At 47.0% G+C, this 102,633-nt stretch overlaps 4 protein-coding genes and 1 pseudogene across 15 annotated transcripts; 2 read left to right on the forward strand and 3 right to left on the reverse strand.

The window, feature by feature from the left end:
- Positions 1-24,332: 24,332 nt before the first annotated feature.
- Positions 24,333-28,781, reverse strand: LOC123190706 (G-type lectin S-receptor-like serine/threonine-protein kinase SD2-5). Of its 2 annotated transcripts, XM_044603404.1 has the most exons (3): positions 28,457-28,781; positions 25,954-26,017; positions 24,333-25,844 (listed from the first exon to the last, which is right to left on the reverse strand). In XM_044603404.1, exons 2-3 carry the CDS (start codon positions 25,985-25,987, stop codon positions 24,511-24,513), a joined length of 1,368 nt encoding a protein of 455 aa, XP_044459339.1. In that variant the 5' UTR covers positions 25,988-26,017; positions 28,457-28,781; the 3' UTR covers positions 24,333-24,510. The 2 variants fall into 2 exon arrangements, with proteins under 2 accessions (XP_044459339.1, XP_044459338.1); XM_044603403.1 differs by lacking the exon at positions 28,457-28,781 and having other exon boundaries at positions 25,954-26,669.
- Positions 28,782-35,491: 6,710 nt separating this feature from the next.
- Positions 35,492-38,511, reverse strand: LOC123190707 (G-type lectin S-receptor-like serine/threonine-protein kinase SD2-5). 2 transcript variants are annotated; one of them, XM_044603405.1, is made up of 3 exons: positions 37,940-38,511; positions 37,084-37,149; positions 35,492-36,948 (listed from the first exon to the last, which is right to left on the reverse strand). In XM_044603405.1, the coding sequence occupies exons 2-3, from the start codon at positions 37,106-37,108 to the stop codon at positions 35,615-35,617; spliced, it is 1,359 nt and encodes a 452-aa protein (XP_044459340.1). In that variant the 5' UTR covers positions 37,109-37,149; positions 37,940-38,511; the 3' UTR covers positions 35,492-35,614. The 2 variants fall into 2 exon arrangements, with proteins under 2 accessions (XP_044459340.1, XP_044459341.1); XM_044603406.1 differs by lacking the exon at positions 37,940-38,511 and having other exon boundaries at positions 37,084-37,876.
- A 24,045-nt stretch (positions 38,512-62,556) lies between these two features.
- LOC123191947 (protein FAR1-RELATED SEQUENCE 5-like) lies at positions 62,557-71,293 on the forward strand (annotated as a pseudogene).
- A 9,326-nt stretch (positions 71,294-80,619) lies between these two features.
- LOC123190708 (disease resistance protein RPM1) lies at positions 80,620-87,002 on the forward strand. 10 transcript variants are annotated; one of them, XM_044603409.1, is made up of 6 exons: positions 80,621-80,932; positions 81,262-81,356; positions 81,878-82,042; positions 82,156-82,440; positions 83,487-86,365; positions 86,461-87,002. In XM_044603409.1, exon 5 carries the CDS (start codon positions 83,567-83,569, stop codon positions 86,318-86,320), a length of 2,754 nt encoding a protein of 917 aa, XP_044459344.1. In that variant the 5' UTR covers positions 80,621-80,932; positions 81,262-81,356; positions 81,878-82,042; positions 82,156-82,440; positions 83,487-83,566; the 3' UTR covers positions 86,321-86,365; positions 86,461-87,002. The 10 variants fall into 10 exon arrangements, with proteins under 10 accessions (XP_044459350.1, XP_044459349.1, XP_044459351.1 ...); XM_044603410.1 differs by having other exon boundaries at positions 81,975-82,042; XM_044603408.1 differs by having other exon boundaries at positions 81,270-81,356.
- Positions 87,003-87,748: 746 nt separating this feature from the next.
- LOC123190709 (cyclin-B1-1) lies at positions 87,749-89,555 on the reverse strand. Its single transcript, XM_044603417.1, has 6 exons — positions 89,405-89,555; positions 88,924-89,049; positions 88,569-88,826; positions 88,319-88,492; positions 88,038-88,216; positions 87,749-87,952 (listed from the first exon to the last, which is right to left on the reverse strand). Exons 1-6 carry the CDS (start codon positions 89,423-89,425, stop codon positions 87,817-87,819), a joined length of 894 nt encoding a protein of 297 aa, XP_044459352.1. The 5' UTR covers positions 89,426-89,555; the 3' UTR covers positions 87,749-87,816.
- Positions 89,556-102,633: the final 13,078 nt, after the last annotated feature.

Genomic DNA, 102,633 nt, shown 5'->3' on the forward strand with positions numbered 1-102,633 from the left:
GCATCTAAGCCCCCTGAGTGGGAGGATAGCTCCCTACTCGGTAGGATTTTTTCAAACTTAGGCGAGTGGTGGACTATCGTTAAGCCTCTTAGTGAGAGAACTTAGGCGAGTGCTCGACTGCAGCTAAGCCCCCGAGTGGGAGGATTGCTCTCCACTCGGTAGGATTTTTTCAAACTTAGGCGAGTGCTGGACTGCCGTTAAGCCTCTTAGTGAGAGAACTTAGGCGAGTGCTCGACTGCATCTAAGCCCCCCGAGTGGGAGGATTGCTCCCTACTCGGTAGGATTTTTTCAAACTTAGGCAAGTGCTGGACTGCCGTTAAGCCTCTTAGTGAGAGAACTTAGGCGAGTACTCGACTGCAGCTAAACCCCTGACTGGGAGGATTGCTCCCCACTCGATAGGATTTTTTCAAACTTAGGCGAGTGCTGGACTGCCGTTAAGCCTCTTAGTGAGGGAACTTAGGCGAGTACTCGACTGCAGCTAAGCCCCGGAGTGGGAGGATTGTTCCCACTCGGTAGGGTTTTTTCAAACTTAGGCGAGTGCTGGACTGCCGTTAAGCCTCTTAGTGAGAGAACTTAGGCGAGTACTCGACTGCAGCTAAGCCCCCGAGTGGGAGGATTGCTCTCCACTCGGTAGGATTTTTTTGAACTTAGGCGGAACGGATTCACAACTAAGCCCACCCACTAGGGGATTTCAGAAGTAAATAAGAACAACACAATCGAATGAGAGAGCCGTAAGCTCTTGTCTTTGATAAACGAATTACAAAAGGTGTTTGTCGGTGTCAAAACTGACGGATCTCGGGTAGGGGGTCCCGAACTGTGCGTCTAGGCCGGATGGTAACAGGGGGCAAGGGACACAAAGTTTTACCCAGGTTCGGGCCCTCTTGATGGAGGTAAAACCCTACGTCCTGCTGGATTAATATTGATGATATGGGTGTTACAAGAGTAGATCTACCACGAGATCAGAGAGGCTAAACCCTAGAAGCTAGCCTACGGTATGATTGTATGTTGTGATTGTTGTCCTACGGACTAAAACCCTCCGGTTTATATAGACACCGGAGAGGGTTAGGGTTACACAAGGTCGGTTACAAAGGAGGAGATATCCATATACGTATTGCCTAGCTTGCCTTCCACGCCAAGTAGAGTCCCATCCGGACACGAGACAAAGTCTTCAATCTTGTATCTTCATAGTCTAACAGTCCGGCCAATGGAGATAGTCCGGCTGTCCGGAGACCCCCTAATCCAGGACTCCCACAGTAGCCCCTGAACCAGGCTTCAATGACGATGAGTCCGGCGCGCAGTTGTCTTCGGCATTGCAAGGCGGGTTCCTTCTCCGAATACATTACAGAAGAAGTTGGATACGAGGATAGTGTCCGACCCTGCAAAATAAGTCCCACATTTCACCGTAGAGAGAATAATGTTTTTTCGCAGATCTAATTTGCTGGCTTGTTTTGACAGCATGACGTCATGTCATGGCCCGGTGACTATTCAAACCGTTTCTTTTAACGAGCCCCGCACATAATGTGAGGCAGTTTTTCGACACGTCTTGTCAAAGAAGAGATCGTGTCCCCTTATTACGGGGTTCTCATCAATATGGGCGTGGGTAAACCAACCGCGCCATCAACTGCGGCGCTTGGGGAATAAGCGAGTTTTACTAGGCAAGTGGGGACGTTTAATTTTGTCCGCCCATATAAAGGGATAAGGATTCACCTTTCTATCCACGCCTTCTTCCTCCTCTGCTCATTTGCTCGAGCACACTCGAGCTCTAGCGCCCAAGTCCTCACTTCCATCTCAACCTTCTCCAACCATGTCCGGAGCGGGAGGCAAGTGGATGGTGTCCTCCGTCATGGAGGGAGACGTCAAGAAACTGAGGAGAGCCGGATACCTGTTGATACGTCTCCAATGTATCTATAATTTTTGATTGCTCCATGCTATATTATCTACTGTTTTGGAATATATTGGGCTTTATTTTCCACTTTTATATTATTTTTGGGACTAACCTATTAACCGGAGGCCCAGCCCAGAATTGTTGTTTTTGCCTATTTCAGTGTTTCGAAGAAACAAAATATCAAACGGAGTCCAAATAGAAAAACCCCTTTTGGAACGTGATTTTCTTCTCGGATAAGACCCAGGAGACTTGGACCCTACTCCAAGAAGTACCGGAGGCGGTCACGAGGGTAGGGGGCGTGCCCCCTGCCTCGTGGGCCCCTTGGTGCTCCACCGACGTACTCCTTCCTCCTATATATACCCACGTACCCACAAACAACCAGAAGAGGAGCCAAAAACCTAATTCCACCGCCGCAACTTTCTGTATCCACGAGATCCCATCTTGGGGCCTGTTCCGGAGATCCGCCAGAGAAGGACGTCATCACGGAGGGCTTCTACATCATCATAGCCCCTCCGATGAAGTGTGAGTAGTTTACCTCAAACCTTCAGGTCCATAGTTAGTAGCTAGATGGCTTCTTCTCTCTTTTTGGATCTCAATACAATGTTGTCCCCCTCTCTTGTGGAGATCTATTCGATGTAATCTTCTTCTTTTGCAGTGTGTTTGTTGAGACCGATGAATTGTGGGTTTATGATCAAGTCTATCTATGAACAATATTTGAATCTTCTATGAATTCTTTTATGTATGATTGGTTATCTTTGCAAGTCTCTTCGAATTATCCGTTTGGTTTGGCCAACTAGATTGGTAGTTCTTGCCATGGGAGAAGTGCTTAGCTTTGGGTTCGATCTTGTGGTGTTCTTTCCCAGTGACAGAAGGGGCAGCAAGACACGTATTGTATCGTTGCCATCGAGGATAACAAGATGGGGTTTATTTCATATTGCATGAATTTATCTCTCTACATCATGTCATCTTGCTTAAAGCGTTACTCTGTTTTTAACTTAATACTCTAGATGCATGCTGGATAGCGGTCGATGAGTGGAGTAATAGTAGTAGATGCAGAATCGTTTCGATCTACTTGTCACGGATGTGATGCCTATATACATGATCATGCCTAGATATTATCATAACTATGCTCAATTCTGTCAATTGCTCAACAGTAATTTGTTCACCCACCGTAGAAAACTTATGCTCTCGAGAGAAGCCACTAGTGAAACCTATGGCCCCCGCGTCTATTCTCATCATATCAATCTCCATCACTTTAATCTTGTTTTGTTTTTACTTTGCCTTTTACTTTTCACTTTGCATCTTTATATCAAAAATACCAAAAATATTATCTATCGGATCTCACTTCCGTAAGTGACCGTGAAGGGATTGACAACCCCTAATCGCGTTGGTTGCGTTGAGCTCTCTGTGTTGTGTAGGTACGAGGGACTTGCGCATGGCCTCCTACTGGATTGATACCTTGATTATCAAAAACTGAGGGAAATACTTATGCTACTCTGCTGCATCATCCCTTCCTCTTCGGGGAAAACCAATGCAAGCTCAAGACGTAGCAAGAAGGATTTCTGGCGCCGTTGCCGGGGAGTCTACGCAAAAAGTCAACATACCAAGTACCCATCACAATCCCTATCTCCCGCATTACATTATTTGTCATTTGCCTCTCGTTTTCCTCTCCCCCACTTCACCCTTGCCGTTTTATTCGCCCTCTCTCTCTATCCTCCCTCTCTATTTGCCTCTTCTGGCCCGTTTGCTTTTTGTTTGCTCGTATGGTTGGAATAGTCATTTATTTATTACTAAACAGAGAACCTAAGATTTATGGATCCTCATACGCTTGCTAATCTTTTTAAGAGATCCAGTTATGTTGAACCAATTGCTAGTGAGTTTTGTGCACTAGATTATCTTTATGAAGTTTTGCTTGAAATTTGTGAATCTAAAAATTGCGATGAAGTATGTTATGAAGTGATTCACGATAGATCTTTGAATAAAAAGCATGATTGCAATGATGTTATTATAAATTATATTAATGACAATTGTGCTATTAATATGCAAAACCCTAAGCTTGGGGATGCTAGTTTTGTTATGTCCTCTACTTGTTGCAATGATCATGATTGGGGTGATTCTTCTTTTGATCTTGAAAATTTATTTAAACCCCATGATAAATATGAGATTGATTATAATGTTTAAAATAATATTGAAAGTGGGTTTGGAAGAATCTCAACTTTAGATCCCACATATTTAGAGAATGTTCAATCTTATGAAGTTTTTGATAAAAGTGCGTTTGGGAAGGTCATGACTTTAGTTAATGTTAATCCCACTATTTCAGAAAAGTGCCAACTTTGCATGCATGTGGATCATGTTGAGAATATTTTATGTGATAGCTATATTGTTGAATTTTCTTATGATCCTACATGTAATTACTATGAGAGAGGAAAATATGGTTGTAGAAATTTTCATGTTACTAAATTACCTCTCGTTATGTTGAGATTGCCATTGTTTCTTTCCTCTTCCTTGCATATGCTAGTTTTTGCTTGCCTTGATAATTTGTTTGCCTATAATATGCCTATGCATAGGAATTAACTTAGACTTATATGTGTTTGTCACATGCTTTATGATGCTCCTTTTGTGCTTCAATTCTTGTCTTTCATGTGAGCATCATTAAAATTATCAATGCCTAGCTATAAGGCTTTAAAGAAAAGCGCTTGTTGGGAGACATCCCAATATTTTTCCTTGCTGTTATTTAATAAATAAATTATTTAGCCTCTGTTTTTGTTGTGTTTTTTGTGTTTAATTAGTGTTTGTGCCAACTAGAACCGTCGGGAAGACTTGGGGAAAGTCTTGTTGAACTTGCTGTAAAAAAACAGAAACTTTAGCACTCACGGGAACTGCTGTCATTTTTATTTGGAAAGTGCTATTTAATTAATTATTTTGAAGATGATTAATAGATAAATTCCTCACGTCCAGCAATTTATTTTAGAATTTTTGGGGTTCCATAAGTTTGCGTTAGTTATAGATTACTACAGACTGTTCTGTTTTTGACAGATTCTGTTTTTCGTGTGGTGTTTGCTTATTTTGATGAATCTATGGTTAGTAAAATAGTTTATAATCCATAGATAAATTGGAATACAGTAGGTTTAACTCCAATATAAATAAAGAATGAGTTCATTACAGTACCTTGAAGTGATCTTTTGTTTTCTTTCTCTAACGGAGCTCACGAGATTTCTATTGAGTTTTGTGTTGTAAAGTTTTCAAGTTTTGGGTGAATTCTTTTGATGGATTATGGAACAAGGAGTGGCAAGAGCCTAAGCTTGGGGATGCCCATGGCACCTACAAGATAATCCAAGGACACCAAAAAGTCGAAGCTTGGGGATGCCCCGGAAGGCATCCCCTCATTCGTCCACTTCCATCGGTAATTTACTTGGAGCTATATTTTTATTCACCAACATGATATGTGTTTTGCTTGGAGCATCTTGTATTATTTATGTCTTTGTTTGTTAGTGTGCCACAATCATCCTTGCTGTACACACCTTTTTAGAGAGTCATCTTGAATTGAAATTTGATAGAATACTCTATATGCTTCACTTAAATCTTTTGAGCTATGTAGTTTTGCTCTATGCACTTCACTTATATCTTTTGAGCGTTATAATTTTGCTCTATGTGCTTCACTTAGATCTTTTAGAGCACGGTGGTGGTTTGTTTTAAAGAAACTACTGATCTCTCATGCCTCACTTAAATTATTTTGAGAGTCTTAATAACATGGTAATTTGCTTAATATAAATATGCTTGGTGTTCAAGATATGTGAAATTTTCTTTTGAGTGCGTTGAATACTAAGAGAAGATTGAAGCATGATAATTGTTTTGAGATATGGAGGTGATAATGTTAGAGTTATGCTAGTTTAGTAGTTGTGAATTTAAAGAATACTTGTGTTAAAGTTTGTGATTCCCGTAGCATGCACGTATGGTGAACCGTTATGTGATGAAGTCGGAGCATAATTTATTTATTGATTGTCTTCCTTATGAGTGGCGGTCGGGGACGAGCGATGGTCTTTTCCTACCAATCTATCCCCCTAGGAGCATGCACGTAATACTTTCCTTTGATAACTTCTAGATTTTTGCAATAAGTATATGAGTTCTTTATGACTAATGTTGAGTCCATGGATTATATGCACTTTTTCCCATCCTTCCACCATTGCTAGCCTCTCTAATACCGCGCACCTTTCGCCGGTATCATACACCCACCATATACCTTCCTCAAAACAGCCACCATACCTACCTATCATGGCATTTTCATAGCCATTCCGAGATATATTGCCATGCAACTTTCCACCGTTCCGTTTATTATGACACGCTCTAAGGGACAATGTTACTATCCTTTTACCACACTTGTGCTTCAAAGTAGCACCATGGTCTTCATGATAGAGAGTCTCTCGTTATGTCACTTTCATATACTAGTGGGAATTTTTCAATGTAGAACTTGGCTTGTATATTCCAATGATGGGCTTCCTCAAATTGCCCTAGGTCTTCGTGAGCAAGCGAGTTGGATGCACACCCACTTAGTTTCTTTTGATGAGCTTTCATATACTTATAGCTCTAGTGCATTCGTTGCATGGCAATCCCTACTCACTCACATTGATATCTATTGATGGGCATCTCCATAGCCCGTTGGTACGCCTAGTTGATGTGAGACTATCTTCCCCTCTTTTTGTCTTCTCCACAACCACCCTTCTATTCCACATAGTGCTATGTCCATGGCTCACGCTCATGTATTGCGTGAAGATTGAAAAAGTTTTGAAAAAGTTAGAGTATGAAACAATTGCTTGGCTTGTCATCGGGGTTGTGCATGATTTAAATACTTTGTGTGGTGAAGATAGAGCATAGCCAGACTATATGATTTTGTAGGGATAACTTTCTTTGGCCATGTTATTTTGAGAAGACATAATTACTTTATTAGTATGCTTGATGTGTTATTATTCTTTATGTCAATATGAACTTTTGTCTTGAATCTTTCTAATCTGAATATCCATACCACAATTAAGAAATTTTGCATTGAAATTATGACAAGTAGCACTCCGCATCAAAAATTCTCTTTTTATCATTTACCTACTCGAGGACGAGCAGGAATTAAGCTTGGGGATGCCTGATACGTCTCCAACGTATCTATAATTTTTGATTGCTCCATGCTATATTATCTACTGTTTTGGACTATATTGGGCTTTATTTTCCACTTTTATATTATTTTTGGGACTAACCTATTAACCGGAGGCCCAGCCCAGAATTGTTGTTTTTTTTGCCTATTTCAGTGTTTCGAAGAAACAGAATATCAAACAGAGTCCAAACAGAAAAATCCTTTTTGGAACATGATTTTCTTCTCGGATAAGACCCAGGAGACTTCGACCCTACTCCAAGAAGTACCGGAGGCGGTCACGAGGGTAGGGGCGCCCCCCCCCCCTATAGGGCGCACCCCCTGCCTCATGGGCCCCTCGGTGCTCCACCGACGTACTCCTTCCTCCTATATATACCCACGTACCCCCAAACGATCAGAAGAGGAGCCAAAAACCTAATTCCACCGCTGCAACTTTCTGTATCCACGAGATCCCATCTTGGGGCCTGTTCCGGAGCTCCGCCGGAGAAGGCCGTCATCACGGAGGGCTTCTACATCATCATAGCCCCTCCGATGAAGTGTGAGTAGTTTACCTCAGACCTTCGGGTCCATAGTTAGTAGCTAGATTGCTTCTTCTCTCTTTTGGGATCTTAATACAATGTTCTCCCCCTCTCTTGTGGAGATCTATTCGATGTAATCTTCTTCTTTTGCGGTGTGTTTGTTGAGACCGATGAATTGTGGGTTTATGATCAAGTCTATCTATGAACAATATTTGAATCTTCTCTGAATTCTTTTATGTATGATTGGTTATCTTTGCAAGTCTCTTCAAATTATCCGTTTGGTTTGGCCAACTAGATTGGTAGTTCTTGCCATGGGAGAAGTGCTTAGCTTTGGGTTCGATCTTGCGGTGTTCTTTCCCAGTGACAGAAGGGGCAGCAAGACATGTATTGTATCGTTGCCATCAAGGATAACAAGATGGGGTTTATTTCATATTGCATGAATTTATCTCTCTACATCATGTCATCTTGCTTAAAGCGTTACTCTGCTTTTAACTTAATACTCTAGATGCATGCTGGATAGCGGTCGATGAGTGGAGTAATAGTAGTAGATGCAGAATCGTTTCGATCTACTTGTCACGGACGTGATGCCTATATACATGATCATGCCTAGATATTCTCATAACTATGCTCAATTCTGTCAATTGCTCAGTAGTAATTTGTTCACCCACCATAGAAAACTTATGCTCTCGAGAGAAGCCACTAGTGAAACCTATGGCCCCCGGGTCTATTCTCATCATATCAATCTCCTTCACTTTAATCTTGTTTTGTTTTTACTTTGCCTTTTACTTTTCACTTTACATCTTTATATCAAAAATACCAAAAATATTATCTATCGGATCTCACTTCCGTAAGTGACTGTGAAGGGATTGACAACCCCTAATCGCGTCGGTTGCGTTGAGCTCTTTGTGTTGTGTAGGTACGAGGGACTTGCGCGTGGCCTCCTACTGGATTGATACTTGGTTCTCAAAAACTGAGGGAAATACTTATGCTACTCTGCTGCATCATCCCTTCCTCTTCGGGGAAAACCAATGCAAGCTCAAGACGTAGCACCTACACGACGATATCGCGCACCGGCTCCCAGATGAGGGACAACTCATCCCCACCCCAGAGCCCCATGATAGGGTGGTATTCCTCACCCATTTCCTCCGCGAACTGGGATTCCCTCTCCATCCCTTCCTTCGGGGACTCATGTTTTATTAAGGCCTGGATTTCCACGATCTGGCCCCGAACTTCATCCTCAACATCTCGGTGTTCATCATCGTGTGCGAGGCCTTCCTCCGCATCAAGCCCCACTTCGGCTTATGGCTGATGACCTTCAATGTCAAGCCGAAGGTAGTGAGCGGCCGCCAGGCGGAGTGCGAGGCGCCATGGTGGTCAAGATACCCAACATCACATGGCTCGAGGGCACCTTCGTGGACACCATAAAGGGGTGGCAATCGGGGTGGTTCTATATCACCGAGCCGCGTGACCCCGCATGGGTGGCGGCCCCCGAGTTCTGATCTGGCATCCCCATGCGGCTTACCTCCTGGAAAGAGAAGGGCCTGTCCTGGGGTAATTCAAAAGAGGGTATCGGACTGCAGTCATGTATTCAGAACATGGTGGATAAGAAGCTCAAGCTTGTCAACATAGTCCAGGTTATGCTCGTTCGCCGGATACTCCTGTGCCAACAACGGGAGTTTACCTTGTGGGAGTTCAATCCGGCGCAGCACCAAACTCTGAACAGGCTCTTCGACACGACTCACGAAGATGCCTGGAGGGTGCTGTTCAAGGGCACCGCGGTCCCTCCCCCCATTACTGAGGATCGCGGATTCAGCGTGAAGCGCCACCCCAGTGCGGTAAGTTGTTTTGCCTTTCATAGGATACTTGTTTTCTATATAGATTGATTCTATGTGGGATCTAAACTCTCGTGCCATTAACAGGACTAGCAGAAGATGGCCGGACAGACCGACTGTCCGGCTCCCTTGCCCGAAGGCCCCGCAGACGCTCTTTTGACGAAGATGCTGACTCCAGCCCCTTATAAGGTGCTGGAGAAGACCAAGAAGGCTAAGGGAGCTCGAAAGAGTTCCCGACACCAGGCGTCGTCGGACTCACCGTCCGATGACTCTACGGCGCACTCTTCCCCCGAAGACGAGGAAGAGGAAGAAGAGGCTCCCCCACCGACTGGAGGAGACAAGAAAAGGAAGGACGCCCCAACTGGGGAGGCCGAAGGGTCCAAGAAGGGAAGGACGCTCCTTCCGGGCAGCTCCACCGCCGCCGATGAAAGTGAAGACGAGTGGTTGCCCAGGGGCAAGCCCCAGGGGAGATCGTAAGTGTTCGGATACCAAAGTAACCCATAGGATTCCTTTATCGCATTGCTTTCCCTAATGCCGAACTCAATTGTACAGGCCGCCCCGAGCCAATATCGAGGTATCCTTGGACGGCTCCCTGGGCTCGTCAGACATGGATAGCGATCCAGTCCCGAACGCCACCTCCCCTCATCCGGACGACGCTGCCGAGGTGCTGTCTCAAGAGGCACCGGATCAAGGGGGGACAGTCCCAGAGGCGCCTCAAGGCGACCTTCCGGACTCCGGGAGCCGAGGGGACGGGGTCCCCGAGAGCTCCGAGTTTGGTCCTCGGCCGAACACCGCGCCGGACCCTCCAACGGATCCGAACTCGAGCAGGCGGTCCCCTTCTAAGGAGGGTGAGACGCCTATGCCGGTGACCTCTGTCCACCTAGAGGCGCCGGACACTATGTCGGAAGCGCTTCGCATCGCTTCCATCGAGGAGGAGCACCGCACTATCATGAGTGCGGTGATCCAGAAGGTTCAGTCCGCCAAGAGCGGATTGACTGAAGCCTGTACTAGCCTTCTAACAGGCTTCAAGGTAAGTGTTTTAAAATGTAGTAGAAGTGTTACCGCATAGACAGTAGCCCCTGATGCTTTGTTTGGTGTTCACAAAGAAAAGTCGAACAGAGGATCAAGTAATATCGCAGGAGTCTAATATAAGTATGTCAATATGGATGTGTAGGTTTCGTTGCTGGCGTCCGCCGCACTAACTACGGAGGTCGCCATACTGAAGGAGGCCCTCGAGGGGTCCCAGAAGGAGCTCGGCCTTGCTAAGAGGCAGCTCGAGGAGAACAAGGGTAAGTGATACCCCATCTGTAGATGAGAAAAAGGACGCGATTGCTAAATGACAGGATCATTGTATGTTTGCCAGGGGCCACGACCGAGGTGGCGACCCTGAAGCAAGCGCTGTCCTAGGCGAAGAAAAGGTGGCCCAGGAGCGCACCGAGCGAGAGAGGCACGAGGCTCAGGTGGGCGAGGTGCAGCAAGAGCTCCAAACTCTCGTGATGAAACACGAGGCGTTGGAGCTTGACTTGAAGACGAGAGAGTCTGAGCTTGCCGCGGCCCGTGAGAGTGCGAAGAGTGCCAAGGCCGAGGCCCAGAAGGCCCTTCAGGAGATCGACCGATGAAGAAGATAGCGGCGGGTAAGGCTTTCTATATGTAAAGCAAGCATGCAATGGTGAATTACCGATTACTTACCCGAATCCGGAGCTCTTCAGGAGCACTCGCAGATTTGCCCCGCAGTGTGTCTGATGCCGCACTATTCTACCAGGCCGAGGACGGAAGCTCGACGGAGAAGCTGTTCTGGTCTCAGTATGCTGAGGCCGAACATCCGGTGCCAATGAGCGACCAGCTGAAGCAGATGGCCGAGCTACATAAGGCGGCCGATCAGGCCATGAAGGGCTTCATAGTCCGGTTGTGGCCTGGCGACGCCCTTCTGAACAGCTTCTTTGGCCTGGTGAGGCGGCTTGTGGATGCATGCCCACGGCTGGAGGTCGTCAAGCGATCCGTCTGCATTGAAGGTGCATGCCGAGCCTTCGCCCGCGTGAAAACGCAGTGGGTCAAGCTAGACGCCGTGAAGCTTATCAAGGAGGGGCCGTCGGAGGGCAAGGAGCACCGCCACCCCGAGATGTACTACGAGGGTGTTCTGCCGGGCGCCCGTCTTATCGCGGATGAGTGTTCAAAAAATGTAATATTTGAATGAGACTTGCTCGTTTTTTATCCTGTGTAATGAAAACTTGTTTCATATGCGCTATGCAACGCTTGTGTGAATTTAAAATATTACCTTCTGTTTGGCTGTTTATCCAATCTGAGAGATGGCTAGTCCTCGGCTTCTGCCCCCATGCCATGAGTGCCGGGGTGTTCGGGATAAACCTAAGCACTCTTGTTCCCATGTTTGGGTCCTTCGAGGGAGGTGCTCGGCACAACGAACAAGGCAACCGGACTAATAATGCTTTATCACTCTCACTTAGCCATAGAATTCTATAATTTTAAATTTCGGCGAAGCCCCTGGTATTCGGAAGGCCGAATTCGGGGCGCGATACACGCCTGTAAGCCGGACGGAGCCGGCCCCTCGCCCTAAGCGGCATAAGTCTTTAGGGACTCAAAAAACCTCGCCGAACAGCGACCAGTCTCTCGCCTTATCATGACAGTCAATTTTAGCTTTCTCTACTGAGGTGCTCGGCCCGGCAGAACCGGGGCACAATCGCAGTAGTTCTTCTAGCGCTACCTTAGCCGATAGAGCGGAACGTAAGGTACCAAAACATAGGAGCCGGGCAAACCCAACATTTGACCAAAGACATGATTCGGAGCTGATGCATATAATGCTATAAGTTCGGGGTGCCGCACTTGTGAAAGTGTTTGGACTTTTCACACCATATTGTGGGTACGTAAGCCCCTGGTGCATTGGTTGTACCAGAGTGTACGGTTGCTAGGCGTCATTAATGAACACATAGATATGTATACATATAGCAAAAATGCGATAATAATCGTAATGTCATGCATTGTATATTTAAAAAATTGCATTAAAGCAGAGTGATACAGATAGTGTAATGAGCAAAAGAGTAGGACTATGTCCCTTCCAAGGGCGAGCTGAGGAATTATGTGGAATTTGTAATCCACCTGGGAATTCCGTAGTCGTCGGCCTCCTTGGTTGCTGTATCATGTGTTAGGCAATAGAGCTGCCGGACAGTGTTTCCAGAGATTGAAGTCCTAAAAGAAAAAGAAAAATAACCAAACAGGAAGCCCCTGGTGCGGTTTAGGCCGCGTTTTGGGATGTGCCGTAGTTGTGCCTTCCCCTCCCCATCTGTGCCCATGGTATTTTTAATGCGTAATGATGTACGCGCGGCACGAACAACGTCGTTGGGCTGGGATTGGGGTGGCCGTCGTATTGCTATGCGAGCTCAGATCGTGCCAGGCGGTCTATTTACCGATTGCCCCGAGCGCGCTTGAAGGTGTCCGGGCTTTGAAACACCGAACTGGTAGATTGCCTTGAGAGGCTGCTTTGCGCTTCTGCTATGAGGGCCGCGGTGTGCTCCTCTGTTCGGAGAGAGCGCTCTGTGTTTCCATTGACTATAATAACTCCGTGAGGTCCTGGCATCTTGAGCTTGAGGTATGCATAATGTGGTACCGCACTGAATCTAGCGAATGCGGTTCATCCGAGCAGTGCGTGATAACCACTGCGGAACGGGACTATATCGAAGATTAACTCTTCGCTTCGGAAGTTATCCGGGGATCCGAAGACCACTTCGAGTGTAATTGAGCCTGTGCAGTGGGCCTCTACGCCTGGAATGACGCCTTTAAAGGTCGTCTTTGTGGGTTTGATCCTTGAGGGGTCTATACCCATTTTGCGCACTGTGTCCTGATAAAGCAGGTTCAGGCTGCTGCCGTCATCCATGAGGACTCGAGTGAGCTCAAATCCGTCGATGATTGGGTCTAGGACCAGTGCGGCGAATCCGCCGTGACGGATACTAGTGGGGTGGTCCCTGTGATCGAAGGTGATCGGACAGGAGGACCAAGGGTTGAACTTCGGGGCGACTGGCTCCAGCGCATATACGTCCCTGAGCGCACGCTTCCGCTCCCTCTTGGGGATGTGGGTTGCGTATATCATGTTCACCGTCTGCACTTGTGGGGGAAACCTCTTCTGTCCTCCGGTGTGCGGCTGCTGGGTTCTTCCTCGTCCTTGCTATGCGGCCCCTTGTCCTTGTTTTCGGCGATTAACTTGCCGGCCTGCTTGAACACCCAACAATCCCTGTTGGTGTGATTGGCTGGCTTGTCTGGGGTGCCGTGTATTTGACACGAGCGATCAAGTATACGGTCCAAGCTGGACGGACCCGGCGTACTTTGTTTGAATGGCTTTTTCCGCTGACCGGGTTTAGAGCCTTTGAATCCGGCATTGACTGCCGTATCCTCAGTACTTTCGCTGTTAATGCGGTGCTTATACTTGTTGCGACGTGACCTGCTGTTGCCGTCCTTGGTATCTGAGGTACCATGGTTCTTTGATATGTTGTTACTGCGAGCCAACCAGCTGTCTTCTCCCGCACAAAAGTGGGTCATGAGCGTCGTGAGGGCTGCCATAGATTTCAGCTTTTCCTGACCAAGGTGCCAGGCTAGCCACTCGTCTCGGATGTTGTGCTTGAAAGCCGCTAAGGCCTCCGCATCCGGATAGTCGATGGTTTGGTTTTTCTTTGTAAGGAACCGAGTCCAGAATTGCCTAGCCAACTCTTCTGGCTGCTGAATTATGTGGCTCAAGTCATCGGCGTCTGGTGGTCGCACATAAGTGCCCTGAAAGTTGTCGAGGAATGCGGCTTCCAGATCTTCCCAACAGCTAATGGAGTCCGCTGGCAAGCTATTAAGCCAATGTCGTGCTGGTCCTTTGAGTTTTAGTGGGGGGTATTTGATCGCATGTAAGTCATCACCGCGGGCCATGTGGATGTGGAGGAGGAAGTCCTCAATCCATACCGCGGGATCTGTTATGCCATCGTATGATTCAATGTGTACAGGTTTGAAACCTTCTAGGAATTGATGTTCTATTACTTCGTCTGTGAAGCATAAGGGGTGTGTGACGCCTCTGTATTGGGCTATATCACGACGCAGCTCGTATGGGTCCTGCCCGCTGTGTTCGGCCCGGCCGGATTTGCTTTTACTATATCCGGCGTGACGTTTACCGTCTCGTAGAGTGGTGCGCCCTCGTGATCTGTAGATCGATCTTGAGTGCTTTGCTTTGTCCTCCAATATGTCTCGTAGGTCTGGCGTATCTCCCCATGCCTTTTTATTTGGATGGCGTTGGGGTGGAGGCTGAGCTTTCGGCAGGAATGCCTCTCTATCGCGGCCACGAGGTGGCCGGTCAGCCGTATCATATGCTTCTTACTCCAGTCGGGGTAGTAACCTGCGCCTTGGGTAACTCTTGGAGGGACGTTCGAGTTTATATTCCTCGGCTGCGAGGACTTCAGTCCATTTGTCAGCTAGCAGATCTTGATCAGCTTGAAGCTGCTGCTACTTTTTCTTCAGGCTATTTGCCGTGGCCATAAGCCTGCACTTCAAGCGCTCTTGTTCGATGGGATCCTCTGGTACGGCAAATTCATCATCGCCGAGGCTTGCCTCGTCTTCGGAGGGGGGCATGTAATTGTCATCCTCCTCCTCTCCGCCAGACGCTCTCTCAGGAGAGCTGGCTCCTTCATCCTCCTGATCTAACTCTTGCTAGAGGGGGTTTTTGTTGTCTTCGGCGGTATCCGGAGTGTTATTATCTCCTGTGCCGTATCACCACTTTTGCTTTGGCGGGACTTAGAGCGGCGCCGCTGACGTCGGCGCTTGGGTTGCTTCTTGGAGGGGTCATCCTCCGCTATCTCGTCGCCGTTGCCTTCATTGGGTGTATCCACCATGTATATGTCATACGACGAGGTGGCTTTCCAGTGCCCTATAGGTGCTGGTTCATGTTTGTCTCCTACATCGTCGTCCATATCGTCGATGTCTTCGGAGTCGAAGTAGAGCATGTCGGTTAGATCATCGACAGTGGCTACAAAGTGGGTGGTGGGTGGGCGTCGAATTTCTTCGTCGTCCGCATCCCAGTCCTGTTGGCCATGATCCGGCCAGGGCTCTCCTGACAGAGAGAGAGACCTTAGTGAATTCAGAATGTCGCCGAAGGGCGAGTGCTGAAAGATATCCGCAGCGGTGAATTCCATGATCGGCGCCCAGTTGGATTCGATTGGCAGGGGCGCGGATGGTTCGGGGTCCGGAGGAGAGTCCGGCACCTTGGAGTCACGGGCTGCGCAGAGGATGATGCTGGTGTTCGGCTCGATCGCCGTTGAGACTGCAGCCCCTGAGGTGGTGTCTAGCCACCCGTCCTCGATTAGCGCAGCTGGCTCCGAGCTAAGGGTCGGAGCTGATGCGGGCGCGGCCTCTGGGGTACCGTCCAATGGCAGAGCTAGGTCATACCCATCGCGACAGTGCGGCGTGCCCAGCTGTGGCTCGAATCCTTCGAAGATCAAGTCCCCACGGATGTTGGCTGTGTAATTCAATCTTCCAAATCTGACCTAATGGCCAGGGGCATAGCTTTCAATCTGCTCCAGATGGCCAAGCGAATTAGCCGGCAGTGCAAAGCCGCCGAATACGAAGATCTGTCCGGGGAGAAAAGTCTCACCCTGGACCGCATCGCTATCGATGATAGTAGTAGCCATCAAGCCTAACAGCGACGACACAGAGGAACTCTCAATGAAAGCACCAATGTCGGTGTCAAAACCGGCGGATCTCGGGTAGGGGGTCCCGAACTGTGCGTCTAGGCCGGATCGTAACATGGGGCAAGGGACACGAAGTTTTACCCAGGTTCGGGCCCTCTTGATGGAGGTAAAACCATACGTCTTGCTTGATTAATATTGAAGATATGGGTGTTACAAGAGTAGATCTACCACGAGATCAGAGGGGCTAAACCCTAGAAGCTAGCCTACGGTATGATTGTATGTTGTGATTGTTGTCCTACGGACTAAAACCCTCCGGTTTATATAGACACCGGAGAGGGTTAGGGTTACACAAGGTCGGTTACAAAGGAGGAGATATCCATATACGTATTGCCTAGCTTGCCTTCCACGCCAAGTAGAGTCCCATCCGGACACGAGACGAAGTCTTCAATCTTGTATCTTCATAGTCTAACAGTCCGGCCAATGGAGATAGTCCGGCTGTCCGGAGACCCCCTAATCCAGGACTCCCATAGTGTTGCTTATTACATTTTATTCGAACGAGTGTTTAAGTATAAAAGGGGCGGAGCAGCTCCGCGTTCCAAGCCCGTGGCTCATCTTTCTGATGCTCGATACTGTAAAGATGGTATGCTCCGTTGTGGAGAACTTTGGTGATGATGAAGGGGCCTTGCCAAGTTGGAGCGAGCTTGTGTGGTTTTTGCTGATCTACTCGAAGAACCAAGTCTCCTTCTTGAAAGGCTCGACCGCTCACATTCCTGGCATGGAATCGACGCAAATCTTGCTGATAAATGGTCGAGCGGATTAAGGCCATCTCTCTTTCCTCCTCTATGAGATCGACTGAATCTTGCCGGGCCTGCTCTGCTTCCGCTTCGGAGAAGAGTTTGACTCGGGGTGCATTGTGGAGCAAGTCACTTGGCAGAACAGCTTCGGCTCCATAGACTAAGAAGAAAGGAGTTCTCCCAGTCAACCGATTAGGAGTTGTCCTTAAACCCCACAGAACTGACGGAAGTTCATCAACCCAAGCACCTGCTGCGTGTTTGAGATCACGCATCAGTCGGGGTTTCAGTCCTTTGAGAATTAGGCCATTGTCTCTTTCTGCTTGTCCGTTCGACTGCGGGTGAGCGATAGAAGCATAGTCGACTCGAGTGCCCTGAGAGACGCAGAAAGCTCTGAACTCATCGGAATCGAAGTTCGACCCAATGTCCGTGATGATGCTGTGTGGGACTCCATATCTGAATGTCAATTCCCTGATAAAACTGACAGCGGTGCTAGCATCAAGGTTCTTGATAGGTTTGGCTTCGATCCATTTGGTAAACTTGTCGACTGCAACGAGCACGTGAGTGAAGCCGCTTTTACCGGTCCTCGGCGGTCCGACCATATCTAGTCCCCAAACAGCGAAGGGCCAGACGAGGGGGATGGTCTTCAGGGCCGACGCTGGCTTGTGAGACATATCGGAGTAAAATTGACAGCCTTCACATCTGTCGACTATATCTTTCGCCATCTCATTTGCTCGTGGCCAATAGAATCCAGCTCGGTATGCTTTAGCCACGATGGCCCGAGAGGACGCATGGTGGCCACAGGTCCCCGAGTGGATATCATTGAGGATCATTCGACCTTCTTCTCGTGTTATGCACTTCTGACCGACTCCAGTCACACTTTCCCTGAACAGCTGCCCTCTTATCACAGTAAAAGCTTTGGATCGGCGGACGATCTGTCGAGCTTCTTCTTCATCCTCTGGGAGCTCTTTCCTGAGGATGTACGCAATGTAGGGCACCGTCCAGTCAGGAGTAATGGCCGGAACCTCCATGATTAGGTCGACACAGCTGGGACCTCGAGTTCAGTCAGATCTGTGGCGCTCTTGGGTTGCGGGGGCTCTTCAGTGAAAGGGTCTTCCTGAACTGTCAGTGTGTGAATATGCTCCAAGAACACATTGCTGGGAATGGCTTCTTTCTTGGAACCTATCTTTGCCAATTCATCGGCTGCTTGATTTTTCAATCGGGGGACGTGGTGGAGTTCTAACCCCTCGAACTTCTTCTCAAGCTTTCTCACCATGTTGCAATAACCAGTCATGGCTGGACTTCTGACGTCCCACTCCTTCATCACTTGTTTAACTACCAAATCTGAGTCGCCATAGACCATGAGGCGACAGACGCCGAGTGAGATGGCCATGCGCAAACCATACATGAGTGCTTCATATTCTGCTTCATTGTTGGAGGAATCAAAGTGAATCTAGAGGACATATCTGAGCTTGTCTCCTCGGGGGGATACTAGAACTACTCCAGCACCAGAACCGTTCAACATCTTGGATCTGTCAAAGAACATGGTCCAATGCTCAGAGTGAACTTGAGTCGGCAGTTGCTGTTCGATCCACTCGGCAAGGAAATCTGCTATTGCTTGGGACTTGATAGCTTTCTTTGCCTCAAACTTGATATCCAAGGGAAGGAGTTCAATCGCCCATTTTGCCACTCGACCAGTTGCATCTTTGTTGTGCAGAATCTCTGACAATGGAGCGTCGCTGACGACTGTAACAGAGTGATATGAGAAGTAGTGTGAAACCTTCTTCGTGGTCATGTAAATTCCATAGACAAGCTTATGATAGTGAGGATATATCTGCTTTGACGGGGTCAAGACTTCGGAGATATAATAAACTGGGCATTGGACTTTGTACGCTTTTCCTTCTTCTTCTTGCTCGACTGTAAGTACTGTATTGACGACTTTTCCAGTGGCTTCTATATAAAGTAGTAGAGGTTCTTTGCTGATTGGAGCAGCAAGCACCGTCTGGGTGGAAAGCAGGGCTTTTAGCTCTGCAAATGCTATATCAGCTTCTGGAGTCCACTCGAACTTATCTGATTTCTTCATCAGTCGGTAAAGAGGCAGCGCCTGTTCACCGAGGCGAGAAATGAATCGACTTAGGGCGGCCAAGCAACCTGTAAGCTTCTGGACATCATGCACACGCACAGGGCATTTCATTCAGAGTATAGCGCCTACTTTCTCTGGGTTAGCATCGATTCCTCGTTCGGAAACAAGAAAACCGAGTAACTTTCCGCCTGGAACTCCAAATGTGCACTTTGATGGATTGAGCTTGATATCATACCTTCTGAGGTTGGCAAAGGTTTTAGCGAGGTCGGTCAGCAGGTCGGAACCTTTACGTGACTTGACCACAATGTCATCCATGTATGCTTCCACATTCCGACTGATCTGAGTGAGCAGGCACTTCTGAATCATTCGCATAAATGTGGCTCCGGCATTCTTCAAGCCGAATGGCATTGTGACATAACAGAAGCACCCAAACGGGGTGATAAAAGCTGTCTTTATTTCATCGGGTCCGTACAGACAGATCTAGTGGTACCCGGAGTAGGCGTCCAAAAAGGACAAATGCTCGCACCTAGTAGTCGAGTCGACTATCTGATCGATGCGAGGGAGAGGGAAATGATCTTTTGGGCAGGCCCGATTGATATGCTTGAAATCGATGCACATGCGGAGTGAGTCATCTTTCTTCGGGACCATGACAACATTGGCTAACCACTCGGAGTGGTAAATCTCTCGGATAAACTCAGCTGCCAAAAGCCGAGCCACCTCTTCGTCGATTGCTTTTCTTTTCTGGATGACGGACCGTCAAAGATGCTCTTTGACTGGTTTCACTTTTGGGTCGACTCGCAAACGATGCTCAGCCAGTCCCCTGGGAACACCTGGCATGACAGAAGGCTTCCATGCAAAGATGTCCCAGTTCTCACGGAGGAACTGGATGAGCGCTTCTTCCTATCTGGAGTCGAGTGTGGTTGAAATGTGGGTCGGAGCCGCATTGGGGTCCGTCGGTGAATGTGAATAGACTTCGTCTCGCCAGACGACTGGAATGCTGAATCTGTGGCTGGCTTCTTGGCTCGCAGCAAGTCGCTTGGGTCTGCATTTTTCTGGTATTCTTGCAATTCTACCACAGCCATCTGGGCATCGGCGATCTTTGAGCCCTTCTGGAAACACTCTTCCGCCTTTTTCCGATTACCAGAGATAGTGATCACTCCTCTGGGACCAGGCATCTTCAGTTTGAGGTACATGTAACAAGGTCGAGCCATGAATCGTGCATAAGCTGGCCTGCCCAGAATTGCATGATACGCACTCTGAAAATCCATGACTTCAAATGTCAACTTTTCTTTGCGGTAATTTTTGGCATCACTGAAAACCACGTCGTGTGCAATCTGACCGAGGGACGCAGCCTTCTTGCCTGGGATGACCCCATGGAAACTCATATGGCTTTCACTGAGTCTGGACATCGGAATGCCCATTCCTTTCAACGTTTCTGCATACAGAATGTTCAGGCCACTGCCACCCTCCATCAGGACCTTTGTCAGTCGAGTGACTTCGACCACCGGGTCAACCACCAGCGCTTGCCTCCCAGGGGTGGCGATGTGCGCTGGATGATCAGACTGGTCGAACGTAATGGCAGTCTGCGACCATTTCAAGTAACTGGGTGTCGCCGGAGCGACCATGTTCACTTCTCTGTTGATGACTTTCAATCGACTCTTGTTTTCAACATCAGCAAAAATCATCAGAGTGGAATTCACGTGAGGATAACCATCATCATCTTCTCCTTCACTCTCAGCCTTGTCTGCCTCCTTCTCCTTTTCCTTGGGTTGTTTCTCTCGGAACTGCTGGATCAGGAGCCGACACTGTCGAGTGGTATGCTTTGGGTAAATGAAATTACCTTCTTCGTCTTTTTTGGTGTGGATATGGCACGGCAGATCCAACACGTCATTTCCATCTTGATCTTTTACTTTCTTGGGGTTCCACGGCCCTTTGGGCTTCCCCTTGAACTTTCCTTGAACCACAGCCAAGGCCTCACCCGGAGCAGCTGGTTCGGCCTTGCGTTTTTGTTTCCGACTGGAGTTTCCTCCTCCGGCTTCGTGGGCGACTGCTTTGTGCTTGCCGCTCCGCAGTCGCTCTTCCTCTTCACCATTGGCATACTTGGTGGCAATTTCCATCATCCGAGTCAGAGTCATGTTTCCTGTCCGACCGAATTTCAGATTCAACTCCCGGTACCTGACGCCTTCCTTGAAAGCACAAATTGCCTGATGATCAGACACATCTTCCACCGTGTGGTGCAGGGTGATCCACCTCTGGATATAATCTCTCAAAGTTTCATTCGGTTTCTGGACGCAACACTGTAATTCTGTCAAACCTGCTGGCCGTTTGCAAGTACCCTCAAACGTTCTGACAAACACTCGGGCGAGATCTTCCCAAGTATAGATGCTGCCAGGTGCCAACTGATTCAGCCACGCTCTAGCCGAGCCCTCCAACATCAGAGGAAGGTGTTTCATGGCCACCTCATCATTGCCGCCACCAATCTGGACAGCCACTCGGTAGTCTTCGAGCCAGGTGTCAGGCTTGGACTCTCCGGTGAACTTACTGACTCCAGTCGCCAACCTGAAGTTGGGGGGAATCACTGCAGCTCTGATAGCTCTGCTGAAGCACTCTGGGCCAGAGACATGCACCCTATTGCTGGTTTGCGGGCCTCTGTCGTGGCCATCTCGGTGAGCTCTGTTTCTGTCGAGCAAGCCCTGCACGAGAATAGATCTCGCATCAAAGCCTGGCTCCCTGGGGTCGACTGGAATACCTCTTCCGATGCTGTTAGGGCGCCTGTCTTCATGTGGCCGCGACACGTATGACCCACTCCTTGGAGGAGGCGTGGGCACTCGACGGCGACCATCGCGATCAACTCGACGATCATACTGCTCCTGGTTTCTGTACTAATCACGCCGCTCTCCACGTCCCTCACGCCTCGGGGGCGATCTCGGGCTATGGGCTGCCTGGACCGTATCTGCGACCACAGATCTGCTATGGATCCTATCCCGCGACTGAGACACGGCCGTATTTTGCTCTCCTGCTGCCCGAAGCAAGGCCCTGATCTGTGCCAGACCTCGGCCAGCTTCTGACTGGGAAGGTTGAATCGACTCTGCTATCCGGGCAGCACCTGCTAGGTTTTGGATCGGTGTTCGGTATACCTGAGCCGGAGGTGGAAAAAGTTGGCGTCGGCTGGACTCAGGAGCACGTGGACGAGCGCGATCGTCGAGTGCAAGCTGGAGGTGCTCCAGCCGAGTGCGCTCAGCCAGATTGGCCAGGCGAGCCTGCTCCAAGGCCTGGGCCTCGGGTGTATCTCCAACTATAGGAGTATGCAGGGCATCCATGTTTCGGCGACGAAGTTCTTCTCTCTGCTGCGAGGAGAGAGGTTCGGGGCGGTACTCCTCGTGAACGCGTGACGGACCGCCGTTCCCGTCACCTCCGTCTTCACGATTGAAGCCAGGAGGGCCACATGGTCCATTGACCACCAGGACTTCCGCTGCCCAGTCGTTGCTGCCGCACTCGGATGTAGTCTCTATGGAGCCAGTCGACAGATCGAACAGGCCGTAGAGAGACTCGCCGGGCTCGATCGCCGCGACTTGAGGGGTGGCGGACTGGCGGGCCACCGCATGCTTCACCCACCGTTGATGCCTCGACCGGCCGGTGCGCTTGCTCCGGCGGGTCACAGGGAGGGGGAAAGCTGTTGGAGTCGACTGGTACTGGGTCGACGGTTGCCGCGGGAGGACGCCGCGGACGCACGCGTGAAAGTGCGTCGCCCCACGGGCGGGGAGCGCGTCGACATCGAGTGGTGCCTCCTGAAGCCAAGCGGAGTCGTCGGGAAAAACACGAGCGCGCCAAGACGGATCTCGCGGCCCTCAGCCAAACCTCCGCCTGGAATCATGATGATGGGGATCGGAAAAATTGCAACTTCTCCAATATATCGCTAAGACACCTGCCCCAAGGTGGGCGCCAACTGTGGTGGATCTGAGACTGACAGTAGAATGGGGGGGGGGGGTAAGTATGAGGAGGCAAGATCCTAGCTATGAAGGAGTTGTACACGCGAGTTTTACGAGTTCAGGCCCTTCTCAGAGGAAGTAACAGCCCTACGTCTCGGTGCCCTGAGGCGGTCGACTGGATTATATGTATGTGTGAGTTTACAAAAAGATGCGAACCCTTGTCCCAGAGGAGGGGGTGGCTTATATAGAGTGCGCCAGGACCCCAGCTCCCCTCCGTTACACAGGGTTCAATGCTCATAAAGGAAAGGCGTTACTGGTAACGTCTACAGTAAAGAGTCATAAATGCTCATAATGCCATGGTTTAAATCCTGGCCGTTGCAGAGTGGAGGGTTCCTCATCTTCTGGTGGTCGAGTGTCTTCAAGATGGTCGAGTGAGTGCATCTCCACGGTCGAGTTGATGACGGTTTCTCTTCGACTGCTTCTGATTCTTTGCAGAGATGTCCTTGGGGAGGGTATGCTGGACAGGTCCGTGACCCTACCCTAGGTACATAGCTCCATCAGCGGCGGGGCGGGGTCGATCTAGTCCAGCATTGGCCTGGCGGGCCCTGATCTTGCACCCTATTCCTGTGCATGGCATCGACGGTCGGCGGCTCTGCCCGCATCACTTGAGCACCGAGCATCGGCCCCAGACATGATGGTGACGACCTTCACCTTTCACCGGGGGTGGGCATCGAGATATGGTTGATCTTGGGATCTCGTGTCTCGCAAAATAATCGGCCAGGCGGAGGCCCTAGTGGTCTTCGTGCGAAGTCACTGTTCTACGTGTGATCAGTCCTCTTTGATCTGGCCATCAACGAGTTCCAGACTTCTCCTTCAAAGAAAAACAAAGGCTGGCGTATGACGCTCTTTGACACCTTGATTGGATAGGGGCCGGTCGTGTGCACCCGCAACATCAACATAACTAGCTTCACCGGGTGATCGTGAAGCCCTGTTTTTGTTGACACCTTGGTACATGTCTGCACCAAGATTTCTAAGGTATCAACTCATGTGGAGAATGCCATAGCGTGATTGGAGGACCTGCAATAGGCAAAGTCAAGGTTTTGGATGCGATGGAGACTTTGCTTCACATGCAGTTGTTCAGACTTGGCTTGCGGAATAATGGCTTGGTCTATTTTGCAGGCAAAGGGACAAAACAAAAGGATGTTGGATTTGGGAACAAGGCTACTAAAACATGTAGCAAGTGATGTGTATAAAGCTTCCTAAGGGTGGCCTCGCTTGATGCAAGCTGTTGGAGATGGAGTGCTTCTTCTCTAGTAGTAGTAATAGTGGTCTAAGTGGTGTCGAGTGTCTTTGTTTGGTCATGTTCCTGTTTATTTTGCTAAGACTTGAGTAACTCCCCTCTCCTGCTCTTGTTTTGCACGTGTGCTGTCTCAGAGTTTGGGAGTTTGGCTGTGGTTCTGCTTGTAGCTCGTACTATTGGTTTCCCTTAATGGAAATAGAAAGGGGAAGCCTTTCTTTTCTTAAAAAAAGCATTCCCCAAAAATCATAAGTCAATAATGCTAATTTACAAAACATTTCTTACTTTTTTGTGAGAAAAAACATTTCCTACTTGTGTAAACTGGAAACAGAGCAAGACTCCGTGTGGAGCTTCACCCTATGCCGTCACTGGATCAATGGACTTGCTTCACCATTGCAACGCTCGGCTTAGGAGCAGGAGCGCTTGCTGCCGAGACCTCGCTGTCCCTCCCCTTGTCCCGGCTGCTGCTCGTGTACGTGCCGGTGCCGCTCGACAACGCCCAGCCGCTGGAGCTGCCGCCGCTCGACACGTAGTGGAACGGGTTCACCGGCGGCACGATGGCCATCTCCCCCTCCAGCATCCGCACTACGCTGCTCATCGTCGGCCGCGCCGACGGCTGGAATTGGACGCACCATAGCGCCACCTTACACATGGTCTCCGCCTTCTCCCGGTCAGCCTCCCCGATGCCGGCGGCCGCAGACACGATGCACTCCATGTCCCCTTGCTCGTACTTGTCCCACACCCACTTGGGGAACCACTCGCGGCTCTCGTCCTCCAGCCGGGCGTCGTAATTCCGGCGCTGCCCTAGGATCTCAAACAGCACCATGCCGAAGCTGTAAACGTCGCACTTCTCTGTCGTCGGCAGCGCCATCCACAGCTCCGGCGCGGCGTACCCCGGCGTCCCGCGCCCGCCGCCCGTGAGCGACGACATGTGCGTGTTCTCGCGCTCGCCCAGCCGGGCCAGCCCGAAGTCGGCCACCTTGGGGGTGAAGTCGGCGGTGAGGAGGATGTTGGGCGGCTTGATGTCGTAGTGCACGATCCTGTGCTGGCACTCCTCGTGCAGATACCGGATCCCCTTGGCCGTGCCGACGGCGATGTTGTGCAGCGTCCGCCACTCGAGCCTCTCCCTCCTCTCCTCCCCGCCGTCGCTGTCGCCGTCGACTTCCCCGTCGCGGTAGAGGTACTTCTCCAGCGATCCGTTCTCGAGGTACTCGTAGACGAGCGCCTTGGTGTCCGGGTCGAAGCAGAAGCCGTAGAGCCTGACGAGGTGCACGTGGTAGGTCCGGCCGATGGTGCCGATCTCCGCCATGAACCCCTCCCGCACCTTCTTGTTCATGGACACCTTGAGAACCTTCACCGCCACGGGCAGCCCGTTGGGAAGCTCCCCCTTGTAGACCACCCCGAAGCCGCCGGAGCCGAGCTCGGTGGAGTAGTTCCCGGTGCACGACGCCAGCTGCCCGGAGCTGAATCGCATCGGCTTCTCGTTCAAGATCTCGTGGAGAAACTTCTCCACCGGACCAATCTCGATGACCACGTCGTCCACGCCGGCGCCGTCGTCCGGGGCTGCTCGCCGGTCCCGGTTCCTCCTACTTATCTCCTCCATGATCTTGGTCACGATCTTCTTGTGCATTTTCTTCCTCACGTGGCGGCATCGCCTGATCACGGCCATCGTTATGAACACCGCCACGGTCGCACAGACGGCCGATACTGGATGAATCGAGGCAAGAACACGAGTTAGCCGAAGAAAAACTGATTAAGGACCAGACAATTAAAATCTACTCATTCTGTCAGGTGCATGTGTATGCATGTTAATTACCAGTTGCAGTGACAGCCGCCGACATGCCTGACATGCCGCCAAGCTCTCAACGCCTTCTTGCTTCCTGCATTACGAGTTCATGACATTGGTCAGACAAGGGTTGATAATCATTCTACTCTCTAGTACTCCTCCCTAATAAAATGGCTCAGCGGGAAGATAGTGATAATGCTGGCAAGGGACTGATTGATTCGACAGGTAAAGTTGACGAAACTGAAGCGTGCTTGGACTTGTAAACGGTATCTGCGTCATGGCATATGTCAGACGATCAAGAAAGAAGAAGGCAGGGCGCTGATTGATATGTTGAGTATATTGATTCTAAGGAAAGATAGGATAGCGTAGGATATTATTCTGCCTTGCCTTGTACTTCAAGTAGATCATTGTACTCTTATATATATGCCTGCGAGGCTCAAGCAATACATCAAACTATTTCACCAATTCCTTTCTCCCTTCTAGCATGGTATCAGCCTAATCTCGATCCAAAACCCTAGCCATCGATGCCGCTTCCGCACCGCGCCGCCCCCGGGGCGGTCGATCTTCATGATCGTCACCGGGGGCTGTGCGACCCGTATCTAGGGTTCGTCCGCCGATCCGGTCGATCGGCTATCCTAAAAAGTCTTTTTCTCGATCCATTAATTGAGGTTTTTCTCTCTCACCGATCAATTGATCGGTGTTCTTTTTTGGTTTTTCGATCTATGATCGGTTTGCATCGTCCGCCGTCATCTGTCGTCTACAACACGTGTCTACTCCGTCGCCATCTTCATCAGGCATCGACGCCGCTGCCACGTCCAACGCTTCAGCGGCAGCCGGGCGCACCTTCCTGCGCTGGCCCGTCGTCGCAAGCGGTGAGGCCTGTGGCCGCACTCACGTCCCGCGCGGACGTGGACGGACGCTCGCGTGACCGCGTGCTGTGCCTGCACTCTCCAATGACTCACGGTGTACATGATGGCTCACGCATTGCGTGCGTGCGTTTGTTTGCATCTATTTCGTTTCATGTGGGCTTTGCAGGATACATGAAGATCACCGTCTAAGTTTACACGTTTCTACACCGATCGAGCAACGGCTTGTCGCTACGTCGCCCCGTCAGGTCGCAGGCCATCGCCTTGTGGTTCTCCCCGTGGTTGCACTGATCCGCGTCGCCGCTGCGTCGTCCCTTCGGGCCATAGTGCCGCAGCCCGCGGTCAACCGCCGCCCCGAGGCCGTTCGCTCTAGGCCATCCCCGAGGCTGCACCGACCTTGCGCTGCCGCTACGCCACCCCATCGGGCCACAGCGAGCGTGGCGCGCGGTCCCTGCAACCGCCTTGAGGTCTTCCACCGTCGCCCCGACCTGCGCGCTGCCGTTGTGTCGCCCCTTCGGGCCGCAACGTCGCGGCGCGCGGTCCACTCCGCCCTCCCCACGCGTCGACTTCTACGTGGTATGCGTCGCGCCGCCTCCCTAGGCGCGGGAACGCCACTGTCCGCGCCGGTCCTCGTCACGCTGTCTGGTTCTTCCTCGCCTACTTCGAGCATCGTCGCCGTGCTTCTGACCTAGCCGCCGCCGCCGCCGCCTCGGGCCGCCGCCGCCGCTCTTCTTCCCAGTCCACGGCGACTACCTCGACACCGGCCACCCCGACTCGACATCGACCACGGCGTCCCTCGCACGGCTACCTCAACAACGGCTACACCACCCTACGCTCTCGGCTACATCGACATCGGCACAAAGGGCTACCGCCTTGCTTGAGCAACCTTGACGGTTTCCACTCCAGCCATAACTTCCGCGATGCATCGACCGTTACGACTGTGGGGGGTGTCCGTCAGCTTGCCTCCGGATTCTTCTCCAGTCTCACCGTCTGCGTCGCTACCGTTGTGACTGCAGGAAATGTTGAGTATATTGATTCTAAGGAAAGATAGGATAGCGTAGGATATTATTCTGTCTTGCCTTGTACTTCAAATATATCATTGTACTCCTATATATATGCCCGCGAGACTCAAGCAATACATCAAACTATTCCACCAATTCCTATCTCCCTTCTAACAGATACGCACCCAACCAACCATTGCTCTCCGCTTGCATAGTCGGTTTGACGATTCCATCGTTTGACCAGAGCGGGTTTTACTTGCCCTAGTTTAGCCTTATATTATCGTGGACAGGTGGACTGTAGCTACTCTTTTTATTCACTTATTATGCCCCAAAATAATACAGGAGACGGGGAGAGAGATCCAATAATTTCGTTTCACAAAATCTCCTGAATCGATCAAAGTTACAAGCACCGAGCACCCACCCCATCAACTGCTCAAACAGAAAGGAATCTATTCTAGACACCAAGGATGATCCGCGGATGCAAATTCAGAAAACCATAGCGGTTGCAAGAACAACTGACCGAATCAGAAGATCAAGCTTCAGCCGCTTAGCGGTTGCAGATTCAGAGAAGCGTAGATCAGTTCGATTGAGCAACAGAAACTGACCGTAGGATAGCACATAGCAGTTGCAGTGGCAAGATAATTGCATGAAGTCAGAGCAACTTACTTTGAGTCAGTGTCTTCTTTCCGCTCGATCCTCTTAGTGCACCCAGCGCTGCTGCTGCTGCTGCTTTCTTCTAAAAATGAGGGTAAAGTGCACCGCGCCCACGCGCGCGCTTAATTAGCACAGACGAATCTCACTGAGCGCAGCAAAGCATCGCTCTGATATAAGAAGACGATAGTAGAGGAGAGGCCGAGTGAGCCGGGGTCGGGGTGGGTGTGCGTATGTATGCATGTAGATGCAGGAGGAAGGAAGGAAGGAAGGAAGGAGATGAGTAGGCGCGCTCAGCCGGCAGCCGTGCTTGACTGCTCCAGCAAATAAGTAGAGTAGCTAGCTGACCAGAGGCGTTGGAGCAGGCGAGCGGAGGTGCCTCAGTTGCCTGCAGGCGCGTTTGCTGCTTTGCGGCGTCTCTCGTCTGAATCGTCATCTCATCTGCCACGTTGTGAGTTGCAGCTTCCGCCTCCGTCTCCGGTCGTGCTGCCGACTTGTGCTCTGCTATCTCGGCCTGGCCGGCCCAAGTCATGGCCCACTCCCAGTGTGGTGAATGAATCATACAGTTTGACAAAGTCCTCAGGGACACGTCTCCAACCGTGTAGTATTACTTGTCGTTATTATTACGTCGCACATGCTATTACTGGGAGAAAACTCACCAGACCTAAGTTACCCGGATACTTCTGGGACGTATCGGATACTCTGATACGTTTGGATACTTCTCAAAACGTATCAAACACGTATCCCCTATTTTCTGGTTTTCAAATAAATAAATAAGTTCGGATAATTTGGGGATACCTGTGGGATACCACATGGACACGGGAAAAGGAAAAACCTATCTATCCATACCCACGACAGCCACCTTCATTTTTTCGCCTCATTCTTCCCCCACCTTACGTGCCAAAATGTGACCGATCCTACCTTCGGCAGCTTCAAATTGAAGTTGCAGCAGCCAACAACTGAAGAGAACTAGGATCATATTTATGGTGTATTTTCCACGTTCCTATCACCTTATTAGTATTCTTAAACTGTCATATTTTCATATAATAATTATTTTCTATATAATTTTTTGTATGATTATATATATACAAATGTATCCCTATATCCATGTCTTCAAAAAATTGGCGCACCCTGTATCACGGTGTCCATATCCGTATCCGTATCCGTGCAACTTAGCACCAGATTAAGGGTCTAAATGCGGTTTTTCATTATAGACATAAATATGGCAAGTAGTCAAAATACTCAAAACTGAGCATATAACAGGCTTGAGAAAGGTACTGGATTGATCTTCAGCATAAACAGTTACTTTCTTGATCAATTGTCTTTCATTCCAAGACTCACAAAATTTATTCTTGTAATTATTTTATATCGTGGATAAAGTTTTTCCTTCTCAATTATGTACCCATTTTTTTATTAAAAGAGGGGCCAATCCTCCGAATTTCTATCATGCCCCGTTTGGATGTATGTATTGAAGCCCCCGAATCGAAATTGGTATTAGGCCTTTCCAATACAGTTGTTTGAATGATCTTTGAACTGTGACACACGGAAACTAATCTCAGTACCAACCGGTATTGAGCAACACTGGCACCTTCACGAAACAAATGGGACCCTCACGCTATGTATTCCTCTAAAATCGCCCTGTCTTCTCAACTCCACAAAACATACCGCTTCGGCCACGAAAAGGAAGAAAGTAGGCGGCAGGAGGATAAGGAGGCGATGACCACGGTGAAGGCAACTAGTTAAATTTTTGTCTGCCTATTGTGTAGATTACTGAGGTGTCCATAGACCACCTCTCACTACATCTCTTGTATCAACTAGTTAATTTTGTGTCCACGTTTGTGCAGATTACTGAGGTGTTCGTTGATCTGCAGAATTAATATTGCTGTCATGTGAACATTTTTACTGCTATATAATCATCCAATTACAATCATACTTTGTGCAGATTTTGTTCCGGGACACATTGATTAATTATAATTCATGAAACTATGCAATTTTAGAGTTTGTCGTCCAAACAAGATTTGGTATTGAAACCTCACTTTGATTTCATTACCAAATTGAACAACCAAACTGTTGGGAAACGTAACATGCAATTTTAAAAAAATTCCTACGCTCACGCAAGATCTATCTAGGAGATGCATAGTAATGAGAGGAGGAGAGTGTGTCCACGTACCCTTGTAGACCGAAAGCAGAAGTGTTTAACAACGCGGTTGATGTAGCTGAACTTCTTCTCGTTCCGACCGATCAAGCACCGAACGTACGGCACCTCCGAGTTCTGTACGCGTTCAGCTCGATGATGTCCCTCGAACTCTTGATCCAGCAAAGTGTCGAGGGAGAGTTCCGTCGGCATGACGGCGTGGTGACGGTGATGGTGAGGTGATCCGCGCAGGACTTCACCTAAGCACTACGTAAATATGACGGAGGCGTAAACTATGGAGGAGGCGCCGCACACGGCTAACAATGTTTGTTGTGTGTTCTAGCGGTGCCCCCCCCTCATATATATAGTTTGGAGGGGAGGAGAGGCAGCCAAGGGGCTATTCGGCTTCCCCCTTACCTATTCCTATTCGGAGTAAGAAGAAGAGGGGAAGGGGGAATCCTATTCCCTTTTCCTTTCCTCCTTCCCCTTTTTACTTCAATTTGGCCAGCCCATATGAGGGAGGGAGGGGGGACGTATCAGCGCAGTAGGTTGAGGGGTAACTAATTATGGTTCCGATTGAGGTGAAGATAACCCGAACAAACCCCTCAAAAGATTGTTTTCCATAGTAACAAGTGACAATAAATTTCAGCACGTAGTAATATTTTTTTCTTACCAATTTCCACTTACTAAGAGCGCTTCACTCCACGACAACGACGCCAGAAAAGCCTTGATGACCCACAAGTATAAGGGATCAATCATAGTCCTTTCGATAAATAAGGGTGTTAAACCCAACGAGGAGTAGAAGGAAATGACAAGTGGTTTTCAGCAAGGTATTCTTTGTCAACACTGAAATTATAAGTAACGAGTAGTTTGATAGCAAGATAATTTTTGACGAGCAAGTAACGGTAATAGTAACAAAAGTGCAGCAAGGTAGCCCAATCCTTTTGAGCCAAAGGACATGCCAAAACGGTCTCTTATGATAAGCAAAGCATTTTTGAGGGTACACGAGAATTTTATCTAGTCACTTTGATCATGTTGGTTTGATTTGTGTTCGCTACTTTGATAATTTGATATGTGGGTGGACCGGTGCTTAGGTGTTGTTCTTACTTGAATAAACCTCCTACTTATTATTAACCATCTCGCAAGCATCCGCAACTACGAGAAAAATATTAAGAATAAATTCTAACCATAGCATTCAACTTTTGGATCCAAATCAGCCCCTTACGGAATAGCACATAAACTAGGGTTTAACCTTCTGTCACTCTCGCAACCCATCATCTAATAACTACTCCACAATGCATTCCCTTAGGCCCAAATATGGTGAAGTGTCATCTAGTCGACCTTCACATGACACCACTAAAGGAAACACAACATACATACCATCAAAATATCGAACACATATAAAATTCACATGATTACTTGCAACATGATTTCTCCCGTGACCCCAAGAACAAAAGTAACTACTCACAAATGATAATCATGCTCAAGATCAGAGGGGTATTAAATATCATAATAGATCTGAACATATAATCTTCCACCAAATAAATCATATAGAAATCAACTACAAGATGTGATCAACACTACTAGTCACCCACAAGTACCAATCTATAGTTCTGGTACAAAGATTGAACACAAGAGATGAACTAGGGTTTGAGAGGAGATGGTGTTGTTGAAGATATTGATGGAGATTGCCCTCCCCAAGATGAGAGAGTTGCTAGTGATGATGATGACGATGATTTCCCTCCTCCGGGAGGGAAGTTCCCCCGGCGGAATCGCTCCGCCGGAGGGCAAAAGTGCTCCTGCCCAAGTTCCGCCTCGAGACGGCGGCGCTTCGTTCTGAAAGTCCTCCCCTTATTTTTTCTAGGTCAAAATGACTTATATACCAGAAGAGGGGCACCAAGGTGGGCTGGGCTGAGCAAAACCCACCAGGGCGCACCCTGGTGTCTTGTGATCACCAAGTGCCCCCCCCTCCAGTAGTTATTTACTCCAGTATTTCTTATATATTCCATAAAAAATCTCCGCAAAGTTTCAGCTCATTTGAAGTTGTGTATAATAGGTAGCCCGATGTAGCTTTTTCAGGTCCAGATTTCCAGCTGCCAGAATTCTCCTTCTTTCTGTGAACCTAGCATATTATGAGAGAAAAGGCATTAGAATTACTCCAAAAAGCATTATTATGCATAAAAACAATATAAATAACAGTAGGTAAACATGATGAAAAATGGAGGTGTCAACCAACACCATCCTTTTTTCATTCTTTGGAAACTTCTAATCCGGTTTCCAAAGTAGTTAGTAAGTGTAGTCGTAGAATCTAAGCTAAAAGCACATTTCCACCAGCAAGCTCCAAACTAAATTAGAAGTGAAGCACTGGGGAATCAAATGATTTATGGTTTCATCCTTACCACAAAAAAATACACATTTTACTTCTAAACCGTCCTCACCTAAGGAGAGTACCCTTAGTGAGAATATTTTTTTCAAAGGTTGTTGCTTGTTTGGTCATTCGATCATAGGGCCGTAGTACGCCATTCCCAACGAGGAGCGCCTTTATTTCCGTATTGAACTTCGCTGGCAGTGGCGGGGCTAGGAGAGAATCACGGGGGCAAGGAGATAATATAGATGTTTGAGGGGGGTGGAAAATGAATGCAATCTTCTTAATCTATGCCTTTCTTTTTATTTTCCTTCACTAAATATCCAAGGGCTGGGGGCGACACCTCCCTCAGCAGTGCATGTAGCTCCACCACTGTCGCTAGGAAGAAAAAGTTCGACAGTGTCCTTGTCGAACAACCTCGTTTCTCGCTTTTTTCGATTGACTCATGGGACTCTACAGAATTCCTCATTGAGGATTGTTCTAGCCATCTCCACAAGGGTCCATCCGGTTCTTCCTCAAATGGTTGCATCAATCTTTATCAAAGTTTTAGCCATAAGCCAAAGGAAAACTTTGACCTTAGCAGGTATATTGACCTTTCAAAGAAAGTTTTTAGGAAATTTGCATTATATTCAATTAGTTTTCTTTATAGAGACTTGACAAAAAATTCATCAGTTATCAGCATCCATTTGATTTTATACTTACCAAAGCCCATTTCAACCTCCTAACATCTGCTATGCTTTAAACTATTCCAAAGATCCAAAGACTCCCCATGAAGAGTTCTTTTGATTCTGAACCCACCCCAGCCTTTTTGTATGGCTTCAACAACCGTTATATCATGATCAAAACTCAACAAATGTAGTCTGGGTAAGCTAGTTTCAAGGGTTTATCATCTACCCACCATCTTCCCAAAATCTTGTATTATGACCATCCCCCAAACTTTTTTTGCAGAATTGATAAAACACATCTTTTACTTTAAGAATGCTAGCCCAAAATTGTGGATCTCCCACTTTGGGTTTTGCTCTAGAAATACACTATCAGGAACATATTTATTCAGCAGGACAGATTGCTGAAGTCCAGATACAGTTTCCAAATTTCAAAACGCTAACAAGGCTTTTTATTCATGAGTTCCAAATTAAGAATCCCTAGTCCACCTTTATGCCTAGGTTTATGATACCCTTGGAGATCCGGTTGGGATAGCAGAGCGTTCTAGTGCCTTTTCCCATGGAGTCACACTGATTTATTGAACCCACGAGAAGATGTGTACTACGACAAATGCTCTGACTAGTTATTGCTAGTAAATTAAATTCTAGTTATTCAAGTGGACCTTTAACAACCTTTTTGGGTGTAAACACTAGTATTAAAACATGGATGAGTAAGAGGTCTTACTCTCACAATCTTATATTTGTGCGTGGGATCTCATCGAGATAATCAACTTACCTTGAGAAGACAACCACTATGATGTGCTTGTGACACGATGAGGGGGGGGGGGGGGGGGGGTTCAAAGTATGTCCTGATCGGTGCGCGACTTGCATCAAGAGTCAGTTGTCCAACCGATGGCACTTACCGTCGCGCGGGATTACCTCGGTTACTAAGAATAAACATTCAGACAAAAGCATTGGGCGTTTAATGACTACACCGCATTTGTTGCCACGGAATAGCATACCAGCCCCTTCTCTCACTATTGTTCGGGATAGCATTCCACGTCCTCCTCGCCCTTATATCTTCTCCTTGATCGATCTACGACTTTCTAGGTACCCGCAGGACCTTAGAATGAGAAAAAAAAACAAGAGACAATTCCGTTGCCATCGTACACATACAAATACCGTCAAATACAGTCATTCCAACAACCCCTTACACAAATACAATGGGCAAACAGAGTGAGAAGAGAATCCATAGGCAAAGGTAAGGAATGATATGATGTGATTGAGATTGTGTATATACAACTACATGAGTCTATTCGTTGTTTGTTTGGAATGGAATTTTTCTATTAGTGGTTTATTTTTATTTTGTTATTTGCTCTGTAAGTTTTCTTTTCTATAAACATGGAGGCAGGGTTGGTTTGGAAATAAATTAACGAGTGTTATCGCGTGGTTTGGATTTTTTTTTGTTGATTGCTTGGAAGAGATATCTTTACACAGAAACCATGAGGTAGAGGTCGGTGTGGAAAAGTAATAATGAGGGTTATTGTGTACTTTGAAAAGAAAATGGCGCGTATGGCATATATCAATGGGAGTGATGGAAGAGAAATGAATAAACTACTCCCTCTGTAAACTCATATAAGAGCGTTTAGATCACTATTTTAGTGATCTAAATGCTCTTATATTAGTTTACGGAGGAAGTATCTTTTAATAGTAGAGATATGCAATTGTCATATTATGAGCTAAATCGTCGTGTGCTAGATTAAAATTGAAAGTCTACAATGCTACTCCCTTCGTTTCTAAATATTTGTTTTTCTAGAGATTTCAACAAGTGACTACATACGAAGAAAAATGAGTGAATCTACACTCTAAAATATGTCTATATACATCCTTATATTATAGTTCATTTAAAATGTTTAGAAAGATAAATATTTGGGAACGGAAGAAGTATTTACAAAACATTTCCTACATGTAAACTGGAAACAAAGCAAGCCTCCGTGTGGAGCTCCACGCGTGACTACAAATGGACAAAACCCCTATGTCGTCACTGGCTCAGTGGACTTGACACCTTTCACCATTTCATCTGTCGGCTTACGAGGAGTGCTTGCTGCCGAGACCTTGTTGTCCCATCCCGTATCACGGCTGCTGCTCGTGAACGTGCCGGTGCCGGTGCCGCTCGACAGCGCCCAGCTGCTGGAGCTGCCGCCGCCCGACACGTAGTGGAACGGGTTCACTGGCGGCACGATGGCCATCTCCCCCTCCAGCATCCGCACCACGCTGCTCATGGTCGGCCGCGCCGACGGCTGGAACTGCACGCACCACAGCGCCACCTTGCACATGGTCTCCGCCTTCTCCCGGTCCGCCTCCCCGACGCCGGCGGCCGCGGACACGATGGACTCCATGTTCCCCTGCTCGTACTTGTCCCACACCCACTTGGGGAACCACTCGCGGCTCTCGTCCTCCAGCTGGGCGTCGTAGTTCCGGCGCCGCCCCAGGATCTCGAACAGCACCATGCCGAAGCTGTACACGTCGCACTTCTCCGTCGTGGGCAGCGCCATCCACAGCTCCGGCGCAGCGTATCCTGGCGTCCCGCGCCCGCCGCCCGTCAGCGACGACATGTGCGGGTTCTCGCGCTCGCCCAGCCTGGCCAGCCCGAAGTCCGCCACCTTGGGCGTGAAGTCGGCGGTGAGGAGGATGTTGGCCGGCTTGATGTCGTAGTGCACGATCCTCTGCTGACACTCCTCGTGGAGGTATCTTATCCCCTTGGCCGTGCCGATGGCGATGCTGTGCAGCGTCCGCCACTCGAGCCTCTCCTTTCTCCCGCCCTCGCCGGCGCCTTCCCCGTCGCGGTAGAGGTACTTCTCCAGCGAGCCGTTCTCGAGGTACTCGTAGACGAGCGCCTTGGTGTTGGGGTCGAAGCAGAAGCCGTAGAGCCTGACGAGGTGCACGTGGTAGGTCCGGCCGATGGTGCCGATCTCCGCCATGAACCCCTCCTGCACCTTCTTGTTCATGGACACCTTGAGCACCTTCACCGCCACCGGCAGCCCGTTAGGGAGCTCCCCCTTGTAGACCACCCCGAAGCCGCCGGAGCCGAGCTCGGTGGAGTAGTCCCCGGTGCACGACGCCAGCTGCTCCGAGCTGAACCTCATCGGCTTCTCGTTGAGGATCTCGTGGAGGAACTTCTCCACGGGGCCGATCTCGATCACCACATCGTTCACGGCAGCGCATGCTTCCAGCTCTCGGTTCCTTCTGTTGACCTCGTCGGAGATCTTGGCCATGAACTTCTTGTAAACTTTCCACCTCCAACGGCGGCATCCTCTGATCATCAGGATGGTTATCACTACTGCCACGGTCGCACAGACCGCCGATACTGGATAAGACAAAAACTGAGTTAGCTGGTGGAAAACTAATCAAGGAACAAACCCAGCAATTTAATCTGCTTATTATCATCTAAAACGACCTGCTTAATTACTCTGTTAGCCAGGTGTAGATGTATCTTACTTACCAGTTGCAGTGACAGCGGCCGACATGTCTGCGTTGCCCAAGCTCTCAAGGCCTTCTTAGTTCACTTCTGCAATGTATCTGACATTAGTCAGACAAGCTAGCATAGGAATCCTAGGAGTCTAATTAACAATTTTTTTCTTGTAGAAAAGGAGGATAGCCCCCGGCATGTGCATCATTACGACGCACACAGCCAACTAATTAACAAGCTTAGTGGAGAGTTAGCGATAATGCTGGCTACTTTTTCTTGCAGGGGAGTGATAATGCTGGCTACTGACAAGTAAGTTTTTTTTTTTTGCGGCATACTGACAAGTAAGTTTATAGGTAACTGATTGCCGTAGAGCGTGCTTGGACTTGTACACTGTCTCTGCGTCATGGCATATGTCAGACGATTAAGAAAGAAGGGTGCAGGGCACTGATTGATACTCCTGCTATGCAACCAACCATTGCTCTCCGCTTGTGCACTCGGTTTGACATTTTGGCTACACTAGTTTAGCTCAGACTCGTAAACTGTGGATGGTGGATACTCATCTTTATGCCTAGAAACAAAATGGGCGAGCTAGACATCGAATCCCACTTCAAATAATACCCTGAATTGATCAAACCGCCACCCGCGGACGCTCATTTCAAAAGGACTCTCAGACCGTCAGACGCAAAACACTGGTCCGCAGTTTCAAATTCAGAGATCATAGCAGTTTTAATAAGAAGAACAAAACGACTGAAGCGGACGGTTAGGGTTCAGAAACTTAGCGGCGGCAAAAGCAAAAGTGCAAATTCAGATGACCATAGAACAGGAACACAAACAGTACACACTGAAGAGGGAAAACTGAAAGATACGAAGGCAGAGTAGAGCAACTTACTTGTGTCAGTATCTTCTTTCTCAGTTGCTGCCTGATCTTCCTCCCGCTTTACCGCCGACGAACCTTGGCGCAGCTAAAGCATCGGTCTGATATAGAGCGATCAGAGGGGTCTCGCTCTGCTGTGTCGGGGCGTCTCTGACCGGGCGAGGCGGAGCAGGTGCGCGTGCCAGAGTGCGACCCGCGGAGGAGGAAGGAGGCGCGTGAACGAGCGCGCGCGCGCGGCCGTCCTTGACTGGCCAAGCGAATCAGTGACGAAGGTTCGAGCTACCGTCAGTTGTCTGCCGGTGTTTCCTGCTGCTGCCACTGCGTGGTTGTGGTTGTGGTACTGGCATCTGTCATCTGAACCATCTGGTTCTGATGGCGACGCCGGCGCTTCGTCGGGAGCTTCCGGTCCTGGCCGAGGAACGGACGGCGACGTGTGAGCTCTGCTCTGGTGGTCCAATGGTGGGGTTGCGACTTGCGAGTGCTGCAGTCTGAGGGACGGAGGAGAGAGCGCATACTTTTCCTCTCCGGCATCTCTCTCTCTATATATATATCGCTCCCTCAGTAGACTTTTTCCTCGGAAAGAACAGAACGGGAAGAGTGCATTTGATTTGGAAAGGTGGACCCTAAAATGCACGAGTTTGACTCAACTTTCATCGTGTACTACGGATAGCCCGTTCGCGATGCGATGGGAATTGATTGATGAAAATTTGAGTTATAATAACAACATGAGAACTAAAATGAAAAATCCATATGACTTACTCCATATATCAAAAATATTTTCATCTTTTTGACCTTTTGTTATAATTACAAGTATTTCTTTTGTGTATAGGGTGTGTGAGGGAGTCCTGAATTATGGGGTCCTCGGACTGCCGGACTATATACTTTGACCGGACTGTTGGACTATGAAGATACAAGATTGAAGACTTTATCCCGTGTCCGGATGAGACTCTTCTTTGGCAATTCGGATATGTAGATCTCCTTCCTTATAACCGACTCTGTGTAACCCTGGTCCTCTCCGGTGTCTATATAAACCGGAGGGTTTAGTCCGTAGGACAACAACAATCATAATCATAGGCTAGCTTCTAGGGTTTAGCCTCTACGATCTCGTGGTAGATCAACTCTTGTAATACTCATATCATCAAGATCAATCAAGCAGGAAGTAGGGTATTACCTCCATCGAGAGGGCCCGAACCTGGGTAAACATTGTGTCCCCCGCCTCCTATTACCATCCGCCTTAAACGCACAGTTCGGGACCCCTACCCGAGATCCGACGGTTTTGACACCGAAATTGGTGCTTTCATTGAGAGTTCCACTGTGTCGTCACCATAAGGCTTGATGGCTCATTCGATCATCGGCAACTATGCGATCCAGGGTGAGGTTTTTCTTCCCGGACAGATCTTCGTATTCGGCGGCTTCGCACTGCGGGCCAACTCGCTTGGCCATCTGGAGAAGATCGAGAGCTACGCCCCTGGCCGTCAGGTCGGATTTGGAAACTTAAACTATACTGCCGACATCCGCGGAGACTTGATCTTCGACGGATTCGAGCCTGTGTTAGGTGCGCCGCACAGCCACGACGAGCATGACTTAGCTTTGCCGCCAGACAGTGTTCGGGAGATCACACCTGTGGCAACTCCGGCCCTTGATCCGGAGCAGATCGCGCCGTCCGAGGACGGGTGGATGGACCCCGCCACGGAGGCCGCACACTCAGTAGCGACAGAGCCGAATACTGACTTCACCTCCTACGAGACCTGTGTTGCCGGACCCTTGGAGTCGTCCCCGGCCACGGGCTCCGAACCGCCTGCGTCCGTGCCTATCGAATCTGATTGGGCGCCGATTATGGAGTTTTCCTCCGCGGATATCTTTCAGCACTCGCCCCTGGGCGACGCGCTGAATTCATTAAGGTCTCTCTCCTTGTCAGAAGGCCCTTGGCCGAACTATGTCCGGCAGGAGTGGGAAGCGGACGATGAAGAAATTCGTTCCCCACCCACCATCCACTTAATAGTCACTGCCGGCGACTTAACCAACATGCTTGATTTCGACTCCGAAGACATCGACGGTATGGACAACGATGCAGGAGAGGAACGGGAACCACCGCCCACAGGGAGCTGGACAGCCACTTCATCACACGATATATACATGATGGATACACCCAAAGAAAACAATGACGAGGAACGGAAGGATGCAGCAAAGGATAATCCCCTCGAGAAGCAACCAAAGCGACGACGTAGGCTCCGCTCCAAATCCCGCCTCGGCAAAAACAGCGATAACAGCGCAAGAAAGAATAATACCCCGGTCGACTCCAAAGAAAACGACGACCAGATGGACCCAGCGACAGAGCAGGATGAACCAGCGGACGACGAACATAGTACGGAGCCGCTGTCCCATCACGGCGACGCCGAGGTTAAAGCTCATCAACCTGTCTCCGGAGAGGAGAACAGTCCGGATGACGATGCACACATCATCCCCGAAGGCACTTGGAGCAAGAGGACCTCCACAGAAGGCTTATTGCCATCGCGAGGAGTCTAAAGAAGCAGAAGCAAAGGCTTAAGGCCGCGCAAAATACACTCAACAGTAGATGGAACAAAGTGCTTGATACTGAAGAAAAGTACGATGGCAGACGCCACACAAAGAGCTATCCAAAGCGCACGCTGCTGCCTGAATTCGATGACGAGGCTTTAGAGCCTATACAGTCGAAAAATAAAATGGTCGATCAGCCGGATCGACCACCCCGTGGCCGCGATAGGGCGTCTAACGATGTCGCACATAAGTCAGCACACGATTTACGTGAGGACTTACACCAAAAAGCCGGTATGACCAGTTCCATCTATGGATCTAGGAAGCGCGCTCCGGCACAGAATCAAAAACGAACACTACAACCGTCAGAATGCCATGACACATCCAAATACAGGGGTGCCGCGCACCCCCTATGCTTCACCGATGAGGTTCGGGATCACGAATTTCCAGAAGGATTCAAACCCGTGAACATAGAGGCATACGACGGAATGACATGCCCTGGGGTCTGGATTGAGGACTTTATCCTTCATATCCACATGGCTCGCGGAGATGATCTCCACGCCATCAAATACTTGCCCCTCAAGTTGAAAGGACCCGCTCGACACTGGCTGAAGAGCCTCCCCAAAAACTCAATTGGAAGTTGGGAAGAGCTTGAGGATGCTTTTAGGGCTATTTTTCAAGGGACCTATGTCCGACCTCCAGATGCATACGATTTAAGTCATATAATTCAATAGCCCGGAGAGTCAGCCCGAAAGCTTTGGAACATATTCCTCGCTAAGAAGAATCAAATTGTCGACTGCCCGGACGCCGAAGCCTTAGCGGCTTTCAAACACAGTGTACGGGATGAATGGCTCGCCAGACACCTCAGCCAGGAAAAACCGTGGAAAATGGCAGCCCTAACAAGCCTTATGACCCGCGTTTGCGCGGGCGAAGATAGTTGGCTGGCCCATAGTGGCACCAGCGACACAGGCACATCCGAAGCCAGGGATGGCAATGGAAAACCACGACGCAATAAAAGCAAGCGTCGAAACAATGAAGACAGCCCAGACAACACGGCGGTAAACGCCGGATCATGGGCTCTCGACCCGGTCAACGGAAAAAGCCATTCAAAGGCAGAAGAGATGGACCGTCCAGCCTAAACAAGATTCTAGACAGATTATGTTAGATTCATGGCACCTCCGACAAACCGGCAAATCACACCAATAGAGAATGCTGGGTCTTCAAGCAGGCCGACAAGCTAAACACCGAACACAAGGGGAGGGAGACACCAAGTGAAGACGCGGATGAGCCTTGCCAGCAAAACACTAGGAGACAGAAAAAATTCCCACCAGAGGTCAAAACAGTGAACATGATTCGCGTAACGAAGAGGAGGAGCAAACATGCACTCCGAGACGTATGCGCCATGGAGCCCATCACCCCCAAGTTCAACCCTTGGTCGGCCTGCCCGATCACTTTTGATCACAGGGATCACCCAACTAGTATCCGGCATGGAGGATCAGCTGCCTTGGTACTAGACCCAATAATTGACGGATACCATCTCACCCGAGTCCTTATGGACGGCGGCAGTAGTCTTAATCTGATATATCAGGACACGGTCCGCAAAATGGGGATAGACCTGACAAGAATCAGCCAAAGCAATACTACCTTTAAAGGAGTAATATCAGGCCCAGAGGCCCGCTGCACGGGCTCTCTAGTACTAGAGGTTGTATTCGGTTCTCCCGACAACTTCCGAAGTGAAAAGTTAACCTTCGACATCGCTCCATTCCGAAGCGACTATCAAGCACTACTCGGAAGAACGGCCTTCTCTCGTTTTAATGCAATACTGCATTACGCTTATCTTAAGCTTAAGATGCCCGGTCCACGTGGCATCATCATAGTTAGCGGAAACACAGAGCGTTCCTTACGTGCGGAAGAATGTGTGGCGGCTTTAGCAGCCGAACACTGAATGACCTCTCCAACCAGAATAAATGATCGGTCGTCAAGACCGCGGACACGGCTAGACGAGTCCGGCGCACCACTAGCTGTAACAACTCAGATAAACCTAAGACTGGGTCGATGGATATACCCCCATAGGTGGTGCTAGGGGCTTCCCACATGCAAAAAGGACTACAATTCGGCTTGACCTTATCTAGATTGAATTTTAATGGTTTATTAAGAATAACCAATTTTTCTCACGAAAACTTTCACCTGGGCTTTTCTCTCTTGCAGATGATCATCATGCTACACCCTTCCAGGATACGGCACAACGGAGACACATGCGCAGACGTGCAACAGGGCCCCGTTCAAAGGTTTCTTTTTAGATTAAGACTCTGTGCAAAACTTTTTTACTGTCTCTTGTTGCTTCACACCCACCGGATACTCAACATAACCAAGAGGGATGCTGGCGTTATTGGCATTTCGTCACGTCAGACTAATGCACGTACCTGGAAATTGAGGGCTTATTATCGAAGGCGTTACTCAGCCCAGTATACGTAGTAAAGACCGAATACCTTAGGGAGTGTTCGGCGTCGCAAGTTTGGCCTTATATGCATCAACTATGAATCATGTCTTTGGTCAATAGTTGGGTTTGCCCGGCTCCCGTGTTTTGCTACCTTACGTTCCGCTCTATCGGCTAAGGTGGCACCGGAAGAACTACTGCGATTGTGCCCTGGTTCATCTGGATGAGCACCTCAGTAGAGAAAGCCGAAAACTGTCTGTCATGATAAAGCGCGAGACTGGTCAACCACTCGAGGACTCAGCGGAATCTTCGCGATTCCTCCGCATTAACGAAGGACCGGTTTCCCGGTCATGTATGTACGCGCACCGTATTCGGATAAGCGCGGAAGTACCAGGGGCTATATAGCAGCCCCACTGTCAAACTCCTATGGCTAAGTGAAAGTGTTAAAGCAATATAGTCCGATTGCCTTGTTCACCGCGCTATCACCTCCTTAATGGACCAAGACGTTGGATCAAGTGTGAATACGCGCTTTTCCGAACACCCCCGCATTATATGCGTGGGGGCTAAAGCCGACGATTGCAAACTTTCAGGTTATATACATACATAAACGGCCGCACAGGAGGCATCATAATACTTTCAGGCAAAAGTATAAACACATCCTTTATAATCCAAATAGCATTGTTTTTACAATTGGGATACATGTCACTCGAACATGATACTCTTCGAGCACTGAGCCTCTATTAAACGAGTGCCTTCTAGGACTTCTTCAAAATAGTGCTTGGCCGAGACCTAGCCTACGGCCAGACCCCGGGTTGCAATAGCGGTGGCATCCATCTCTGCCCAGTATGTCTTAACACGGGCAAGAGCCATCCGCACCCTCCATGCACGCCGACCTCTTTAAAGCATCGATATGTGGCACATCACCAAGGAATAGTTGCACTAAACCAAAATAACTATTTGGCCTTGGTCCTTCTGGCCAAAGATGATCCACGACAGACCTTATGGCAAGTCCGGACAACCTATGGAGCTCAGCCCACTTGGCCATTTGCTCATTTAACAGCAGCGGACGCGTTGGAGCACTGAATTGCGACCATAACAACTTTTCCATTTCGTGAACTTTTTGATCTTTGAAAAACTCAGTCGCATCAGCAGCACTCGTTGCCAAGTCCAAGTACGTGTCTGCAGCACTCCATAACTGATCCAGAGGGGCATACTTCGGATCTCCAAACTTCATCCGCAACAAAAAGGACTTCCCAGCCGTGATATCTCCGGCTTGACAAAGCTCCTCCTTCGTCGCTTTGATTTTAGAGCGGGTCTCCTTGGCTGCTACCATGGCTTTCTTCAGGTCTGCCGTTTTCTCTTGGCTTTCCTTATCAAGAAGCTCATACCGGGCGGCGGCATCCTTCAGCTCAACAACCATCTTGGCTATTTTATCTTCGCTTTGGCGATGAGCAGCCTGTTCGGCTCTTAACTCTTCGGCCGCCTTTAGGGTGGCCGCATCACTTCTCCTGGCTTGTTCCTTGGCTTGGGCAAGCTCCGCCAGAAGGGTCTCCATGGCGGCAGCTCCATCTGCAATCACAGCATGTTATAGATACTAGCATCATGCTCCTCTTAATATCTGTTGACCACTGACCACCGGAGAATACGTACCCTGTGCCCCGTCAAGCCACTTGTTCACAGGCACAATGTCGGCATGTGCCGTATCAAGCTGCCTCAGTTCGGCAAACTAACCAGTCCGGCCAGCCACCGGACCCTCAGCCGCCTGCACATGTGAGCAGCATGATCATTACCTGGGACTATTATCCTTTGTTTGCCACCTCTGGACATCAACCAGAGTCTCAGAGGCTACTATCTGTATAGGGCACACCTAGCGTGTGCGGTACCGTCAATATATATATATATATATATATATATATATATATATATATATATATATATATATTACTTTGCGTACCTCGAAGCCTTTTAGCAGGCTCATAAAATCTTCATGCAACCCACTTTTGGCGAATGAAATCCTTTCAACCACCGTATCCATTAAAGTACGATGTGCCTCTGAGATAGCCGCTTGCTCCAGAAGACCCATCAGTGCGTCCGGTCGTGCACCGGACAGTTCCGGACTCTTTCTGTTGCTCCCCTTAGGAGCCGAATACTCCGGACTTTGGGTGACCGAAGGGTTACCTTCCGGCCTTGGCGGATCAGGAGAAATCCTCCGTGACGACACCTCGGGGTCGTCCGCCTCATGAGGCGGGAAACAGGGGGAGGCGTTTCGCTCTCCATCATCTCCGGAAGAAGATCCATCAAAGACGAACTCTGTCGAGAAGGGCTATGATCCAAACTACAAGACATATGTCTCGGTTATTGTTGTGCGGAGATGAAGCATGATATATTTACCAAAAGTACTCTGGTCCACTTATAGCTCGGTGGAGGGTTGATCCCCTGGCAGGCACTGTGCGGTAAGGATGCCCTCCGGGGCAGGGCCCCCTGGCGAAGGTTTCTTCCCTCGTTTGGAAACCCTTGTTTCCAAGTCTTCAGAGGCGGTCCTCTTCTTTCCTTGGGGAGAGGGAATTTTAGATTCTTCTCCCCGGTTATCCTCCTTCGCGGAGACACTAATTCCCCCGGTTTGGATGAGTAATGCGTGAGGCACGCTTTCGGCTTCTTTATTCCTTCCTTTATCTTCCCCTGGTGGCACTTGATAAGGTGCGAGCTCAAGCATCCTGGCTAGTACAGGATCCGGTGAGCCTTCGGGAAGGGGGGCCGAACACCTGATCATCTTCGCCTTTCTTATCCAGTCCTGGCCAAGAGCAATTTTTTCAGAATGATGTTATGACAAATGAAAAGATGGCGTGTTCGGCCGCAAAATTACTTACGTGGGTATCTGGACGATTGCAGTTTAGACCCGCATCCTCGGTGGTGTCCGGACACTTTATTCGTGATCCGAAGAACAATCCATACATCCCTTCGAGCGTCACGCCGAAGAATTTCTGAATAGTTCGTAGTCCTTCCGGGTTGAACTCCCACATACGGAGAGGTCGACGTTGGCATGGCAGGACCCGATGAACTAGCATGACTTGCATTACCTTGATAAGGCTGGCATCTCTCTTGATGAGATCTCAGGTGCGACTCTGCAATGTCGGCACGCCATTAACTGGCCCCCAGTCCAGCCCGTTGTTGACCCATGATGCTAGTTGTGGCGGGGGGCCCGAACGGAAGGCGGGGGCAGCTACCCACTTAGTACTTTAGGGAGCTGTGATGTAAAACCACTCCCGCTGCCATAAGTCGGACATCTCCGGGAAGGAACCCTTTGGCCATGGAGCATCGACGCCTTTACTTATTATGGCGCCTCCGCATTCTGCGTGTCGCCCATCGATCATCTTCGGCTTCACATTGAACGTCTTAAGCCATAAGCCGAAGTGCAGGGTGATGCGGAGGAAGTCCTCACACACGATGATAAACGACGAGATGTGAAGGATGGAATCTGGAGCTAGATCATGGAAGTTGAGCTCGTAATAGAACATAAGCCCTCTAACAAAGGGATCAAGACTGAAGCCTAGCCCTCGGAGGAAGTGGGAAACAAATACGACACTCTCATTGGGTTCGGGAGTGGGGATGACCTGCCCTTGAGCAGGCAGCCTGTGCAAAATTTCGGCGGTCAGATACTTGGCTTCTCTTAGCTTCTTGATGTCCTCCTCTGTGATAGAAGAGGCCATCCACTGTCCTTGAAGGTTGGATCCAGACATGATTGAAGGTCCGAAGCGCTTAGCCTGAGCCTTGGGTGTTGGAATTCGAGGTAGGGGAAGGGAAGGATCGAGCGCGAGAAGAAAAGGACAGGCCTTGGCCCCTTTATAAAGAGGATGAATATCAAGTGTCCTCCATGTGGCCGTTCAGAACTTGCCTAAAATCGAGGAGACATACCAGCAGGCGCGATTGGGTTACCCACAACCGTATTGATGAGAATCCCATGATAAGGGGACACGATCTCTGCTTCGACAAGACATGCCAAGAAAACCGCCTAGCAATATGTGCAGTAGCTGGTTGAGAAAAATAGTTCGAATAATGACCAGGCCATGGCGTAATTTCACGTTATGAAAAGTTGTCAGCAGATTAGATTTGTGGAAATATTATACTCTCTATGGTGGTATGTGGAATTTGTTTTGCAGAACCGGACACTATCCTTGTGTTCGAAATCTTCTATGGAGTATTCGGAGGAGAAACCCGCCTTGCAATGCCGAAGACAATCTGCGCACCGGACTCATCATCATTGAAGCCTGGTTCAGGGGCTACTAAGGGAGTCCTGGATTAGGGGGTCCTCGGACTGCCGGACTATATACTTTGGTCGGACTGTTGGACTATGAAGATACAAGATTGAAGACTTCGTCCCGTGTCCGGGAGGGACTCTCCTTTGCGTGGAAGGCAAACTTGGCAATTTGGATATGTAGATCTCCTCCCTTGTAACCGACTCTCTGTAACCCTAGTCCCCTCCGATTTCTATATAAACCGGATGGTTTAGTCCGTAGGACAACAACAATCATAATTATAGGCTAGCTTCTAGGGTTTAGCCTCTACGATCTCGTGGTAGATCAACTCTTGTAATTGTAAGTGCATCTAGTGCCCCTTAGTGATTTTGGTGCATTGAAGACTTATAGGTTAAGGGACTAATGCGTTTGTAAGTGTACACAGGTCTATAAGTCTATGAGGAGTTTGATATTTCAATTCTTCATATTATATGTTAAATTCGTGTATAAATTACAAGATATAGGGGGAGATCTTCATGATTCAACTCTTCAAGAGTGCATTGCTTCAAAGGCAAATTCCTCACTATGCACATCTTCAGGGGGAGTTCTTTTATATCTTGCAATCAAATTCCTCAATATCAATAGTTACACTTCATATGTTTATCCCCGTTGAAAACTTAACCTATATTGTCATCAATCACCAAAAAGGGGGAGATTATAAGTGCATCTAGTGCCCCTTAGTGATTTTGGTGCATTGAAGACTTATAGGTTAAGGGACTAATGCGTTTGTAAGTGTACACAGGTCTATAAGTCTATGAGGAGTTTGATATTTACAGGAAAAGTTGACCCCTAAAAATGAATATCTTCGACTAAAGATTTTGGTATTTCTGAAGACTTTCATGAAGACTTTGAAAGTGAAGAAATTGGTGTGTCTGTGAAGACTTGATATTCATGCAAGGAATATGAAGCTTGAAGACTTTCGTTTTCATAGTTTTGTTTTTCTCTTTCTTGAGTCATAGGAAAGACCATACTGTTAAAGGGGGTCGAGGAAATACTAAGGAAAAATTTACATGTGATGCTCAACTCAAAATCCTACACCTACCAATCTCTTCGAGTGAAGCCATTGGAAATCTCATACAGTTCAGTCAATTTCTTCACTGACAGAGACGAAGTTCTTCTGGTCTCTGAGGAATTTTTCCTGACTGAGGAGTTAGGAATTCGCTAGTGCGGAGTGCCTACATAGTGAGGAACATGATAGCCCTGAGGATTTTACTACTCAAAATTCCGACCGTTGCTGTGCTATGTGCCAGCTGTCCCAAAATATCTATCCACCTAACGGTCATATCATTGAAGGGCATTTATGTCTTATCATGTCGGGCTGCTCCCTAGGCTATAAATAGCCGCCTCCTACAACCACTAGCTGGTTGGCTGGTCCGAGAGAAATTGACACTTGTCATTTGAGAGCAACCCATCCTCTGAGGACTTTGAGCGAAAATCATCAAGTGAGGAAAAACCAAAAACATAAAACCCAAACACCTACAAACCCCAAGTGATTGAGCATCACTTAAGAGGTTGATACTGCGTGGATCCGACGCTTGTTACCTTTCAAGATTGTGCTTCTTCCAGACGGTTAGGCGTCATGGTCTAGAGCATCCAAGAGGAATTGTGGATCGCCGAGTGACCAAGTTTGTGAAGGTTTGGAAGTCGCCTGAAGACTTACCACGAGTGATTGGACGAGGTCTGTGTGACCTTAGTTCAAGGAGAATACGGTGAGGACTGGGTGTCCTGAGCTGCGTGTTCAGGACTGGGTGTCCGAGACTGTGTGTCCTTGAGTTTAAATACTCAGCCGCTCCAACCAGACGTACAACTGAGACAACAGTTGGAACTGGTCTACCAAATCATTGTCTTCACCAAGCTTACTAGTTCTATTTCCTCAACTCTTTCATTTCCACATAACTGTGTTGTGTGTTTGTTCATATCTGTGTTTGAAGGCGTTGACTGAAGACTTTCTCAATTTCCTCAGTTCAATTTCTTCAGTCTGTTTTGTCTTCATCCTGTGTTATCCTGTGATTACGCTTCCTGTATTTTGTGCCTGTCTTCATTTCATCATGATGACTATGCTTGTATTCTGTTATGTTTACTTTTGAGTACTTATTCCGCTGCTAGTAGTTCTTCGCTAAGGAATTTCCTCACCGGCAAATCCCTCAGTGAAGAATTTCTTAAAAATTGTCTATTCACCCCCCTCTAGTCGATATAACGCACTTTCAATTGGTATCAGAGCGAGGTACTCTCTTGTTCTGTGTGATTTTGGTTTAACAGCCTTGAGTTTTAGTTATGTCGACCGCAGGTATGACGAAATTGACATGCCCCATCTTTGACGGTCACGAGTATCCCAAGTGGAAGGCCATGATGAAGAAATGCCTCATGGCGATGAACAACGAGCTGTGGACCGTCATTGAGATTGGTCTGACCGATCTGTGCAAGATGGCAGAAGCTGATGACATTCGCAAGTACACTCTTCTAAACCTCACGGCGAAGGATGTCATCTGCTCCAGTTTGTCACAAAATCAGTTCAGGAATATCATACATCTTGATCATGCGAAGCTCATCTGGGACCGTCTCTCTGAGGTCTATGAAGGTCATCGAACCTGTCATGATCCTTGGTTTGAGGACTTCAAGGAATCTCTCAACGCGATGACATTCGAACCAGAATCATCATCTTCTGCATCATGCCATATGGCAAAAGATGCTGAGGTAACTGAATGCTACCTATCCGAGTCTAGTGATGATGAATCTGGTGATGAATTTGGACCCAACTATGTCAAACTTGCTTCCCTTGCCACTAAACAACAAAGAGCTTTGGAAAAAGTTCACTATATGCTAAACAAGAGCGATGCTATGTTGGGTGAAGAAATGGATCAGTCAAAAGCTTTGGCCGAAAGTCTTCAGAGACTTCATACTAAGTATGACACCCTTCAAGGTCATCATAACACTCTCTTATCTGATCATGAGAAGCTTTCTTATGAATTTCTTCAAAGAAAGCAAGACCTTGAGAAGCTAAGAGTGAGTTATGAAGATCTTCAGAAGGAGCGCGATTCATTACTTGCTCAACAAATCAGCGCTTTTCAGGAAGAATTTGTTCCTCCATGCTTGAAGTGCATTGGACGTGAATCTGCTAATTCCTCACCTGAATGTTCAAATGCTGCTAATGTTTCAAATTCTTCACATGCCTCTGCTATCACTAATTCCTCATCTGAGGACATTGCTAGTATCACTGACGATGCAGGGCTGAAGGAATTGTACACGACAGGCATGTACAAAAGCCTCAAAGGGCATCAGGCTCTTTGTGATGTGCTTAAAAAGAAGATCCTCAACAGGAACCCTAGGAAAGAGGGTATCGCCTTTGAGAGGAAACTCAATGTTGATGGTACATATTGGAAGCCTGAGCAGTACCCCAAAACTACATGGGTTGCTGCAAAGGGACCTCCAGTTGATCCATCTAACTTTTCTGGATTTGAATGTGAAACTCCTCATTCTAATGATGAGTCAATTGACTTCAACTATAAATTGTTCAAAAATCAAAATGGTGAAGTATTTGCTAGATATGTTGGCACTAACTGCAGGAATGGCTCCCCTATGAAGAAAATCTGGGTTCCCAAAAGATGCCTTGAAAATCTTCAGGTGAATGTCATCATGACGCCACCTGTGAAGAATAGGAACCCCAAATCAAATTCTTCATATGGACCAAATTCTTCATATGGATCCAAGTCCTCATACGGACCAAACTCCTCATATGGATCAAATTCCTCAAAAGGATCAAAGTCCTCATATGAACATCATCATGCTAACCCGTCTGTTTCGCAGGGAAGATCTAAGGATTATGGATATGTGCATTATTCTTCAAATCATCATGTCCATAAGTCCTCGAAGAATTTCTCTGCTTACTCTTATGCTTATTCTAACCCCTCTTATGTGAAACAAAATGGACTGGCTTCTATGCCATCCTTCTCGTATGGAGCTCGCAGAATGATGAACTCTTTGCCACCCCTTCAGATGTGGGTGGTGAAGAAAAAGAACTAATCTCTTCTACAGGGTCAGGTCTCCAGACGCACGTAATCGTCTGAAGAATTTGCTGGAGACCTGAGCATGCCTGATAGGACGCAGGCTAATCATGAAGAAATGAACTTTTATTTCTCACGTCCTCATACTGCTTTATCAATTCTCTTACTTGATGAAATTGATCTGATGAATTGATGTCATATTCTTCACTGATGAAGTATATGAGTTTGTAAGCTGCACTAATTCGTCTGCAGGATGATCAACCTAAAGCCACTGAGTGGGTCCTCGATAGTGGATGTACAAACCACATGACTGGTGACAAGAATCTATTGATGAATGCTCCATTATCTCTGTCACATCTGAAGCATATCATCTTTGCTGACAAAGGCAAAAGTCAGGTATTGGGTCTAGGCAAGGTTGCGATTACAAAGGATCGACACATGGACAAGGTCATGCTTGTTGAGTCCTTAGGATACAACCTTATGTCTGTCTCAATGCTTTGTGATCTTGATATGGTTGTTGTCTTTGGCAAGTACCGTTGTGTTGTGGTTATGGAAGCTGACAATTCCAAAGTCTTCGAAGGCTTTTGGAGAGGAGACATGTATATTGTTGATTTCTCTACAGGACCACAACCAGCCGTGTGCTTACTTGCAAAAACTTCAGAAGGCTGGCTCTGGCATCGACGACTTGGTCATGCAGGCATGAGGAATTTGCACACGCTTGTGAAGAAGAAGCATGTCATTGGCATCGAGAATGTAAAATTCCTCAAGGATCACCTATGTGGAGCCTGTGAAGCTGGGAAGATGACGAAGGCCAAGCATCCAGCAAAGACTATCATGACCACCACTCACCCATTTAAATTGCTTCACATGGATCTCTTTGGTCCTAATCATTATTCTGCTATTTCAAATGAAGCATCTCAATATGGCTTTGTTATTGTTGATGATTATTCTCGCTATACATGGGTACACCTTGTTACTTACAAACATGAAGTGCAGGAAGTCTTCAAACGATTTTCCTCAAGGGCTTCAACCAACTTTGGTGTGAAGATCAAGCACATCAGAAGTGATAATGGCACTGAGTTCAAGAATTCTGGTCTCGATGACTATCTTGATGAACTTGGTATTACTCATGAGTTATCTGCTCCCTACACTCCTCAGCAGAATGGCGTTGTGGAGCGCAAAAATAGGACTCTTGCTGAGATGGCTCGCACTATGCTTGATGAATACAAAACGCCTCGTCGTTTTTGGACTGAGGCAATTGATACTGCGTGCCACATCATCAACAGAGTATATCTTCACAAATTCTTCAAAAAGACTGCCTATGAACTCCTCACTGATAAGAAACCCAATGTAAGTTATTTCAAAGTCTTCGGTGTTAAATGTTGGATTAGAGATCCTCATCACAACTCAAAATTTGCACCGAAAGCACATGAAGGTTTTATGCTTGGTTACGGAAAGGACTCGCACACCTACAGAGTCTTCAACAACGTTCTTCACAAAGTTGTTGAAACTATAGATGTGCGGTTCGATGAAACTAATGGCTCGCAAAGAGAGCACCTACCTACTGTGATAGATGAACCAGCACCTGAGGAAACTATCAAGTTCAAAACTACCGAGGATGTCATTCCTACTGAAGAATCTGCTGAAGAATTCATTTCAGAACATGAAGAACGTCGGGCTAATGCACCTGAAGAAAATGCTGAAGAAAATGGTGTTGAAGAAAACACTGATCAAATTCTTCAACGGCAACCAGCTCATCCTCGCATTGCAAAAGAAGTGCAAGTTGAAAAGATCATCAATGACATCAAAGCTCCAGGTCTTCTCACACGCTCAAAAGCTTCACATTTGTCTAACTTTTGTGGGCACTATGCTTTTGTCTCTATTACAGAGCCCACTAAGGTAGATGAAGCATTTCTGGAGCCTGAGTGGATTCAGGCCATGCAAGAAGAATTACATCAGTTCGAGCTCAACAATGTCTGGGAACTGGTCAAACGTCCAGATCCTCGCAAGCACAATATCATCGGCACAAAGTGGATCTACCGCAACAAGCAAGATGAAAATGGCCTTGTGGTGAGGAATAAGGCATGGCTTGTAGCTCAAGGCTACACACAGGTGGAAGGAATTGATTTCGATGAAACTTTTGCACCTGTTGCTAGACTTGAGGCTATTCGTATATTACTTGCTTATGCTAACCATCATGATATCACTTTATATCAAATGGATGTGAAAAGTGCATTCCTCAATGGTAAGCTTGAGGAAGAAGTATATGTTGCTCAACCCCCAGGTTTTGAAGATCCAAAGAATCCTGACAAAGTCTTCAGACTCAACAAGGCCCTCTATGGCCTCAAGCAGGCCCCACGGGCTTGGTATGATACCTTGAAGGAATTACTCATGAAGAAAGGCTTCAAACCCGGTTCACTCGACCCTACTCTTTTCACTAAATCTTATGATGGTGAATTGTTTGTGTGCCAAATATATGTTGATGACATTATCTTTGGCTGTACTGACCAACATTATAGTGATGAATTTGCTTATATGATGAGTGAAGAATATCAAATGTCTAGGATGGGAGAGTTGAAATTCTTCTTAGGTCTTCAAATTCGTCGACAACGCAATGGCATATTCATATCTCAGGAGAAATACCTCAAGGATGTACTGAGGAAATTTGGCATGCAAGATTGCAAAGGCGTCAAAATTCCTATGCCCACAAATGGCCATCTGTGCACTGATGAAAATGGTATTGACTTCGATCATAAGGTATATCGCTCCATGATAGGTTCCTTATTGTGCTTATGTGCATCTAGGCCAGATATAATGCTTAGTGTTTGCATGTGTGCCCGATTTCAAGCTGCACCGAAGGAATCACACCATAAGGCTATGAAGCATATTCTTCATATCTAGCTCACACACCAACACTTGGATTATGGTACCCCAAGGGCTCGGCTTTTGATCTTGTTGGATATTCTGACTCTGACTATGCTGGTGATCATGTGGATCGCAAGTCAACATCTGGTACATGTCATTTCCTCGGACGATCTTTGGTCTGTTGGTCCTCGAAGAAACAGAACTGCGTATCACTATCTACTGCTGAAGCTGAGTACATTGCCGCTGGTTCTTGCTGTGCCCAATTGCTATGGATGAAGCAAACTCTCAAGGACTACGGTGTCAACATGAAGAATGTGCCCCTCTTCTGTGACAATGAGAGTGCCATCAAGATTGCTCACAACCCAGTTCAGCACTTGAAGACAAAGCACATTCAGATTCGTCATCATTTTCTTCGTGATCATGTGTTGAAGGGCGACATTTCTATTGAGCATGTGAAGACTGAAGAACAGCTAGCCGATATCTTCACAAAGCCCTTGGATGAGAAGAGATTTAGCAAGTTGCGGTGTGAGCTAAATATCCTAGAATCTTCAAATGTTCTTTGAAAAGGACACTCATCCTAACAGTTATGCAAAATTGATGACTTAGATGTGCAACATATGAAGAAACATTTTTCTTCAATCAATGAAGAATAACACTCTTAGTGTGAAGAAATTAATAAAGAATTTGATTCTCAGAACCCTACGATAATTGTACGCGGTGTCTAAAATCATCATTCTTATACGGTGGGCCACGCCACCACCAAAAGTTGAAACTCCTCAAATTATTTATATTCTTCAACTTTGCATAGTCTTCACTAGTTCCGACGTTTTTCTTCATTGGCTATATATATATATATATATATATATATATATATATATATATATATATATATATATATTGTTACTATTCATCACCCAGGGTGCAGAATACGTAGTTCTTCATCCGAGGTAATCTTACGATCATTTCATAATTAATTACATTTTGAATTCAAATAGTTACATTCCTATTGATTCACTACATAAAATTTGACATAAGAAAATAAAAATATAGGTCATAAGACAAGAAAATTTGCAGTTTATGTGTATTTTAGACTATACTTTTATGTTTGTAATTTTGCATAACATAAAATATTTTTTACGGTGATTATATATTTTCTTACGGTCCCTTTTTGCGTCGGAAATAAGACAAAACTTACGGAACGTAAAATTACGGTGCATTGATGGTAAAATAGAGGGGGGTGAAGAATAACTATTCCTCACCTAGGGTGACGAATAGCGCGATATATATATATATATATATATATATATATATATATATATATATGTCCTCTACAGCATTCACTTATTGCTATTTCTTCAAGTTGGTTTTCTGCTAAGTGAATGTGATCGGACCCTTCCCCCTCTATGCTATACTCAACCCAATCTGTTCACAAATTCTTCATGTGCGTTCTATTTGAAACTCGTTCAAAATCTTCACTGTGTCCCTGTCAGCTGAAGAAATCGCGAACGGAACTTTAAAACCTATCTTATCGAAATTTTCGGTTTTGCCGCTCAAACCGTTCCGCATCCCACAATACACTTATCCACTCACCCACGATCTAACACGATCTCCACCTCTCACTACGTGGGTGACACATGTCATGCGAATGAGAAGGGTCAGGGGCACGTTCGTCCAATTTCTTCGGGCGAGCAGTTTTTTACCGTGGCTATAAATACCCCTCCTTCCCTTCCTCACTTCTTTTACTCCGCTCGACCTCTCTCTCCAGCTCGAGCTTCTCAAACCCTAGCGCCGCCACTACTTCATCGCCGCCGGTGAGGAAGAGCTTCACTGCCTCGACCTCGTCGCCGACGTACTCAGGCCTACCGCGTAAATCTTCACTCCGCCGCCGCCGTAGCCGTCTTCCTCCGCCGAGTTAGGGCGTGGAAGATCTGCTCAGACGAACTTCACATCTCCTCACTCCAGTTCGTCGTGTTCTTCGTCCAGGGTAATTAAAAGTTACTTTTACTGCTCTTGTTGATTCGAATGATTATCTACAAAATCTTCAAAAGTGCTTTTCTTCATATCTTCACACACTGAACACCTCACAAGTCATATGTTCTTGATTCGTTTCTCTAAGCATCATTTTTCTTCAAGATTCCTCAATTGTGTGGATCTTCGATCTATACAACTCTGGAACCTAAGACAAAGAACGCTTAGTGAAAATCCTCAAGACTCATCTGGTCAAATTCCTCAAACTTGTTCTTTTTTAAAAACCTTTTGAGAACGCATATGACCTCTCCAAATTCCTCGCAACTATACTCTGTTCATAGGTACACATGTCAGCTGCTGAATCATTAGGTTCTCATCAACTTAATTCATTTGAGCGTTCCTCGAAGAAAAGTTGCATACTTTTTTAGAGAATTCGATTGTTCAAATTCCTCAACTGAAGAAAATGGCTGATGGTAAAAGGCCACAGAAAGGAGGAAAGAGGTATGAGGTAAATACAGCACTTGAGATCCCTGATGACATATATGCTGGGTACTGCACACCTACTGAGGAAACCAAGAATGAGCACAAAGTGCGCAAACAGAGGATAGAGAGGAGATGGGCAAGAGAATGGAGGGAGTACAGATATGTCACTCCTAAGTACATGAAAAAATTCGCACTCAATCCTCCATGCCCAAGAGCTCCATTGGCACCTGGCCAAATAGCAGATCCCACCAGCCTCAAGCGCGGTGAGGACTATCCTGATGAATGGGCCAAGCGCCAAACCAAGTTGGCTAAGCAAGCCAGAGAAGCAGTGAGGAAATTCAATGAAGACTCTGCTGCTGCTGCTGCCTCTGCTGAGGCCTCTGCTGTCAAGCCAAAGAAGGCTATGTCTAAGAAGCCTGCGTGCAGGCCAAGTTCCATAGTAATGCCCTCACGGCCAGAATCATCAAAGCCCTCACGGCCAATTCCTCATGCTGCTCCTGTTCCTCCCAAGTCCTCAGCTCCTCCGCCTAAGCCTTCAGCTGTTCCGCCTAAATCCTCAACACCTGTGCATCTCGCCTCGTGCCAAAGGACTGCCGGCATCTCCATTGCCTCAGGTGTCTCAGCTAGTTCCTCAGCTGCACCAAGTTCCTCAGCTAGCCCCTCACTGCTGAAGACAAAGACCACTGCTGGACGAGGTCCTCGCCCAAGTCCTCAAAAGAAGCAAGTCGCTTTCCAAGTGCCGTCTGATGAAGACAAAGCTGATGATGATGAACTTGCAGAAATCATCAGAGACAGGCAAGTCAGGGCCGCTAGAGCTAAAGGATCAGAAGTGTCACTGCTTTTGGATCCCAAGCTGATCCTCGACTACATTGATGATTGGCACAAGGACCCCAACACTCCCTTGCCTGACTTCAAGCTGACTCCTGGCCAGAGTCACATGCTGACCCACTTCATTCAAGAAGAAAAGTGGAAATTTGAGAAGGCCAGGCAGATCAAGAAGGCGCATTACAAGAAAGAGCGCTATCTGAAGAAAAACGTTGTCTCTATGACAACTGAAGAACTCGTCACTATTCAGACTGAGATTAAGAAACTCAGTGATGACTTTGACGCATATCGCTCTGATTGGCTTGGAGCCAAGGTTCGTTTTGTGAAACTTGCAGATAACTTCACTTCAAATGTTGCAGCCCCAATGCAACAGGAAATTCCTCAGGCTGAAGCATCTGCTCAGCCTACTGAAGAAAATGACAGCGTCGCTGATGACAATCAGGCTGCTGAAGAAAATGTGAGTTCCAGGGCTGATGACTGCATTCCAGCCGCTGAAGAAATTGCCAGGGCACCCACTAGTGGTGTGCCTGAAGAAACTGAAGAACTCAGGGCAACTGCATCAGTTGTGCCTGAAGAAAATCAACCAGATTCCTCAGCTGCTCCTGCACCAACTTCAACTCCAATCCTTCCATCTGCATCAGATGTGAAGAAGACCAAGGCTGCAGAGCGTGCTGCAGTGAAGAAAAGGAAAGCATCAGCTGCTTCAGATTCTTCAGCTCCGAAGAAAATGAAGCCTATGACAAGTTCATTTGCAAATCCGATCGATGTTGTTCCCATCTCAACCAGGCCATCAAAGGACCTTGTTCCTTTTGATGGAGAATATGTGATCCCCAGCGGATCTGATGAAGAAACTCCTTCTGCTGCTTTGTCTGAACCGTTGGATGAAGAAATTGAAGTGAATGCGATCCCTTCAACACCTATCATCTCCTCGCCTATGCCTCAGTTCACAGCTAAAGAGGCTGGAGTTGAAGAAATGGAAGATGAAGATGTAGACATTGGCTACTCCACACCCGTAATCAGTGAAGAATTCTGGGAAAGTCAGCATCAAAACTCTCCAATGTTCACCCCTCTACAGCAAATTCCTCAGTCCCCCACACAAACTATTCACATGGGCTCTGAAGAAACTCAACCCACTGCATCTGTCCATGAGGAAATTTCAGCCACTAGCGCTGAAGAAACTGCTGCTGCTGAACAACCAACGACGCAGACTGCCACTGAGGAGGAACCAGAAATTCCTCAGCCTGAAGAACCTGCGATTGAGATTCCTGAGGTCGTGATGCAACTCACTGACACTCCTCTGCCGAAGCCAAAGGATCCTTTCTCACGCAAGCAAAAGTTCAAGGCTGATGATTTCTTTGGCGAGCACGTATTCTTTGAAGATTACAACCCATATGACTCTGCTCGCATTAGGAAGAGGCGTTTCTAGTCTGCGAGTCAAGCAAATTTCTATTCCTCAGTGTTGTTCAACAAGGAGAAAATCTTCTACCATGAGCATATTCCTCACGTGGATATGGAATCTTTGTCGTGCTTCGCACCAATCCTCAGTGTTCTTCACGATGCTGGACTGCTAAATTTTTGCTCTGACATCTGTGATTGGAATGAAGAAATGATTCTTCAATTCTATGCAACGCTGCACATCACCGGAGATGCTGAAGATGTGAATTCATGGGTGCTGGACTGGATGTCTGAAAACACTCACTACACTGCACCAGCCTCTGAATTGCTTCATGCTCTACTGCTCAGTCCTCCCCTTGAAGAAGCTCGCTGCATCTATAGTGAACCTGAGCTCACACATCATTACATGCAGGTGCTGATGAAACCTTTGAAGCCAGGTCAAACACCAAGAACCAAATTCCTCGTGAAGGAATTGTTGTATGTGCCCAGAACTGTCTATCGTATTCTTACGAGGACAATCAGTCCCATCAAAGGCCATGACTCATCTGATGAGGAAATTGTTGGCATCATGAAGAATCTGGTATTCAACATCGTTTATGACATTCCTGTCAATTATCACGATTTCTTCATGAGGACTATGGCAAATGTTGCACTATCTCCGTTTGAGCTGAAGCCTTATGCACCTTGGATTATGAGGTTCCTCAGGACAAGGTCTTCACTCAACTACAAAGCTGATTTCCAGAATCACCTCAGCTACTTGCCCCCAATTGAAGTCCTCAAGCAGACATATTCCTTAGTTGATGGAAAGGGCAAAGCACCAGCTGTAATAGATGAAGGCATTCGTCCATTGGATGGTCAGTTTCGCAAAGCTGCATCTTATTCCACCAATGATGACTCTGCCACACATGACTCTGCCAATGCACCTAAGTCCATTCCTCAAGCCACTGCTCCGCGCGTGATGACTGACCATGAATTTCTGCTTAGTCTTCACCAGAAGGTGGATCAAAATCACAAATGGGTTAAGCGTCAGTTTGGTTCACTTCTTCACAACATGACTGCCACACACAATGCAGTGAAGAAAAACCACTACTACCTCCATCAAGTCTTTGGTCGCACCTGGGCAATCCTGTCACATCTGTATGGTGAAGCAGATATGAAGAACATGGGTCTCAAAGAAAATTTTGACTGGTCTGCACCTGCACCGAAGACATTCAAGAAGGTCCAGGTTCCTTCTCTGGTGGCCAGCTCATATTCTTCATCGCGCGACACTGATGAACATGAAGATTTGGACGACATTGCGGCAGGCCCTACATCAACAAATGACCCCAACAACGCTGGCGCTCCTTCATCAACATGATTATCTTCAGGGGCGTTAGTCCTCATTTTCGATCCTTTGGTCATTCGATGACAAAGGGGGAGAAATATGAGTTAGTCTTCAGGCGGGTCTACTATATGGGCGTTCGTTTTTTTTGCTAAGTTACAACTCTCGTTCTTCTAAAACTTTATTGGATCGAGTTGTAATCTTAAACCCGATGGTGCTCTGATACTTTTGATGCACTATTCTACATGCTTATTCCTCGTTAATATTATTGCACGCATGCTGAATTTCATCAGGCACCATATTTCATCATGCATTTCAATTCTTCATATTATATGTTAAATGCGTGTATGAATTACAAGATATAGGGGGAGATCTTCATGATTCAACTCTTCAAGTGTGCATTGCTTCAAAGGCAAATTCCTCACTATGCACATCTTCAGGGGGAGTTCTTTTATATCTTGCAATCAAATTCCTCAATATCAATAGTTACACTTCATATGTTTATCCCCGTTGAAAACTTAACCTATATTGTCATCAATCACCAAAAGGGGGGAGATTGTAAGTGCATCTAGTGCCCCTTAGTGATTTTGGTGCATTGAAGACTTATAGGTTAAGGGACTAATGCATTTGTAAGTGTACACGGGTCTATAAGTCTATGAGGAGTTTGATATTTACAGGAAAAGTCGACCCCTAAAAATGAATATCTTCGACTGAAGATTTTGGTATTTCTGAAGACTTTCATGAAGACTTTGAAAGTGAAGAAATTGGTGTGTCCATGAAGACTTGATATTCATGCAAGGAATATGAAGCTTGAAGACTTTCGTTTTCATAGTTTTGTTTTTCTCTTTATTGAGTCATAGGAAACACCGTACTGTTAAAGGGGGTCAAGGAAATACTAAGGAAAAATTTCCATGTGATGCTCAACTCAAAATCCTACACCTACCAATCCCTTCGAGTGAAGCCATTGGAAATCTCATACAGTTCAGTCAATTTCTTCAGTGACAGAGACGAAGTTCTTCTGGTCTCTGAGGAATTTTTCCTGACTGAGGAGTTAGGAATTCGCCAGTGCGGAGTGCCTACACAGTGAGGAACATGATAGCCCTGATGATTTTACTACTCAAAATTCCGACCGTTGCTGTGCTATGCGCCAGCTGTCCCAAAATATCTATCCACCTAACGATCATATCATTGAAGGGCATTTATGTCTTATCATGTCGGGCTGCTCCCTAGGCTATAAATAGCCGCCCCCTACAACCACTAGCTGGTTGGCTACTCCGAGAGAAATTGACACTTGTCATTTGAGAGCAACCCATCCTCTGAGGACTTTGAGCGAAAATCATCAAGTGAGGAAAAACCAAAAACCCAAAACCCAAACACCTACAAACCCCAAGTGATTGAGCATCACTGAAGAGATTGATCCTGCATGGATCCGACGCTTGTTACCTTTCAAGACTGTGCTTCTTCCAGACGGTTAGGCGTCATGGTCTAGAGCATCCAAGAGGAATTGTGGATCGCCGAGTGACCAAGTTTGTGAAGGTTTGGAAGTCGCCTGAAGACTTACCACGAGTGATTGGACGAGGTCTGTGTGACCTTAGTTCAAGGAGAATACGGTGAGGACTGGGTGTCCTGAGCTGCGTGTTCAGGACTGGGTGTCCGGGACTATGTGTCCTTGAGTTTAAATACTCAGCCGCTCCAACCAGACGTACAACTGAGACAACAGTTGGAACTGGTCTACCAAATCATTGTATTCACCAAGCTTACTGGTTCTATTTCCTCAACTCTTTCATTTCCTCATAACTGTGTTGTGTGTTTGTTCATATCTGTGTTTGAAGACGTTGACTGAAGACTTTCTCAATTTTCTCAGTTCAATTTCTTCAGTCTGTTTGTCTTCATCCTGTGTTATCCTGTGATTACGCTTCCTGTACTCTGTGTCTGTCTTCATTTCATCATGATGACTATGCTTGTATTCTGTTATGTTTACTTTTGAGTACTTATTCCGCTGCTAGTAGTTCTTCGCTAAGGAATTTCCTCACCGGCAAATCCCTCAGTGAAGAATTTCAGAAAAATCGCCTATTCACCCCCTCTTGTTGATATAACGCACTTTCAGTAATACTCATATCATCAAGATCAATCAAGCAGAAAGTAGGGTATTACCTCCATCGAGAGGGCCCGAACCTGGGTAAACATTGTGTCCCCCGCCTCCTGTTACCATCCGCCTTAGACGCATAGTTCGGGACCCCCTACCCGAGATCCATCGGTTTTGACACCGACAGTGTGTATATACAGTCAGGACCATATCCAAAAATGATCGCAGTTTTAACAACTTCACTTTCTTTTAGAGAAGAAAGAAAGGCGATCTCGCATCCGGCCGTCAGGGTGCCTTCCTCCGCCGCCGTCCTCCGACGGCTCCCCACCGTTGACGACCTCGAGCGTCGATGGTGAGGGGGTCGCCGGATTCATGCGTGTGATTGTTTTAGGCATTAGTTTTTTAGGATTTTGGGTTGTTCATCGTTTTGGATTCGGCGGTGGCGATGGCGGCGCCGACTAATAAATCTCCATATTCTTTCCCAACGAGGCGATCCATTTTTCAGGTGAACTTGGAAACCAGTCTGTTCAAGCAAGGATGGTGCGGCGGCGGCATCCTCATGGTGGACCTGTGTCCTCGGGCTCCGCCATTGCGACGGTGTTTGCTCCAGCACCGGCACGGAGCTTGGGAGGTAGTCCAGGAGCGGATGTAGATTGTGGTCTGCATCGGCGGCATCTGGAAGATGGTGGATCGTGTGCTGGATTCGTGGTTCATGACAGGCAGGTATGGTTTCCTCCTCCAACATTTTAGTTGGGCGGTGGTGCCAGATCTGGAGTTCAATGGCGTGTATGGGGTGTTACCCTGGTCTGATTCGTTCAACGGCAATGGCTTCGCCTTTACTGGCGAGCCACCTTGGAGGTCCGGAAAGCTGCATATCAGTGATGGTGCCGCGTCAAGCTTGGGTGTGGAGGTGATTCGTCATTTTCTCCTTTGGTCACTGCTATGGTGGTGCCAGAGACAAGTGTCGGGTGTTGGTGTTAAGCTCAGAGGATTCTTCAGTCTTGTTTGTAATTTTACTTCTTGGCTGGTGTTCCTATGTGCAAAGGCTAGCGTTCTGCTGTCTTTTTAGTTTTGTCAGGTCGATATATACGTAACTTCTACTATAATTCTTATGATATAAATGAGGCACGTATTATCATGTAATTTTTTTAACAACCTAAGTTTGTTGACCCGGGTCAACGCTCCTTTTCGAGTACTTCATCCGATCTTTTTACTCTGCATATAAGAATTGTTCGAAGTCAAATTTTATAAAGTTTTACCATATTTATATGAAAAAGTATCGACATCGCCCATGCTAAAATTATACAATATGAAAATTTAATTCATGACATACCTACTGATATTGATTTCATATTATGAATATTGATATTTTTTCTATAAAGGTGATCAAATTTTACGAGGCTTGACTCATACCTATTGATATTGATTTCATATTGTGAATATTGGTATTTTTTTATAAAGTTGGTCAAATTTTACGAGGCCTGACTTCAAATCTTATATGCTACAAAGAACCGGAGGGAGTAGAATACCCGGTCAACAATCTAACCCTGGCACTGACTAGACTGGAGACTCTTAGAGACGGAGCCGGAGGCAAGCCCCCCGCAGCCGGCTAGCTGACGACTCCACCGCTGGCGAGGGTTAGGATATCAAGGAGATTGCCTCGTCTAGTCTCTGGTCAAACCCGCCCCCTCTCCACTCCACCCCACCCCTACACACTGAAAGTGAGGGAATATCGAGCACCGACCACGTATGTGGGGTTGACAGGTAAATAGAGTGGTTTGGCATCCCCTCTAACTTATCATTTCTCATATAGTGCAGATTTCCCCGCCAAAATATAGCTAATACTGATATGCTCTGTAGCTCAAGAGATGATTATGCAAAAAATATACAAGTGAAACGGCCGGAACGATTGCGAAAATTTTGTATCCTTTAGAGTATTTCCTACTGACTGTCTTTGTACCAAAGGAACGCTGGCACCCGAATTCCTAAGGAATGGATTAATATATGTCTCAATTCCATAGGAATTTGCATATTATCTCCCTCTTTTTAAGACTCAATCGTGTAGGATCACACTTTTTCTGTGTTCCATCCAAGCAATTATTCCCATAGTTTTTTCATATTTGGCTATCAACCCTATCAGATTCTTGTGTTTGTCATATTCTTATGTTCTACAATCCCGCGACCCGAAGAGACCCTTCTATATTTTACGCACTTGCTATTTTATCAGGCAACTGGTTAAAAGTCAGTTGATTTTGGAAAATGAGCAACCCAACAATAAGCTCGAGGTCATAACGTTGCCACCATCAGGGAAGGTTGTCAGTATCTTACCAGAGGGGGGAACTACGTGGCTAGTTGTAGTGTTATAACCGGAGCGGAGGATGGGAGTTCACGGATTCGGGTGGGGGCCTTTCTGTTTGGACTATCGCTTAAGGCCTCTTTTGATTTGTAGGATTTTTGTAGGAATTCTATAGGATAGGATTTGCAAAGGAAAAATTCCTTTGAAGCCCTTTGGTCTATAGGAATGAATTCCTATTCCTATGTATGATAGGAATCAATCCTTCACGTTTTGGAGGGAAAAAAATTAGCCTAGACTCAATGGAAAAAATCCTATCCTATACACCAAATGACATCTCTTCCTCTATAGGAATTGAGATGCATGTCATCTCACTTCCTATGATTTTCCTATTCCTATAAAATTTCTATCCTATGAACCAACGGAGGCCTAAAATAGATGACGGCTGAGCTCGCCTATTAGTACTTCGCTCTGACCACATCAAGAGGAGTAGTTTGTTTTTATTGGAACATTAATTTGAAAGAGATGATAGAAGCAGGAGTTCATTTTGGTCATGGTATTAAGAAATGGAATCCTAAAATGGCCCCTTACATTTCTGCAAAGCGTAAAGGTACTCATATTATAAATCTCGCAAAATGGCTCATTTTTTATCAGAAGCTTGTGATTTAGTTTTTGATGCAGCAAGTCAGGGAAAAAGTTTCTTAATTGTTGGTACCAAAAAAGAGCAACATATTTAGTAGCATCGGCTGCAATAAGGGCTCGTTATCATTATGTTAATAAAAAGTGGTTCAGTGGTATGTTAACGAATTGTTAACGAATTGGTCGATTAAGTCAGAACGCCGTTGGCCAGCAAGGCCTTGCCAAGACCTCACCGGACATGGGTATGGCATGACTTGTCGTGGTGTCGCAGCCGGAGGAGAGCAAGGACCTCGACTGGTTCGGGTTTAGTTTTTTTTTCTATGAGAGGTTTAGGGTTTGTGTTAGTGGTGGAAGATGTACAAGAGCGTTGGCGCGGAGATCTACGAAAGGAAAAGATATCCAGGCACCTTTTTTTTCTAGGGCGTGTCTAGTGGGCGGCCGGCTGCCCACTAGTGCAACCGAGCGGCAGGCTGAAAAAGGAAACCCCCTGTCCCCACGAAACAGAAAAGGAAGGCAACAGACCGATCGACCGGCCACCAAACAAACTGATCGAGCGCCCACGTAGCCAGCTGTCCCCAGCTCGCACCCACGCCCCCGCTCGCCCCCACGCCTCAGCCCCTCCCACGCTGCCTTCTTCTCCACTCCAGAAGCAGATCCAACAGAAATCGCCCCCAACCCTTCTTCCTCCTCCTACACAGCCGCCATGGGAGCCCCAAAGTAGAATGAGCTGCTTCAAGATCTAAAGGGCAGGGTGGTCAGAGCCATACCAGGCAGTAAGATCAAACAGGTAAGCCCCCTCTGCACCTCTTCACTTCCCCCTTTCTTGTACTGCATAGGCATATGTAAACCCCCTTCTCCATGGATCCATGGAGAATCTGCTTCAAAAAAAAGGTGAATCTGGCACATCACACCAGCCTACTTGATGTTACTGCTGGATGTGTTAAACATGCCAAAAACTACTTGTGCATGCCAGACAAGTTTCTACCACCTGGATGTGTTAAACAAGCCAACTAAAAACAAGTTTTCTGGCCAATTAAAGCATGATTAAAGCCAACTCAACAAAGCATTGTAGCCAAAAACTAAACATGCATTCTACCAACTTGTAGTTATTGTTTGCAAAATGAACAAAAAATTGACTGCCCAATAGATATGTGCAATGAAAAATTGATAAATGTGCAACTAAACATGCATCCCATCCAACTGAACCTATATTCTGGCAACTCGGCATGCATGCTAGCCAAAACTAAAACATGCATTGTACCCCACGTGTTATCTGGCCAACTAAAAAACATGTATCCTGGCCAACTAAACATGTATCCTGGCCAAGTAAACGTCTATATTTCGCAATACATGTTTGTGAGTGAGCACTTTGGGAAAACTGTAGTATATGTGCAAATAAAAAACATGTTTTCTGGCCAACTAAACATGCATGTTGGCAAAAAACTGAGAAAATGTATCCTGGCCAACTGAGACATCTATTCTAGCCAACTGAATGTATTAACTGTCCAACTGAACACGCATGTTGGCCAAAAACTGAAATAAATGCAATCTGGCCAGCTGAGACATCTATTCTAGCCAACTAAAAACATTGAATGTCCAACTGGATATGTATGCTGGCCAAGTGCAAAGATGCATCCTGGCAATTGAGACGTCTATTCTAGCGAAAACCAGAAATCTGTAGTGCAACAGAAAAAGCACAAGAACTTTTGTCCATGGCTAATGAAGCCACAAACCATATTAACATATTCACACATATAATCTTGTCCCACGCATATATTCTGGTCCCACACCTATTGCAAACCATATTAATATGTTCAAATATACTAGAACTAGAAACATAAACGACGATGAAAAACATATAACTATAATCTGTCCTCCAATTCTTCTTTCTTCTTTCACCTGGATTTTCCTTCTCAAATGTAGCATCCAATTATGTGCAGAAAAATCTGAAAAGAGCTCCTTGCGAAACGGAAACCTACAGATCATTACAACAAAACAAAAAAGGGGGAAAGTCAGAAAAACTCTGTAGCAAAAAGAAGTCATGCTTTTGCCAGTTATTTACTGCAAACTGTGCAACTAACATAACAAATCTGTGCAAACAAAAAATTTCATAACTGTTATAATAAAAGATTATGCTACAGTCATGTTGTTTTTGGAACTAAGATTATCACAAAATGGTGTGCAACTGCCTATTTACTAAGTTTTTAGGTTGTTTGAAACACTCTTTTTCTGTGGTTACCAACTGATGACATCAATTTCTTCTTTTTATATATGTGCAGGGAGTGTGTGGCAGCATCCAAGAACAAGGAAAAAAATGCTTGATCTCAATGAGTTGCCTCCAGATCTCAATGAGCTTCCTCGTGATATGGATCAGCAGCAACCCAGCATACAACAAGGAAATTGGACAGAAAATGGTCGATCTGTTTACTACACGTAGGCAAGTCGTGATGGTAACCCTACGAGCCATGACAATGTGGCAGGCCAGTCATCAGCCCGTGGTGCCCCTGTAGTGGTGTCTTTGCCGTCAGAGAGCCATACTCTTGATGACACAGGAACCGAGGAAAATGTTCCTGGTCCAACCAGGACTGAGCTAGAAGCTGGGGCTGTTGACAGAGCTGTGCAAGTAGAAGAAGGAGAGGATGAGGCTGGTTCTCAACCTATGGAACCCTATGTTGGCATGAGGTTTGACAACCTTCAAATTGCTAAGGATCACTACAACAGCTACGCACTACGGATGGGTTTCTCTATCAAGATGAACACCTCTAGACGGACAGCCCGCACCAATGAATTGATAAAACAATAGTTTTGCTGCAACAAGTTCAAGAAGCCCAAAGCTGATGATGGAGGAGCTGAGGCTCCTCCTATCCTGGACCCTATTCCAGATCCAAAATCTGTTAACAGTGATGAGGAGATGGAAGAAGAACCTCCAATATTTGCTGAAGAGGAGGCTGGTACTAGTAAGAAGAAGAAGAAGCGCAAACGCGAGACAATAAAGCAGACTGAATGCAAGGCGAAAATGTTGGTGAAGCTGATAGATGGGCGATGGGAGGTGATGCACTTTGTTCATGACCACAATCATACGCTTGTGAACAAACCATCATTGTCCAAATACTTGAGATCCCACCAAGGTATCTCACCAGATGAAAAGGAGTTTCTGCGCATCTTGTATAACTGCAACTTGACTACAGGTGTGGTGTTTTTCTATATCCCTTGAAGAATTAAGTTTCCCTCTAGGCAGTCCAGTGTGCAATTGTTATGGTACTACTGTGCAACTAAAATGGCTTAACTGTGCAACTGCTGTCCAACTTCCCATGCTTTTTGTATATCACTTTTGGTGCTTCTTGTGCACCTAGATTGTCTTTACTGTGCAACTACACAATGTCCTGTATGCAAAAACTGCAAAGTGTTTTTAAAAAGGTGCAGCTAGGTGTCCATTTCCTGCAATTATCTTCTGTGCCAACACGTGTCCTATTACTATGCAGCTGGATGTGCCATTTGTGCAACTAAAAAAGGATATACTATTTGTTTTTGTATTATGCAGGACGAATGATGCATGTAATGGCAGAGTTCTATGGATCTGAGATGATGGTGCCGTTCGGACCAAAGGAAATAACAAATCTTTGTACAAGTTTCCGTAGAGATGACTCAAAGGAGGGTGATCTGATTGAGACAATTGCGCACTTCAAGGATATACAAAAAACTGATCCAGACTTCTTCTATAAGGTGAAATATGATGAAGAGGACAGAGTTGTCAACATATTTTGGGTGGATGGCTTAGCTCGAAAAGCTTATGCGGAGGCGTACCACGATTGCATATCGTTTGGCACCACCTACATGACCAACTTGTACAATATGCCGTTCGTGCCCTTCATAGGAATAAACCGACATGGCCAATCTTTCATGCTGGGTTGCGCGTTTGTGAGGCAGGAGTTGGCATCGAGCTTTGATTGGGTCTTTGGAGCATTCCTAGAGGCTATGGATGGCAAACCTCCTGACAACTTCATCATCGATCAGGATGGTGTGATGAGGCAGTCAATACAAAGCATTTTTCCAACCACCGTGCACCGCTCTTGTCGATGGCACATCATGAAAAAGGCTCAGGAAAAGGTTGGTTGGCTGCTGTGCCGGAATCCAGGACTCTGATGATTTCAACAAGTGTGTTGACTTCAGCTTCACTATAGACGAGTTTGAGCAGAATTGGGCTGGGTTAATGATGAAGTATGAGGCTATGACACACACGCACTTTGAGAAGTTGTACGAATACAGGTCAACTTGGGTGCCGTGCTAGTTCAAACACAGGTTCTTCCCCTTCCTCCAGTCTACACAACGTAGTGAGGGGTTCAACGCCGTCCTGAAAAGATATGTGAACCCACACAACTCAATGCTGAACTTCGTCAAGCAATATGAAAAAATCCAGAACCACATCCTTGCCAAGGAAGGCTGCAATGATTACAGGACAGAACACCTTGAGATTGAGTTGTGGTCCAACTTCCCAATAGAGAAGCAAGCTTACAAAACCTATACTAGAGACCTTTACCGCAAGTTCAGAGAAGAGTTTGAGCTGATTGGACGTTATAATGCATTCCAAGTTGGTGCTGATGTGTTTGAGCTCAGACCGAACCAGGAATTTGTTGCGAAATATGGTTCTCGAAACTACTTGGTGCAGGCAAGGGTGGAGGAGGGTTCCTATTTGTGTGAGTGCTGTAAAATGGACAAGGACGGCATCCTCTGTTGCCACATCCTCAAGGTGTTCACCCATGTTGGCGTTGATGTCATACCGGAAGGTACCTGCTAAGACGGTGGACACCTACTGCTGTACCTAGTGCACCAGGGACTGGTTATGAGCAACCGGATGAAATGCCTCCTCAATCAAAGAAGCAGATAAGGGAGAGGAACATGATATACGATTTTCGGAAACTAGCAAAGTTTGCAAGTGGTTCTGATCCAGCACAAGCTATTGTATACAAGCATATGCGTGCAGCACGTACCGAGATCGGCCACCTGAACAAGTCCAAGAAAAAGAAAAAACTGACTGCTGCAACGGGGCCATCAGATGATGGCAACCCTCGAGGACCTCCTCCACCTCCAGGCAGCAATCAGGGGGCTCATCATCCAGGTAATTACCTGCCCCAACTCCTGATCTAACTAGGTGTGTAACTTCAGTTGCACACATCATTGTGCCCAGTTGCACACACCATGGTAGCCACTTGGACAGAACATACTGCCTAGTTGCACACGCTGTGTTAGTTCAAGCATCAAGATAACACAGCTAACTTATTTTTCCAGTTCTGGATATAGGTGATGTCAACCCTCAAGGACCTCCTCCCCCTCCTGGCTGTACACGGCATCCTCCGCCACCTCCTCCCCCACATGCTCCTCCCAATGGCCCTACAGGCAGCACTCAGGGGGCTCGTCATCTAGGTAATTACCTGCCCCCAACTCCCCATCAAACTAGGTCTGTAACTCCAGTTGCACACATCATGGTGCTCAGTTGCACCGAACAGGCTACCTAGTTGCGCACGCTGTGTTAGTTCGAGCATCAAAAAGATAAACACAACTGACTTGTTTGTCCTGTTCTGCCTATAGGTGATGCCAACCCTCAAAGACCTCCTCCCCCGCCAGGCCCAACTAGCAGTGCCCTTTGTGCTACTCCCAATGGACCTACAGGCAGGACTCAGGGGGCTCATCACCCAGGTTAGTACCTTCACCGACTCCAAAACAAAAACTAGGGTGAGTGACTTTAGTTGCACATATCATAGTGCCCAGTTGAACAGAACATGCTGCCTAGTTGCGTGCGTTGTGTTAGTTTGAGGATCAAGCTAAAAATCTAACTTGTTTTTCATATTCTACCCATAGGCGACTACAATCCAAGTACCATGACAGGCCGTGCTACCGCAGGTGTTTTTTTCAACTTAACTTGCACACAGCAACCAGTTAGTTGCACAAAATGTACTGTGTGGTTGCACAGAACATCGGTGCTGGTTGCACAATAACAAAAATACTAAACTTTTTATATGATTATTACACAGGTGATCGTGACGGTCCTACTGCCCCGTTGGAGGCTGCATCCCTTGCACAAGCTTCTGATGATTTTGTGCCCAGGGATCCTCCAAAGTCTACTACAAAGGATAGGGCAAAGAGTCGATGGTACAAATCGGCGCTAGAGCTACACCTAAAGAAGAAAAACAAATGCAGCCAGTGCCAATCTACAGAGCACACTGCTGGTGTGTGTCCACAGAGGCTCCTGTGATTCTGTTTCCTCATTTGTAACTTTGGAACAAAAAAGGAAAATAATGATGTCTTTTTTAGCAATGTTGGGACCAAGTGGACACATTCAGCATCTATGATTCCTCTTTATCTAATTTATGCTGCTTGAATTAGTTCATGCACTGTGTAAAAAAAGTTGCTATTTGTGCCTTTGTTGGCAACTGGTTAAATATTTAGTTGTTGAACAATTGTATATCCAGTGCTCCTAATGTATCAACAAAAGTGATGATATTGAGTTGCAAACGCAATTACTAGTAGTGTGCAACTACAAAATCTGCTTAATAAAATTGTACAAACCAGCAACTTCCTCCATGGAGCAGAAAAAAAGAAAAAAATAGTACTGACCTACTCCTTGTCGTATCTCAGCAACTTCCTCCATGGGGCGGTGTTGTGCACACTGGTGACCCAATCATATGCCAGCTTCTTCCTGATGTTGAGTACTTCCTTGGGGTCGTAGTTGGGCAGTTGGCTACCATTCCACTCGGTGGCGTTAAGCAGTGCGAATAACCCACACTCATTACTGCAAAAATGGGCAAAAAAAATTGTCACATAAAATTAAAACCAAATAAAGGTAATGCACTCTGTGCAACTGCTTATGTCCTACTATGCAACTGCTTCTGTTCTACTGTGCAACTGCTTATGTCCTACTGTGCAACTGCTTGTGTTCTACTGCAACTCATTATGTGCCACTGTGCAACTGCTTACGTGCCAGTGTGCAACTACTTATGTGCCACTCTGCAACTAGCTAGATAATCCATTAGAAACTCATAAAAATGATAAAATAGATTGAAGACTAGTACTGTGTCTTAAAAATACTAAAGATTGCACATGTAGAAAAAATTAAAAACTACAAAATGATGGTATATGATTGAGAAGGAATGAAATGATTATTGTCTTACTTGCCGAGCTGCTTCGGTACATCAATGTCAATAATCTGGAAGTGCTCGATGCTGAACTTTGGGTAATGCTTCCTCCATAGCTGGCGTACTGCCCCGCGATGGTAGAGGCGGTGTTCATCAGCTCAATGTTGTCCAGCGTCCTGCTTGAATCAAGAACTTCGAAGCGTCCGTCCCTCAAGTTGACACTGAAGACCCAATAATGCCTCCCTCCATCCTTATCAGTTACATCTGCGCACTCGAGCACTGGCAGCATGACCTGCAAGCGTGAACGATTTCAGACACAAATACAAGTTGTAGCTAAGAAAAACAGTAAAAGACTTGGTCAAGTTAAAAACATGTTGCAACAAGTATCTGCCAACTAACAGATGTGTCATGTGCAACTGGACATGCTCTGGGTGCCAACTAAAAAAAGATTGATCATGTGGGCACAACACTCACCAAGTCTTTCTTGTCAAGACGGTTCTTGTAATCAAACTTCTTATTTATCTCATTCACATTGTGGATCCCTTGCTGTAATTTTATCTGCAGAGATTATAAAACATGGCTCAAAACTCCTTAGTAGGTGAAAGGCCTCCCTCAAATGGTCAACGAAAAAAGTGCTACAGAACAAAGATGAGGGTAAAAACAAGGTTTTGGAAAAACTTACAGAAAACCTCAGTGGCATAACAACCTTCTTTGACCCTTCTAGTAAGTTATCCATGATGTGTAAGATTCCAGTCTCAATAACAATTTTTGACAACCATTGAACCGGCTTCATCGAATCAACTAACTCCTTTAAAGAAATGTAGAAAGCACCATACCTGATTATCTCAGGGCTGATTATTTTTTGAAAGCAATAAAAAGACAAGTTAGCTCGAAGGGTCACAGCAGCAAAAAAATGTGCATGAAATTGAAAACAGAACAGTGTGCAACTAAAAGCCCTTTTCTGTGCAACATGCTATGCTTTCTGTGCAACTAAGTGGCTAGTCCTATGCAACTGAAAAAGATATGTATGTAGGCTGTGGGAAGTTAGTTTACCTGGTAGCTCCATCATCTGCTCCTTTGTGATGCCTGACCCAATACAAGAGGGCAGTGTAAAGCTTGTTCACTACCTCATTGGTGCTGAAAGTCTTCTTCTTGTTGTCGTCGATGAATGGAGACCTTTGAGATGCTGCGGGCCTTATTACCCTCCTCTGTCTTCATGCAATAGGTGGTCCCGAAGAACTGCTCGTGCCAGCTTCTGGTTCTGCGCATATCGGGGTGTGGCAATTCTCTGGTGAACCAACATCTAGTTCTTGAGCTATTGCCTTGCCAGCATCAGCAGCATCACATCCTTCATTCACAGCTGCTGGGTCCAACTCACACTCATCGATGCAGATCACATCGGCTTCCGCTGTTTCTGCTGCTGGAGCAGGTGCTGGAGCATCACCATCTATGCCGAGGTCAAAAGATGGTGCATCGCAGAACCCGTCACCATGATAAGAGTTTGATCTTCGTAAGGGTTCAAGGACCAGGGTATCTCCTTGCGGCACAAACACGGGTGCATCATTCATTGACTTGGTTCGCAATAGTGTTGTAGTTGGCGGCGTTGGAGGCTTGCACCTACTTATAATGTCGAACACCTCCTCTTGTGTTAATGGTTGCTGAAAGTCAGCTCTTGGGGATGGCACTTTGATAGTTGGATCACCTCCTTTTGTGTTTGGCATTGAAGCATCTCTATGAGTAGGCACCTTGGGACTTGCAGTTGCAGTGGTGCCTTCCTGACCAGCTGTGGTGGTTTTGACTGTGACCATGCTGCTAACTGACACATCAGTTGGCACACTGGTATCTGTAGTTGGCATCTTTTCAGTCTGAGTTGGCAGCAACCTAGCAGAACTTGGCACCCCTGCATCAATGGTTGCGGCTCGCAGTTCTCTCTCATCTTTGAACCCCAAATCTTTTGTGGCATGTTCCCCCTTTGTGCCCCTGGCAAACTTGACAATCTTCTGCTTAGGTGGTTTTGGTGGGACTGTTGAAAGGGGAGTCTTCCCCTTGATCTGTTGAACTTCTGTGACATTGGTTGGCTCTCTGTTCACTATAGTTGGCATATCAGTTTGAAGCACATCTTCCTTGACCATATTTACTTCAGCATCTGCACTCACCATCTTCTCCTTGGTTTGAGGCAACTGCAGATTCTTCTTCATTGAAACTGCTTTATGCTTCTGGACCACGTGAGGGTTTGCCATGGATGCTGCCTTGCTCTTGCTGGAGCTTAGGTCTGGGAGCTGCTTTAAATATTCCTTGTATTTTTCCTTTGAATGAACCCAGTCAAGACCCTTTCCTGCTTCCTCCATGTCAATTTGATTCTTTTCAGCATCACTTGATAAGAACAGGCTCTTGTCAATGGCAAAGTTGATCTTCTCACACATATCTTTGTCGCTGAAATCTGGCACAGGAAAGGTGGTTGGCAAAGCTGGCTTCAAGTTGCAGAGCTTGAACATATCAATGCTGCCCTGAGACTCTGCTTCGTCATTTTTCTTTGACTTCGGCAAATCCTTGTCTTTCCAGCAAGTTTTGTCAATCAACATCTGTAGTGTGCTCCTGCTACTCAATGAATTGCTGCTGCTCGCAGGGGTGGCATGAGTGCTAGTCCTCCTGGATGTGTTGTCACCTGTACCACCAGAACCAGGGGTGTTGTCATCATCATCGTCATCGCTGCTGTCGCTGCCTCCATTGGATCTCCCTTTATCATCACCATAATCATCATCGTCTTCTTCCCTTTCACTGCCATCAGCTGCTGCGCCTTTGTCTTCTCCCCTCTCACTGCCATCAACTATTGCCCCTTTGTCCCCATCCCCCTCTTTGGCCTCACCTTCTTCTTCCTCCTCCTCTGCATCACTATCTTCTTCCTTGTCCTCCTCCTCTCCTTTGTCCTCTTCTTGTTTGTCCTCCTCCTCCTCCTCCTCCTCCTCCTCCTCTTCCTCCTCATCCTCCTCCTCCTCTGCATCTTCTTCATTGTCATCCTCATCCTTGTCCTCCTCCTCTGATTCATCCGCATCTGTGTCCTCATCGTCGTCGGCACCCATCGCTGCTTCCATTTCCTCATCTTCTTCTGACTCATCCTCAACAAACTCTTCTTCTTCTTGTATAGTTGACCGTCGTCTCTTTCTTTTTGGAGCACGGCGTGACGCCCCAGTTTGCATTGATGGCTGTTGTACGTAAGGATCAATATCTGGTTCCTCGTCATCGATCTTGGCAACTGCTTCAATGAAGGTGCCAACCTGTTCAGTTACAGCCTTGCACAGCTCATTGACCACTTTCGCAATCTTTGCCTTTTTCTGCATCAACACAAAAAAAATTCAGTACTGATTCAGATAGAAAAAATAATAAAAAGTAAAAATGTCTGTAACTGACCATGATGTGATAAGCAAAAATGACTAATACACACTTTCTGGCCAACTAAAAACATGATTCTAGCCAACTACACATGCACTGTGGCACAAACTAAAAAACATGCATTCTGCCAAAAGTTGATGACAATGATTGTAAATAAACACTATGACTGTCCAAAAGAACATGTGCAACTACAAAAGCTTATATGTGCAACTGAACATACATCACAGCCAACTAAATTATGTATTCTCGCAACTATAAAAGTTATACATGTCCATCTGAACATACATCCCAGCCAATAAAAAAATATTAATAAGTGATACAAGTTTCTGTATGCAAAACACTAACCTGCGGATTGTATGTTATTGGTAACTTGGATGCCACGAATGCTTCATCTTGCAAAATTCCACCAAACAGTGGTGTCTGCTCCGTGCCTCTATACTCCTCTTTAAGCTGATGTGAAAAAAAAGAGAAACAAAAAATAACAAGGTTATCAAAATAGATTTGTGTGTTGAATGAAACCACACATTACAACCTGTGCAACTACAACAAGATACTGGGGTAGACAAATTCAACTATACATATATGCAACTGAACAAAGACACAAAAACTGTGCAACACACATGGCACCTAAAAAATGTTTCTACCAACTGATGCAACACATCTGTGCAACAAGATTAGTAAAACTGTGCAACTTAAAAAACATGGTGTGCCAATTTAAAATGAACATGTGTGCAGATTGCCAAACTGAAAGCTAAAATCCGTGCAACTACATGCAGTGTTGTGCCAGCTGATGACAATTTTCTGTGCAAATTCCAAAAAGAGTGACCAGACATCAAAAGAACATAGAAGGAAGACACTGTTGGAAAAAAACAAAAAAGAACTCACTTGTAATTTGCCGAACACACCAGGAGAGATAGTATCCTTCTTGATCACCTTGGCAATTAGAGTACTATCCCATGCATTCGATCAATATCGCATAGTTGCTTACTGGGATGTCATGTACGAGCGCATCAAGGTATAGTATCTGCACCAGACCCAAACAAAAGAAAAGGCCAAGTTCAGTTATTGTTATCAGAATTTCAGCAAACTATAACTGCACAGAAAGAACAGGAACAGATGGAAAAAAGTGGTCCTTTTCACTAACCATCAAGTGATACAAGCAGCAGCAGACAGTTTGCTTCTCCTGGTCCATGTTCCGGAAAGCTTCATTAATGTGTTCTGCTAAAAAGAGGCAGATGTTTGTATTCTTTAGCATTTGATGATCTAGCACAAGTCCATAACACTTTGGGCTGAGCTTCGAGGCCGTGGTTGGTGCTAGAAAAGTGATGAAGGCAACCGCAAGCCAGACCATAAAGAATGTGTCATCCGTTCTTCCAGCCATATCCTGAATCATCTTGAGCCATGTAGTGATCTGGGGATGAGAATTTCCAGTTATGTTGAAAGCCTGTCTGAATCTCCTAGTGGCATCCTTGTCAACTAAATATCTGACTTTTGGACCCTTGTTTGGGAGATCAAATACCCTCTGAACACTGTCAGCATCGACACAGATCCTTCTCCTTCCTGGGAAAACCATTTCAGAGGTCTGTGGCTGGTAGGACTGCACCAGGAACTTAGTGAGGTCCGCTGGAAGTGTGTCTGATAAGTTCAATAGCCCCCCGACCGACCTCGAAACTAGCTCTGATTTCTGTAGTGGGGTTAGAGAGGCGTTGAAATTTGCAAAGCGCGCTGGTGATGCCCTTATCCTGCCTGCTTGTGATGGTCGCTCCACATCTTCCCCTGGAGCCACCTCAACTCCTTCACCGCTGCCCTGTTGATTAGAAAATGAAAGCATTACACAAACATTAAACACAAGAGAAAAAACAAGAATGAAAAAAAACTAGCAATCATCATTTGGATCAGTATTAGAATGAGCTATATATTCATAAAATGGATCATGTCAACTAATATGATGTATTTGTGCAATTAATAAAGCTCATGAGGACAACTGCAAGACTGCCAGTGTGCAACTGAATGTGCAACAATAAAACAGTAAATAAAAAAAGAACGAGACCTGTCAGCTACAAAAAGTTCTAGTGGATGTGCAACAATAAGAAATGATACTGCAACACAAGAAAAACAGTAACTAAAAAAAGGTTTGCAAAGAACTATTCAAATAGCTCATAAACACACACAAAAAACCCACATACCTCAGCATCTGCTGCGGAAGATGCGACAGCTTCTCCAGCAACTGCTGCCTGCACAAAAAATGACCACTGATGTCAACTATGAAAAGATGCTAACTAGTGAACTACAAGATGCCAACTAATGCCAACTAATGTCAACTGTATTTAAATCAATATGACTAGAGATGTCAACTACAAAAGGTTGTTATTGACAGACTAAAAACAAAAATAATGGTCCAAACTGCTGCATAATTTCATCACTATCTAAAAAAGGCGAGAAAATCACTTATATTTGAGATTTTACTTACCCTAGAAGATGACTCAGCTCGCTTGCCAAGTGCTGCACGTCTAGTCCGCTTTACAACACCGAATTGATCAGCATCCTAAGAAAAAAAATAAAAAACATGAGCATGGGAAAAACAAAAAAAATGTTATATGACCCAAACAAAACCAAAAAAATGGACTTGTGTCATCAGCATGCCACTTATCTCAACATCCTATCCCTGCTCAACACTCTGCGTAGGTCGTGGCTGGCGATTAGCAGGACGCTTCGAGTTCCGGTGAAGCGGCTGACTTCCAGAACGCTGATTAAGCAACCAAAAGAAAACATGAAAAAAAAGACACTAGCATACATGCATAAGTTGAAAACAACTCAAAAACAAAAGAAAAAAGTGAATAAAAATACATCTCCTTCATTGCCATCCGCATCTCCTCCTATTATAACCATTTTTGCCCTGCGGCAGGAAATACAACAAAAAAACATAGTTAGAAGATGTGAATAACCAACTACTACAATGATGCAGCCAACTGGGCAGTAAATCCTGTGCAAACTGGACATCAAATAAGCCAACTAACTTTTTTCTGCCTAATTATTACTTGCCAACTGTGACAAGTAATACCTAGGCAGAAAAAAGTTAAGTAAAGGCAACAAGCTCAGTGAGATAACTTATTCTGAAAAAAAACGTCCCTAGTTGAACATGAGGGGAGACACATGAAAACAACCATATCCACAACAAAAAGACTTGCACATTGAGAAAAATTAAAAATGGAAAATTGGCAAGCATTAGTACTAATTTGCACAAATCAAGGGGTCCTAGTTGCACAAAAGCACGAGAATAACACATAAACCACCACAGCCACCACAACGCTGGTGGATTGGGTAGATTATATTGAAAAACTGGCAAGCATTGGTGCTAAAATTGCACAAACAAGAGTCACTAGTTACACACAGCAGAGGGGAAAACAGCCAACTCATGCACAAAATGAGTTAGAAGAAGCGCAAAATGAAGTACAGAACCAACTAGTACATGGATGCAGCCAACTAATCAGGCAACTTGTGCAACTGAACAACGCGTAGACAAACAACCTAGCACAAAATAGCAAGCAAACTAAGCAGGGCAACTAGTGTCCACTGTAAAACACATGGACAACCAACTTGACCACGAAAGCAGAGCAACTTGTGCAACACAAAAACAGTATATATATACAGCCAATTAGTATATGGATGCATCCATCTAATTGTGCAAATGAACAACATATAGACGGTCGACCTAGTGCAAAACAGCAAACCAACTAAGCGGGACAAACTAGTGCAGGTGTAGAACATATGGACAGCCAACTAGTAAAAGTGATGTAGCCAACTGAGCAGGCAACTTGTGCAACTGAACAGTATGTAGACACCCAACTAGCAAAAAATTGGTGCAACTGCAGAACATAGGGACAGCCAACTACTATATGAATGAAGCCAACTGGATAGAATTTTGTGCAACTGAAACACAAGTGTCTACCAACTAAAAAGTGGCCGTGATACAAGTTTCACCCTCTTAGTTGGTTTGCACAGGTAATGGTCCCTAATTTGCACAGGTACTAATTTGCACATGTAATGGTCCCTAATTAGAAACAAGAGGAGAAAAACACATGACCCACGAGAACCACCATAAGGCTGGCAGATTGGCTATATTATCTCAAAAATTGTCTACTACTGCTCCTAATTTGCACGCAAGGGGCGGCAGAGTTGCACACTGCGGGGGAAAAACACTCATCAAAAACACCAGATCCACCGCGAGGCTTCAATCCACAGAAGAGGCTCTATCGCCGCGAACCACTCATCCTTCCTGAACCATATGCACGAGCTCACCCCCTACTGCAACGCAAAAACGACGGGATGACCACAACCCTAACCCACCCCTGCCAATCCGGCGGTTTCCCAAACGAAGTAGTCCGCTGGGGTGACCTCAACCTCGCCGGAAAATGAGTTCGACCTCCCTAACCCCGACCGCGACCTCGACCTCTACCTCGACCTCCCTGACAACGACCGCGACCTCACCGGAAAACGAGCGACCTCATCAGAAAAAGGAGGACGGGCGAGTGGAGAAACAAGCAGGGACGAAGACGAGGAGCGCGCGTAGGAGCAGTACCAGAGCCGCCGCGGACGACGACCCTCGCGGCGCGCCCCGCCGTCGACCACAACCCGGCGGATTTGGAACCGCCTCCGAGCACCAACCAACGGCGAAAGCAAAGGGGGAAAGTGGAGGAATGGGCGGCGAGAGGTGGGGGTGGACGGGGTAATGGCACGAAATTCGAAACCGCCGCCCACTACGCACGACGGCTAAAACGCTGGAGAACTGCCTAATCCTCGATGACATGTGGGTCCCACGGACGATTTATCTCGCGGGCGCGGCGCAATCGGACCAGGCGACTGGTCCACACGCGGGTCTGAGCGGCGCGACCCCACCTCCCGACGAGGGGACACCTGGACACCGTGCGGCGTCGATCGGGATGAGATCGAGCGGCTCTCGTTCGGCCGCTCGTTCTGTCTATTTAGTGGCCGGCCGCTTTTTAGATTTCAGGTTTTTTCTATAGGAGAAAACCAGACACCTGATGAGCCCCGGTCAACGCTATTTTTCAAGCAGGACACCCCGGTCAACGATCTAACCCTTCCGGCACTGACTGACTGGACTGGAGACTCGCGGAGACGGAGCCGGAGGCAAGGCCCCCGGCAGCCAGACGACTCCACCGCCGGCGAGCGTTAGGATAGCAGGGAGATTGCCTCGTCTCGTCTCCGGCCAAGCCCGCCCCCGCTCCACCCCGCCCCAGCCCTCTCGCGCCGGTGCGGCGACCGGCGGCAGGGCCTCTCTGCCCGGCCAAATCACCCCTGTGCCCACGTGGCCGCCGCGAAGTAGACTCCCTGCCGGCAGCGACGACGAGGTAAAGGCAGCCAACCTCCCTTACATTACATGTATCCATGCCCCTTTTGTGTTGTCCGTAGGACGCGGGTGACAATATGAACTTGCTGAATCTGAACCACATTAGGAGCTTGATTCGTTCTCCGTAATGTATCCGCGAGCTCGACCTTAATCAAGCGTCCACCAAACCGTTGCCATCTCGATCTGTTGGCTTTGACTGATTTAGTGATTTACGGTCCTTTCTTTGATCAGCCTGAGAGTGTTCGCCATTTTCCGTCAGGTGTGGGCTCAATGGCCCATAGTATATTTCAGAAAAAGTGTAGTACTAATAAACTCATATTTCTTGTCAAGTGTGGCAGGTTCTTGGTGCTGGAATGAGAAGACATGGAGAAGAATATATGCTGGTAATATAGCTGTTCCATTGGATTGATGGATGTTCTGTAACTGTAAGTAATTACTCTTAGCTCTCTGTATGTATATAGCTCAGCTTGCTGCTAGTGATTAGGTACTGTACTGCTCAGGCTTATCTGAATATATAGCCCTATTACTTACTAGTGGGCGTCTCAAAAACCTTTGTAAGCTTCCGTGACTGACCCTCATGATCAGAATACAACACTGCATGGTCTGTATGGGCAAATGCCTAATTATAAAAATGGCCATCCATACCATTTCGATAGTTTCAGAAATCCTAATTCTTCTCCCTTGTCAAAAACAAAAGGAGAGGCACATAATCATGAAGACAAAGCGCCAAAGCAGTAGGGAACCTTGAAAAGCAGAATATTGTAGCTGGAGTTCTTGGTTGCAGTGGGCCAGTCAAGACTATTGAAGTGATCAGATGTGTATTCCATGAACATTGAACTGATTAGATATTCACACAGGCACATTGCTTTCAGATAATACATCATGTTGTAAAATAATTGAGCTTCGACAACCACCGCAAGAAAACTAACATTGACTTGACTTACAGGTTCTCTGGGTGCTTCTTGATGGCTCATGGCTTCAACAATAAGACTAGCATGATGCCCCATTCTCACCAACCCATGGCACTATTTTGATGATTTCAGATTCTGAAGCGCGCAAGGAGGCCACCACAGGTCCAAATCTGGTCAGATCTACAGTTATTACAAACCAGGTGCAATTCTGATGATATTATCTCCTTCAATTTGGTTCTGTTCCTATTACTCCTGTATATCCTAAGCTAGGTCGAGGAAGTATTAACTCGTTTTCCTTGCCATTAAATGCTAGGTAGGCGGTTGTTCCCTGGTTTAGTGGGTAAAGTTCACAAGGGAACACCTGAAGTTGAAATCACATCCAACTACTTGTCACCAACAGCAAGCTAGCATACTCTCAGTCATACACATGACTCCATGAGAGTTCACGATCTGCACAATTAAGCTTCAGTGACAACAAGACCACCCAAGCCATGAGGTCTCTTTTACCTCCGAAATCCATGAGACTATTCTGATTGTTTCAGATTCATAAATGCACAAGGAGGTCACCAAGCTCGATCGGATCTATGCCATCAGGCAGGTGTGTCGCCCTTCCATAGTTCTCTGGCTATCTTAGGTTGTACTCAGGTCGAGCTTCTTCATTTGTACGGCTTCAAGGTCTGGTGAGCTGGCAGTGTTCAGGTTTTAGCTGCTATTCATTGTTTCCAGTGGTGGAGCCAGCTCACTGACCGAGCATGGGCAGGGTCACCGCTGGCCGGTGTTTGCCCAGCAAAACATCATTGCTAACCCATATATTGATGCTAATGCTTAACGGACTCTCCGGTAGAGCCCAGGCAGCTGCCTGGGGTCCCCGTGAGCTGCTCCATCCCCGATTGTTTCCCTTGGATTAACAAAATGTCTTGAATCGATCTGCAGTGCAGTTGTTGATAATGCTTTGTACTGGTGATATACCTAGCACACGATGAGCATATGCTCTTGAATTCTAGATACAGTGCACATGACAGCTCCTTTTAATTGAAGTCGTTTTAGTTCAGTAATATTATAGTGATTTCCCCTAATGAGTAATTACTCCTCTAGTCCTCTTTGCTTCCTGATTTATTTCTTGACTGTGATACATTTTCTTGTGGCTTATTCAACAACTCTAGCTATTTGTTTCTCCATACATCTGGAGATACTATAAGATATATGTTGAGAAAAATATGGAACTAAGTTACTCGGAGCTGTCTGCTATGTCAGATAGGCTCCCTTTTCGTCTCACTTGTTTAAATCTTTAATGTTTGGGGCATTTTAACCTGAGATGTCCCCTACACGGAAGCAGAGCATACATGGTCACTTAGTTGGTTGAGTGTCACTTACTCTTGTTAGTTAATAACATCTAGTTTGCCATTGACGATAGCACAGTCTTAAGTGTTTTGAAATTCCCACGGACCTGCCTGTTGTCAGTTATGTTTTTTGATTGATTATGTGGGTTAGCGTTAGATAGGTTAACTGTATGAAATAAGAGTTTAGGAGGATTATACTTTGAAAGGCTGTGCTTATTTCACTTGTCCATTGTGGTTGGAGAGTTTTGAAGTGTTTCAGCAAGTGCGTGCTACTAATTAATGCATCACTTACTTCATTTTGCAGTGGTCATTCTAATAACACTGAGGCAAATATACAACTAGCCTCCCACCCAACAGTGAGACATTAAGAATTCTCAGAAAGTAATGGCGGAGATTGTGATTCTTCTAGCCATTAAAAAGATTGGAACCGCCTTGGCAAATGGAGCGGCAGACCAGGCCAGCACGTTGTTTGCAAAGTACAGGAAGCAAATACTAGAGCTACAGGGTAGCATGGGTCGTGTTGTGAGGGAGCTTCGAGTAATGCATGATGTTCTTTTTCAAATGGACATCCGAAACCGCAACAATCAAGTATACGAGGGCTGGTTGGAGGAGGTACGGAAAGTAGCACATGTGATGGAGGACATGGTGGATGAGTACTTGTATCTTGTTGGTCACGAACATGATACGGGGTGTTGCTTTTACCTGAAGAAAGGGTTTACAAAACCAAGATATCTGGTTTCTTTGAACCGGATTGCTTTCAAGGTGAAGGAAATAGAGAAAGACCTAGCACACTTGTCAGAGACAAAAAACCGTTGGGTTCACATGATAAACAATGGGGATGCTAGCAGCTCAAGTTACATTGTCAAGAGGTCCAAAGATCTAGCAAACATTTCACGCTCCCTTGATGAAGAAGATCTAGTCGGTGTGGATAAAAACAGAGATAAACTTGAGCAGTGGTTGTTAAGTGACGATTTGGAACGCTCTGTGATAGCACTGCTTGGAATGGGAGGGCTTGGTAAAACATCTTTAGCTGCAAATGTCTACAGGAAGCATAGAGAGAAATTCCAGTGCCATGCTTGGGTCTCCATCTCTCAAACTTATTCTACAGAACATGTCTTGAGGAATATAATCAAGGAAATTTCCCGAGATAAAGTCAGTGTGCTATCTAACACTGCGGCCATGGACATCACATGCCTTGAAGAGACACTGAGGAAATTTCTAGAGCAACAGAAGTATTTGATCATATTGGACGATGTTTGGACTCCAGAAGCATTTGATGACTTGTCTAGGGTGCTTATTAATAATAGAAAGGGCAGCAGACTGATGATCACAACAAGGGAAGGCGATGTTGCTGCACTTGCCTCTCAAGGACATACTTTAACACTGAAACCTTTACCAGAAGATAAGGCATGGGATCTCTTTTGTAGAAAAGCCTTCCCAAGAGATACAAATCATGAATGTCCTGCGGAGTTGAATCCTTTGTCTGAGCAAATAGTTAGCAAGTGCAAAGGCTTGCCTCTTGTTATTGTGTTAGTTGGTAGCCTCTTGCGTGTGCGTGAGAAAACTGTGGAAGAATGGAGAAGAATACATGCCCAATTAAGTTGGGAGCTAATCAACAATTCAAGACTCGATCACATAAGGAATGTTTTGCATCTGAGCTTCATCTACCTTCCAACACACTTAAAATGCTGTTTCTTGCATTGCAGCTTATTTTCAGAAGACTATTCTTTCAAAAGGAAACAACTTATACGGTTATGGACAGCAGAGGGGTTCATTGAAGAGAGGGGTGAAAGCACATTAGAAGAAGTGGCAGAAGGCTATCTGAAGGAGTTAATTGACAGAAACATGCTAGAACTTGTCAAGAGAAACTCATTTGGTAGGATGAAAGAATTCAAAATGCACGATATCTTACGTGAATTGGCACTTGACTTGTGCCAGAAGAACTGTTTTGGTGTTACATATGAGGATAAGCGTGGGGGGTCTTTTGAGAGAAATGGACGTCGATTGGTATTGCACAAACAGAAGAAGGATATTCAGCAGTCATTTTCTAGTGTACGCCGACTTCGAACATTCGTTATGCTGGAAGATAGTATGGTAACATTTACTCTACTACCTATGCTATGTAAGGAGTCAAGATATATGACAGTGCTAGAATTAAGTGGTCTACCCATTGATAATATTCCAGATGCTATTGGAGATCTTTTTAATCTCCGCCATTTGGGTTTGCGTGATTCAAAAGTGAAGATGCTCCCGAGTTCTGTTGAGAAGCTTTCAAATTTGTTGACACTGGACCTTTTTAGATCTGACGTACATGAGCTGCCTAGTGGGATTGTGAAACTGAAGAAGCTTAGGCACTTATTTGTTGAGAAAAGAATTAATACAGATTTGAGAGGGATTAAATGTTTCAGTGGTGTGCATGTCCCCAATGGTCTTGGAAATCTAACAAACCTGCAAACGTTACAAGCATTGGTAGCACATGATGGGTCTATTAGACATTTACGGCAGCTGAGGCAACTGAGAAGCTTGAGGTTATTGGATGTGAAGGGAAGCTATTGTGGACGTATCAGCGAGTCTCTAGTTCAGATGCAGTGTTTGTCCCATCTTGATGTGAATGCAAGTGATGAGAATGAGGTTCTCTCGTTGAATGTCCCCCTGCCAAACCTGCAAAGGCTACGTTTGGGTGGACAACTGGCGGAAGGGGCGTTGGATGAGTCTCCTCTCTTCCAAGCTGCTGGGGGGCAGAACTTGCATGTTTTGAATCTATATTGGTCACAACTGAGAGAAGACCCCCTGCCATCCCTTTCACGGCTGTCAAATTTGACGCATCTAGAATTCACCAGAGCATACAACGGAGAGCAGCTAGCATTTCTCACGGGGTGGTTTCCCAAGCTAAAGATTCTCTATCTGATAGACCTGCCTAATCTGAATTGGCTAGAGATACAGCAAGGCGCCATGGCGAGCCTGGAAAGATTATACCTTGTCAACCTCAGCAGCATGATGGAGGTCCCACCTGGCATTGAGTTCCTCATGCCCCTCCAGTTTCTAGGCTTCTTTGAAATCACCAGTGACTTCTTTTGGTTGCTGGATCAATGTTCTGTAGTTGGAGGGACACAGTGGCGGTATACTCTCCGAGATTGACCTGCCATACTGTACTGGTTGGGAAATGTGTATGCACGCAGAGGTATGGCCACTCACCTGCTAATGAGTACCACTACTTGCTTCCTTTCTCGTCTCAATTCATAATACTTTGACATGTTGATGTGATAAGATGTTGGTTATACAGGCTGGAAGAAAGATGCTTTGCAGATCAAGGAAAAGGGACGATCTGATTCCAGTGTTAGTATATGTTCGTGCCGCTGCTGAATATTCATACCGTCCGGGTTTCCTTGCTTGCTGAATATGCGTACTGTCCGGGTTTCTTCTGCTTGCTGAACATGCATACTGTCCGGGTTTCCTCTGCTTGCTGAACATGCATACTGTCTGGGTTTCCTCTGCTTTTTCAAGACGCACTATATATACTGCGCACCATTTTCTGTTTGTGCCACCTCCAGTAGGGTGTTGTTACTGAGCAGATTTTCGGTTGTTACTGCCTGTGTTTGCTACTCTCCTACTGTTCCTGTCATTGTGTGCATTTGCTTGTCAAGTGTGATAATATTTCCTACGATTTGTGGTTTTTATAAGACTGAAAGTGAGTGTGTTTTCGTATTCAAGCTACTTTTTCGCATTACTTCTTTGAACTGTGTGCTGCTAATTTTGTGTGCGCTTGTTGTGAACCTATTTCAGCTGTGGCTGTTAAATAAAAGATTTGATTTGTGATTCATACTCAATGGTCAGGTATTCATTTCTATCTGCACGTCTGTTTTATTGCTAGGCTTGCTCTGTTCCATGTATCTATTTTGGACATTTGTGAGTGCTGTTTATTTCTGGGCTTGCGGTCCTTATTTTCTTCAGCGATACACTGATGCGATGTTTTGAAAGGCTGCTACAGCATGTTTATGTATGTCCTTAAGTTTTTAAAATATTCAAAAGCACACGGAGGAGGCAATTGATGAGGCCATGTAACAAGCAGTTTCCAGGGATTGACGAACTCAAGTAACAATCTGTGACCAAAATACTCTCTAGGAGTAGATGATATATGGAGAGTCGCAGTAGAAGCAAAACCAAAACACTTTCTAGATAACTTGCCAGGGAATTAATTCAGAAAACTCGCAAACCCTTCCCCAAAGGAAATATATATGCAGACTTCCGACATGAGATATATTAGGTGTAAGCTGAATGTGCATGTCCAGGCATGTGTATCACAAAGCTGAGTTACAGCCTTGAAACATAATTACTATTTACTCAGGACGGTAAGCTTTGACAACTAGAGCAGCACATACTTAGCATTTAACTGTGTTTACTGGCACATAATTTGCTCTTGCACCACCATGGGTATTATACATTGTGGTTGTCTAGCCTAGTTAGTGGATGCAGCAGCAGCAGCAGTAGCAGCAGAAGCCTCCTCCAGCAGCTGCTTCACCTTGGTGACGAAGTCCGTCATCGGCTCATCGCTTCCTCCTTGAATTTCCCAGCGGCCTATGAAGGTGCATTTTATCACACAAATGGCAAGCAAGGACTGTCAACAAAATCGCCATTTATTTGCAGAAGTCGATTGCAGGTGGGCGCAGGGCCACTCCTCCCAACTTTTCGCTGGAATACTTCTCGTACACCACCTTCAACTTGCTCTCAGGGGCAGCCGAGTGTGCGGTCACCAGGATCTTTACACTATCCCTGAAACCGTCAAAAGAAATGTGAGTACCTCTGAAATCATGTCAGAAACCCACGAGGATTATTCAAGCTACAGGTGCATGCTTACCTTAGCTGGGATTCAGTATAGCCAGTATGGTGCTTAAGAGTCTCAGTCCACAGAGGCGTCTTCTTGAGTGTGAGCCTGGCTGCATAGACAGCAGCGGCAGCAACCATGGAGGGCTTCAACGGCACCAGCGCATATTGCAGCAGCGCCAGTTCAGCAAAAAAGAACACCATGTTCTCCATCTGCATGCATTCATACATAGAGAGAAACTTCAGCACACAAACTCGCCGCTTTACGGCGCAAATTACATCTGAATGTACATATGGTGTGTATGTATTCCTTACCTCCTCATCGTTCTTCGGATGCGAGGAGGACGCGGCCCTGGCAAAGCGCGAGAGGAACACGTAATGTGTAGGGACTGACAGGTTCCATTCAAGCGTGTTCAGAATGGCCATCTCCGCCCCCAGTATCTGCTCCCTGGTGTAGACGTCGTTTAATATGTAGACGAAAACCTCCACCTGTGCAAGTGTACAATTAAACAACAATGAAACAACAAAGGGAATAAAGGGGAGAAGTTTTCATTCAGTCTACTACCTCTGGATCCCAGGCGTCCTCCTCCTCGTACTTGCAGGCGATCAGCAGGGCCGAGGCGCATACCATCTGCAGCTCGCTTCGAAGCACGGGCCGCTGCATCGAGAGGTACCGGTCGATGATGTACACCGCGAGGTAGAGGGTCTCCGGCATGAGCTCGAGCTTTTCATGCACTCTTATTATCCAGTCGACGAGGGCGCCCCGCTTCCTCGAGTCGATGTCCACCTGGGAGTCCATGTAGTCGCAGGGCCGGCACTCATTCTGCAACAGGAGATGAAAGATCGACTCCGGATTCAGAGACAAGCAACAGATCACAAGGTTTTCGCACACGCTGCGTAAGAGTTAGTTATGCGGTTACCTCGGCAACTTTGTAGAAGTTGTAGATATCCTCAATGTAATCCGCGACGCCTAGCTGATCGTCGAGGTCAAGCTCATCGATGTCTTGAATCACTTGTAGATGATCGTTGGTTGTTCCAGCTGCGAACTGGCAACGCAACGGTGGATCAGAGACTCATTGCACAGATTTATGATACATTGTTTTTGAAAAGGAGATTAATGAAACATATAATGACTTGTTTATAAAAAAGCTTACAGGAAATAATTACTAGAGGAATTTAAATATATAAGGGAAAACTCTCTCCTAGAGCTGTTTGGGTCAAACCACCCGTGGTTCCTATACAAACCCAGAAAGAGAGGAGACACGACTATCAGAAACAACAGTTCAAAGCATCCGAAGCAAAGCTTAATTTCTGCCCACGAGAAGCAGCATCAGATGGAGGTTTATGGTACTAGGATGTAAGAAGCCGTCGCAACGAAGTATTTTGTGACAGATGACGAACCTTAGGGCGTGGTGAGGGCATAGAGGCGAGCGAGGGTGTTGATCGCCCTCTTCTTCCTCGCGTACACTTCCGGACGCCGGAGCTGACGCGGCCCTCCGACTGCTGCCTCCCGCTAGCGCCGGAGCTGACGCAGGTCTCTTGCGGCGGGATTCCGCAGCAAAGCGACGCCCTCCTCCGATTAGCACGAAGCCAGGTTAATGCTTCAACTTCCTCCGAGTCCTGGCTCGCGCTCACGTAGGAGGCGGGGCTGATGGCTGGTCTCGATGACGGAGTCTTACATGAGCTCTCCTCGCCGTAGGTCTGTCGGAGCCGGATTCCGCAGGAAAGCGACGTTCCGATTAGCACGCGGCCGTCTTAACGCTCCAACTTTTACCGTCAGTTGATAAAGGGTAAATTCGTCGTATGAACATTCCACATGTAGCAATTTTTACCGGCTTTGCCGTGGAAAAGAAATTTTTTTCCCAATGAATTTGATTTCATATTCTTTTTTTAGATGGATTTCATATTTTTTTAGATGGATTTCATATGGCTATTATGAAAAAAATACATTTTGCATCTATACAAAGCCATCAACAATAATCAAGACAAATATTAATAATATTTCCTCGTACTAGTAACCCACGACTTAATTACTAGCATGCATGTAGTGGATGATAATAACACACTCACCTACTTCCTCTCCCACGGCCACTCAGTTTTCTCTAATGTGCATGCATTCTATTAATTAACCCGATAAATGAGAAAACAAATTGGCTTCTAAAGCACACATTAATTTTTACTTTGGTACTTGTAATCTTTTTTTAGATGGATTTCATAAAAATGAAGGGAGTATATCAAGATCAAGATATATAGTTGCACGATTGACTTCCATTATTTCTTCCACAAGTCGGGAAACTCAAGGTACGATTCATTCATTAAAAATTGTTAGTATATGTTTTTTGTGGGTGATATTTTTTTGAACACACTACAGATGCAATCGCTTATATATACGTGCATATACTCACCCATATAAGACTAGCCACAATGGAGAGTAACATACACTAGTAACATACACATATTCCTAGGCTATGTTACTACCTTCATAGTGGGTAGTAACTTAAGTGTGGTAACATGCAAAGATTCATTTATTAGGTTATAGACTCATATTGCATTGGGATATGTGATATTACAGTAACTAGCTAAGTTACTACAACTACCTCTCTCCTCATTAACTCATTGCCACATAAGCAAATTTGCTGAGTTGGACTCGATGTTACTGCTGAAGTTACTCTCACTGTGGCTAGTCTAAACGCACACACGCACGTCCAATCCCTATGAGTCATCTTATGATTTTACGGAGTCACCATAGACGTGCCTCGTAATCGAGGGGAACGTCTCCTCCCACTGAGCGTGCATCGCCGAAAATCCTGAAATAAATTCAATATAAATGTGATCTTCAAGATTTGAACCCTAATGGACTGGGATACCGCTGTCCACCTATAACCATCCAACCACAGGTTGGTTCGTTTTTGCGGGTGATATTAAAAACCGTTATAATGCTCCTGTAAGAAAAGGCATCCTGGCCGAACTAGCAACACATAAGAGAGGTGAGGATTTAGAGCTCTCGGGTGCTCCACCCCCTATATGAATATTATAAATAGAAAACCCCAGGGAAATTAAAAAATGCCAGAAATTTTGGGATATCAATCTTGGGTGCCCAATCCACTCCCATGTGAAGTTTCGTGAAAAATGACGCCCGCGTATTCCCAGTAAAAAGGTTAAAAAAATCTTTGTATAGAGAAAACTATCTGGATGGATCGTACGTCGGATTGCATTTTCTTTGCCAGAGATATCACGTATGCCATTTCTTAAGAAACTAAACACGGGAGTAAAATGGGCACCTAGGGTTGATATCCAAAAAATCTAGTTTTTTTTTGTAAATTTCTGATATTTTTAATGTAATATTCTTATAGGGGGTGGAGCACCCAGGAGCTTCTGTGTACCTCATAGGACCCATGCATATACAACGCTGAAAAGGATCCATCGAGGTTGCCTGCAAGTCGTCATTATCATCACTTCTTTCCGAGCAAGCGACTCTGACTCCATCGTTAACGACCATAGCAACCCCAAAGACGCAAATGAAGCTCGGTGCTACTACAAATCACCGGCGACCTGCTAGGACCAACATCGACAGGTGTTGCAACCGCAACCAGCTTGTGTTGGAACCAACATTGGCAAATGATGGGACCATGCTTACCATGTGCTGGAACTAGCATTGGCAAATGCCGGGACCATGCTTACCATGTGCTGGAACTGACATTGGCAAATGCTAGGACTATGGTCACCACGTGCTAGAACCGGCATCAACAAATACTAGGACCATGGTCAGCACATGCTGGAAAGGGGGCTTCTACGTCATGTTGCTCCCGTGGTCACCACATGCTGGAGCCGACGTCGGTGAATGCCGGGGCCATGGCTTGCAGTTGTTGTGACCTGCTGATGTTTTTTTTAGAAAAGGAGGATGACCCCCGGCCTCTACATCTGGGCGATGCATACGGCCACTTTATTAATTATTCTCACAAGACCTTACAAAGCCATACAATAGCAAGACTAAAGCCACGGTCTAAGCAACAACTGTCGCTACACCTATCCAATTGATGAAGGGGCGCAAATAGTCTGGGCCTAATACCAAACGGACATCGCAACCAAACCTAAACATGTAAGACCTAAGGTCCCAACTAGGACGCCTGCCGGGTATGGGGTGAAATCCTAAAGGCCCCGACTCCTCCCGTGTCGCCCCTGCGCGGCGACCGGGGGGAACCCTAGCGCCGCCGCGTCCTCGTCCCTCCCCCGACCTCTCCTCCTCGCCGCCGCCCCGGGCAAAGCCCGGTCGGTGGCGGCGGGATCTCTTCTCCCACGACTCGCTGGATCTGGTGCGGGCGGATCACGGCGGTTTTTGGCGGCGTGTTGGAGGCGGGGCGCATCGGTGCGGGCTTGGGGGCGACGGCAGGGCTCACGCTGGCCGTTTCCCCTGGTGTGCGTGGGAGTCCGCTCAGGGCGCGTGGAGGCAGCCCTCGACAAGCGGTGGCGGGCGCTGGGCTCTCGGCGGCGCTCCGGCGTGTGCAGGCGGCGGTGGTCCCTGTGCGCGGTCGACGGCTCCGTCTCTGACCCAGACGGCGCGGGGGATGGCGGCGGCCCGACGTGGCCGGCGATCTGGATACGGTGGTGAACAACAACAACATTTGCTGATGACAATGTTGGAATGACAACGACAACATTTGCTGGAACAACAACTACAACATTTGTTAGAACAATGGCTAGCATTTGCTGGAACTGGCCTATAGGAGTGCTGCAACCCTAGTGCGGCAGTGCTGGAACCAGTCGGCTGAAATGTTGGAGCGCCCACTGTCGTTTGATGGAACTAGGCGACAAAATGCTTCAACCTCGATGTGAGAATGTTGGAAACGGCGATGGGAGCTGCAACAACGCGGGGTGGGGCAAGTGGATTGGTGCTACGACCGGAGGATGCACCACGCTGCAACCAGCGACGGCAAGGCGGGATGAGCAGCGTCGGCGCGGGGGAGATGAGCGGCGCCGTCGGTGGTTCAAGCAGGGGTGGGCGGCGGTGACGCCCGCGAGCAGGAGGCACTGCTATTCTCTGTTTTTTCTGTGGACTCGCACGAAAGAGATGCATGTCTTGGGGAACCGAGTGGCTAGCGCACGGCCGACGAAAATTGGGCCAGCCGGTCGGCGCCTAGCGTTGTCCCGTGATGATTCTGTGTAGGACAGCACTCTGCGCCGGTGCACCGGCCGAAGCTTTCGGCCGGTCGGCTAGCAGCCGTCCGATCTGCGCGAGGTGGGCCGTCAGATCTGTTCCTTCTCCTTCCTCCCGCACGGGTCAAATCCCCCCGCTTCTCTCTCTCCCCCGCAGCGAGCACGCCCGCGCCCTCATCCCCGCTCGCCGCACCCTCATCCCTGCTCGCCGTGGTGGCCATAAAGCACCCCGCGGGCGTCGGTTCCGGCTAAAAAACGAGGCGCAGCTGCAGCACATCCGACACTGGGTTGTAGCTCCCGCGTGGTGGCCGCCATGCCTCGCCGATCGATGTTGCAGCTCACCGTGAGCCCATTGCAGCTCGCCGTCGACCGGTTTGCAACATCCGCTCCCTGCCCCCGTGCTGGGTCTCGCCGCCGGAATTCACAGAAACCCACCACCGGCATCTCGCCGTCGTGAAAAAGTGGATGTAGCAAAAACTATGGACGGTAGTAGCAAAAATCCACATGGTTGAAGCAAAAATGTCACACCGTCGTAGCAAAAGAAAATGCCGGTTCCAACACAAAAACAATGTAGCATATCCAACATGCCCACACCCGGCACCGCTCATGGCTTTCCCCCTCGCCGGTCGCCGGTTGAAGCTTTTCACACATACAGTTGAAGCATTTATGTTAGCGGCTGCAACTTTTTTTGATTTTCATAGTGTCTAGTTGTAGCTTTCTCTCTCAATGGTTGGAGCTTTTTCCAACTACAGTTGAAGCTTTTCTATCAATGGTTGTAGCTATTTTCTTTTTAGCAACGCTTGGTCAAGGTTTTTTGTGTCGTTTCGGTTGAAGCTTTTTCCATTGAAGGTTGTATCATTTCATGTCAACGGTTGTAGCTTTCCGGCGATGGCGCTGACAGCTTGTAGCTTTCTCAACATCCAGTTGAAGCTTTCCATCAAAGGGGATGAAGCTTTTTTGTAAACAGTTGCAACATGAGGGGGTGCGATGGTTTCTGCAGAAGCCTCTGGTGTCGCCATCGCCGCCCGGCTCGTCGGCGGCGAGGCAGAAGCACGAGGCACGTGGGAGTTGCAACCGCCGGGGATGGGATTGGTCAACAACCTTGCTGCATCCAATGGTGAACGGGGTTGTAAGCTTGGCGGGGTGAGATCTACATCCATGGTCGCGCGGGGATTCGATCTTCCATGGCCTACGGCGAGCTACTCAAGCGTTGCAGTGATGGAGGCAGGAGACGAGGATGGGGACGAGATCCGCGGAGCTGCGAGGCGGGGATGAGGCGAGATCCGCGGGATAACGCATGAGGGCTAGTTAACTCGGGTCCACCGCGCCACGTGGTTGCTCGCGAGTGGGTCGCGTGTGCGTGCGTGGACTGGACCGGCTGAAGCTTCCGCCGGCGCACCGTCTCCAAACATTTCCCAAAATGTTATTAGTTAGCGTGGTTACTTTATTTCGTCTACAGAGCCGCATTCCTGTTCACCTACCTTTCCACATTATATACCATACTCCTATTAATGGAAGATGTAGAACATTGCCACCTATATATACCCTACTTCTTCCTTCTACTGGTGATCCAACGTCAAGCGACTATACTTCCCACCTGAACACAATGATCACATACTCGTTTGGGTTCTAATTAGTAATTACACGTAGGAATGGAAGGTGTCGGGATTTTCTAGACAACCCATAGCAATTATTATACAACCAGATTGAATTGAAACACAGGGTTTAGGGTTTTGCGTGGGTGGTTGACATCTAGCCTCACGTCTCAATATATAGATGATTTACAATTACATACGTATACAAATGTGTACAAGGACAATATACTAGACCCTACTTTACATGCCCCCTCAATCCAAACTACATACAAGATTCAGATTGGTTCTAAAACGGTCTAGCATTTGTCTAGTAGCGGGTTTAGTAAATACATCCATTAACTGATCATCTGTAGAAATAAATCTGACTTCCAGGTCACAAGCAGCTACTCGTTCTCTCACAAAGTGGAAATCAATCTCAATGTGTTTAGTCCGAGCATGAAACACTGGATTCGCCGTCAGGTAAGTTACCCCTAAGTTATCACACCACAATATAGGAGTGCGCTGCCGTGGGACTCCAAGTTCTGTGAGAGCTGGGTCTATCCAAATGGCTTCAGCCGCGCCATTGGCCAATGCCTTATACTCTGCCTCGGTGCTTGATCTCAAGACTGTGAGTTTCTTCTTTGAGCTCCAAGATACAAGGTTAGGTCCAACAAATATAGCAAAACCACCAGTGGAGCGCCTATCATCAACACAGCCTGCCCAGTCTGCATCGGTGAATATACTCACTCTAGTAAATCTGGACTTATGAATCCGTAGTCCCATGTCTAGCGTACCTTTGACATATATCAGAATACGCTTGACTGCTTCCCAATGATCCTTCGTTGGCTGAGACAGGAATTGACACACTTTGTTCACTGCGAAGGAGATACCAGGACGAGTGAGGGTCAAATACTGAAGTGTTCCTACCACACTGCGATACCGAAAGGAGTCATCTCTACCCAGTAGTGCACCACTATGACGTGAGAGACTCTCGGATGTAGCAAGAAGAGTGGAAGTGGCCTTGTAGTTCTCCATGTTGACGCGATGAAGAAGATCCAAAGCATACTTTTTCTGCGTCAAGGTCATGCCCCCTGAATGAAAGGATGCTTCCAAACCAAGAAAGTACTTGAGGCGACCCAAATCTTTGATGGGAAAGCTAGCAGACAACGACTGCACAAGACGATCCACCACGGCGGGGGTAGAGCCAGCAATCACAATATCATCGACGTACACCAGCATGTATATCTGTATAGTACCCTGGGAGAAGATGAACAGAGATGCATCTGATCTGGAGGCAACAAAACCGAGCTGCAAAAGGCGCTGACTCAAACGAGCATACCAGGCATGGGGCGACTGCTTGAGACCATAAATAGACCATTGAAGTTTGCAGACATGAGAGGGATAAGTGGCATCCTCGAACCCAGGTGGCTGCTGCATGTACACATCTTCGGCCAAGAACCCATGTAAAAAGGCATTTCTCACATCAATCTGTCGGAAGCTCCAGCCACGAGACACAGCAAGAGACAGAACCAGGCGAACCGTGGCAGGCTTCACCACGGGGCTAAAAGTATCTCCGTAGTCAATCCCATGCTGTTGAGTGCAACCGCGAGCAACAGGATGAGCTTTGTGCTTATCAACAGACCCATCAGTGTAAGACTTCTCCTTGCACGTATGATCACGGTGGCGCGTAACCATAGCATGCGCCGGAGCTGCATCTCCAGTAGGAGAAGACGACAGCGACGAGGGCACGGCCGAGGGTGTTGTAGATGAGGGGACCTCAGCAAGGGGCGACACGGCCGAGAGACGATGGTGTGTTGGACCGGCCCAGGTGAGGGTGGCGGCCCGGGCCACGAACCAGGCGAGGGTGGGGACCCAGCCACGCTGGGCGATGGTGGCGACCCAGCCGCATCCGCGGTTGCGCCATCGGGCGAGGCAGACGCGCCTGCCTTGGGCGGTAGGACATGCACGTCGGGCGCATCAGGAGGCGTCGGAGCAGCAACATGTACCTAGGGGGAACTCAAAGCAATATCACCTGCAAAAGAAAAGTTAGATGACAAATAGGACATGTCATATTTACGCACATGAACATCCGAAACCGGTTCATCGGAGGAAAAAGTGAGTGCATGTTCAAGAGAAGCAGGATCAACCGAAACACCGGGTTGAGAGTAAAGGAACGCAATCTCGTCGAAAACAACATCATGATAGATGTATATCCGATCGGAGGTACTGTTAAGACACTTATAGCCCTTATGAAAAGGACTATAGCCAAGGAAAACACACATCTTGGACCGAAACTCAAGCTTGTGAGCATTGTACTTGCGGAGACTAGGCCGGCAAGCACACCCAAAAATTCGAAGGGAGGAGTAGTTGGGCTGAACATGAAACAGACGGAACAGAGGTGTGTCCTTGTTGAGAACTGGAGTGGGCATATGGTTGATGAGGTAACATGTCGTAAGAAAAGCCTCATCCCAAAACCGAAGTGGAAGAGAGGAGTGCGCAAGCAAGGCAAGACCGATCTCAACCAAATGTCGGTGTTTGCGCTCGGCAATATCGTTCTGCTGAGAGGTATGTGGACATGACACTCGGCGAGAGATGCCCGTGCGTTGAAAGTAGCGATGGAGTTTGTGGTATTCACCACCCCAGTCAGACTGAACGGCCTTGATTTTATAATCCAGAAGGCGTTCGACGTGAGCCTGAAAGTTGTAGAAAAATTGCTTAACATCAGACTTGTGTTTAAGCAAATAAATCCAGGTGAAGCGCGTGCAGTCATCAATAAAACTAACATAATACTTGTAACCTTCCGACGAAGCAAGAGCGGGACCCCAAACATCTGAATGTATTAATTCAAGAGGTACAGTAGTGATTTGAAATGAAGTAGAATAAGGTAGTTGATGACTCTTAGCACGCTGATAGGCATCACAAACTAACGATGAATTATTTGAACTAGAACACGGAAGTTCTTGACTCCGAACAATGGAATTGACCACATTATTTGTAGGATGACCAAGACGTTGATGCCATTGCGACGACGAAAGTCGAACACCGGAGGAGGCACGGCAAGACGATGAAGATGACGCACGAGCGAAGGGGACCTGATAGACCCCCCCCCCCGTGTAACTTCTACCGTGAAGGATGACGCGCCTGGTTGCTTTGTCCTTAATAAGGAAAAAACGACGGTGAAATTCAACAAACACGTCATTATCACAAAGAAGATGATAAAACAGAGAGAAGATGCTGGCTGATATGTGGAACATGAAGGATGTTACGTAGTTTAAGAGATGAACCGGGTAAACGCGAATGACCAATGTGTGAAATAGACAAACCTGCACCATTGGCCACCTGAACCTGATCCTTGCTGTCAAAGCGCTCGTGAACCTGGAGGCGCTCAAGATCATTAGTCAAGTGATCTGTAGCCTCGGTATCCAGCACCCAAGGAAAGTCAACGATGTCGGTGGAGGTCGAGTTGGCGGAGCGGGAGTTATGATCCTGATCATAGCGCTTGCGGCAGTCGTCGGCTTCATGGCCCCAGTTCTTGCAAATTTGGCACTGGGGACGCCAGTGGTTGTGACGCCCACCTCCTCCGCCGTTGTTTCCGGTGTTGCCCCCTCCACCTTGCCGGCCATTGCCGGCATAACCAGCGTTGCGGTCACGGCCGCCGGTGTTGCCGCCATTACCGCGCCTTGGCGGCTCTGCCCTGGCTAGCCATGTCCATCAGCCCCCTCCCCCCCCCCCCCCGTGGAAGGGACAGGGATCGGAGTAGGGCACGCGTTCGCCCATGCCGTATGAACCCGAACGGGTCACGACGTTCGCGGAGGGAGACCACACCTCCATCGCACTCTGCTATGCCTGCAGTGCCTCGAAGGATAGAACCAATGAGTAAAAACTGGGGTAGGGCATGGGTGCGTTACTCACGCCCAAGGAGGCGGCGATGGAGTTGTAGGCGGAGCCGAGGCCGGTGAGGATGTGATTGATAAGCTCATCATCGTGGATCGGAGAGCCGGCGGCGGCCATAGTGTCGGTCGGGGCCTTCATCTTGTGCATGTATTGCGCGACAGACAGATCGTCCTTCCTCGGCGACTGAAGTTGCCGCCGGATGTGGCGGGCATTGGCGCGACTCTGGGCGCCGAACATGGCGGCGACGACTGTCGCGGTTGATGTAGTTGTACGTCTTCACGATTCGACCGATCCTAGTACCCAAAGTACGGCACCTCTGCGATCTGCACATGTTCAGCTCGGTGACGTCCCACGAACTCTTGATCCATCTGAGTATCGAGGGAGGGCTTCGTCAGCATGACAGCGTGATGACGGTGATGATGAAGCTACGGGCGCAGGGCTTCGCCTAAGCAGTACGGCGATATGACCGAGGTGGATTATGGTGGAGGGGGCACCGCACACGGCTAAGACAATGATCAACTTGTGTGTCTATGGGGTGCCCCCTCCCCCATATATAAAGGAGTGGAGGAGGGGGAGGGCCGGCCCTCTATGGCGCGCCCTAGGGGAGTCCTACTCCCACCGGGAGTAGGATTCCCCCCTTCCAGGTAGTAGAAGTAGTAGAGAAGGAAGGGGAGGAGAGGGGGAAGGAAAGGGGGGGTGGCCCCCACCAAATTTGGATTGGGCTAGGGGGCGCGCCTCCCACCTTTTCCCTTCCTCTCCTCTATTCCACTAAGGCCCAATAAGGCCCATATACTCCCGGGGGTTCCGGTAACCTCCCGGTACTCTGGAAAATGCCCGAACTCATCCGGAACCATTCTGATGTCCAAACATAGGCTTCCAATATATCGATCTTTACATCTCGGCCATTTCGAGACTCCTCATCATGTCCGTGATCATATCCGAGACTCCGAACTACCTTCGGTACATCAAAACACATAAACTCATAATACCGATCGTCACCGAACATTAAGCATACGGACCCTACGGGTTCAATAACTATGTAGACATGACCGAGACTCATCTCCGGTCAATAACCAATAGCAGAACCTGGATGCTCATATTGGTTCCTACATATTCTACGAAGATATTCATCGGTCAAACCGCACAACAACATACATTGTTCCCTTTGTCATCGGTATGTTACTTGCCCGAGATTCGATCGTCGGTATTGCAATACCTAGTTCAATCTCGTTACCGGCAAGTCTCTTTACTCGTTCCGTAATGCATCATCCCGCAACTAACTCATTAGTCACATTGCTTGCAAGGCTTATAGTGATGTGCATTACCGAGAGGGCCCAGAGATACCTCTCCGATACTCGGAGTGACAAATCCTAATCTGGATCCATGCCAACTCAACAAACACCATCGGAGACACCTGTGGAGCATCTTTATAGTCACCCAGTTACGTTGTGACGTTTGATAGCACACTAAGTGTTCCTCAAGTATCCGGGAGTTGCATGATCTCATAGTCATAGGAACATGTATACGTTATGGAGAAAGCAATAGCAACAAACTAAACGATCATCGTGCTAAGCTAACGGATGGGTCAAGTCAATCACATTCTCTAATGATGTGATCCTGTTAACCAAATGACAACTCATGTCTATGGTCAGGAAACATAACCATCATTGATTCAACGAGCTAGTCAAGTAGAGGCATACTAGTGACACTCTGTTTGCCTATGTATTCATACATGTACTAAGTTTCTGGTTAATAAAATTCTAGCATGAATAATAAACATTTATCATGATATAAGAAAATATAAATAACAACTTTATTATTGCCTCTAGTGTATATTTCCTTCAGTATGCGCCGACTCGCAGCCAATGAGTTGGCATGCAATATCCTCATCCATGGAGGTGAGAAGAAGCCCCTTGACGCGCTGATCTTGAACCCACCATTGGTGGTACTCCGGGTTGGTGACAGTGGTAGCAGCGTTGTTGGTGCCGACAATGAGTGTTTTGGCCGGTGCCGCCTTGGTGCCATTGAGGTGTCCGTGGAGGTTGGCACCGGCAAGAACGGCGCTGGTGATGCCCCCCAGAGCATGAAGTTGTGGTGACCGAGGCGGACGTAGATCGTCGGGATGGCGAGCACGGCGGGGATCGAGGCGACATGGGAAGAGACGATGGCGTCGGCGGTTTGGGCGATGAACATAGCGGCGGACGACATCGCAGCGGCGGCGCGGATGGGACAGCGCGCGGCGGCAGCGGAGCAAGTCGCGGCGGCGGTCGCAGAAGATGGCATGCGAAGCAACAACAATCGGAAACGGCGGCAGCTTACGGGCAAAGCTAGCTAGCTAGCTAGCAACCAGCTGGATAGATTCCTCCGTATGCGTGTACATGAAGTAGCAAGATGCGGCGGCGACGCGAAGAGAGGATCGGGTGGCGGCGCGAGGGACTTGCGGGGACGGCCCGACCTAACTGATACCAAGTTGAAACACAGGGTTTAGGGTTTTGTGTTGATGGTTGACATCCAACCTCACGTCTCAATATATAGATGATCACAATTACATATGTATACAAATACATGCACAAGGACAATATCCTAGACCCTACTTTACAGGTTGTGCTTCCAGGTTGAAGAAGAGCTGTGATTTCATATAAAAAAAGTCTGGTCGGCCTCTTGCATGAGGAAAAGAGCTTCGCGAGTGCCATTCTTATCAGCGGCGAGTTTGAAATTGCCTCTTTTATCCAAAGTTCGTGAATCTGTAACAACTTATTGTATTGCAATATTTTACAATCAACTGTTGTCATTCTTGATCTAGTAGGCTTCCGTAAGATCACACCATATGATTCAATTCAATGATATGAGAAACATGGCCTTGTGTGATTATTTATATTCAACCGACAAAAAATATATACCCCAGGAAGAGGGTTCCTGCGAAGGTGATGTGGTATGCTCCTATAATACCACGGTTGAAACGTCTGTTCAGAAACGAATAGCATGCCAAGTTGATGCGATGGCACAGTGAGAACCGAAAGAAAGATGGGAAGTTGAGAGCACCCGCTGACGGGTCGCAGTGGAGAAAAATCGAGAGAAAGTACTGGGATGAGTTTGGAAAGGACCCAAGGAATGTATGGTTTGCTTTAAGCGCGGATGGCATTAATCCTTTCGGGGAGCAGAGCAGCAATCGCAGCACCTGGCCCGTGACTCTATGTATGTATAACCTTCCTCCTTGGATGTGCATGAAGTGGAAGTTCATTATGATGCCAGTTCTCATCCAAGGCCCTAAGCAACCCGGCAACGAAATTGATGTGTACCTAAGGCCATTAGTTGAAGAACTTTTACAGCTGTGGAATGAAAACGGTGTACGTACGTGGGATGAGCACAGACAGGAGGAATTTAACCTTAAGGCATTGTTGTTCGTGACCATCAACGATTGGCCCACTCTCAGTAACCTTTCAGGACAGACAAACAAAGGATACCACGCATGCATGCACTGTTTAGATGACACTGAAAGTATATACCTGGACAAATGCAGGAAGAATGTGTACCTGGGACATCGTCGATTTCTTCCGACCAACCATCAATGTCAAAAGAAAGGCAAGCATTTCAAAGGCGAGGCAGATCACCAGAAGAAGCCCGCCATGCGCATCGGTGATCACGTGCTTGCTATGGTCAATGATTTACACTACGTAATCTTCGGAAAGGGTCCCGGTGGACTAGCTGTTCCGAATGACGCTGAGGGACACGCACCCATGTGGAAGAAAAAATCTATATTTTGGGACCTACCCTACTGGAAAGACCTAGAGGTCCGCTCCTGAATCGACGTGATGCACGTGACGAAGAACCTTTGCGTGAACCTGCTAGGCTTCTTGGGCGTGTATGGCAAGACAAAAGATACACCTGAGGCACGGGAGGACCTGCAACGTTTGCACGAAAAAGACGGCATGCCTCCGAAGCAGTATAAAGGTCCTGCCAGCTACGCTCTTACGAAAGAAGAGAAAGAAATCTTCTTTGAATGCCTGC

Source organism: Triticum aestivum, chromosome 2A (genome assembly GCF_018294505.1).
Source record: "Triticum aestivum cultivar Chinese Spring chromosome 2A, IWGSC CS RefSeq v2.1, whole genome shotgun sequence".
Classification (NCBI taxonomy): domain Eukaryota; kingdom Viridiplantae; phylum Streptophyta; class Magnoliopsida; order Poales; family Poaceae; genus Triticum; species Triticum aestivum.

Excerpts from the sequence above, each read along its gene's own strand:
- LOC123190708 (XM_044603415.1), top strand. The coding sequence starts at position 83,567 with ATGGCGGAGATTGTGATTCTTCTAGCCATTAAAAAGATTGGAACCGCC.
- LOC123190709 (XM_044603417.1), bottom strand. The coding sequence starts at position 89,425 with ATGCCCTCACCACGCCCTAAG. Across the intron at positions 89,050-89,404 it reads TGCCCTCACCACGCCCTAAG|TTCGCAGCTGGAACAACCAA; the intron begins GTTCGTCATCTG and ends TTGCGTTGCCAG. Across the intron at positions 88,493-88,568 it reads AGGACGCCTGGGATCCAGAG|GTGGAGGTTTTCGTCTACAT; the intron begins GTAGTAGACTGA and ends ACACTTGCACAG.
- LOC123190707 (XM_044603405.1), bottom strand. The coding sequence starts at position 37,108 with ATGTCGGCCGCTGTCACTGCAACTG. Across the intron at positions 36,949-37,083 it reads GGCCGCTGTCACTGCAACTG|TATCGGCGGTCTGTGCGACC; the intron begins GTAAGTAAGATA and ends TGTCTTATCCAG.
- LOC123190706 (XM_044603404.1), bottom strand. The coding sequence starts at position 25,987 with ATGTCAGGCATGTCGGCGGCTGTCACTGCAACTG. Across the intron at positions 25,845-25,953 it reads GGCGGCTGTCACTGCAACTG|TATCGGCCGTCTGTGCGACC; the intron begins GTAATTAACATG and ends CGATTCATCCAG.